The sequence below is a fragment of the Lampris incognitus genome, chromosome 10 (genome assembly GCF_029633865.1).
Source record: "Lampris incognitus isolate fLamInc1 chromosome 10, fLamInc1.hap2, whole genome shotgun sequence".
Taxonomy (NCBI): Eukaryota; Metazoa; Chordata; class Actinopteri; order Lampriformes; family Lampridae; genus Lampris; species Lampris incognitus.
The window spans coordinates 47,167,310-47,290,256 of NC_079220.1; the positions used below are offsets into that span (position 1 = coordinate 47,167,310).

The following is a 122,947-nucleotide window of genomic DNA, read 5'->3' on the forward strand; positions in this document are numbered from 1 at the left end:
TGAGGTGTATCTCACAGTCTTATCACATCATTAGTTATAAAACAACATTATGTAACCTGTGAAATAGTGTCGTTTCCTCTACATTACCAGAATACTGTACAGCAGAGATCTTTTATTTTATACTTCTTTGCTAGTGTAACTTTGTCATATTACTTACATATTACTCTACATAATATTCATATTTTATTGATGTTATCCAATATTTGCACTATCAAAGAAAGTTGAATCCGTTCATCTGGATACAATGTTTATTGACAGACACGTTTAATCACTCATCTAAGTGAATGAACTGGTTTCTTACCTGGATTATTGAGCATGTATAAAGACAAATATTTGCACTAATTTTACATACTTGGAAATCTAACGCCTAATACAAGAAGGACACAAAAACATTTAAATGTATATTTATTTTATTTTTTAATCATGCCGTGTCTTATTGTAACAGTGAGCAAATTCACAAGTCAAATTCCTAGCATGTCAACAAACATGCAATCACAACATTGTAAGATGGCGATATCTTACAAAGCTGTGATGGCAAGCATTCCCAAATCCTCCGTGATTATTAGTACACATGGCCATTGAAACGCTAGTTAATGGTCACGCCCATATTTGTATATGAAACTGGTCGTTGGTTTCGGTCATTATGCAACTGCATTGTTTATAAGGGGTGGGGACACCTGCAGTCAGTTTAGACTGAAGATGTCAGTTGAGTGATGAAATGCATCTGTCAATAAATGTTGTATCCAGATGAACTGATTCAACCTACTTTGAACTCCAGTTCTTCTTTCCATTGCCTTGGTCAGGGAGTATTAACCCTAACATGCATGTCTTTTTGATGGTGGGAGGAAACCGGAGCACCCAGAGGAAACTCACGCAGACATGAGAAGAACATGCAAACTCCACACCGAAAGGACCTGGGACGGCCTGGGGTTCAAACCCAGGACCTTCTTGCTGTGAGGCAACTGTGCTAACCACTGGGCCACCGTGCTACCACAAGACAAGACAGATACCAGTAATAAAAATAGTAAGAACAACATGAATAAGAAAAATTAAGTTCTTATTTGTCTTGTTATGATGCTGGTTTGATGATCTGTATCACCTGGTTGTTAATCACCAGCACATCCTTGGCTGCTCTTTAATAGGGGTAAAGCCCACATATGTCTCAAAAACGCTGAAGAAGGCTTCAGTGGTGGCCAACGAGCAGCTCCAGTGGAGCAGTTGGTTGGGGGTTAAGTGCCTTGCTCAAGGGCACATCCACAGTGGGTAACTGAGGGAGAGGACAGCGCTGTTCATCCCCCCCACCCACCCATGTTCCTGCCGGTCCGAGCATCAAACCAGCGACCTTCTGGTCACAAGCCCCTTTCGTTGTTGTGCATTATCAAAAGTGTCATGTACTTATTTGCGAGTGCTGACAACTTCATTTGCTATTCTTATAAATTCAACAATCAGCTGAATAAATGCTTGCATGAAATGTTTGTGCACCGCTGAGTAATTAATTGCGAGTTAGACTAAGGCGAGATTAGTTTCTTCACGTTTTTGTCAAGCGAAAGAGAAAACAAATCCCTTAAATGCAGGAAACTCAAAACGTATCCCTTTTCTGAGGTTATAATCTCTGTTTAGGTAACTCAAGCGAGAATGAAACTCAAACCACTTGTCTTTAACCTTTCCATTGTGAAATTATGTAATTATCAAGAACGATGATGTTTGTTCATTATAGTGCAGACTGATCCACTAATAGCAGTTTGAAAGGTTAGTCCCTGAATGTACAGACATTTCACAGGTGATTTTCTACACACCCTTTCTTATTTTTGGATTTTTCCCGCTTTTTCTCTCCAATTGTACATGGCTAATTACCCTATTTTCCGAGCTGTCCCGGTCGCTGCTCCACCACCTCTGCCGATCCGGGGAGGACTGCAGACTACCACATGCCCCCTCCGATACATGTGGAGTCGTCAGCCGCTTCTTTTCACCTGACAGTGAGGAGTTTCGCCAGGGGGGCGTAGCGCGTGGGAGGATCACGCGACTTCCCCCTCCCCCCCGAACAAGCACCCCGAACGACCAAATGAGGCGCTAGTGCAGCGAGCAGGACACACGCCCACATCCGGCTCCCAATCCGCAGACATGGCCAATGGGGTGGGTGCGTAAAATGGCGTCGTTCGACTTCCGACGTACGAGTACTTTCACAAGAACTTCCGGTCTGGTTTGTTGAGAGAAGAGATGGCTTTATTTTACACTCGTTGTTTGCAGGACCTCCCTAAAATCACAGTCAACGATGTACATCGCATCGTGAGTGCTTCCTTGGTAGCTCAGACGAGCAAAAAAGAAAAGGGGTTTATATGTATATTTCGAGCTACATCGACAACTACAAGGGTGAGTAACGGCATCATTAGAACTATGCTAGTGGTAGCTAGCTAGGTAACTAACCTTAGCTAGCTGCCTTGCAACTAAAGTTACCCTGCTAGTTTGTTTTTATCAGTCAGCTAATGTTGCTAACTTACATCTACATTCTGAGACTGAACAGGTGAGCTCATTTGGCAGGGGCGATTAAATGAAATGATACAAATCAGACATACCTGGTGTAAAACCGAATGTCCTCATCGGAACCTGCAAATCACCTCAGGTCGAATTTGGACTGTAGCTGGACGTTCTCTAGTTGTTTCTGGAGCACTTCTATTTGTTTCCTCATCGACTCGTTTTGGGCCAGGGTATCATCCAAAGCAGCAGGATTAGGAGCCACGCAATGACATCCATGTCATTATCAGAGGAGTCCAGAGCTGGCAGAGGGGCTACATGCTCCCGGCGCTCCCATGCACCTAGCCTCATTCCACTCAAAGAGTGTGGGGACAGCTCCTTTCTTGGGCCTCCTTAACACACCTGTAGCTGGCACAGCGAAATCACCCGGTTCAAAATGCCGACTACATACTTTTTTACTCTTCGTGACGGTAAATGCGTCCCTCCGAATCTTCGCTAGCCACTTAGCTCTTTCCTCGCAGTTACTAGGGAATGAATGGAATCTTAAAAGAAAACTATAACGCACCGAATTCGCACACACAACAATGCTTAGTGGAGCTTGATTCATGGTGTTGATACTTGAAAGCCCTTTTTGCCCTGTTTGATTCATTGATTTTTCAGATGAAATTAAGATTTTGGACGGATAAGTTAGCAGCTAACTAATGATTCAATAGGACGTAAGCGTTTGGTTGTACCGGAAGTTCTTATGCAAACAGACACACCCGGAAGTTCCGCAGCGCGACATTAACGCACGAGCCTATCGTGTCTGTAGGGACGCTCAACCAAGCCGGAGGTAACGTTCGAATCGCCGATCCCCGTGTTGGTAGCCAACGGAATTGACCGCCACGCCACTCTGACGTCCTCCTACACACCCTTTCTACCCATTATTTTCATGCCGTACCACACAGTGAAAGTAATCCTGAAAACAGGAGCCTCATGCTGTTTAATCACTTAAGCGCAAGTTACACTTTCCGCGTCCGCGAGTGTCCGCGAGGTCCGTGTGATGTAAATTTCGTCATCAAGGTGTACGCGTAGGGTCCGCGCGGATGTCCGCGTACCTCCAATTTTTTGTGTCCGCGCGGACAAGGGCGCAACTGCGCATGCGCTGGTAAAAAGAAAAAAGAAAAAAAAGGACGCCGACTTTGGAGGGAGGTCCGTGGTTACACTCATCTTTATAATTCGTCATTAAAACACTGCAAGGATAACCAGATGTGCACAAATTCATGGAAGGAAATTGCCAAGACTTTGGGGAAAGAAGGCGTGTTAGTTTCCTCTAAAATGCAAACTGTTAGATGGTGTAGTGACTTGGGTCATAGCAAAGTGAAGTCATTCTCAAATGTTCAGTCCTCAGACAATTTACTGCAATTTACTGAATTTTTATTTTCGCTGGTTGAAGCTTCCCTTTGGTGTGTCTGTGGCGCCAGAAGTGTACCAACGGAAACAGCACGAGCTGCTGGTTGGGCTAGGTGGGGTGGAGCCCATAGCTGACGACATTCTCGTCGTGGGCTGTGGCGAAACAGATGAAGAGGCAGACTGAGACCATGATACCAAGCCGCTGGCCCTAATCGACCAATGCAGGCAGGTCAAGCTGCGACGTAGCATAAAAAAGCTCCAATTCAAGGTGCCAGAGGTCCACTTCCATGGACTTAAAGGCATATCCAGGAAGGTGAAAGCGGTTGTGGAAATGTCACCCCCATCAGATGTGAAGGCTGTGCAGCGGCTTGTTGGATTCGTCACCTACCTGGCCAAATTCCTGCCACGGCTTTTGGAGGTGTGCGAGCCATTGAGAAGACTCATGGACAAGGACACAGTCTGGCAATGGCTCCAAAAGCATGATGCAGCGGTGAAAGAGATAAAACAGCTGGTGAAAACAACACCTGTGTTGTGCTATTATGATGTGGCAAAGGCCATCACTCTTCAGAGTGATTCAAGCCAGCATGGCCTGGGCTGCTACGTGATGCAGGGTTAGGCATTCACTTTAGGCCTGCACGATATTGACAAAAACATGCATTGCGGCGATGTAATCTTTTGTGATATATTGCACGATATATTGCGTTATATTAAACAAGGCATGGGTAGTAAAAAAGTGAATGCACAATAATGCACATTCATTCTTTTTGCTATAGGAGGTGGAGTCTGTGGCCAAAGCATTGCAACCTGAACCAGTCGTTCAGAGCAGCCGCCCTGATCATGTTTGACGCGTTGTCTGTTGTGATGCAGACTAGTCGGGTTTCTTCTAGCCCCGAAGCAGCCAGTGCTTCTCTTAACCCTGTTGCAATGTTTTCACTTGTGTGATCCTCTGGGAAAAACGCGGTTTGCAGACAGCGAGTTTTCAGCTTAAAGTCTTCAGTGATAAAGTGGACTGTTAAACTGATGTAGGGCTCTGTTGTCCGGCTTGACCACAGGTCTGTTGTCGCTGCATAGTATTCCACTTGTGCCAGCTTTCAGTCTACTTCTGCCTTGCATTTGTCGTACAGCCCTGGGATTGCGATTTGGGAAAAATAGGTCCGCGATGGTATAACGTAGCGCGTGTCGAGTGTGTGGACCATCTTCTGAAATCCGTCTTTGGTAACTGTGTTGAGTGGCATCATATCCTTGGCGAGGTGAAAGGTTATGGCTTTGGTGATTTCGATCTGCCATTTGGATGTTTTCTCATATGGCGTAACACTGGCAAACGCTTCCGAAAGCGTAGGTTGCTTTGGTTGATATCCAGACTTGACTTTCCATTCATTGTAACTCGTTGGGTGATGGCGGTATAAATGATCAAATAAATTGGTAGTGTTACCATGAGTCGTGGCTACAACTGCAATGCACTGTCGACACAGTACCTCTTTTTGATCCACATCAGATTTTCGGAAGCCAAAGTATTGCCACACATCAGACACTGACTTTCTTTTAACAACTAACTCTTCTTTCTCTGGCTCTGCCATTTTTCATTTCTCCCGAACACACGTGGATTCGCCTTCTTCATTTATGCGCACGCGTAGCACTAACGTTGCTAGGTAATGTCAACGTGTCTAGACGGGCCTGAGTTGAGCGATGAAGAAGTAGAAGAAATAAAAAATAACAGATTAAGGGGTGTTGAGAGTTTGTTGCTAAAAGAAAGTCGACAGAGCAAAAATGTTGCAGTATGACATGAGTTTGAGTACCTTAGGCTACATACTAGTAGAAAAATATCGCAGGCCCTGCGATGTGACTATTGCACATGCGCACATCGTGATGACGATGCATCAACGATATATCGTGCAGGCCTAATTCACTTCGAGGGCCCTCATACCAACAGAGCAGAATTATGCGCAAATCAAAAAGGAGTGCCTCAGCATTGTGTTTGCGTGCCAGCGTTTTCACCATTATCTGTATGGACGCGACAGCATTACAGCATTTTCAGCAAGCCCCTTCTGAGTGCCCCAAAGCGTCTGCAGAGCATGCTGCTGGCTCTGTAGCGCTACAACCTCAGGGTGATGTATAAGCCAGGGCCAGAGATGCACGTGAGTGATACCCTCAGCAGGGAAACTGTGTCAAACACACACGCTGGGTCCATGTACAATGAGCACGCTGTCTGTAGTTCAGAGACAGAACAGCTGGATGTGGAGTGCATCAACCAGGCTGACTATCTCAATATCACAGGCCGGCGACTTGAACAGATCCGGCAGCACACTGACAATGACAAGCAACTCCAGGCTGAAATCTGTGACTCTGTGTGGCTGGTCTGAACACAGAGATGAAACTCCACTGGTGACAAGAGAATATTGGGCATTTAAGGAGGAGCTCAGTATTCAATCTAATGATCAACAAGATCAGCTCAGGGCAGAAAGAACTGAAGGAGACTTGTTTGGCAAACATGTCATCCTGATGGTGCTGGCAACCCTCACTAACAAGGAAGCCTTGAAGAAGACTCTATTGAAAATGGGGTACTATTCAAAGGTGAGTCATCATTCCCAGATCACTCCGCCCCAAAATGTTGGCATGAGTGCACTCTAGTCACATAGGGGCCGAGGCCTGTTACAGGCAAGCACGCGACACACTACTAGCTGGGAATGCGGAGCGAAATCAAGGACTTTGTGGGCAAATGCACTGTGTGCAATGAATACGTCATTGGGCAGCAGAGGGGGACAATGATGTTGCACAAGCTGCCAGCACGCCCCTGGCAGATTGTAAGCCTAGACCTTTTCCAGCATGGTGGCAAAGATTTCCTCTGACTAGTCGACTATTATTCTGATTTCTGGGAAATTTACCTTCTTCCAGTCCTCTCAGCTGATACAACAATAAAACGCTGCTGGGTTCAGTTTACTTGCTACAGTCAGCCTGACCGCGTCATCTCTGATAATGAGCCCCAGTTCTCATGCCACCAATTCCAACGGTTTGCTGCAGACTGGGAGTTTGAGCACATCACCTCCTCACCATGCCATCCCAATGCTAATGGTAAGGCTGAGGCTGCTGTGAAGATAGCCAAGAACTTATGCAAGAAAGTTCCCCGTGAGGGCAATGATGCCTGGAAGTCAATGCTGCAGTGGCATAACACACCAACAGAGGGTATGGACAGCAGTCCGGCCCAGTGCCTGATGTCGAGGCGTTTGAAGACCGTGCCTCTTGTGGCCTACAGGCTACTGGAGCCCTGTGTGGTGACTGGGGTGATCTATGACAAATCAGCAAGGGACCTACCTGAACTCACGGTGGGCAAAGCAGTCCAGATGAAGCCGCTACCAGGGGACCGAACAGGCATTTGGAGACGCGGATTCTGTGTACAGAAGGTCACACCACGGTCCTACCTGGTAGAAGTGGAGGGGTCATTGTAACGCCAAAATAGAGTTGACCTGCGCGTGGCAGAGCCAGCACTGCTGTAGAACTCAGGAAATCATCCGGAGAGCATCCCACAGGCCCACGCCCCCAAAGAGACCGGATGAAAAAAATAAGAAATGAAGAGACTGGCCTGACCCCCTGACCCCCTCCATCCCCACATGCCATGCCAGTCCAGAGGCGCTGGGCGAAGAGCCGAGTGGTCACAGAGTATGCGCAGCTCTGCACCCCGATACCCCACTCAAGCTTTCGGACATTCTGCCTGCCCATTCTCCTGCAAATACCCCGGCAAGGCCCTTTACACAGTTGCGCTCTGGACAGCTGTCCCGGGCACCTGTTAGGCTTAATTTGTAGTTGGGTCAGACTGTTATACTAATATTGTTGTTGTTTAAAAAAAAAGGGGGGGCGCAAGTTTGTTGAATACTGACAACAGTATAATAATCTACTACTACTACTACTACTACTTTCGGCTGCTCCCGTTAGGGGTCACCACAGCGGATCATCCATTTCCATTTCTTCCTGTCTTCTGCATCTTCCTCTGTCACAGCAGCCACCTGTATGTCTTCCCTCACCACATCCATAAACCTCCTCTTTGGCCTTCCTCTTTTCGTCTTCCCTGGCAGCTCCATATTCAGCATCCTTCTCCCAATATACCCAGCATCTCTCCTCCACACATGTCCAAGCCATCTCAATCTTGCCTCTCTTGCTTTGTCTCCAAACCTTCCAACTTGAGCGGTCCCTCTAATATAATCGTTCCTAATCCTGTCCTTCTTCGTCACTCTCAGTGAAAATCTTAGCATCTTCAACTCTGCCAGCTCCAGCTCTGCCTCCTGTCTTTTTATCAGTGCCACTGTCTATAACATAGCTGGTCTCACAACCATCTTGTAAACCTTCCCTTTAACTCTTGCTGGTACCCTTCTGTCACAAATAACTCCTGACACTCTTCTCCACCCACTCCACCCTGCCTGCACTCTCTTCTTCACCTCTCTTCTGCACTCCCCATTACTTTGGACAGTTGACCCCACGTATTTAAACTCATATACCTTCATCACCTCCACTCCTTGCATCCTGACCATTCCACTGTCCTCTCATTCATGCATAGGTATTCCGTCTTGCTCCTACTGACTTTCATTCCTCTTCTTTCCAGTGCATACCTCCACTTCTCCAGGCTCTCCTCAACCTGCACCCTACTCTCACTACAGATCACAATCTCATCCGCAAACATCATCGTCCATGGAGACTCCTGCCTGATCTTGTCCATCAACCTGTCCATCACCATTGCAAACAAGAAAGGGCTCAGAGCCGATCCTTGATGTAATCCCACCTCCACCTTGAACCCATCTATCATTCCAACCACACACCTCACCATTGTCACATTTCCCTCATACATATCCTGTACCACTCCTACATACTTCTCTGCAACTCCCGACCTCCTCATACAATACCACACCTCCTCTCTCAGCACCCTGTCGCATGCTTTCTCTAAATCTACAAAGACACAAAGTAACTCCTTCTGGCCCTCTCTATACTTCTCGATCAACATTCTCAAAGCAAACATCACATCTGTGGTGCTCTTTCGTGGCATGAAGCCATACTGCTGCTCGCTAATCATCACCTCTCCTCTTAACCTAGCTTCTATTACTCTTTCCCAAATCTTCATGCTGTGGCTGATCAACTTTATACCTCTGTAGTTGCTACAGCTCTGCACATCACCCTTGTTCTTGAAAATCGGTACCAGTATGCTTCTTCTCCACTCAGGCATCCTCTCACTTTCCAAGATTGTGTTAAACAATCTAGTTAAAAATCCCACTGCCATCTCTCCTATACATCTCCATGCCTCCACAGGTATGTCATCAGGACCAACTGTCTTTCCACTCTTCATCCTCTTCATAGCTGCCCTCACTTCCTCCTTGCTAATCCACTGCACTTCCTGATTCACTTTCCCTACATCATCCAACCTTCTTTCGCTCTCATTTTCTTCATTCATCAGCCCCTCAAAGTACTCCTTCCACCTTCTCAGCACACTCTCCTCGCTTGTCAGCACATTGCCATCTCTATTCTTGATCGCCCTAACCTGCTGCACATCCTTCCCAGTTCGGTCCTTCTGTCTAGCCAATTGGTGTAAGTCCTTTTCTCCTTCCTTAGTGTCTAACCTCTCATACAACTCACCATACACCTTTTCCTTTGCCTTTGCCACCTCTCTCTTCGCTTTACGCTGTGTCTCCTTGTACTCCTGTCTACTTTCTTCATCTCTCTGACTATCCCACTTCTTCTTTGCCAACTTCTCCCTCTGTATAATTTGCTGTATTTCCTCATTCCATCACCAAGTCTCATTGTCTTCCTTCCTCTGTCCTGATGACACACCAAGTGCCTTCCTAGCTGTCCCCTCACTATTTCTGCAGTGGTTGCCCAGCCACTCTTCACTACCACCCAGTGCCTGTCTTAACTCCTGCCTGAACTCCACACAACAGTCTTCCTTCTTCAACTTCCACCATTTGATCTTCGGCTCTGCCTTCACTCGCTTCCTCTTCTTGGTCTCCAAAGTCATCCTACAGACCACCATCTGATACTGCCTAGCTACGTTCTCCCCTGTCACCACCTTGCAGTCTCCAATCCCTTTTAGATCACGCCTTCTCCATAAGATATAGTCCACCAGTGTGCACTTTCCTCCACTCTTGTACGTCACCCTCCGTTCCTCCCTCATCTTGAAATATGTATTCACCACAGCCATTTCCATCCTTTTCGCAAAATCCACCACCATCTGTCTTTCCACATTTCTCCCATTGACACCATACTTACCCATCACCTCCTCATCATCTCTGTTCCCTTCACCAATATGTCCATTGAAGTCTGCTTCAATCACCACTCTCCCCTCCTTGGGTACCCTCTCCACCACATCATCCAACTCACTCCAGAATTCTTCTTTCTCTTTCATCTCACACCCAACTTGCGGGGCATAAAACAAAAGCTACATCGCGCTACTCGGATGAATGGGGCTAGAGCACTGTTAGCAAATTGTAACAGAAGTCAATGAGACAAGATGGATGCCCGCACTTTTCGCTGTTTTATTTTGTGTAGTTTAGTGATTCAAACTCAGTCATATGAACGTGTTTTACCAAGTAATGGCTCTCGGTCATATCTAAAAGGGGTGCACAGGTAACCACCAAGGTAAGAGTCATTGAGAGTATGTTTTTGGTGTGATATTAGTGTTCATTGTTCACTGTGATGTTAATTTGGGTTTTCTGATCGTAGCTAAGCATGCTGGTTAGCTAGTATGTCAAACGCTAGAACTGTAGTATTCTTTTTTGTTTAATTTAATTGTTGTTTGAATAAAAGTTGCTGACGAACAGAACTGAAGAACACAGCAAACTCTGTCCCTCCTCGTCATTACTCTTCTCCCCTGTTCATAACAGGCCGTCCACAATTATTATACCTGTTCATGGGATCCCAGTAGGGTTGTGATGTTCTGTACAATTCCTGCCTATACCGCCAGGTAGAGCTTCATGTTATTACATGCTGTTGCACGATAATACTGGGTCTTGCCGGAAGTACTCGAAGAAGAAGGAAAGCCTCGAAAAAGAAAGTCGATACACCTACGAATGCTACAGCCATCCTCATTTGTATTCTTACCACAATACAACAGGTTGCCGTTCCTTAAAATAAGGAATCAGTCCTTATTTTTTTTGTGTGTGTATATATATATATATATATATATATATATATATGTATGTATATATCTGTATATGTAGTGTAACGTGCATGGATAAGTAGACACGTTGGCCCTTGGTTAGCAGGTCGGACCCTTTAGTCGAGCGGTTAGCGATGTCTTTCGCGGCGCGGGAGAAACGGGTTTGTGTCCCGGCTGCTGCAGTTCCTGTGGTTGCCCCCCCCCCCCAATTCGCTACATTGGTGTCAGAAGTGGGATTAAGTGGGAGTAAGGCCATCGGAAGCGTATGCGCCCAGAGGCATGAAGGAGCTAACATGCTTAGCTTCCCGAAGGAGGGGGGTAGTGTAACATGCGTGGACACGTTGGCCCTTGGCTAACGGGTCGGACCCTTTAGTCGAGCGGTTAGCGATGTCTCCCGCAGCGCGGAAGATACGGGTTCGCGTCCCAGCTGCGGCAGTTCCTGTGGTTGCCCCCCTAATTCGCTACAATATAAATAATATCTATTTGTGTATAGTGTAAGGCACATTATATTTGTGATGCCTGCGCTGCTCCGTCCATCCAACCCCCGTCCCTGTCCCCTCTTCCTTATTTCCATTTCAAGGAGTTGGCAACCTTAGATCCCAACCCGCTGGGATCTGTAACAAGTTAAAAAGCTGTTCTGGCTTACTGTTCTGGTAAATGGGAGGGATGTAAACATTGAATTGATTTTAGATACTCAGTCAAAACTGGATAACTCAGCTCAGATGAATAAAGGCACTCATTTATTCTAATTACTTAGTTACTTTTGGATTACTTTTCAGTAACAAAACTAGAAAATATTCTATTCTCATTGTAAGGAATGAATTCAAATAACATTGCAGTAATCGTCTACAACCCAGATAAACGCTTATATATATATATAGGTGGATATAGAAACTCTACAAACCCCCGTTAAAATGGCAGGTTGTTGAGATGTAAAAAATCAAACCAAGATAAATCATGTCAGAATCTTTTCCATCTTTAGTGTGAAATTGCAACCTATAAAATTCAAGTGATAATCTGAAACATTTTAGGGGAACAAAACTTACAATAACCTTTTATAATTGTGGATGTGACTGTGTTCAGATTTAACCAATCGCATTCAAAATAGCAGTTAGTAAACACCTGCCATCAATTAAAGTGACTGCGATTAACCTCAAATAAAGTTCAGCTCTTCATGTAGGATTTTCCCAACATCTTGGTTGCATCCAGCTGCAAAAGCCATGGTCCACAAAGAGCTTACAACGCATGAACGGGATCTCATTGTTGAAAGGTATTGATCAGGAGAGGTGTACAAGATAATTTTCAAGGCATATATTATGGGACACAGTGAAGACAATCATCAACAAGTGGAAAAATATGGCATAACAGTGACATTACCAAGAACAGGACGTCCCTCCCAAACTGATAAGACAAGGAGAAAACTGGTCAGGGAGGCTGCCAAGAAGCCTACGGCAACATTACAGGAGCTGCAGGAATTTCTGGCAAGTACTGGTTGTTCTTATACGGGACAACAATTCCCATATTCTTTATATGGCTGGGCTTTGGGATAGGGTGGCAAGATGAAAGCCTGTTCACGCGGGGGGAAAAACACCCAAGCCCAGCTAAATTTTGCAAAAAGATGCATCCAGTCTCCCAAAACCATTTGGGAAAATGTGTTATGGTCTGATGAGACCAAGATTGAACTTTTTGGCCATTGTACAAAAAGGTATGTTTGGTGCAAAAACAACACAGCACATCACCAAAAGAACACCAGACCCACAGTGAAGCATGGTGGTGGCAGCATCAGGCTTTGGAGCTGCTTTTCTTCAGCCAGCACTGGGGCTTTAGTCAAGGTGGAGGGAACCATGAATAGTCAAGTCATTTTTATTTGTATAGCCCAAGATTACAAATTTTTAAGTGGCTCCAAATACGTTAATTTTGGCATAAAACCTTTAGGTGTCGGCTAGAAAGATGGAAGAGGAATTTCACCTTTCAGCACAACAATGACCCAAAGCATACATCCAAAATCAACAAAGGAATGTCCCCACCAAAAGATCAACATTTTAGAAAGGCCCAGCCAGGGAGCTGAATACAGAAGAACATCTATATAAGAGAACTGTGCACAGGTGATGTCCTCACAATCTGACGGATCTGCAGTGTTTTTACAAGGAAGAGTGGGAAATTATTGCCAAGTCAAGATGTGCCAAGCTGGTAGACTCTCCGCCAAAAAAACTTCAGTGTGGTAATAAAATCAAAAGGTGCTTCAACAAAGTATTAGTTTAGAGGTGTGTGCACTTGTGCAACCAGGTTATTGTAAGTAGTTTTTTTCCCCTAAAAGGTTTCAATTTGTTTTTCACTTGACTTTTATAGGTTGTAATTACACATCAAAGTTAGAGAAAGTTCTGAAATTATTTAAGTTTGATTACATCACAAAAACCTGCCATTTTAACGTGTGTGTGTGTGTGTGTGTGTGTGTGTGTGTGTGTGTGTGTGTGTGTGTGTGTGTGTGTGTGTGTGTGACTGAAGCACCTGTCTCTAGAACCAATGCCTGCTTTGTTTTGCGACTGGCTGCAATATAGTACAAGTGGTAGGTATTGTGCAGAATATTGTAATGTCCCATTCCCATATCACTTAGTGTATTCTTGATAGTCTCATACTGTCATGTTCCACAACAACAGATAAGAAAGATGGTTTGTTCCCCCGGGCCTCCTCAGCCATTGAAGCTGTGGGTGTGATTGGAGCTATTGTCCCATAGTTGAATAGCACTCCTCCCAGTGAGACTACCTCACAGACAACAGTCTCCCACTTTGTGCCAGTTTTTTTTTTTATAAAAGCATGTATCATGTGGCCCGTGCTAACGCTCACAATACGGGAATGGTGATGTTGGCGTTGACGTGCAAATTCTGACATTTCTATTGGTGCCATTCCTTTATTTCTGCACATTAAGGACAATGTCATGGTCAGCGATAATGCAGCGGTACATCATATCAAGTGTGGGGACTGGGCCTTCTTACTCCTCTTCTGAGAGCTGTGACGTCGGTATGATTTCCAACAAGTCATCCTGGCGTTCGCTCTCTTGGACAGTTATGTGTGTGTGTGTGTGTGTGTGTGTGTGTGTGTGTGTATCTTGGATATATTTGTGTTGCACTGCTATGGGCTGGGGGAAATGAGATTTCGCTTTATTTCATGTGTGCAGTTGCATGGAATGAAATGACAAGTGTTCCCGGTTTTACCTTTTGTATGTGTAAACTAACCTTACAGAAACAAACCTCTTCTTAAAAAAATTCAGTTTTGATTTAATGGTTTGACTAAAATTGGACCTGTCACCGAGGGCTAAAGAAATTACCTTACGTCAACAAAGCATATAATGTTAATGTGTTTACTTTTTTTCAACTATTATGTTAAAATTAACTAAGAAATAATGGATCAGATATGGTTCAACATCTCTATTCTACTTATGCCCCCCCCTTGAAACACAGACACACATAAATATAGTATACACAAAGGCCTAGCTACACATAAGCAATGGTTGTTCCACAATACCTTTATTTAATGACATCAAAAGCTAATAACAAAACAGTAATCATTTGGAAAACAAATCAACAGGGTTTCTGAAAATTGCTATTTGCAGTCTTTAGAAAACACCCTGAAGATGAGATGACACCCCAGAGTTGAACTTAATATATTCATATTAGCAGTTTGGGTTGAGTTCTCTAGATCAGTGGTTCTCAACCTTTTTGGGGTCCTGGACCTCCTGCGTACTTTTGATCTACCCTGAGGACCCCTCCACCTGATCTTGGGGGAGGGGGGTTGCAATTTGATAGAAACAGTAGAAACTGCATTTTAAATTGCATTATAGCATTTATTCACTCTTTGGGGCAAAAATAAGAGCTTTCAGTTGTAACTTAGATATAGTTAACAAAACAGAATTCTTATGCAGTAACTTTCAGATATATGTAACAAAACAATATGTATTCAGTAACTTTCAGATAGATGTAACAACAGAATTTTTATGCAGTAACTTTTAACAATGCAAACGGGAGCGAGATCTCTTATTAAAATACAATAAATTACACTTGTGAAACAGATGTAATTAGAGAAAAAAGTCCTGTTACCCTTTATAGTTTAGGTAGATAAAGGTCTCAGTCACATTTGAGTAAAATAATCCTATTTCTATAAATGCCATAGGATCTTTTTTTTAAAGATATTTTATTTTCACGGACCCCTTGCAATTACACCACGGACCACTAGGGGTCCGCGGACTCCGGTTGAGAAACACTGCTCTAGATGATGAGCCAGTGAGCTGTTAGATCGGGACAGCTGTCCTACAGGGCTGAGGAAATGACCTTTCAGCAGAATTACTGAAAACCAGGAGATGTGTATATATATATTTTTTCTTCTTCCACTATTTTAGTGTCCAAGTAAGCCAAACCACACTGACCTCCTTCTCTGCTCGTTTTTCAGGTTATTCACTTTCTACAGATTTGAAAAAAAAACCTAAAAGGGAGGAAGAGGACAAGTTCCTCCTCCTGTATGTTCTGTGCATTCAAGACTGCCACGATGGCTCGCGATCAAAGAATCTACGGAACGAACGCCCAAGTCACGTGACGGCCAACGTGCGTTAAACCCACGTAGACTTTTTTATTTGCTCGTGACTGATTGCCGTATGTCACCGAATGCCGTGCTCGTGGCAGAACTGTTTGTTTTGGGGGTGTGGCCAAAGCTGCTTTCCAACGCCCGCGTGGAAATAAAAAGTCGCCGCGCGCCGAAGACAACACGGTTTGTCGGAACCTCGGACGGCGGCGCAGCTCCGACATGTGAGTACCATCGTCAGGTTGCCATGGCACCGCCCGCGAACCAGTCACCATCCGAACGTGCTGGTCTCTATGGTAGACTTGTAAAAGCAAGTAGTGTGACTCGTGAAGGGTCTGTATGATGTATGATGAGGAAATGTTTAGGACTTCACCTGTAACATGCAGCAAGAGAAAACAATTCTCTATTTTAGGGAGTTGTTCCTTATCCGATGAGAGGGTCTAAGGACAGGATGTTGTGTTGCTGTTAACCCACTGAGGCAAATTTGTAATTTGTGATATTAGGCTATACAAATAAAATTGATTTGATTTTGATTTGATATTACCATTATTATGTTGAGCCTTAACATTCTGTGTGTGTGTGTGTGTGTGTGTCACAGGATCTTTTTCGCAGGACTTGTTGTCTTCCTGCTGCTGCAGACAGCTGAAGCCGGAATTGGGTAAGAAGATGAGTTTCAGTCTTTGATTGGTGTCGCCCAGCTGTATGTAGTATGTATTATTATTACTACGTCGTTTGTCCACAAATACAAAGTGACCGGATGATTGTTTTGTCACTGCATGGGGGAGACGAGTCAGAGAATTGTCATAGATAGGAAAATGCATGTCATATTTCATGTACATGTGTGAGGAACTTAAGATATGAATATGTAAATATGGCTATCCATCTCTCTCTCTCTCTCTCTCTCTCTCTCTCTCTCTCTCTCTCTACATATATACAGAATTTTACAAATATAGCATTTTTTGCGACAAGAATTTAGTTGTGCAGAGGGCGTAGACCTCGTGTGTAGTGCACCTGGTTATTGGATATAGTATATTGTATGATTTAGGAACTAATTTAAATCTGTGTATCTTGATACTTTGATGTGAGTGTTTATTTCCAGTAGTTAACAACAGCTTCCCCTTTTTAAATATGCAGGAACTCGAGTGAGTCCAGTTTCTGCACTGAGACAAATGAATGCCTGCTGTTTGAACTGGTTTGTCAGAATGAGGATTACGAGGTGAGAGCAAGTAAAAGGGCAAAAGATTTTCACCTCTGATTGTTTAAAAAAAAAAGTTTCACAAAGCTCATTCCATTTCCATTGTCATTTCATGTGGATCAGGTTCGTCACTACGACTCCTTGAAGTGGGTGTCAACGAATGCGAGCTCCTACTTCGTAGATCTGAGTTTTATGAACTCCTTCAGAAGACTGTTTAAATACCTCACCGGCTCAAATGAGGATGGTGTGTTTGTATGTGTTTGCGTATGCGAGCTTCTCTGTGTTTGAGTGTTAATCTGTTTCCATTTGTGTGTTTAGAGGTAGGTAGGTGTGTGTTTGTGTGTTTATGCATGTGTCTGTATGTGTGTGTGAGATTGCACGTGCATGCATTTGTAATGCTTGCATACCTTCTGCAATGCCACTGGATAATTTCGGCTGTGTTTTCTTGTGCTAACTTCTTTTTCACTTACAGGTGCAAACCTTGACATGACTGCTCCCGTGGTCATCAAACTAAATAAGAAGGCATCATTCTGGCAACCCCACGTCTACACTATGAGTTTCCTGCTCCCCTCTAAATATCAGAAGAATCCCCCAAAACCCACTGACGACAAGGTAGGCTGTCTCAGAGAGTTGACAAGAAACAGATGGTCAAAAAAAGTTGGATCAGTTCATCTGGATATGTTTATTGACGGATATACATTTCATCACTCATGTAAGTGACCTCTTCAGTCTAAACTGGCTGCAGGTGTCCCCACCCTTATAAACAATACAGAGGCATAATGACCCAAACCAACAACAGTTTCATATGCAAATATGGGTGTGACCATTTCACTGACCATGTGTACTATTCACAGAGGATTTGGGAATGTTTGCAATCACAGCATTGTAAGATGGCGACAGATGTACTCTTAACCCCCCCTCCCTCGGTTCAGGGATGGTCGTTCCCTCTTCACATAGATGGCCTCTTTGACTCCCTGTTCAAACCAGCGTTCCCCTCTATCAAGGATGTGCATATCCTCCTCCTTGAAAGAGTGGCCACTGGCCTGTAGATGGTGTAGACTGTGGAGTCCTGGCCTGACGTGTTGGCTCTCCTGTGTTTTGCCGTCCTCTTGGCCAGCGTCCGTTTAGTTTCCCCAATGTACTAGTCACGGCAATCCTCCTGGCACTTAACAGCGTACACTATATTGCTCTGTTTGTGCCAGGGGACCCGATCCTCGGGGGTGGACCAACTTCTGGCACAGCGTGTTTTGGGGTTTGAAAGCAACTGAGAATGCGGTGTTTGGAAAATATGCATGTCAGCTTTTCCGACACTCCCGCCACATATGGAGTCACAACCGGTTTACGCTCAGACAGCTGTTGTCCTTCTCCTCTCTTGTTTGGGCGTCTTCCTGGCTTTGACAAATGCCCAGTTAGGATAACCACACTTAACCAGGGCCTGTCTAATGTGGGATTTCACCCCTTCCCTGGCCGCTGTGTCGATGTTGTTTACTGACACCTACAGTGATGTGTAGTAATTGCAGGGGTGTTTGATTCAAATCCCAGAGACCCATATTAAATGACAGGGTCCACAATGCTGTTACCTCAGCGCCTGCCCCACCCTAAACCCAAAAATCATAGTGGAACTTGCATTTAAGCAATTGATGTTGTACTACTGTACCTGTATCTTTTATAAACTTGTAAAAAAAATAAAACGTGGAAAAAGGTATTTTACAAACTTGTGCTTGCTAGCCACAATAATCAAACTCGCCATTGCTTGGCTTCTTCTGCAGTTGGATGCTATACTGAACACATAAAATGCTATGTTATTTTTCCCAGGAAAGTCGTACTTAACAGTGAACATTAAAATGAGCACCCAAAAAAAAGCATTTGAATAATAATGATTTAGCTATTGTCTTGTATACATTTGTTTGAAGATAAACCTTCAGGGTTGTAGCTACAATGTCTTTGTGTTTCCATATTTTCTATATTTACTATATATGCTGCGCTTACTTGCAGGTGTACTTTAATCACATGTCAGAAATGAAGGTGTACGTCACTAGCTACGGAGGATGGATGCTATCATCGGTGGCCAAGAGGCAAGCTGAGCGCCTGGCCGACCTACTTGATGACGCTGGAGCCAAATACAATCATGAGTACAGCTACATTGTGGGATATGACAGGTTAATAACCCTAATTTATATATGAATAATTCATTACCATTTCATGTACCCTGATATTAACGATGAAACTTTATTTCTATGTTGACAGTGTGATGAAGCTTTTCAACAGACACAATGAGGTGTGGTATGAAGTGGAGGGTGAGCCTGTGTGCCCTGCTGACAACTGAGTCAACTCCATCTTGAGCAATCATCCGCCACATGCAGAGGAAGCTGAAGGGACAGGAAGCTCTCACGACTTTACCAACAAGAAAGTGGGTCGTGGGCAGAATTGGGGTTGTATTACAGTCTCCAAATTCTAGGCTACTGGGAATTGTAATTAAAAGCAGATTGGTGACATGTGAGTAAATAAAAGTGTTTAAAATTGAGAGGATTTACTGGAAGATTCAGTAACGGCTGATTAGGTCTATAGTGTTTGTGTGTACACCAGTGGTATGTGGCATGATCCCCCCACGTCAATTAAACTTGCAGCATTGGAAATATGAATGGTTATTAATTTTTTTCTATTTCATTGCCTTCTTCCAAAAATCCTGTGCCAACATTATTGGTGTGACGTTTGACAGTACATTTTCCTTTTGTGAAATGGACAGCGTCATCCATGTTTGATGTTCTTCCACCACTTTTGTTGTAATATAATATCAGTATTGCAGCAAATTCGGGGGGGGGGGTGTGCAGCCCGGGACCGCCGGGACGTGAACCCGTATCTCCCGCACCGCGGGCGACAACGTTAACCAGTCGACTAAAGCGTCCGACCCATTAGTCCAGGGCTAACGTGTCTACTCATTCGTGTACGTTACACTACCCCCCTCTTTCGGGAAGCGCGTCAGCATATCAGCTCCCTCACGCCTCTGGGCGCACGCGCTTCCGATGGCCTCACGGTCTCACCATCCCACTTCTGACACCAACGCAGCGTTCGGGGGGCAACCCGGCCGGACCGTCACAGCCGGGACGCGAACTCGGATTTTCCGCACCGCGGGCGACAACGTTAACCAGTCGACTAAAGGGTCCGGCGCGTTCGTGTCACTATCATTCAGGCTTCAATTGTGGCCAAATCTAATTTAGGTTACTAGACAACAGCGTAACAATGCTACTCTGTTGTGGTGTCTTTTCTCTGGTTGTCAGTCCAATATTGACTTCGAGATCCTTCTGTATATTGTAGCGAACTACGGGCAACAACACGAACCCGTATCTCCCACATCGCGGGAGAAATCGCTGACCGCTCGACTAAAGGGTCCTACCCGTTGGCTAAGGGCCAACGTGTCTACTTATCCATGCACCTTACAGTATTTTCAAGGTGCTGCATGGTCCCAATCCAAACTGATCCCTCAGATTTACATCCCAGTGTTCCACTTTTAGCTGTGGAATATCCCAAAGCATTTAATAAGTCAAATCTGTTACTGGTCCTAAAGGTTTTCTTACTTACTCATTGGCTGCTTATTGTATCGGGCAAGTTCTTTTGTCCTCTATACAGTGACCCGGCTATGTTTCACTTTGTCTGTTCACACACCAGTATCCCCGTTAGATTTTACCATTTGGAAAAACGAAACCTCCCCAAATAGGACCTGTGTTTAAGACAGAGATGAGTCATCTTACAGAGTTTGTTCTAAGTCATAAACGTTGTCTTATGGTGGCTCTCGTGGATTTTGAAGAAATAATTTACTCACAAGAGCAGTGTTGTCAATGAAATGGCTGACTGCCAGCCTATTGTTTCACTCACTGCCCGAAGCTCTGCCATAAACTGACGTTTTTAGCCGCAGTTTTACGATACTATTAACAGCTTTTGGTGGATTTATGGTTTGCCTGTCCTATGTTCTGGAATTTATCCGATCATAGGCTGTTGCACAGAATTGATCACACTGGAGTCTCCGACTCCGTTGCGCGTGTGCTGTATGTGGCGAGAACTGTATGGACTCAGCCCTCTGCCGCGGCCGTAATGGGCGGTTTTATTTTTATTCGTCTATACTTCTTCGCTGAGCTTTTTGTCTTCTTCTTCTTTCGGCTTATTTCCTGTTTCTCAGGGGTCGCCACAGCGGATTTTACACTCGGTACCCTGTGGGGGGCACAGCACCAATGGCGGCTGCTGTTAAACCGGGCCTCGTTCATTTATACTTATTCTTTATACTTACATTATATTCAGTGGCCTGCACAGATATTTTTTTTTGGGGGGGGGCAGGTGCTCAAGTGAAAAAGGGCACTACAGGTGGTTGAGCACTACCTGGGGTCTATCTGTGCAGGTCCCTAATTATATTATATTGTGTTGTATATTATTATATATTGTTATTATTATTATTTATACTTATTTATTACTTATTTATACTTATTATCGTATTCATTTATGCTTCCTCACTGAGCTGTTTGTGTGATTTTTGGAAACACAGCCGTGTTCCCATTTTCCCATTGCTGATCATACCGGGGCGGGCTGTTGCTCTCAACACACGCCAGTCCAAACTGGGCTTCACCCATGCAGCAACGGCAACGCTAGAGACGCAGGTGCGGCCCATTCACGTGGGCAGGTGGGGCAACGCCCCCCTAAAAAATTTTTAAAAGAAATCACCCACCCAAAAACATAGTTCCTCCTCATAAACAATTTTTCCACGTTAATACACCATAATTTACATTGCAATAAATATTCTCTAGTTTTTGTGCAATAAGTGAATCAAACTAGTCAACTTTTGATCTTTGAAAGTTAAAATCGTCATTTCAGTGATTCGGTCTCAATTTAGTGCGTTGTGCAATACTGGGGCAGGAGACCTCAGCGCCCCGCTTTCGCTGGCAGAGTTATTGCAGCACCTTGTGGTCAAAGATGAGAACTGCAATAAGCGCCAATAGAGGCTCATTAGGGCAGAAATGAGTCTGCCCTAGTCCCGTACCCCGCAGCCCTCTGTTTTCTTGAGTTAGTCTGCACATTTAGACTTATGTTTATGTTTTTATGTATGCATTGCTATTTATTTCAATTTCAAGAGGTTACATAACAGCAAAACCGAACAAGTTCAACTATGAGCTTCAGGGAAAAGACAAAGACGAGGCACACATGATCAGCGCTGTCAATGCCTTTAAGGCCAAGGTGGGTGTGTGTGCCTCACAGCGGAGGCATGGAAGGCTGGTACACTTAGCAAACCTACAGAAAATGTCACTAAACATCGGAAACAAAGATGCTTTTCTCCCACAAGAATTCTGCACCCACCTGCAGAAACTGGCATCCGAGTTTTCAGGAGTTAAATGACGTAGGGGAGGTTGTTGCGTTTATCTCGAACCCTTTCCTCCCCATTGAGATTGAGGAGTATTTGCTTTACTAATTGGAGATGACGTGGAGATAATTGATTTGCAAAATGACATCGAGTTGAAAGCAAGATCAAGAGACAGTGACTTTCGGGGTCTTGTAAACACTGAAAAGTTTCTCCTCCTTTCATCTTGCGCACCTACGATGAAGGCCTACTTTGGATCAACATATCTCTGTGAGATGGCCTTTTCACAGATGAAAATAATCAAGTCAAGGACAGGTCTTGTCTAACTAATAGACATCTCACAGACAGAGTCAGACTTGCTGTGTCAGACTAGGGCCAGACTACAGAGCACTTGCTGATGGTGTGCAATCACAGCCATCACATTTATCCAATTTCCCCTTGGGAATGAATAAAGTATTTCTGATTCTGATTTTGATCACATTGAATTTGTGTGTGTGTGTGTGTGTGAGGGGGGTCTCATCCACAGCCATCAGAGTGAGTATTGCCAGTTTGAAATATGATCTGTTGTAGACTATTGTTTACAAAAGGATATGATGTGTGTTGTATGTTGTTAAAAAGGGAAAGTGAAACTACTGCACATGATTGGCTTAGGCATGTAATTGACTGATGATTGTTGAGGTTATTGTGAATGGTGACTGAGTAATAGGCCTGTGGAAATATTGAAAATTCTTAATATGACTTGTCACAAAATTTTTAATGATAGTTGCACTTACTTCTGATTATACTATTTGTATGATTAAATTAATACTTTGCCTGTTGTCATAATTATAATTGGCTTGGGATCTCGGTTGGAGACAAATATTTGATAGGGGCTTTGAAACAAAAATTATTGACATATGACTGACAGGAAACAAAATAAATGTCAAAGTGGAACTACATTTTGGGCTTGTTTTTTTTCGTCATTTTTTCACGTGGTAGATCTTGGTTTACATTTGGACTTGGGATGTGATCTTAGGCTTGAAAAGGTTGGTGACCACTGCTTTAAACCAACGTCCAAACAATTCCCAACGTCCACACTGGGCCTGATGCTAACATTTTAGCATGAGCACTCATCAGCTAACCTGTTGCAGACAGTTCACTTTAACTTTAGTTTCATTTTGACAGTCACTGGAAAATGTGTATAAAGTGTTCATAGTGGTATCAGTAAAGAGGAGACCTGAGATCACTGCAGGCTCTAGAGAGAAAATTATCTAAACAAGTAAAAAGACTTGAGAGCCGGAGCTACAACCTGAAAGCTGTTTGTTTGAATCCCCACAGATGGAAATGAAGAACTGGACGATAAGTGACGACAGTGTCTGCATCTACAGTCACTTGGTATGATGACATCTACATCTATGGGCTCACTATCATGATCAAAGTGCCCTTGAGCAAGGCACTGAACCTCAAACTGGGCCTCGACACTGTAGGTGAGCCTGCACCATCCAATTTAAATTTAACAGGGTCCCCATTGCTTTCTCTGAAACAAACTACAGAAGCACTAAACGGCAAAGATGAAAAAAGATCAAGAGTACACATGTAACCCCACAAATAATGCAGATTAAACCATTCCCTTTATTATATGATATCATCCCTCTATATGGTGTAAATGAAGGAACCTTGGTGGTAAACTGTCTTAAGGTATTCAGTATGGAGGAATATCCTATACTGTGTAAGCCTACATTGACGATGGGAGGATTGTTTATTTATTTATTTATCTGTTTATTTTGGATGAACGAAAAAATGTGAGGTAGCAATCAGGGTAGCGTTATTTTTAGAATGTCAGACTAACCTGGTTAAATCTGGAGAACCTTTGCCCATGTTTTTTTTTAAGTCCCATTAGTGATGTCTGAGCACAATAACTACACATGGACAAGCAAACTACCAAAATGTTCAAATCAGGGAAATTTCACATGTAGCTGTACCTCAGACACCAAATGAACAAAATCATGAACGCATGAACTGACAGAGGTAAATACAAAGAGTCCTCCAGAAAATGAGGAATGCGTCCTAAATTACTCAATTACTGGCCTGAAACTAATCAGTACTTCAACCATTCAACCTACTTTTGGTATCAACCTTCCACCAGATGGCACCGTCACCATGCTGACTTCTAAGACTGAGCCTATCTATGACTATCTATGACTATCCTGATCTATAACCTACAGGAGCCAGGTTTCACATCGACGTTGAGTTATTATATTATATTGACATGTATCATGTGTGGAGGAGAACGAGAGCCAAGAGAACGTGGCCTTTTCACTAAGGCCCTGAGTGTTGATCATGGAAATGGCAGAGACTTAAATGATTAAACAAATTTCATAATCCATTTAAGAGCTAATGAGCAGATGTCATACCCAGCCACCCTTGAACTGTCTTATCATTTCGCGTCATTGTGGACTTAATTGAGGCAACCTGTGCCGTGTGAGCTGATGACTGGCAAGTTCTTATCTTCTGTCTCATATGAACAACTGATCACCAATACGGAGCTGATGTGAGGTTTCTGACAAGATTGATTCGATATATTTTACATTGGAAAAGGATGTCTATGACTCAGGAAAAAAAAGGAAATATGGTTTATTAACATTGGGATGGTAAAGACTGTGGTCAAAAAGCAATGCTGTTGGCCACTACAGGTGGGGAACCCATAGCACACCCATGCCTCCGCCTATAGTACTGCCCCTGCAATCTGAATGGTACAAATGGCGATTGAAACTCTAGTTGATGGTCACGCCCATATTTGCATATGAAACTGGTCGTTGGTTTCGGTCGTTATGCCACTGTATCGTTTATGGGGGTATTGTTTATGGGGGGGGGTACCTGCGGTCTGTTTAGACTGAAGAGGTCACTTAGATGAGTGATGAAACGTATCTGTCAGTAAACGTTGTATCCAGATGAACTGATTCAACTTTCTTTGATCTGAAGTGGACTCTTATCAGCATTGTTCCTGGATGGCTGGTTGTAACTGCTGTGATTTCACAGCCATGTCTCGCCACACATCATTCCAACAGGTGGCTGTCCCTCAGGATGGGCCAGTTGACTGGCTGGAGGGTTTGCTGCCTGGCTGTGTAGGAGTGCCAGTCAGGAGAGATTTTATGACACGCCACTGATCAAAGTCCACTCGCAGGCCTTAAACAAGCATCAGTCCAGTCCATACCTGGCCTACCTGCCTTTCCTTGTCTCTCTCCTTGTCTCTGTCTGGGCTCCTGCTCTCTGTGACTATGGGGATCGATCTGAGCTATCTGTAGACCACATGTTCTCACAGCCAGAATGGACCTACCTGGGTGTTACCAAGAACAAGCTTTGGCGCCACGACCCGCTGACTACCCCCAGGATCCGCTGACCATAGAGGGACCGTCAACATGTGAGTACTGATACAAGGTGTACCGTGGGGGGTGATGTGGTTGGATTTTATTGTTGCATGCCTCAGAGACTCTCCTCTGAAACTGGAGAACCATCCATCGAGGATATGAAATTTAGTGCTGCCGTAGAAATAGGACAGTTTCATCATCTCAAATGAATTGATACATACCCTCAGCCAACAATGACTGTTTGATTCAAAATACATTAATATGGAATGTACCACTTCTTCACTCCCCAAAAAATTAGGCTGTGATTGAACCGTTCTATATTTTTTCAATATAGAAAAAAACGGACTCCCACAGAGATCAGGGACTATATTATCCATGGTCATGGGAATTATGTAAGGGTCATATCCAAGTTTATAGTTTAGCTCAATCAGTTCAATCAATCTGAGTGATAAGACACCTTGCTCTATGTAACAGGACCAGCCCTGCACGCTATTCGCTCTTCCGCTGAGTAATAAAGTTAATCACATGACCCACTTACCGTGCCGGCACGGCCCTCCATTCTCTTGAACCATCCAGCTTCTGTGTCAAAGGACTTTACTTCATGTCTGATGTTACACCAGTTGTCCTAACAACCCCGTGAGATGTATTTTTGACCTGGTACAACTTTTGTCCTTGTCTCATGAAAGACAGAAAAACGACGTTGAAACATTGATAGTGGTCATACTTTAACATCAATAATCAATCTTGGGCCATGTGTCCCACATTCCAGAGGTGACTTGTTGAGAGAGAGAGGGAGAGAGAGAGAGAGAGAGAGAGAGAGAGGGAGAGAGAGAGAGAGAGGGAGAGAGAGCAAGAGAGAGAGAGAGTGATAGAGCTTGACATCTAACTGTGTTGTGGTCATGTTCCTCAGCTCAGGAGCTGAAGACCGAGTCGGAGGAAAACTGCCCAGTCTGTGGGGACAGAGTATCTGGATATCACTATGGACTGTTGACCTGTGAGAGCTGCAAGGTAAATTCTGCCAAGCTAAAAGGTGAATGGTTCATTGAAGACGCTACGAGAAGTTTTCCACTATTTGTCAGTCTCAGTTTAAGTCTGGCGCCTCTAAATGGCCGACATAAGCAAAAGAAGATTTGACGTTGCTATAAAATGATTCCAGATCTTTGACTCCAGATCAAATTCCCCTGTGAAATCTGATGAAAGAGCCCCAATTAAAGGGTGTCTGGGTGATGTAGCGGTCTATTCCGTTGATTACCAACACAGGGATCACCGGTTCAAATCCCCATGTTACCTCTGGCTTGGTCGGGCATCCCTACAGACACAATTGGCTGTGCTTGCGGGTGGGAAGCCGGATGTGGGTATGTGTCCTGGTCGTTGCACTAGCGCCTCCTCTGGTCGGTCGGGGCGTCTGTTTGGGGGGAATAGCCTGATCCTCCCACGTGCTCCTCACTGTCAGGTGAAAAGGAGCGGCTGTATCGGAGGAGGCATGTGGTCGTCTGCAGCCCTCCCCGGATTGGCAGAGGGGGTGGAGCAGCAACCGGGATGGCTCGAAAAGGTGGGGTAATTGACCAAGTACAATTGGGGAGAAAAAGGGGGAAAATCCCCCTCCCCAAAAAGAAAGAGCCACAATTACAGATACATTACCTCATCACTGTATATCTTGCAAACGCCTTTCTTTCCCAAACCCCACTGCTTCTCTCACTCAGATCACTGACACCAGAGGTCATGCTCATGGGAAATGAAGCTGTTCCTCTCTGAAGCAAACCCATTTTGTCCACAAGGATGCACAAAGTCAAGAAACACACAAAAATCATTGCAACTGCAGTTATTCAGCAGAATTTGATTCCTAACAGGAAGTAACAAAAACGTTTCTTTGAAACTGAGGGAAAAAAAATGTAAACTTCTCTAGCCTTAGTCTGTAAAGGACACTCACTGCATATCGTGTTGCAAGATTTTAGCACAGAGATGATTTGTCTTGTAGCCTCTGGGGTTAGCAGTGCAAACTGACTGCACAATGTTCAGATGGAAAATTGGCATAAGAAATAGGAGAAGGAAACAGATGGATGAAGAAACTAATGAACATGGGAAATAAATCCTGAACGATAATGATCTGAACAGATTATCAATCAGATGGTCATTTTACAACATGACTTGATAAAATCCCAGTATTTATGAATAACAACAAGAACAATCATAGTTTCTCTTTCTCTGTCTGTCTGTCTGTCTGTCTGTCTGTCTGTCTGTCTGTCTGTCTGTCTGTCTGTCTGTCTGTCTGTCTTTCTGTCTTTCTGTCTGTCTGTCTGTCTGTCTGTCTGTCTTTCTGTCTGTCTGTCTGTCTGTCTGTCTGTCTGTCTGTCTGTCTGTCTGTCTGTCTGTCTTTCTGTCTGTCTCTCTGCAGGGCTTCTTTAAGCGCTCGGTACAGAACAACAAACATTACACCTGTGCAGAGAGACAGAGCTGCCCCATGACCCTTGCACAGAGGAAACGTTGTCCCTACTGCCGCTTTCAGAAGTGTCTGGCAGTGGGCATGAAAAGAGAAGGTACAGCGCACATAGATATGCCCACGCACACAACCACAACCACAACCACACGCACATGATACAGGAGGAGGCTGAGAGTTTCACAGTGTCGCGACAGCAAGATGTGTTCTGCTAAGAAAAAGTAGAAAAATAGGCAGATTCCCCCATATTCATCCGAACTGGGCACTTCTGCAGGTGTGAGACACGTCTGTCAAAGTTTTCAGTCGGCTGCATGCCTCAGGTGCAGTGTGTAGGTAAACACAGGAGCAGGTTTGCTTCTGCACTCACCACGGTTGCGACGTGCCGTGCGTTCCACTGACATCCCTATTCTTGCCTCCCATATGACTTATCGTCAGAGTCATAAACCCGCACTAGAGAGGGTTGGAATGACCCAGAAAACTCACACTGACTTTGTACTGAAGACCTAACCTGACCTTCTCTATACTGCATAGTGGGCCTGGTTGCCTCATTCCTTTACAACGAGCGAGTCAGAGCAACACTCTGGTGCAATAATGTTTAAATGCTGTTGAGAAAAATTAAATTATGGAAATGTATTGATGTATGATAAAGTGGCGATTTGTTTATTATTTATTTATTTGTTTGTTTATTTTTTACTAATGCACTAACAATGGTTTGAATAGGAATGAATCAACATGCTCTACTTAGTTGTATGGTTATTGTCTGGATGCTGGATACGGAAAGCGAATATCAAAAAAATGAAAACATGGACAGTGCACCAATTTCATAATTTTGTGCACTAATGGTCACACTTTTCTCTGTCCCCAGCGGTGAGAGCAGACCGTATGAGAGGTGGCAGGAACAAGTTTGGCCCTCTCTACCGTCGGGACAGGCAGATGAAACAGCAAAAAGTTTATCACCAGATAAACACTGCCCCTTGCAGGATAAAAATGGAAAATACACAAACACACCACCCCACGGCTCCAAATGACCCCCAGTTTATGACAAATCAAGCAAGCGTTGCACTGTCATCTGACCCTTTCCACCACCCACAGGGTCATCCCCCTGGCAGTGGCCCATCAGATACCCCCATGCTCCTGGACTGCACTATGACCACAGACAGGGGGATGACCCCATCTCTGCCCTACCCTGGACTGTACCACTGCACATTCCCTGGATATTCCCAGGAGAAAAGAGAGGTGCCTTTTAGTTGCAGCCCCGCCCCCATAAACCTCCCCATGCACCTGACACCCAATGGTTTATTAACACCGCTGTGCTCTCCAATAACAACCCCGAGCTCAACACCGAGTTCAGCTGCTTCTCTGACACCAGTTTCTACCACAACACCAATCCCATTTCCTACCCCAGTGGATACTCTTACACCCAACTTCCTAGCGCAGCTGTTGGAGGGGGAGCCGGATGAGAGCCAGCTGTGTGCCAAAGTCCTGGCCAGCCTGCAAAGAGAGCAAGCCAACCGTGGCAAACATGACTGCCTTAATACATTCAGTATTATGTGCAAGATGGCTGACCACACTCTCTTTGGGCTTGTGGAGTGGGCCAGGAACAGCGCTCTCTTCAAAGAGCTCAAGGTAACGCAAACTTTCAGGTGAGGACTGCAACACCAGCATGGTCCAACAGTTACAGGATTGAGCGTCTTGGGTTCAACTGTGGCTCAAATTCTTTGCTGCATGCCTTCAGATCTCTCTCCACTGTGCTACCCAATAGATATATAACTGCTAGATATTTGTATTTATATATACACTGATCAGCCAAAACATTAAAACCATCTCCACAACACCTCTGAAGGTGTCCTCAGGTATCTGACACCAAAACATTAGCAGCAGATCCTTTAAATCCTGTAAGTTGTGAGGTGGGGCCTCCATGGATCGGAGTTGTTTTTCCAGCACATCCTACAGATGCTTGATCAGTTTGAGATCTGGGGAATTCGGAGGCCGGGGCAACGCCTTGAACTCTTTGCCATGTTCCTCAAACCATTCTTGAACAATTTTTGCAGTGCCTGGTCTGCAACGATGTTTAGGTAGGGGACACTTGTCAAAGTAACATCCGCATGAATACCAGGACCCAAGGTTTCCCAGCAGAACATTGTCCAGAACATCGCACTGCCTCTGCTGGCTTGCCTTCTTCCTATAGTGCAACCTGGTGCCGTCTCTTCCCCAGGTAAATGATACACATGCACCCAGTCATCCACATGATGTAAAAGAAAATGTGATTCATCAGACCAGGCCACCTTCTTCCATTGCTCCATGGTCCAGTTCTGACACTCACATGCCCATTGTAGGTGCTTTTGGTGGTGGACGGGTCATCATGAGCATTCTGGCAGGCCCACGGCTACACAGCCCCATACACAGCAAGTTGCCGTGCACTGTGTGTCCTGACACCTGTCTGTCATAGCCAGCATTAACTTTTTCAGCAATTTGAGCGACAGTAGCTCTTCTGTGGGATCAGATCAGACGGGCAAGCCTTTGTCACTTCACCTGTCAGTGGTTTTAATGTTTTGGCTGACTGGTGTATATGTTTATATTTTAAAAGTAAGCCCGGTAGCACGATGCATGCAGTCAAGTGCGGTTCTTCATACAGGTAGAGGACCAGATGGTGCTGCTTCAGAGCTGCTGGAGTGAGCTTCTGGTCCTGGACCATCTTTGCAGACAGGTCACCTTTGGCAAAGAGGACTGCATCTATCTGGTCACTGGACAACAGGTGAGACATACGCCACCATGAGGGTCAGAGCGTGATAACAGCACTCCCTTGTGTTGATGAATAATATACAGACGGATGACAAATTAAAGGAACAACCAACATAAAGTGTCTTAGTAAGGTGTTGGGCCACCATGAGCCTCCAGAACAGCTTCAATGCTCCTTGTCATGGATTCTACAAGTCTCTGAACTCTACTGGAGGGAGGAACACCATTCTTCCAAGAGATCTTCCCTCATTTGGTGTTTTGATGATGGTGGTGGAGAGCGGTCCAAAATCTCCCATAGGCGTTCGCCTATGGTAGTCACCATTATCAGCTGGGTTGAGATCTGGTGACTGCGACAACCATAGCATATGATTTACATCATTTTCGTCCTCCTCAAACCATTCAGTGACCCCCTCGTGCCCTGTGGACGGGGGCATTGTCATCTTGGAGGAGCCCACTCCCATCAGGATAGAAATGTCTCGTCATAGGATAAAGGTGATCACTCAGCATAACTTTGTAATGATTTGCAGTGACCCTTCCCTCTAAGGAAACAAGTGGACCCAAACCATGCCAAGAAAATGCCCCCCACAGCATAACAGAGCCCCCAGACCCCCTCACTGTAGGGGTCAGTCATTCATTTTTTTCCTTTAATTTGTCACCTGTCTGTATAGCACAACTCGACGAACACAAAAGAAGCTGTAATTGTGATTAGCGTCTTTCTGCCTGTGTGGTGCAGATCGAGGTGTCGACCGTTCTCTCCCAGGCAGGAGTGACGCTGAGCAGCCTCGTGTCAAGGACTCAGGACCTGATATCCAAAATGAAGGCACTCCAGCTGGACAGAAATGAGTTTGTCTGTCTCAAATACTTGGTCTTATTCAACCCCGGTGAGCTTTTGGCTTTAGAAGTCCGACTCTCCCATAAAAGGGCTGCAGATCGCAGCATTCAGTGGCCAAAATTCCTTCTTTTTGATTACCTGCTTGTGATTGTATTACCTTATTCAATTTGTGTGTGTGTGTGTGTGTGTGTGTGTGTGTGTGTGTGTGTGTGTGTGTGTGTGTGTGTGTGTGTGTTCAGCTATATCTGTGAAGACTAATTTGACATTTTTAACATAAGTGTGAGGACATTTTTGCAGTGTGAGGATATTTTGGTCGGTCCTTGCTTTTCCAAGAGTCTATTTTAGGGTTGGGTCTTGGATATAGAGTTAAGGTTATAATTAGGAGTAGGTTAAAGTTAGGGTAAGGATTAAGGTTAGGCATGTAGTTATGGTGGTTAGGGTTAGGCTAGGGAATAAATGTAGCCAATGAGGGTCCTCACAAGGATAGAAAACAAAACATGCATAGGTTTGTGTGTGTGTGTGTGTGTGTGTGTGTGTGTGTGTGTGTGTGTGTGTGTGTGTGTGTGTGTGTGTGTGTGTTGTATTAATCACATATGCATCGTCTCTACTTTTCAGATGTGAAGTCAGTGCAGAGCCGCAGGCAGGTGGAGCAGACTCAGGAGAGAGTGAACAGGGCCTTGATGGAGCACACCCAGCGCAGCCATCCACAACACTCGGACAAATTTGGCCAGCTGCTCCTCCGCCTGCCGGAGGTACGAAGCATCAGCTTGCAGGTGGAGGAGTATCTGTATCAGCGCCATCTGCTGGGAGACCTGCCCTGCAACTCCCTGCTGACTGAGATGCTGCACACCAAGCGCAGCTGAGGGCAAACCACCGTGACCCCTCACTAGTGGAAGAGAAACAACCAGCGGGATCCAAACGGCGGAAAATCTCTCCCACCACTCTCCCCATTAGATCCTTATTTTCTCCATGACTTGGAGACCATGGCAGGTCTGCCGAAGGTGCCTGTTGTCCCGATACTGTGGGAAACAAAAGACAACGCTATAACGCATCTGCTGATGTCTTCTTCACCAGAAGACACACGGGCGTGTCCTCCACAACAAGTTCTTCTGGATGTAGGGGATGGCATCACTGTGACGAAACCCAGAATCTGATCTCATCTTCACACCTCAAAACTGAAAAATCAAATTGGACGGAGAGGCCGACTTTAAAACCGAGCATGTAGAACAAATTTAATTGGCTGAATTGGTGAATTTTTTTCCTCTTTGTGACGATATCAGAAATTACATCCTTATACTAAAGTATAAAACACTAATCTACACAAGCCGTATTTTAAACGGAGGATGGAGCTATGCTGTGTATTGTAGGCTTGGGAGTGGTCACACCTATGATATGGCCCCTTCATCAATGGCTAACATCCATTTTTGATGATAAAGTCACATGCGGACTGTCCCAAATGGTCTCCACTTTTGTTTTTCTCCTTCCTCCCTTCCTCTCCCTCCAAGTTACTTCTCTGTGGGACAGGACTGGGATGCACCCAAATATTGCCTCTGGGCTGCTCCGGTAACTTTTCCCTTCTGTGGCTCTTCACTGTAATTTGGGACAGCCCTGCTAATTAGAGACACACTCGCCAAGCTCATTTACAGAGATGAAGGGGAAGAAAATCTGACCTAGAATCAAAACTGAAGGCCTTTTTTATCCTGTGCCATATTTTACCCAAGTAACCCGTTCAACAGTATTACCACACCCGTACCGCCCTGTCTTGTTTTGTTTTTGTCGGTATTCAAACGGACGGATGCAAGATCCAAACACATCCACCATGGTCACAATGAGCATCCTGACTCATACCACCCTTCAAATGTCAACCATGAAATCCTTGCTTTAGTTTTAAACGCAAAGCAACAGAAATGTTTGAAATAAAAAAAAATTTTTTGTTTTTAAGTGTGTCGCCCCCTTTCTTTGGAAATCCACCCCCTTATTGAATCAGGGGTACCCTCGCCAAAGGAAAACAACATCCGTCGAACTTTTTAAACACTTGAGTGGCATAAAATATAGAAATGGTAAACAAATAGAAGAAAGTAAACTTGGAAATGGAGGAGGAAAAAACAAAACAAAATCATGGGTGATCTTGATTTAAAAATGATTTTTATTGGTCTGGTCCAGTTGCCATGGAAGAATCGTAATCAAACAGTTTCATGAGATGAACACATAATCCGCTGCCGCGGATAAAACAGAGCAGAAAATAAGGAATGACAGCATGGCACGTTATGACATGACTTCTACGAGATGAATAAGAATCACCACCGTGACCCAAAAAGACATAAATAATAGAATCTCAAACTAAACATCGAACGCACCGTCTAAACTCATACCCAATAAATACACCTCTAGGTGATAATAGGAATCTTCAGGGAAGAATTGCACAGGATTAAGTTATAAGGTGTTCAACTACCACATACAGATATATATATATATACACACACAAACATCAGCTGAATCCATACGCTCTCATCCACACGCTTCACAATCAATCACCTTACCATTATCTTCCTTAAATGCTGCTCTAGACAATGTATACCCCCCCCCCCACATCCGCATTGAAATCCTCATTCAAACAACATGTCTGTTGGAGGCAGTCCGTGACGTCACACGAGAGAGGAAACACTGCAGAGGCTGCTGTAGTGCTAGAGGAGGCAAAGGCGGGGGGGGGGGGTCCTGGTGGCATTACTAGTTTAAGAAACGTAAAAGGAAAACAAAGAAATTTGGCCTTTCACATTCCCCTAACTATTCAAGAAGAAGTATCAGACGACTGTGCGGGGGCGAGGGAGGGCCTGATACAGTCCCGGCTAAGCCTTCATCAAGAAATATATACCCTTTCTTCTTTTTGTTTGTTTGTTTTTTTTGTGTGCGTTTGAACAAACAAACAGTATGAACCACAGGATTTATTTATCCCTGGATTGAGAATAGTTCGGCAAGTCTCAGCTGTTTGACAATTCGGTTTATTCCCACTTTGCGTGTTTCTCCTCTCCAACCATACATGTCACTAAACGGTAAAGCAGCAGGCTAGCTTATTCATAGCTTACAAAGGTCAACTTTATACAAATCATTGTCCAAAAAAAAGAAAAAAAAAAGAAGAGGAATCAGCATTAAACCGCATTCATTACATAGTAAATCAGCATTGATTATCTTTCACACAAGGTGTCCAGGTGAAGAGAATAAAGCCCTCCTTCATGTTCCAGTATTGATTTTTAAGATTAGCACACATAACATTTCCATTCACAGATTGAAAATGGGGAAATATGAGAGAAAAAACAAAGTCAGGTGGATTTCATTCTCCTTACAGCGTCCAAAAGGCTGAAGCGATTTGTCCAGCAAACACATGTCAAAACTAGTATCAAAAAAAGAAAAAGAAAAAACATCCAGATGTCTACAGCTGAAGGAAAGCGGGAAATGAGTGGAATACACTCGATGAGGGCACAGGCAGTTTTTAGGTGTGGAAGTCCACCGACAGACCACCACAGCAGCCACTAATAAACACTACAGACCCCAGTTGTACCACCCACAACAATATTTTCGAGGCTTGACTGACCAGTGAAAAACGCCCCCGCGGGGAATGAGTGGTTTGAGTGTGCCCTACATTCATAAGAGAGCAGTGTCACCTGCTATTCATTTTCAGCTGAGATCGCCCAACTAAACTGAGAGCCGAGTTGCTTCTCTCAATGTGTATGTATATATATATATATATATATATATGAGAGAGAGCGAGAGAGAGAGAGAGAGAGAGAGAGCCCTAGAGAAAGAAGAAAAAGGCAGCAAAAGGAAAAGCAAGAGCAACAGAGAGGGGTGGAACTACTATGGCCCACAATACTGTTCAATGGGCAAAGGCAGTGTGACTGTCCCCTCTTTACTCTCACCGCAAGAGCTACGCAAATGAGTCTGTGGGCAGGGTAAGGTGAGGCAGGGTGCGAGGGAAGAGAGAAATCTTTATCCTGACAATGGCAGTCCTATAACATGACTTTTTTTTTTTTACAATCTAAGTAGAACTGGCAAAGTCAAAAGTAAGCTCCTGAGAGCAAACATTGTGAACAGGCTGGAGAAATGGCTGATAGCGACTAACTGAATGGCCATCTTTCTCTTGGCATGTAGAGCTGATTGAGTTTTTGTCAAAATCCAAGCTGTCTCAGGGTGATAGACTTACGCACTCTGAGGCCGCTCCATGACTAGTCTACCTAGGTAATTGAAATGGTTTAGAAATCTGAAGCGTCAGTCCAGTTAGGAGTGGGGTCCCTGACTCAACGAGTATCCTGTGCCCGCCTTCGGATGTGTTTATTTGGGGGTGCCGAGCTTCTTGGGGGTTCCAGGGCGCTTCTGCCAAAGTTGCCCGGGGATGGTGAAGGCATCGACACTCATGGACATGGTTTTGGACGGGATAGCGGTGAACTGCTTGCGGTCAGAGCTGTACTTGTAGATGGACTCTACCATCTCGGGGGTGATGATTCGAGGGCCAATGCCAGTGAGCCGAACCATCTCCTCAGTTTCGGGGTTCATGGTATACACCGCCCGGAACTGGCAACTGGAGTCTCTGAACAGAATGAGGAAGTGGTTGGCTGTGCTCTTCTCCATTTCCTGTTAGAGTGAGGGGGGTAAGGCATAGCGGTCAAATAGGATTGTAAACACAGCAGTTATAATGACTTTTGACCGAAGACACGTTCCCTTGTGGACTCTGTAATAGCAGGGTGGCTCACCTCTACAATCTTGTTTTTCTGCGGTTCATTGACCTTGCCGGCCAAGCAGCAGCGAGTGATAGCATTGTGGATGATGAACTTGTTGGACTTAAAGCTAGGTTCCTTGTACAGCTTTGGACCTGAGAGGTGCAACATTTCCAGATGTCAAATAGCAATTCAAATTACTCTATATATCTATTTATTCATCTATCTATCATTGTATGGTACACATGACCAACCGGTGTATTCTGGAATTGATGCCGGAGAGGAGATAGTGGAGCCGTTGTCCCAATCCCTCTCTCCATTGTGAGCACTCATTCGCCCTGGGGACATCAGTCTGGAGGGAGAGTGGGAACGACTAGAGGGACAAAACAGAAAGTTAACAGAGGAAACTTTGATAGCCTTATCAATTTGTAGTTTATTTTAGTTTTGTTTGTTTTAGGGGGAGGAGTTGTCCAAAGCAGCATGGGTGGCTACCCGATAACCTTCAAAGCAAATAGATGATCTTGTACAATATCCCTGACGATTACACAAGATATCTGTTAAGAATAAGAAACCTGCATCCTCAACAATTATTACTCGGCTAGTTACCTGGGAGATTTCCTGACAGTCAAGTTCCCAGAGTCATTGGCCATGGAAGACAGGTTCATGGTGGAGTGAGAGTACACCTTGTTCAGTCTGGTGCCTAGAGGGCAGAGAAGAGTCATGGATTGATGAGACAGGATGGAGAGTATGGCCTGAGGTTGGTTGACAAGTTTGTAAAGACTTTTTTTTCTAACAGCTCACATCAAGTGCATATCTGCCCGTGCAAATTTGTCAGTGGACATGCACAGATTTCTTGTTAACATATTTTCACAATTTATAGGCATTATTTTTTACAACAGTTTGTACAGGATCTTCTCTCCTATTTATGCATTTTTATTTGGGGTCTTTTTCGGTGTTTAAGAAACAGATGAGCAGATTCATCTTCTCTTTCACCTTCTATGCACAAATACCTTGATTGTCCACTCCAGCGTTCATTAAATTAACAGTCAAGTTCATGTGATGATTTTTGGAATGGTTTATATTGACAGACACAATTGGCTGTGTCTGCAGGTGGGAAACTGGATATGGGTATGTGTCCTAATCGCTGCACTACTGCCTCCTCTGGTCAGTGGGGGCACCCGTTTAGGGGGGGAGGGGAAACTGGGGGGAATAGCATGACCTTCCCGTGCGCTACATCCCCCTGGCAAAATGCCTCACTGTCAGGTGAAAAGAAGCGGCTGGCAACTCCACATGTATCGGAGGAGGCATGTGGTAGTCTGCAGCCCTCCCCGGATTGGCAGAGGGGGTGGAGCAGAGACCGGGATGGCTCGGAAGAGTGGGGTAATTGGCCGGATACAATTGGGGAGAAAAAGGGGGGGAAAAAATCAAAAAATGGGATGAATTACAGTTATTTTGTAGGCCTAATAAAGACTCACTATGTTTATCACTAGCTATTACCATGAAATGGGGAAAAAACAACAACAAAAAAATCCCAATGCCCCAATGCGGTGATGGAGACACTGTGCTGTAGAAGATGCCGTCCTTCAGCTGAGATGTTAAACCGAGGTCCTGACTCACTGTGGTCATTAATGGCACTTATCACAAACAGTGGTGGGTGTCCTGGCCAAATTCCCAACCTGGCTCTCTCCATCTGGCCACCCAATCATCCCCCCCATGTAATTGGCTCAATGATTCCTCCCTCTCTACCTCAAGCTGATGTGTGGTGAGCGTTCTGGCACAAAATGGCTACCGTGCATCACCCAGGTGGGTGCTACACATTGGTGATGGTTGAGGTGAGTTTCCTCCTTTCAACGCAAAGTGCTTTGGGTGTTTAGATAAAGTGTTATAAAAATGTAATCCATTATCATTATTATTATGAGCTAAAAGTTGGTGGGGACATCCCCACCTAAATCTACTACAAGAATGGAGAAAAAACACGGCAGCAGTCAGTGAAAGGTAAAATGGTCATGTGTGATAACAGTAGAACTGCTTACCCATGAAGCCTTTAACAGGACTACGGGAGAGGGCAGAGTCATCGTGGAACAAGGTCTTCGGCCTCTGTTTCTTGACACCGCGAACGGTGGTGGGCTTTTGCCTCAGGACCTTGTCCAGGTCCTCCATGATCTTCAACTGATGTCTTCTCTCGTACTCCTGCCTGGTGAAATCTCCTCTGCGCTGAGGAGTGCCCTCTGCGGGTGGGGTGCGCGTTGCTGGCGGGGTGACTGGGGTCTGGGGTCTCTCATCACTTTTGTCTCCCCAGCCTTCAATTATCATCCACTGGGGCTTGCTGATGTGACAGAGAGGAGATATTATACAAATGAAACAAAATTCTGTCTCTAGCATTTGACTATGTTGACTATATAAAGCAGGATAGGGTAGATTTGATGCAAAAACTTTACATTTCAATTATCTTTAACACTTAATTTTTAAAGAAAACCTATAACTTATTCAGAAATACAGACCAAACTCTGCAATGATAACAAAATTGTGCTTTATAAAAAAAACAACCTTGAATTACCTCAACTAATTTCCCCCCAAAAAAGCTCTTACTTGGCTTCCCTTTCTTTTTCTTGCTCCAATTTGCGTCTCTTCATTTCCTCTGATCTCTTTTGCTGTTTCTCCAACAACGCTGCTCTCCGTTGTGCCATCTCATCCTCTGGCAGCATTTTATCATCCTGTCAACAATAGACACAAATAAATAAGAGACAGGGTTCAACTGAATTTAGGAACAGAATTCGAAATGTTCTTACTATGAAGAGCCCCACCTTGAAGAAGAAACCAACCCCTCCTTTTATCTCTGGCTCCGTCATGTCACTCATGGAATCAGAGAGGTTGTCCGCACCACGTTCCTCCTCCTCCCCGTCTCCTCCGAGGGCTGACAGGGAGATCTCAATGAGGCTGCTTCGTTTGCCATTGAACACCGCCGCAGGGACATCACTCTCAAAGGAACATTCCGAAGGAGCTCCAGAACTGCTGCCACCACCAGGGGGCTGCTCCTTCCTGGCCAGAGTCTGTAAGGGCCCCGCTTCCAAGTCCATGCTAAATATACTGTGGTCATCATTGGAGCCTGCATCAGACAGGGCGTCCTCCGCTGGGGGACGGGCTGTGGGAGTTGGCGTTTTTGTGGGGGTGGGGACAGGAGTGGGCCCTGATGAGCGCAGCTCATCCAGGCTGTCAGAGGAGCCGATGCTAAAGGAGGAGGAGGTCTGGACCTGGCACTGCCAGGGATTAACACGGCGCAGATGAGGGATGCGGTCCACGTTTTGAGGTGGCGTGAGGACCCGCGAAAGGGCAGGGACTTTGGCATCCTGGGGACGGGCATGGTGGTGGTGTTTGGGGCTCTTAGGTGGCACAGATTGGGCTCTCCGATGGACCACTTTGGGAGATTTTGGAGGGGTGGTGTGGTTTGTGATTTTACGGGATGGTGATGGAGAGGAAGAGGTGGAGTTGAGGTCTCGAGTGGATTCCCGGGAAAGGCGTGTTGACGGAGGGACAGGGGTAGAGGTTTTAGGGCTGGGCGGGATGACCCAGGACTTGCTAGGAGCTGCCACTTTCTTTCTAATCAGCTGGTTCTGCTGCTCAGACAGGCGCTGCATGTCACTTTGTAAGGAGCTCAGAGCTGCCGTTAGCTTGGACACAGCATTGTTATAGTCCCCGAGAGGAGCTACTGCTTTTTCTCCCGGTGTATCCGCCTTGTCCTTTGAGACAGTCATTTGTTTGTCAGGATGAAGCCCTTCTTTAACATTACCAACATCTTCCACTGAGGGATGCTGTTTTTCAAGTTCAGACTGCTCTTCCTCCTCCATTCGAGCAAGCCTCTCCTCCAGTGTCAACCGACAGAGGTCTTCCTCTGTGGAAGAGGTGCTGCCTTGGCCGTCACCTTCTCCCTCCTCCTCACGTTGATCTTTCTTCAATTGCCGGAAGGCACTCTTGCCCAACCTTTGCCGGTGCTTCGCAAAAATGGCCTCGATGCGTTTCTTCTGGGCTTCGATCGCCCTCCGCTTCTCCTCAAGTCGAGCCCCCAGTTCAGACATCTCAGTGGTGAGTTGCGGGTTCTTGCTCGGGCTTTCCTCAGACTTCTTTGCCCAGGTGATCATCTGGGGAGCAGGGGGCTCGTCAGCCTTGGGAGAATCCAGGGTCTGTTTCATCTTGCGCTCAGCAAAACTGGTCATCTTCACGCCGCTGTCAGGTACCTCTGCACTGTGGCTCCTGACAGGGCGAGTGCCAGTAGCTGGGGTGACTGGAGTAGACTGGGTCTTGGGGAGGTCCTCAGAGGCGTCAGAGTCTACACTACCATCTCTCAAGACTGAATCATCATCACGTGAACATTCGGAAGTGTTTCTGGTGCGGTTGGGCTCCCTGGACTCTCCTGCAGGCCGATACATAATTCCTGAGCGTGACGGGGCGGAGCTGCTGATGGGGACAGGGCTACTTTTGTGCCTGGAGCAGGCAGGGTCATCAGGGGAGTGGAGGTAGAAGCAGTCAGGGGCACCGTCAGGGTGTAGGCGAGGCTCCATCTTGCTCTCATTGTGGATAATCTGTAGGGCCTCCTCGATGGTAGGCAGCTCTCCTGTTTCACTTTCCCCTAAACCATTCTCCTCTGCCAACCGGGGAACACCAGGGCTCTGGGTGGACCATGAAGCTCTCTGGCCATTGGGGCCTGAGGGTTTGATAAGCAGATCGCTGAGGTCCTCAGGAGGGGTGTAGGGAGCCTGAGTCATGGTTTGAGCTGCTGGGTTGAGCTGATCTGAGCTGACAGAGCGGGTTATGACAGGATTGCCCATCACAATGTCTACATCACTGTCCAAGCCAAAAGGAATGCTGAAGGACACTGCAGACAAGGGGCGGCTAAGGAGAAGGAAACAAGTCAGTATGGGCGCCCCATGAATATGTATATTTTTGAAGTGTATGGCTGGTAATAGTGACTATATGGGGGCCTTACCTTAGAGGTTTCTTGCTCCAATTTTTTCCAACACCTTCTATATGAGACATTGAGGTAGACTGAGTCAAAGGTCCTGAGTACATTGGGACACACACAGACACTAGTAAAGGCATGCACACCATCAGGGATAAACAAAAAACTATAACAGTAAAGTAAAAAAAAAAAAAAGTCCAAGAACAGAAACCGTAAAACAGGCATTTCAAACACCAATAAAGGCAAAATCTGTTTTGACATATCTACATGTAATGATACACAGATGACAGGGAAGCAAGCAGCGGTCCATTCACAATAACCAGATGATGAAATGTAACACACATTTACAAATTAAGAAAATAAATGTACTAAATACTAAATAATATAGTAGCTTGTCACAGTGACATAACTCCCATCTCACCTGATACACCTGCTGGCAACACAGCGGAGGAGATGGGGAGGAAGGGCTTCTTGAAGATCGAAGGGGAGCCGCTGTAAAACACAGAAGCTTGTAGTTCAAACAAAAACTCTATAAATGGAAAACGCCACAACAAAAGTAAAATCACTATGAAAGCTTCTGTACCTGTTACAGCTTGATCTAGCTGGTGTTCCTGATGTGTGGTCATCTAGAGAAAGAAAAAGAAATTCCTCGTAATAAGGAAATCGTGGTCATAAATGGGCATGCTATTCATTAACAGGTCGAACTACAAGTCACACAAAACCATGAAAATTGGCACACATACCTGATGTGTCTATGGGTTGAACAAACTCTGGTTTTCGTACTTCAAACCAGTCTAGCAGTTCTGCTAGGAAGCTCATCAAGTTGACCTAAATCCAACATGCACAAGGTATCAGGACGTGCCCAATGCAGAAATCCAAATTACCATTAGTCATTCAGTGGTCAGTCAGATATCAGTAGGAGATTTCATTGTGTGTGTGTGCGTGTGTGTGTGTGTGTGTGTGTGTGTGTGTGGGGGGGTATTTGCTTGAAGTTGTGCACACCTGAAACTCTTTTGGGATGTAGAGCATGTCCTCTAGTGCTAAGTGACAACAGCTCTTCAAACAGCTGTCACAGAATTCGCGGATGAACTGCAGGTTGTACAAGCTATCTGCCACAGACATGGACTCCTTCATACAAACATCTAATGCAACAGGGAAAAGCAACAACACATTAGCACTAACACACACAAAAAAAAAAGACATTAAACGCTGACAGAAACAGAAAGGGTGGTGGTTTCACAGCATTACAGCCATGGTTATGATGTCAGCCGGTACCTTCAAGTCTTAGCAGGCCAGGGCAATAGTAGTGCAGGACAGCAGCAATGGCACAACCACTGGACAGGTGTTTGACTTCATTCACCACTGGGAAGATGGGCTTCTGTTTGAACTGCATCTTGTCCTTCCTGTAGCGAAGCTGAAGAAGAGAGCAAGAGAAGGGAGGGCAACTTTAAGACAGTGACACTACTGAATCCTGCAAATGTTAATGCACTGTGGTCTTACTTGTGTTTGAAAATGAAGTGTTTGTCATGTCAAAAATCAACATCTAAACCAGGCTTTTCCCAAATATCCCCAGCACAAATGATACATCGCGAAAACAAACAATTCCAAATATGAACAAAAGGACCAACTTAAGACCATGCTAACGTGTAAGGAATAGAGGGTAGGCAGGCAAATGGCAGAAACCAGGGGAATTATTTTAATCAGAGCAGAAACAGCCAGAATTTTGTCAGTAGAAAGTGGGACATATGAGGGTCTCAGGAGAGCACGAGAGCGAGAGAGAGCGAGAGAGTAAGAGTGAGAGAGAGAGACAGAGAGAGAGCGAGAGAGTGAGAGAGAGAGCGCACGAAGGAGCAAGAGAGCGAGACAGAGAGAGCGAGAGAGAGAGAGAAAAGACTACCCCTCTCGAACAGGTAGAATTTCTGAATACAAACAGTTCACTGTCAACAGGGACCAGCTGACTCGATGCCTGACTCTTAAATCACCCACAGCCATTCTTCAACACACGCACGCACACACGCACGCACGCACGCACGCACGCACGCACGCACGCACACCTTGGTGTCTACCGAAGGACCACAGGAATAGGCTGTAAATGTCAATTTCCAGGTCTGACTGTACCATTTGTGATTCATGCACCACTTAAGTGTCAGCAACAATACCTTGCCCCTCCCTATCCTGTCCTGCCCCGCGACCTCACAAGGCAACGTGTGCTGTTGGATGTAGACAAGCATGTGACGCACATTAGCGCTCTCGCACAGAAGGATGTAGAGAGAGGGGGGGAAAGATCTGCCTGTCAGACAGTTGCTGAGAGAGAAAATGCAAATAAGAACACACACACACACACACAAAAAAAAAAAAGAAATCAACGGGGATTATGAGAAAAGGGACAGCAACAGGAGGGAGTGGAGGAAAGGAGGGAACTTACAGGAACAAGTTTCCAATACCAGCGAGTAGGACACTGTTGGAAAGGAGGAAGAAGGAAAGGAGGCAGAGAAAAGGAGGGAAACACATAACAGGAAAATAGGCAAGCTAGTAAAGCTACAGTGGAAGAACTAGAAAAACAAGAGACAGGATGTTTTGGAATAACTAACCAGTCCTGTTGACAAAGTAAAAGCCTTCCCTCTATTCAATTGTCTTCTGAGCAATATGCACACATTTTACTTTTAGTGTGGAAGACAGACAGGCAGGTTAGTAAGCTAAGCACAGCAGATTCAACAATATGAATGCCTGATAAGCTTAACATATGGCACATAACATGCTTGTACAAAGTAAATTTCTTTTTTTAAGTAAGAGTAAAGCGACTAATCCCAGAGGGATTATAGTGTTGTTTGTGGATACAATGATGTGTGTCTTGAGAGTTGCCGCATTAGCTTGTGTGGATGCGCGATATGTATAATGGGACACTCACAGAGGGTTGCACAAGCTGGGGCTCTGTACTGGCCTGAGATGGGTCATACTGGGCTCCTTCTGACTGCTCCCGAAGCTTTTGGTTTAACTGAGAAAGAAACAGCATCAAGTCAAAACACTGTTTATATGCACAATGTGCAGTTAAATCAAGGAAGATGTTTTACTATATTAAAAAATAATAAGAACAATTAAATATTATTTTCTTTCATAAAGAATCCCTTAATTACTGGATTATTGTTTCTGTGGCCAAGGACATCTGCATGGTGAGTTTGTGAAGAGACCACAGAGAGTGATCTCTGAGATAATGACATGCAGCGCAGTAAAACAGGCAGACATCTCTGGCCTGCTCCTTACCCCATTAACCCAGTTAAGCAGAGCCTCCTCCCAGCTGGAGCCTCTGCCCAGTGTCTCCTCAGCTCCACTTGTCTTAACCGCAGTCACCGTCTCCATGGCTCCCACAGCCATCAGGGAATCTATCACTGCCAGGTGGGCACTCTACACACCAAACACAGTGGAGAGAACAGTCAGGGACAAGGACCTATCGCAGCGCAAAAGCAGATTCTTGATGGCAATTAGAGCAATCAATAAATTATGGCTAATGCAATAATTCTGGCCAATGACATTTCCAGAGATCTGGCAGGGCAATGGCACTGATGCACATGGGCGTTGGCTTGGTTGGGAAGATGGAAAAACATCCCCGCTATATGATAACAAAACGTGTTTGTGCCGCATTCACACACACGCACAAATTATCATGCAGGCAAATGAGGTTGCACTTGCAAATCTTGTTTTTTGTAAACATGTTTTTTTATAATTTTATATAAAATGAATTTTCACAATATCTCAACGTCAAGGTTCGTTTCTTTCCTAATCTAAAAAAAAAATCTTCAATATTCAGTGAAAGTTTTGTGTGTGTGTGATGTATTTGGAGAATACTGTAGGTCCTTCCTGTCTTCATGAATGACACTTGCTAATTAATCTTAACATTTGCATGCTGTAGTCACGAGTTTTGTAAAGAAGTAGACTGCCATGCAAAACTAATTCAACTGTCAATTCCTGCCTGTAAAATAAAAGGAGTAAGAGAGGCAAAATTTGATAATGAACCATACTATTTGATGGTTTTCAAAGGGAGAGGGTTGGAGAGATTACTCTTTTATCAACTTAATATGGTTACATTATCCATCCAGCCATCCATCCATCCATTATCTGAACTGCTTATCCTGCTCTCAGTGCCGCTTTGTAGACATCATCATAGTAATAATTATCAACTGGTGACTAGGCCATTTCTTTTTTGTAATTCATTAAAAGAAATGTTAAGGACATTGTAGCGGACCCTAAAAGCTGAAAACGTGCCCCCATCTAAATCTACCATCTGCTAATGCAGCACACTAGACACCAGTACTGCAGCGTCATGAGGTTATAAACCACTTGCGCCACTAGGGGTCTCCTGAAGCCGAATGAGTCCATGGAAACACTGAAAATAGGGGGGGGGGCGGAAGTGGAGTATTCGGAGAGCACATAGGACAATGTATGTGAGCGAACATTGGACCTATCCTTTTACAAACCAGAAGAAGAAATGAAATCAATACAGTGTGATAACACAGGCATACCAGTCATAAGGACGGTAATTCCTCCGCTTCTTAACCGTCGTTTGCCTTTCCTTTTGGTGTAGCTCTACTGCCTCCTCTACTGTGAACCGAGTTATGGCTGCATGACTCATGTTGGACAGTGGGATAAAATGAGGAGGTGTCTGTCGCTGGCTCACCAGCAACACCAGCAACGACCGCATTCTCTATCAGAGACGCGTACTGACTGTAATCTTAGGCATACAAGCACATATCACTATCTTTGTGTGAGCGTGTTTATCAGAGCCCTGCCATTAACTTCAGCTACATGCCTACACAAAACGTCTGCCAAAGTCACGGGTGTTTTCTTGTTCCTTTCACAGCCAGACTGCATTACGGAGCCATGTGTACTAGAGCCCATTAAAGCAAACCAACAACATCATCATCAGCTCAGTCAGAGAAAGCACCTTAGCGTCTAAGACGGTTAGCCCATTAAGCTGTTGTGTTCGCTTCGTGTCGTGGTACCTGCATTTCAGACCATACAGCTCCACTGCAATCTCCACTGTAGGCTAACACCTGCTTAACACGAACACCTCACCCCCACGGCCACACTCATGACAGGACACGCTTCAGTTATTTGATGTACCCAAATGACTGCTGGGACAGCCTCCAGCATCCCGCGACCCCAACTGGGATAAGCGGCTTGGATAATGGATGGATGGGTGTACCTTTAATTTTTCCTTTTCCAAGTTTCAGGTTCACTGACATCCAAGAAAGTTTACACGTGCCGGGAATTTGTCTTACCCAATACATTATTAATTAAATAACACAACATTATCAATTAAACTCCATCTACCTCAGGCATGCATGCAAGTAACCTGCGAACATCTAGTCCAGCATCTCTGATATATTATTTATTTATTTGTTTGTTTATTACTATCTATTAATCCCCATGGGGCAATTCTTCCTCTGCATTTAACCCATCCTAGGAGCAGTGGGCAACCGCTGTGCAGCGCCCAGGGAATTATCTGCACAATTGCACTTTATCACCTCTTATTTTGCCTGTATAAGTCAACCCTTGTGTATATATCTGAAGAGTGTTGTGTTTTAGTGTTGTTATTCTATATTAAGTACACGGGGAGAGCCACGAAACTGGAGTTAAATTCCATGTAGTGCAAACCTACATGGCCAATAAACATGACTCTGAGTCTGATAACAAAACAAAAAAAAGATCTAGGTACCTAGGACAGTTAAATTTCTGTAATGTAACTTGCAAGTATGCAAAGGTTATGGAGTGATAGAGATCTTGCTGTATACAGAGCAGGAAGGTAGGAATCATCATAAAATATTTAAGATCACACCCTTAGCATGTTTTGACTAAGTTTGTCGCCACCATCAACTACCACAGACTGGAACAACCTTTGACCTTAAAAAAAAAGCGGAGTGGACCTTTTGTTTATACCCATCACACAGACCTAATCAGAGACAGATGAGGACCAGTCAGGGCAGGGGAGATTGATGTTTTTTGGGAAACACACTTCAGGAAAAGGCATTCAGCAGGATAGGAAAGGACCAACAACCTGAGTTGCAGGTCTCAAGAGGTTTATGGTCTATGGAGGCTTACCTTTAAGCGAGGTCTAAATATATTTCATAACGTAATATTCACTTCCTCAAATAAGACTGAATGATACTGAAAGATAAAAAGATCAACACTGCAATGTTTGTTTTGGCGATATGCATTTCAATATTAAGAATGAAAAGGAGCTACATAAGTTGACCAGATATATGAAGCTTTTGACTTTCAAAGCTTCGTTTGAAAAGAATTTATCACTCTGGAAATCATTATGCCGATTTTAGAGAGGGGGAAATAAGGGAGTTTGTCCAAGAAGTCATATCATTGTTGAGTTGCACTAGAATATTTTTCTCCATGAGTAGTTATAAAAAGTGGACCTTGCTAGGTTTAGTTTTCTACCAGGCAATAAGAGTTTTAGCCCAACATGACTGATGGGCCCAATTCGCCTCTTTTGCAATGTGAATATTGCATGTGTTTATTGTGATGTCGATTCTGAAACAATATATTGTTCAGCTCTCTCCTGAACACAATATATGTGATAACTCTGCACTTATTCAGCGAAGGAGTCCTCCACCTCTGCAAGTTAGAGTAAACTATCTTTGTCACTTTGGGTTCGACATATTTACACCAGTTGCAATCCTGTACGGCAGCACTCGACCCCTCCCTCTTCGCTATTGGCTTACAGTAACAAGGCCCCTGTTATAATAATTAACCCTGGCCGACAGACGGACAGGCTGCTTCGCAAACAACACGTTCTTGCCATGGGGTCATTCATAAACCTCCCCAGTCTTTAGGGTTGAGCCTAATCTGTGCAAACTAGTGTAAATTCCCTTTCACTACTTTAAAAAAAAAATTGGCATCAGAGCAGAGATATTCTTAGTCTAACTTTTAACCATGCCCCAACCGGGGCCAATGGCCATGTTTCTCCACACATGAGAGCTGTCTGCATGTCTGTCTACTCAACCTTGATGTAAACTGCTGACCTGGGCAGACCCGGTGCTGTTGGGGGGAAAGGCAGTCGATGCCAACACAGGCTTGTCAAATAGCATTGGGCCTGGCTCTCTGGATGGCTGCAGTCACTCAGAGCTGTGGGTTCCCAGGCTGGTCTGACTTTGCCAACAGTGTTGCCTAGAGGAGGGCTTCTGTCTGTATGTCATTGAGATATGGCTCATCTATTCGGTAGAAATGTCTGCAGTGCACACAAGGACAAAAAGCCAGACAGGGACAGAGGGCAACGCAGAGAGAGGGCAGCGATAATGTCTGGGCAGGGCTGTCTGTATGCTGAAACATGTTGGGGGGGGGGGGGGGTTGGAAGCACCCCTTTCCATCATCTACACAGTGATGGAAAGACTCGGAGCTTAGCTAGATGTTGGACCAAAAGATATGAGAGCAATAGCTGAGTTTTCAAACACGACCCTCAAGTGAATTACCTAATCTAGGATACACACTTTAAAAGTAAGATACACAGGGAGAAAGAAGAAAATGAGAAAGTTGAGATTTTGGATGTTATGAAAGGAGAGAGGGTGTAAGGGAGACAAAAAGATTGAACATAGAGCACACAGACCTGGTGAGAGTGGCCTGGCTTGTTGTTATGTTGTACAGTAATTATTCAGTGCAGGGAATGGAGGGTAATTCATGACAAAAGACAGGAATGAAAGGAGAGAAGGAGGGGGGGGGTGGATTTCCCGTTGCCGACCCTGGAGAGCTTGCTAAGCCAAATCACAAGTTTCCCTAATGAGTTGGGGGGGGGCAACTCTGGAACACGCAGCCCACAGTCTGCCAAGATCACCATAACAACAAGCTAGATGACCCACAATGCACCTCAACACAATCCTGAACACGGCGGTGCTCAGTGCTCCCGGCTTAACCCAGCCTCTTAACTCTCAAACCTCCAGCTAGCGGGCAGCGCTCCCTCCCCAAACTGGTGCGAAAGGCACGAGGAAAAACGAATAGCCCATCGATTAACCCCGTCAATGGGAAATCATTACACCCCTCTTTGGAAAACCTTGCTTGTACATGCCAACATGCCAACATTGCTGCCAAACAAAAGGAGGCAAGGGCATCTTGTTGATCATTAAATGTGAGTACGATGAGGGCAAAATCTGATTATGTCTGAAATTTGATTCCCCCCCCCCCCAAAAAACAGCCTAGTGCCCAGTGCCTATTAACAGAGACTAGGAGATAAACAGGGGGGGATGTGGTAGGTCTGGAGCCCAGCAGGAGGTGTTGGACAGGAAACCCTCTTATACCATATAGTTATTAACACTGGCGTGACAAAACCCAAACGTTGAAGCAAGAAAAAAAAAAACGGGTTAGGTTAGCATTACAACAATCCTGTCTGGATAATTATCCTTTCGTAACACAAACAGCACATTACAAGGTCAGAGACATAATCTGGCAACATTCCTTTGTTTTCACTCCAAAACAAATACAACCACCAAAGAAAAGTTATAATTGTTCAGTTACATTAGTTTCCCCGTAGCTAAGGTCAATAAGAGAACAAATGTTGTGAGATGATGTTTAGCATTCCTGATCCGGGGGATAGAGTCCGCCACTTCTTATTTCCACTAAACTCATGACTGATGCTCACTTGACCGAAAACTTGCCAGCACAGCAGTATGATTTAAGACCAAGTGTCAGCGCCCATTCAAAACCAACTGGGTTTCAGGAAGGGTTACAGCCCCTGCTATGGCTACATGACTTACTTTGTTGCAGTGAGAACAAGCACAAACCCCCAAATCAATCGAATTCTCAGGTGCAATCCATCACTCCGTTTGAAACACACACTAAAGAAAAATGACGTGCTACTTTTATCGTCAACAATAAACGTGACATAACTGGTTAGATTATTTTCAAAGATGGTATCTGCGTGGTGGTCAGGGGTCATTTCTGGTGGGTCATCCACTGGTGGATGATGGCACTCAGTCTAGATGCCAGATTATCTCAAATCTTCACAGATCTTTATCCTCAATCTGGAGAGTGATGGGGACTGATCCGCCACCACATGGATGGCGACCAGGGGGAGACATGCCACCTAGCCAGAGGTAGAGGAAGAAGCTGGAGCCCAGATAACTGGCTGTAGTCTAGAGAGACTACAGGATGAATCCCCTACAATCCCCTCTTTCTCCAGATAACCCTAAAGTCCTGAATGTTTAAGTCTGGCACAACATCTGCTGAGGTTCAGCAGGGTGGGACTTGTAGTGACTGAGACACAATTTATCTATTTAACAACAGGCAGTCATCAATACAGCCAAACCTGATCTATGAAATTTGGGAGCTTGGCTGGCAGCAAAATAGCTCGGCTTGTGTGGATTTGTGCATATTTGTGTATTGCATATAACATGTGATATGCCGTGTGTTTGTTTGACACAGATATGCTGAGCTTTAATATAAAGCAGGGCTGCAGCAGATTGATGCTGCTCCAAAGCCGTTTACTGGCTGAGGCACACATTGCTGTCCCATCCTCCTAATGCTGCTGCTGCATGACCCACTTTCCCCTGCCTACTTCTATGCTGCTCCAGAGCCAGTCAGAGGCAGAGAGCAACCCAAGGCCAGGCAGTGGCTGGCAGGCTCATGTGGCACTGCAGCAGATAGCAAATGCAGCAGCAACAGCTCTTAACAGCCAAGCTGGGAGTTACAGTGACAGGCCTTTGACTGCCTGAGATGCTCCATGGTTTGACCAGTCAGCATCACCCAGACTAGAGCCACAGGCACACACACACACAAAGAAAGATGCACACACATGAGCAGAAGGCTCTAACAATTACCCTACTACTGCAGCACCATGAGAGTAAGATGCATAGGGCATTGGATTTGGGCACACTATCACTATCAGGTGATAGTGTGCCCAAATAGTATGGCTTTATGCCTCTTGAAATGTGCTTTGTAGTTTTGATCTTTTAAGTGTGCTTCATAGTTTTATTATTTATTTAGCAGTTTTTACTGATGAATGCATTTTAAATGTTGTGAGGTATGTCTAACCTGGTGAAAATATGTTATCGAATCTAGTTAAAGTCATATTCGCCCTAAATTACTGTCATGGTCTCAGAGGAATTTACATTTGCATCCCATTTACATTCTCTAATAGGATCCTTGGACCCTTAATTTGGATGATGAAAAACTCTACTGAAATCCTTTGCAGGGAAATAAAATGGGAGAAACCTCAGGGGAACATCAAAGCAGGGATCCCTCTTCCAAGACATGGTGTATATCAGCGCTAGTGGTACTTGTATGAATGAGCCAAGTTCCCAGTAAGAGAGAGCAGAGGTGAGCACCAGCACCATGCTTTGCCCAGGCGCAACTTATTTGATTTCAAGTACGATGACAGCTCACAGCATTTCCGCCCATTTCTATGTCATTTCCTATTGGTTTGAAGCTGTCCAGACCTCAATTCTGCGATGTGATTTGGGTCTGGCCTCATGAGACTATGTGAAGAGTGGACATAGTTCCTACGGCTACTGTAGCAAGATGCAGAGAGACCTGTGAGTGCAGATGGAATGTGTGGTACAATATCCTGCACACACCAGGACACAATAAATAGGGTTGAGGTGGACGTTAAAGAAACTCCTCCCCCTCTCTCTTGCCAACCTTCTTTCCATCTCACTTGGCTTACATCTACGACTCTACATAAGCAAGAAATTTTTTTCTTGAAATTAAGTATACATTTAAAGAAGTCTCAATATTTGCCATCATTCTATTGCAAATAATCAAACATGGGTGGTAAGAAATATATGCCTCCTCCTTGTCATGTACATTTGGGTACAGAGTGCCAACAACACAGAGTCTTGCCAAGAACTTTCATAAGAGTAATAAGACCTTCAGCCATGAAAAGATGAACATCACAATAAGCATGGAGCCTTTGACGCCAACAATATTTGATATTACCATTCACTGCTCCTTGTCATACAAAGCCTATGCAATATTTTTAGGCCTATACCAAGTAAGGTGTCTTTTTACACAAGATGGTGAATGGTACCGCAAAATTATGCTATTTTCTCGATCATAGCTTATACCTAACTTCAATGAGAACACTATACAGATCCCTGGAGACTCCCTCCTCGACTTTCAAAACATAGCCTTGAAATTAAACAGCTAGAGATATAAGGTTATGCACTGCTGGGTAATGAAGTGTACTGTGATAAGGAAGGCCTTCTGCAGACTGCTTCCAAAACTAAGTTGCAGTTGATCTACATCAATGCTAACAACTAAAGCAAAAACCCAATACTTTTTCAATCCAAAGGCTTATGTCCCCTGCAGGAACCTTTTCCAGAACTCAGAACATTTTCAGGGACTCTTTTACACAGTTTTCCATAGCAGCTGTGATTCCAGGAACCTTTTCAGCATCTACTTCGGGGTAGGTACCTTTCTAGGCCCAGGAACTATTAGGGAGGGGTTTGTGCACTGAACACCGCTGATTGGCCAAACGCAAGCATCAGAATGATGCAAGATGTAATGAACAACCGCTATGTTTAAAACCAGTAAGCTGCTGGCTGTAAACACCAGCGTTTGACTTGTAATTTACAAATCTTCATGGTACTTTCAGTGCTGTGGGAAAACATGCTTTCAAGAACGATTAAGTTCCCCTTGTGGATAGTTCCAAACTCTTTAGTGCTTCAAAAGTTTTCTGAACCTTGGTGGAAAACCGCCTCAAGCCCTTGTGCAGGCAATTTCAATGGCTGATTTAAAAATGAATTTGGTTCTATGAACAAGAAAAGGCTATGAAAACTGAAGGTCACACAAGTGTGCTAAATAGAGAGGGAGTGAGAGAATTAGTTTCACTGGCAAGAACTGAGAGGACAAACCAGTTTCTCTTGATTCAGGATTCACTGAGGCCCTGTTTACACCTGCCGTTAACAACCGTTAGCATGCGTCTTGGATGATCCGATCACAAATGGACAGCTCTAAGTGTAGGTGTGAATGCACCCAAGATGTGTTGAGGACACATTGAGATCCAATCACTCAGACCACATTTGGAGGTGGTCTGGGCTGCATATGGACACATTCTTTTAGCCGTGTGTATGTGAATGCGTCCTGGGTCACACTGAAGGCCCGCCTACTCAGCTGACATCCTCTGAGTAAACAGAAGTATGTACTCATTCGCGCGCCAACAGCGTCATATTAAAATACAAAACAACATGAAAAAGCCACAACAACAGGCAAAATGGATTCTCGTCGATGGAGTACACACAAAACACGCCGTCTGACTTCAATTCGGGCCAGTCTGTATTGTTTTGATTTTGCCCGCGTGCCATGGTCTTTTGCAAACCTCTTCTAATTTCCAGCAGACTAGGCACGGGAAGTGCATTGCTGCCTCCCACTAATTAAAGACAACGATGCATTTGGTCTTTGCAAACGGAAATGATGTACATCTTAGTTGCATATAGAACAGGGAAGTGACATCCAATCACAAGTGGTCACTCGAGATGCATGAGGAGACGCATTCTAACGCCAGGTGGGAACTGACGTACTTTTAGAGCTGTCCCCTTGTGATCGGTTCACCCATGATGCATTTATTTATTTATTTATTTATGATTTTTACCTTTTTCTCCCAATTTAGTGGCCAATGGATCCCTATTTGAATTCAAACACCCACCCTCGTACTGCATGCGTTCGCCAACTGCATCTCTCCGGCCGGCAGTCTCGAAGGAGTCACCTCGCCACTTTCGTGACAAGGCGAATCCAGGCCGAACCACTGCTTTTTCCGACACACCCAGAGATGCATTCATGTGACGAACACAAACCGACTCCGCCCACCTCCCGAAGACAGCGTTGCAAATTATTGCTGCTTCATCGAGTCCGGCCCCATGATGCATTTTAATGCCAGGTGTAAACAGGGCCTCATGGCCAGCCCCTCACTCAAAAAAACAAGGAACACAGAGACAAGAGTGTTTGCAACACAGTATCTCTGGTTTCATCAGAGCCAGTGTTCAGCCATTGTTCCCTATCTGATCTGGACCGCTTATTGTTCTTCTCTCCCGGATCTCCCTCCCTCACACACCCTGAAATGAAAGCAGTTGTTCCTTGTGCACCCCCTCCAGCTGCCCTGGTCCTCACAGCTGGATCTACTTATCTACAGACATCAGCTTGGGTCAGATTGGTTGGGGGTTATGGGGCTTTTGATGTCTTTTAATCCCTACAATCAAAAGCATAAACAAGTCCCCACATCCACAATCAGCCGCACTTCACCCCTTCATATGCTATCTTATAGACCCCTGGCCAGAAGCTCATCAGCTCTTATAAGAGAACCAGAAAGTACATCTGAGGGCTTCCTTGAGGAGATCGGTCAGTCTATGGCAGCAGTGGCTAACCATGTGCCACAGAGAGCCATGTCTAATCAGGTTTTCATTCCAACCTGACTCCACACCAGGTGATTTCACTGATACATTCTTCCTCTTTGGTTGAAAGGTTGCTAATCAGTGAAATCACCTGGTGTGGAGTCCGGCTGGAATGAAAACTTGCATATACATGGCTCTCCATGGTACATGGTTAGCCACTCCTGGTCTATGGCCTAGGTAGCCTCCACGTTACCTGAAATAAATCTACAAGGTCATCCACTCACACAGCTGCCTGCCAGACTGCTGAGGAGTGATAGCTGTTCTCAATGGCTTCAACTCTTCCCACAGCGAAAGTGAGACACTTTCCATAAACACCACACCCTTCTTTACCATTTTGATGGGTTTGTTCCGGAGGTCCACATCAGTCACCAGTATGTCCTGATCTTTGGGGGCCGTGCCTCTCTTGGCCAAGAGCTGAAGTAAGGCGGCATTGTCTTTGGGAGGGGCCTCCGCCCCGGCAGCCCCCACCAGCAGGCTGTAGGTGCGGCAGTAGAGCTCAGAGGACAGCAGGAGGCGCGTGACCGGTGGTTTGAGGTGTTCCTGCTCATACTGATCGCAGTAGAAAGGGTCACGGAGCTCCAGGGGTACGTTCTCTACAGAAAGACAGGACACACAGGCACTCAGGTAAAACTTATGGGCTTCACTACAGCATAGATAACAGGAGCAAGTAACATAAAATAACCCTTTGTTTTCAAAACATATCAGAAAAGGTCTCCACCGCTACTGGAGGAATAAAACAAATAAAAACATATTTGGGAAGCTTCAACTACATCAACAAACTTAAAAAGTGATGTGTAGCCAACAACCTTTTCCTTGGATCATAGTATATCTGGCCCCGTTACCACAGAAAAATGTGGAATTACACAGGACATTATACACCCGGACACTCTGCAAGCCTTGGTTTTTTTTTTTGCCCTCCATTTTCTCTGCTTGCTTTTGTTGCTGTAGACTTGCTTGATTGAAGAATATTTCTAATTAAAATATGTAAAAATATATAACACCAAACAGTTTTAGGGCGTAGTTAAATAGAAGAAAGTCTCTTAGGGCAAAGTAAACAGGCCAGAGGAAGGGACAAGAGGCACCATTAACACACCACTGTCCCAGTCCTCCTAAACTCATCCTGTCAAGGCGAACCACAAGGGGGGACTCCCGTGAGTCACTGTGTTTAGAATCGAACAGTGGAACTACATTTGCAGGAAACTGCTACCTGCAAGCTGCATGGTGCTCAGATTAAGACGACTGATGTATACCCTGGAGCTAAAATCACACGAGTGCGTGATCTGCTCAGGGGTTAAATGAAGCGTGCTTGTGCGTGTATTCGTGTGTGTGTCTGTGTTGGGCGCAATAACAGGGAGTTGGTAGAAAAGATAGTGAGAGAACACGAAAATCTAGACCGTGCACATCTTTTTTTTAGCAAGGCCCTTGAGTAAATCCAAAAAACAAAGAAAAAAAGAGAAAACAAGGGGCAGTGTATATGGTGACAAGCCTGATAACACTGGTTCCAATTTCATCTTCCAGGGCGACAAACTCCTGCAGTTTCCCCGAGTGTAAACTCCAGTAGCTCACACAACCTCAGAGTCAGCTCTCCCTCCACCGCTGTGATATTACAGTACATCGCCGCCGTACCCACCACGGTCACATGTTTGTCTGGAGCCGTGCGACAGCTAGCGAACACATCAACGAATCAGCGGGCGTCAGGGTCAGCGGGGCGTGACGACATTCGAGCCCAGAGGTTAGCGTCTGAGGATTACGAGATGCTGCACCACTTATTCCCTTCCCTATCCCCCCCCCCTTTGATAACCTCCTGATCTGAGGGGGAGGGGGACTTCCGACTTTGTATTTTATATTCACGCAGAGCTGAAGTAAAGTTTTGTGGCTTGTTTTTTTTAAGCTTGGCGATGCAAAGTGAACCAATAAAACACACAAAGCAAGCGGAGATTCCCTGCCTTGATAGAGAGAATGGGAAGGCAGTGCATACGGTAGTGCGCCATACGAAAGTTGAGTGTTAAATATCCTCCATTGGCTATTTGGTCTGTAAATGAGGTTAGAATAAACATTATCCCACAACACATACGTGACACACCCTGTAGGAGACTGGTTTTACTGCATTCAAAGCGGACCAAACCAGCATCAAATCCTAAATCCCCACACAAACATACCAGACTAGGCACCTATTTTTCTTTCCTAAAAGGCCCCCACAGTCAAAGCTGAAATACCAGTAGCGTCATACCAATCTCCTGAAAAGAGAAACCAACGCAGCTGTGTGTGCATTTGTGTTTACGCGGGAGTATGTCTGACTGAAAAGGAAGACTGCAGGATCATTAAAGGGGAGGCCTGACTACGTTGTTGTGTTATTAAGGCCCTGTAATGGATCCACTGACAACAGATTGTATAACAAAGCACCAAGCCTCACAATAGTTAGACAATGCTTTTGTCGCTTTCTCCTCTCACTAGCTTTCACTGCATGATGACTATAGGAGAAAAACAATAATGTGAGTCACGCCACACGGATCATTTTGTGGCAAATATGTTACGGTGTTACTCTACTCCAATGGGCAAGTCAGGGGTGTGAACATTTACTGTAGGCAAACCTACTGTGCTTATTGCACGGTTACCCTCAGGTCCAGGTAAGTTAAGACAAAATACTCCAAATGGACAATGCATTACACTTAAGTCCTGCAAAGGAGAGAAAATACTACCCACAATGCAAAGCAGGATGCAAAGGCCACAGCTCTGCGAGATTTATGTGGCTGATGCGAGCAGGATTTCCCTAAGGTACAATATGGCCATGAATGACTTTCGTTGTGTCGCCACAAATTTCCAAAACAAACCGGGTAAAAAAGAAAAAAAATTGAGAAAGTTTGCAAATTCAATACTATTTCAAGAAGCTGTACTCCTGAACTCCATAGTAAGAAATATTTTAGGGTTAAAGTTTAAAGCTAAGTAAATAACAGGGAAGTACACAAAAGAAAGCACTAGATGCTGGTAATTTAATGCATAAGAAAGCACTGGGGAAAAAAAACGAGTGTAATTGTGTCACAATGCTCATATCAACAAAACCCCAGGCCAATATTTAGACAGCAAACAGTGTTGTCTGTATGTAGATATAGAACTGGAGCATTAGCCTCTCTGTCATTCTTACAAGTCATAGGGGTCAGGGCATATTTACTGGTCTAGGTGAGAGGGCAAAGGTCAAATGTGAGCCAACAAGCGATGACTGACACAAAGCTATCAAGGTGGCGTAGTGAGCTGGGGGACTTGTTCTTCAAACCGTGGGATATGAGATCAACTCCCATGTCTTAAGTGTGCCTGAGTGAGAGTATCCCTGCTGTCTTCACAGGTACTTTCCTGCAGCGGACTGATATTTGAAGCTCTACTGAATTGTCCACAAGTGTCTTATCATTGGTCATAAACAGATGGCAGTTCAACTGATCACTTTCGGTCATGACGGCAGTCAGTTCAGCTATGTGAGCACATATCTCTACCAAGCGGCACAGACCAGTACCAGCTGATAGCACCCAGCCCCGTGTCCTCCCGCTTCAAAATCGATTGATTGAGTTAGCGCGCTGGTCATGTCAGAAACATTACAGACACGTGTCTGACAGCAATCAACAGACACAAAGAGGCACAAACATCCAGACAAGGGTCAGCTGAAGCTGGCCGCGGTGTGAGCCCAAGGCGGCCAGATCCCTTGCAAGTGTTGGGTGAGGGCAGACCCCCGTCCCACTTTACATCCAAGTGGACTGCTCGGCACAGGATTTCAACGGGGTTGTCATGGTAACCGGGCACATTAAGAAGCTCTTTGTGTTAATTAAGTGGCACAGCAATCTGCAAAGTCTGCTGGATTTGATTGTCTGAGTTGTCTGGCTGCTTTTCTAAAAACCTGGCATGAATTCAATAATTCATAGGGGCTCTGATCTGCAGATGTGTGCATATGTAAGCACGGAGATGGAGGAAGCTGCAGCTAAAATGTCATCATTTGCTACAACTCATCTCCACCTCCACTCTATGTCTTGCACGACCTATGTGAAGTAAATAACCTTTTAATTATAACTCAAATCCCAAAATACCAACTGGTGAGGAAATACGAATCTTTTCTCACTTTTTTCTCAGAAATAGTAAATAAGGTGAATACTTAACATGACCTGTTTGTTTTGATTTCTAAATACTGGAGCAATTGGTTAATACTAAAGTGTTTATCATGTGGTGGAAAGGACCAAACAGGCATGATTATATGCCCTGGTTTTAAAACAAATCTAGGTCTTATTTAAATGGCCCAAAATCTGGCACTGGTAAAATGACCTGTGTTATTCTCCATGATAACAAGTGACTATGTTAATCTCAACACCTATGATAATAAAACATAGAACAAAAGCAGACAACAGCCACCACAAGACTAGCCAGGATCTCCATTACAGTCACCTAAGCTACAAAGATGATATGCCCATTCAATGTACTGTGCAGAATATATGAAAAAGCCTTTAGGGAGACAAGAGCCAAGTCCTAAAGCTCGACATGAATCATGGCATTTTTTTGTTGTTGCCAATAACCTCAAGCATAAGGATTTGAGTGATATTAGTACCAAAAATAAAACAAAATGCCACTTTCAATTTTTTTTGGGATTCCCCTCACTCTTTTTTACTCCTCAGTTGTACCCGTCCAATTACCCCACTCTTCCGAGCCATCCCGGTCGTCGCTCCACCCCCTCTGCCGATCCGGGGAGGGCTGCAGACTACCACATGCCTCCTCCGATACATGTGGAGTTGCCAGCCGCTTCTTTTCACCTGACAGTGAGGGGTTTTGCCAGGGGGACGTAGCACGTGGGAGGATCACACTTTTCTCACCAGTTCCCCTTCTGCCCCAAACAGGCGCCCCCACCGACCAGAGGAGGTGCTAATGCAGCGACCAGGACACATACCCACATCTGGCTTCCCACCCACAGACACGGCCAATTGTGTCTGAAGGGACGCCCAACCAAGCCGGAGGGAACACAGGGATTCAAACCGGCGATCCCCGTATTGGTAGGCAACGGAATAGACAGTTACGCTACCCGGACTTTCAATTTTTACACAATTACACAGCTAAAGAATACTCAACCATCTACTATAGAGAGCAAGTACTGTATCTGCTGGATACCCCTATGTGTAGCCCACCATCTGCACAGGACAGTAAGTGCTAGTTCCTGTACTGCAGACCTCAAACCCCACGCACATCAGGGGTCCCCAACTGGCATTTAAATACACATGGTCACTCAGCGCATACATTATATCTTCAACACCCCTGTGCAATATGTGGTCCATCATCAAAGACCTAACTGATGTGGCATCGGCACGCCAGCCATACAATGGATAGCGCATTCTACAAAGATGGATAGTGGCACATCACAGTATTTAGAAGGACAACAGGAACCATGTCTGAAGAACACCTACCTACCCTAGAGTAAAGGGGCTACTGTCAGAAGGGTTGCAGATTATTTTATCAATAAGACTGACATCGTGTCAAGTGCCAACAGTGACTCTGCATCCTCCTCAGGTCCTCGTCACCTGCTGACTGCCTTTAGCTGCACTGATGGGGACAGGGTGAGCCATTATTGCAACAGGCTTTGACAATGATTCAAGCAGCTTTGCAGTCAGGTGGGGCTACAGTAACAGGTTTCACAAGTGCTAAACAAACACAGGTTTAACAACCTTCGTGAAAAAACTGAACTCCCAATTTCATCTCTGGAATACTCTCGAGACATGAGGAGACGTATGACCAACAAGGAAGTGATAAAATGGATGCAATCTCTCATAACTTGAAATTGGTAGATTCCAGCTAGATTGGAGACTGGTAGAGCAAACATCACCATTGTAGAGTCAAAAGGGAACATTTAAAGATGTGTGTGTGTGTATGTATATAGTATATTATCCTAAGGACTTTGACAGATCCTGTAGACTATTCTCTCCTAGAGCTACAGACACAAGAGTCAAGACACTACAATCCCCTTTCAAAGTAAACACTCAAGCTAACATCTTGCGTGTCTGATGAGTCACTCTCCAATAATAGGTAACAAAACGTTAGGCTGGACGTTCGTGGTGGACTTGGTACACTGGACTGTAACTTTGACAGAGTTATTCGTGTCCGCCTACAGCGATAACAACAGGCCGAGATGTTGAACAGCCTTCAAATTAACAAACATACATCCTCAATTTAGAGTAGATGAGAAAATTAATGTGCTTCATTCACAATTTGCCATCCTGATTTAATTACAGTGTGGTTGTCAAGAAGACTGGAGGTACAGTAGCGCCACAGTAAAGCCAAACTTCAGATGAGTCTTGTTGCCAATTACCATCATTATGTTTACTGAGGAGTAAAAGCTGAACATTAAGACAATCTTGGCCCTGCTGTATGTCCTTCGAAGTTTCTGGGAAGAGAGCTGATGATGTCATTTTGTCTCTGCAGGAGAGTATCAGCAGTTTTAGACGAGCCGAACAAGGCCATTGAGCTAATGATAACGGAATACTGCACGCCAACACAAGAGAAACCTTGCTGCCTTTCTAAATCTTCATTTTCTATTATCCTGGAATTTAGACCGACTTTGACCAGAGGGTGTGGTTGAGGCACACAGAGAATAGACAAACAGCAGCCTGGAGTCCCATGGCCTGGGATTGCATAAGACAGGTCAGGTTGTTAAAGTACAAATTGAGTTCGGCTCACACTTTCACGAGTTCTAAACTGAATGCAGTCTGTGTCTTTAACTCTGTGTTTTCCAACTCAGTCCTAATCCTGCAGATTTTCACTGCAGCCCTGCATAGGTAGGCTTGTTTATAGTGGCTCAACCAATCATATTATAGCATTTAATTGTCAGTTGTGCCAAATCTAACATGATTAAGTGCTGATTGGTTGAGTAAGTACAGGCAGGCCTTTCTATGCAGGGTTGCAATGACAAACCACAGGAGTCCTTGAGGACTGGGTTGGTAGACACAGCTGTAACCGACTTGACTCAGGATTTCTATTTAGCTACATGCACGTCTCAAAGATGAGAAAGGAACATGGCCCACTCATCAAGATTGTATCTCAATTAGGATTAATTTGGTGCTCTCTGTGCCACATCTGCCGGCTGGCCTATTTTTTAATTAGCTTGGCAAAAAACTGACCCTTGAAAATAATTCAGCAAATGTGGACAGGCTCTCTATCCACTAAAGGAGAAAGCAGAGGATATCACAAGGTTAAGTTCATGAAACGTAAGGCCAACAAAAAAAATCACCTTATGATAACTGCAGCCCCTAACAAAAGGATGTTCTTGAAGTGGGTGTGTTTGCGCATCGTTGAAAGGCAGGGTGGTTTCTGACAGGCGCACCACGAGCTCTGTTGACTGTAAGGACACTTGGTAGAAGTCCAGGTTATGATGGACATATACGTATTAAAGCCTACGTACAGTCTGTAAAATCAGGCATTATCAGAGATATAAAAAGCATTTTCAGCCAACCACACGGTTTGTTGGGTAAACTGGATATATATATATATTTTTATAACTAATTATATTTAAATATATATTTTGAAGAGAAAAAAAAGCTTTCCAAAAGCCAGCTGAGCTCCGACGCCCCGTTTATCTTGGACATAAATCGGATTAAAAGAATAACAACGATGCGCAGTAGGCTGCGGTTCGTGGCTAACGTCTGGCAGTATAGGTAGCATAAGGGCAGGAATAGGATGACGCTATATATCTAAACAAGAGGCCAATTTCACGAAACACAAGCCAAAGAAGAAGGGGAGGGGAGGGGGGGGAGGCAAACATGAGTAAGAGCAAATGAAACGTACTATATAGAGTTACGAGCGGACACTGTGAATGATCCTCTTTCATGCGCTGCTCTTTGTGTGCCCGAAACCGCTGACTTTACACAGCCCGCAGCGCAGCTCACCTTCATACGTGCGCTTTCCATTACACAAACAAACTGCAAAAATCGCTGCACTTTAGAGAGGAAAACACACACACACACACTCATATTAAAACATCGAGAGCTTATGGATGAGAAGGCCTTGTATGGCTAAACTAACCAACCTGCATTGTCGTAAGATGTTGCCAACAGCCAACCGACACTTGCGCATATTTTCGCCTTAGTACAGTCATACAAATCCAACGGCTTTACGTCCGGGACAACGAAAGTCTTCCTCATTGCACTGGAGTCCACCATAACGAATCCGTGGGTATGGGGAGGGAGGGGAGGGGAGGGGAGGGGGGGAGAGAAGGGTAGCAGTAAATGCGAATAAGCTAGTTAGCGCTCTGAAATTCACGCAGTCATTCTTTCAGCGGGCTGCTGTTCCATAGTAGATGGACTGAGAATACGGATGTGAGCAGGCGCTTATGTCAGGGGGAAAATATCCGCCCGGGAAACCCGCTTCCAAGCCAGCGAATATCCTTTCTTGTGTCGGCAGAGGGAATATCTTCTTAAATTCCGCGTTACGGCCCACCGAACCCTCCGGCGCGTCGGGTTATTTTGAGGAAACCGTAGGACTGACACCCGCTCTTCCCCCTCGTCCGCGTTGCTTAGCATTCCCCCCTCGCTGCAGGCTCCGCGGCGACTCCAGAACCTCAGCGATGACTGATGTCCAGGTGCGCCATACTGACATCACTCACTCAGCCCGACCGCCCAATAGGAATTCAGCAAAAGAAACGGGAGGGCGGGACCTGGGCCACGCGGAACGCAACGCGCAGGTATAGGTATGGCTCCTTGAGACAGGTGCAGCTGCCGGAGAACAGGTGGGCTGCGCCTCTAAGCACGCCACGACAGCTTCCTTACCTCACAAGTTTACCAAACACAGACATCGTTATATTTATAATATGAACATGTCTGTGTATGGTAAACTTGTATATGATATGAAACAGCTATGTAATAGCCAGCAGACCATTCCCAGGTGGCCTGAGAGGTCGAGAAGGCTCATATGGTTAAAAATAAATCAATGTGTTTTGGTCCTAAACCGCTGAGCTTTGTAGATGAGCAGCAATAGTTTGAATACTACGTATTGTGAGATAGAGGCAGCATCCTGGGTGAACCGATGTTGCCTGGGAGCGTTATTGGAGAGACCCGAGAAAGACCATTACAGTAGTCTGGCCCACTATAAATCCGTGGACAAGTTTTTCTAAGAATTTTGTTGACACGAATCCTCCAGTTCTCGCTATGTTTTTAAGATGACAATAGTCAGATTTGTGTGTGTTTTGTTTTAGAAAAAAAACCCTCAAGTTTCCAATCGACATGAACTTGCCATGTTTTTTTTAATCATGGCCCAAGAGCGCAGTGTATCTATTTAAGCTCACATGTATTTGCTTAGCAGCCTATTTAAACAGGCGTATCAGCAGCCACCTCTGACGTGTTGCATTTCGTAGCACCCAGCGGTGTCTGGATTTCTCTCAGGGTTTTTACATGTAAACATGACCTTTCACACTCAGGTGTGCACCTTGCTGGCGCTCCCTGCAGGCTGAATGAGCAAGTCCCCGGGGCCTCGCACATCCATCGACTTGTTTCTAATCTGAAGAAATAAGAAATGCATGCTGAAATTCTTACCGGATAAATAATACACTTGGGCCTCCATTATTTTAGGGTGCAAAACTTCTGTCGTCATCCTCAGTGAGGGTGTCAACTAACTAATAAAAACTAATACACAGGCAATTTTAAATCAGCATAGCTCATAGCAAGATAGAAATGGTTAAACTAATGACTAGGTTAACATGTGCTGTGCATATAAGTGGGAGGGGAAAAAAAGGAAAATGTAAAAATGACCAATTATCGCCCAATATAAAATGTGGCACTGCCATCTGAGCTTTGCTGCCAGCGGCAGCATCCGCAGTGCAGACAAAACACTGCACCTTGTCACATGAGGCTACGAACAGTTACAAGATCCCCTAACGACCCTCTTCTGTTAACTCGCAAATAGGATTACCTCGTAACTATTTTAATCTTATTATGGAAGAAGTTTTTTTCCCCTTTTCCCTACATTTTCCCCACCTCCTGTCAATTAAAAATGTTATGCAGGGGTAAGCTTCAATAAAGTACAACCTGGTCTTGGCTTCGAGTTGTTTCTCAACCTTTTGTTAATCTCATCAGCGGGCGCTGTTTGAATGCATGTAAAAAAAATATTTTTTTTAAAAATTGAGCATGACCCCCACGTGCTTTGAGATGTCCGACCGAATCTGATAACATTTCCAAAAAATAGTGGCATTATGAAAAACACCACCAAAGTAAGGAACTGAAGGCATCGTCAGGTTTTCAGTCCCAGCTCCACCTTCAATGAAATACTCCCTCTGGAACAAATCAAATTCCTCCCACCAGAATAACGTCCTCCACTGGAGAAAGCTTACTGTACAAAAGGATATTTCCATGGTGAATCCTTCATCATAGAGGGAAGTAAGATCAAATCAAAGCAGATTAAACACAGTGCGTGTTTTAACAACTGGTGATTTATGAATTAAAAACTGATTTTTTTTTTCCAGTTGGAAAATTGAGAAAGAGGGACATCTTGTGGTTTGGGCTGGTAATATTCACTTTGCTTGTGCCACACAAAGATATTGAATGAATGATAATATTACCAAGGCACCAATGTTGCCCTTCTTATTTTTATTCACTTATTGGGTACAAATACATTAGATCCTAACATGACAAGGGAAACAGTATAAAAATATACCAATATGAAAATACCCATACTACAAGAGGAATCCAAAGACTTTTTTTTTAAAGGTATGTGGTCACAGCTAGCCAATGAGGCTTTTCCCTGTTTCAGTCATCTTTTAGCCCTCCAAAGACAGCTGTCGGGATACTCTTCTGTTCAAGCTGCACTTCTGTGAATGGAAGAAGAAAAGGAATTGGCACAAACGTTTTCATGAATAGAATCAACATTTGTTGCGGTGTTCAGATGAGCCAGAGTTCACTCATAGCGTCTGCCCCTCACCGTCTGGTTCTTGCCCTTCCTCGTCTTCATCTTCATCATCATCGTCAATGTCAATCTCATCAGGATTAGCTTGTTTGGAAAGCTCAGCTAGCTCACTGCGAGAGGTGTCACTCCTGATGAACAGGCAGACACAGGAACACAGATTGGATTTTTTTTTTTTTTTTTGGAGCAGTGTGAACACAAAAAAAACCCCGTCTTCTCAATCCCACTTTTGGCTTCTTTCAGATGTGATCCTAACTCAAAAACAGATACGCTACCAGTTGATATAATTCAGAATTCCTGTGGAATTTATGACAGATCGCTATTCGATTAAACATTTCATTAACCAAGTTAAACTTGGAAGGCACATATCGCAATCCACCAATATTTGGAAGAAAGGGGAAAAAAAAGCTAGTTAAGCGGAAGTACATGGTCACAAGACGTAATCGGTTTGTTTGAGCAAGCAAATCGTTTCAGGATGGAAGTGTGTCTGCAGAGATATTTAATGTGGGTCACTTCTGAAAATGAATGTGAACAAAGAGAGAAAAACTGATCTGAGCAAGTAGCAATTAAGAATGAAGGCCTGCTACAAGTGTAGTCTTAGACACGTTAGCATTTAAGGGGTATATTTAGCCTGATGAACTTAATCACCTAACTTTAAAGTAATCAATTATAAGAACAAAAGGCCTGAATGATAGACTGTCAAAGTAATTTTGTCCAAGATAGAAGTGCTAGGGAAAGGAATAAATGAGGTTTGGGGAGAGAGAAAGAGCAATAGCTTTTCAATATGTACTTAAATTTCCTTTAGTACATATTTCTCATTTTCAAAAAAAGAAAAAAAGAAAAAAGGGATAGAATGTTTTAAGAGTTAATTTCTTGCTGCACAGTTCAGTTCCTGTCATACAAACCCAATTTGGGCCACTTTGTGCAATGAAGGTAAGCGTAAAACAGACCTGACAAACAGAATCTTTTCTTTGGGCTTCGGTTTGTCCTTTTCTGCTTCTGCAGCAAGTTGCTGTGCCTTCTGCTCCAGCATCTTCATGTCATCTACCCCCATCTGGCCTGGAGCCAGGTCTGACACTGGGGACACATGCAGGCAAAGAGGGACTCAGAGGTATAACTGTAGAAATGTACCTATATGTTCTTGTGGCAGCTATCCTTTGAGAGGACAATTTGTTTACTATATTTGTATCATTTAACCTCAATTAAAAAGAGCATTAAGTTGTTGCAATTTTGCACCAAACAAGGTAGGGAAACACTTGCAAGAAGCTAATGGATTAGTGCTTGCTCTCTCACCAGTGCCTGTGGAGCTGGTAGTGGCCTTCATCATCTGAGAGGACATGAAGTTGACCTGGGTGTTATAGGTGGCCTGTACACTGCGTTTGATCCTCAGCATCTCTCTGATAGTGTCCTCGTTACCATGGCGAATCTCAAATTCTTTCCATGTCTGCCAGAAATTAGCGGTCACCTGAAATAGATGGTATGCTCATGAATACGGCAGATCAATATGGAAAGTGGTAAACTACTTATGTGCCCATCAAATGAGAGAATGCTGGGGCAAGCCAGAGACGGAAAGTGAATCTCTCACCCTGGGATCACAGATCTGGGAACAGTAGGAGTAGATTGCTCTGGCTCGGTCAATCTCACCCAACTTGCTCTCCATGTCAGCAAAACGGAGGCACATGTCCCTAGAATGCTCATCTGGAAGGACCTGGTGGAGAAACAAAGTCAGCATCTCCAACGGATGATGTAAACAACGCTTACATGTTTTAAACATTATTCATAACATACATCATGACGCTTATGTTGCTGCCAAACTCGGTAACAGAGAAGATGGTAAAATCTTTGCCCATTTCACATGCAAATCAATGTCCAAAAATGGAAAAAGAAAACTGGAAGATTAGAGAAATCAAATCATTACTTTACACAAAAACAGATTAAGACATTATAAACTGAATGTAATGCAAAGAAAAAGTTATTTTGGCTGACTAAATGTTGACAGCTACCCATATAACAAGCCTTGCGATCACTCTGTTGTGAACATTATGCTGACGTTCCAGAGATAATTAACCAAATATTTGCTTTCCATGTATCTCATGATAGTAAAGCTCTCTGTTCTATAGAAGTAAAAAAAAAAAAATTGTTTGCTTATTCCACATATACAGACTGTGAAATTTTATTTAAAAATCACCACTAAGTGTATGTAAAGTATATATTTCTGTAGCAAAAGTATTGTTTAGAGACAGTTTTGTTCATACATATTTTCCTCAGAGATAATGAGTAACTTTTCTTTTTTTTTAACCCCCATTTCTCTCCTCTCGTTTGGGGCCTTTTTTATTCGGGCACTTTGCCCTGCACAGACTGAGAACCAATGATGCATTAAACCAATTGGCTTGGACTTCTTGACTGAGAAAACAGTGTGGAAGCCACATCAGCTATCGACGTCTGATCATTTTAACTGGAGAGAGAGCTCCAGCATCATTAAACGAGAGGGGTGTACACAATGCATAATGCATGACAAGCTGAGTCACTTCCCACCTTCAAAAATGGACTCATAACGAATCTATTCTCCCTTTACTAAAGCTGACACTCTCTATAACTCTCTATTCTGTCACATAATTTTACTCTTTTTATGTGGTTGTATGTCTTCATGATTTCTCCTGTGCCGTCATTTCATTGTTGCTCTCTGCTCATGTTCATTTCCATGATGCTACATTCTATGTTTCTCCTGTTCAATTTCTAAGTGGCACTTTGTGTCCAAAGAGATGCTGGTTAAATAACATGTATTATTACTGTTATCATTACAATCCCAAAATCATAATGGGGAGTTCTGTGTATTGGAACAAATATTAATTAGGTCACACATGAAGGTAATGTGCAGTTATACAAGTGCCACCGTACCTCAATGGCCTTCTGATAGATGGCTCTGGTGTAGGTAACTCCATAGATTTCTGCAGCTCTCTTAATGTAGATGTTAAACATATGATGCATCTCTTCAGTCTCCACTGCCTGTGTTGCCCTTTCATAGACAGCCATGGCATGTCGCGCCAAACCATACTCCTCTTCCAACTTAGCATAAAGCAAGTAAATTGCTTGAGAACAAGACAGATACATGCAGGTTACTCCACTGAGTTTGATAAAATGTGAACCTCATACATATATTCAAAGACCAGCTTGTGGAATTTGACAAATGAATTCAACATTACATTAAAAAAAAATCTCTATGGAAGGAGTCTTGAGTCATCTTTAATGTATGTGAACAAAAGCAGCAAAGCTACTTACTCTTGGCAAACTTAGCAGGGCATCCATCTAAAGCTTGCTCGAATAAATCTCTGGCTCTCTCCAGCTTCTTGCCCCCATAGCGATCAATAAACTTAGTAAGGTAGGTGTTCCAGATGTCATAGACGTTGGGCCATCTGAAGAGAGAAATACCTCGCTCATATGCCTAAAGAAAAATCAAATCAAATCAAAGACTAACACATAAACCAGGAAATTTACAATAAAAAAGCATAAGGTGCTAATGGTGTATATTTACCTTAAAACTTTCCTCAAAGTAGTTGTGTTCTTCGAGGAACATAGCATAATTGATGATGATCTGTGGTGTAGCGATGCGGAGGTCAATGATACGATCATACACGGCCTTCGTAGACTGAGGAGTAAAGGTGAAAGTATGCAAGAAGCATTAGACTAAATATGTGTTGCCCAGGAGAAAGGGTTACGGTTCTAATTTCATAGACAAGTCATAGTGACCTGTGGATCAGACAAATAAAGCATGCACTGCATATTTGTAAATTTCACTCTGCCCCATGGCTGATGTCTGTGGTACATCACTCAAATACAAACATCCCAACTCCATCCATTAAAAGCTCACAGCCAAACTGGTAAATATCATAAGAAAATGGGGGGCGGGGGACACTAAAGTTAAGTAAAGATGGCCACTTCTGTGCATCCTCAACAGAATGAAAATGTATACACAAACAGACGAGCAATGAACATACCTGGAAAGTTCCAAGACTCTCCTCCAGGTCTGCTAGCATAGACCAAACCTTCAAGGACTTGTAGACCCTGTTCTGGACTGGCTCAGATGAGTCAAAGTACTCAGCTTTTTTGGCTGGAATTGCTGTTGCTTTCTATATTCCAGTAGAAAGGAAGAAGAAAAAAAAATCAAAATAATTAGCAACCAAGTCTTATGCACTTCAAACAGGAAAAAGGACAACTTAAAGATGGCCAGCATTAGCTAACAGAGCACAAATGTCTCACCCTAAGTATGTGCAATGCCTGGTCATAGTTCTCATGGCGTAGCTCCATCTCTCCATACTCACACCAGACACTTGCTAAGTCATCTACCTGCTTGTAGTTCACTTTGGTGGCCTTCCCAAAGATGGTCCTGGCCTGAATGGTGTACAGCAAAGGAAGGATGAGGAAAAATGTGAAAGCAGAACACACAGAATAGCAGGACTGAAATGATGTCAGGTGGAATGCTTTGCAGTATCTCTGTTGGAAAGAACAAGAAGACATACGTCATCCAGCTGCTCGTTTTCTTCATAGAATTTGGCGAAGGAAACCCAAAGCGAGTGAGGCTTGCCAGTGGCCTTCATGGGATCTATGGTCTGCACTGCCTCCGTGTATGTATTGATGATCTGAAGAGGATATGTTTAGCATGCGTTGATTGGTTAGTTACATGTTACAGGGAAGTAGTCTTTGCTGTGGATTAGAAATCTAATAATCCCTATCGGCAAACTGAATTTGTTGCAGCAGCAGAAACAACAGAAGTGTAAAACCACAGATAAAAAGTAAAAATAAATCTATTAGCTTCCATATTAATAAAACTAACTTATTTCAACATCATTTCTAGTAGATGCTGCTGTTTGAATGTACTTAGAACCATTCTTTCAGTATGGCTAATAGTGTATGTCACAGTATGTGCCCATTTATGTGTGTATGTTGGGGGGTCTACAGTTGAACGAATTTTGAGTCAGATAGAATCACTATGTGGTGATGTATTTGACAGACTTATTTTTAGATTTTTATTTTGGCAATATTTGCTTGAAAAAAGACATGAGGTGGAGCTCAATGGGTCGTGCTACTAGGATGCCATTGAAAGACATTTTTATGTAATCTCAAAAGACTTACTTGCCGTGGGTTGCCCTCATACAGCTTTACCCTCTTGTGCCACTCATGGACATTGTGAGGGTTCTGACGCAGTAATACGCTGTTCAACAAGAGAGGCCGCCTGGTTATCAGCTGTTCAAAGCGGGCCAGTCTAAGCTCCAGATCAATGTCATCTGAGAGGAAAGGAATGAAAGGTTAACAAAACATGCCAGAAAACAAACGGATTTGTCGATTTTTTTTATCATCATTTTTGGATAGTTTTGATTCAGTAAGATAAGACAAGTGAGGAGACAAAAGGAAGGATAGAGGTGAGAGATAAACATGCACAAGAAGTTCTTTTTGTTGGAGTCAAAGCTCAGATATTGCACTTAGCCCTGGGCAAACATGATAAGTGCAAATGGCTGAACCACCAGGTTGTCGCCGTAATATAATCATGTAAATTCCAATCCCCCACGCACCCTCTTCATCTTGTCCCATCTCAGAGGTCGTCTCCATCTTGGCAGCAATCATGCTCTCCTCAAACTGGCTGTAACTATCAAACACTTGGGTGAAGTCTCTTACGGTCACCACAGTCAGAATAGCCTCCTCATACACATCACGGGACTATGGGGAGAAGGGATATAAAAATAGATACAAAATGTTGTTAAACCTGCCCATGAAACATTACTTAAACCTGGCATGTAGTGTAGCATTTAATACATTCATCGCAGGTGTTGAAAGTGATAATGACATAAAAAGTATGTAGAAAATACCCACCTTCTCAAAGTGGCCACTCCGGATGTAATAATCTGCCAACGAGCACCAAAGTTTGCCAAGTTGGTCTGTGAAGCGTGTGAGGCCTCCTCGGATAATGGCCCCCACATTTAAAGAGGTCACCTTATCAGGGTTCTGTGAGATCAGGTCACATAGCGCATGCCACAGCTGTCACAAGAGGGGGGGGGGAGATTGTGATTAAATAATTTGATGTCTTGCTTTGGGTTGATTCTTAATAAACATACAATGCTGAAGTTTGTTGGTTTTGTTTAACTTAGTGGCACCTATGGTAATAGCACTGGTGTTTGGCCACATCAAATCCAAGAGGTCAATTTGAAATAAAACACAGTAGCCAGTGCTATTACACCAGTGTCTCTACTGTCACACAAATAAACCACAGTCAAACCCAGGTTTTAACTATTCATGATGTAGTATCTGTCGATGAAGTTATTTTATGTACTTATTCTGCTGTAACCGTTTGCTAGCCTCAACAACTTTGCTCTCTGATCAACTCGCTGCTACCTGCCTTTTTAATCCATATTTGGCTGCTACACAGCACAGACCACCATGACAGGCAACATTTAAAATGCCCAAGTATTAAAGCATAAATGAGTTGTATAACTATTGTCTTAAATACACCAATGACTTAAAGTATCAAAAATGGCATCTATTTACAAATAAATATTCAAGATTGTAATTTTAAGAGGTGGTGAGAAAAATACTACCTGGTAGTTAGATTTGCCCTCTTTGGACACAAAGCTTTCATCATTGACAACAGCTGCTAGTCGCACAGCTGCTTCATCCAAGCGGCCAACAGATTGCAGGTAGTCTATATACTCCTCCGCATTCTCCGGACACAGCTGTAGAGCACCGAGAGCAGGGCTTATTACAACGAATTTTAAGCATATATTCCATCAGAAAAGTTTGACAGAAATTTCACCTCTAAATAGGACTATATCCTAAACGTGTCTCCCATCATGTTTTACTCTGGGGAGTTCCCACAGCAGGGTGCATTCTGACTATAACTCAGTCATCACACATACAACATCCTGACATCAAATCCATCTTTGTGACTTGCAGGTGAAACGCTTCCTGCCAACTGCCCACCACTGTGATACACAAAAAAAACAAACCTGACACCCGTCTTTATCTATGAGCATCTTACATGCCAAATACATGTGGGATTGAGCTCTGATGTGTCCTATCACCTTAAGGTATCTGCGGTAGACCCGGATGGCTGTCTCAGGCAGGGGCAAGTTACGGGCGAAGCGTAGGTATAGAGGCCAGATGCGAGGATGCTGAGTGACAGGGAGACCTCTGAGTGCACGATCAAATGTTCTCCGACTCCTTGTTATCTTGCACTGAGAGACCAAGAACTGGCAGTAATCAAGCCAAATTCTGGGCATCTAGTATTGGAAAATAAAGACATTTAGTTTTGAATACTACCTCCACATTGTACAATATGTTTTTGTATACAAAATCAGTTTGAAAACCAAGACCAGCACCTTATGCATGAACACTAATGCTCTTTCATGGCAATTATTAACCTCCTCATAGACTGGCTCTGTGATGCATTTCCCTTTGACTTGTTTCCGCCTTTCTCTCAAGTAGTTGTACCACAGCTTGTAACTGTAGGATGGAAAATTGAGTTGTCAAGCAAAAGCTAAAATTACCTTGATCCTAATAATGACACAATATCAGCAAAGGCAAAGATCACATTTTTACACATTACACAAAAACATCTAACTTTTTTAGAACACTTCCATCCATTATCCAAACCACTTATCCTGCTCCCAGGGTCATGGGGATGCTGGAGCCTATCCCAGCAGTCATTGGGCGGCAGGCGGAGAGACACCCTGGACAGACCGCCAGGCCATCTCTCTCTCTCACACACACACACACACACACACACACACACACACACACACACACACACACACACACACACACACACACACACACACACACACACACACACACTTTTAGTATGGCCAATTCATCTGACCTACATGTCTTTGGAATGTGGGAGGAAACCGGAGCACCCAAAGGAAACCCACGCAGACACAGGGAGAACATGCAAACTCCACACAGAGGATGACCTGGGTCGACCCCCAAGGTTGGACTACCCTGGGACTCAAACCCATGACCTATTTACTGTGAGGCGACCGCGCTATCCACTGCGCCAACTTTTTTTTAGAACACTTAAAATATCATAAAAATTTTACAATTTATGAACATTATAACAGTCCACACATTATTGGAATACGTATTGTATGTTTACACTGACCCCAATGACTGCTGAGATAGGCTCCAGCATCTCGCGACCCTAATTACGATAAGCGGTTTGGATAACGGGATGGATGGATGGGTGGATGGATGGATGTTTGCACTGAATTAAGACTTGACGCGAGTCGACGAAAGGATGGGAAAAGCATGCCAGATTTGACTCACATCAGAAAAATTATTCTAGTAAATGATCTGTGGCACCGATTGGCGATAAGGAGTTCAAATTATCCGTCCTTATTGGTTTTTCAACGATGAGAACTACGATGACGTACAACCACCTAAGTTGTAAAAAAAAAACCCAATTGCTTCTCACGACACTGCACCTTCCAACTTTTCAACAATATGACTGATTTAAATACCTGCCAGGCAGCTCTTTCAGAGCCCGCTCATAAATCATATTGAGGGTAGATTTGGGGCCATTCTGTTTGAACTCGATATACCGCATCCAGCACTTGACTGAATACGGGTTCCTTATAATCTCTTCTTCATAAGGGAGATCGTCCTCATCCTGTCAAACCAAAAGTCACACAAAACATTGTAAGGTAAAGGGTTGACACAACTGTTGATGATTGAACGTAAAGCTAAGGATAGCTGGTTAACTAAAGCAACCTCGCCCTACCTCGAGTCACCAGAAGCTAGCTAACCGAGAAATTAAACTACGCCCTCGGAGAACCAAATAAAACACACCCGACTACCAAATAACTGCAGTAGCAACGTTTCCACCATAAAATCAAGAGGGAATTCAACAAATGTTTATCCAAGACAGCTTATTACTGCTGTATTCTATCCTACAGACTATAGCTAGTTTAACTCAACCTGCCAAACACAAGGGAAAGCTAACACAGGATCATGTTAGGAACATTTCCCAAATAACCGAGTTAACTAACAATGTATGAAAATCACTTACAAATATAACATCCGCTTTTCCTTTCAGTGAGGGCATTTCTCTAACAAAAACAAAACCACTCAAAATAGCAAACGAAGGCGGATACTTTATCGATATTATTCGCTTGTCGACCTCTCGGCTAACGACGTGTGCGACCTTATTACTTCCGGGTTTAAACTCGCCCCGTATTCAAAATGGAATTTAAGTATCTCGAATCTTTGCGAAATGTTAAAAACACAAAAGCCATTACGACTTTGATGCCTTGAATATATGCATTTAATCATTTTTCCCCACTGCCCCCTGCTGTATTGTTTATCCGTCTTTTTTGTTTAGGTTTTTGCAATGGTCATAGGATTGGATTTAAATAAAGTTTGATTAAAAAAAACCGTACACGCTTCGTCTTCTTCTTTTTTATTGGTGGTGGTGGTGGTGGTGGGCTATTAGCGGTTGGCTAAAAACAATTTGGTGCATTATCGCCACCAACTGGAATGGAGTGTGGACCAGAACGTCTTAAAAAAAAAAAAACTCAAACCGTCAGGAATCAGTAACACTTTATTTTGTTATTGTCGTTCCCCCAGCCCACAGCAGTGCAATACAAAGACAAAAACACACATTCAAAAACTACAAGAACACATATATCCAAACTAACACACAGTGGAGTAAGTTTCACTTCAACATTGGGGAGGACACATTTAGTGGGGGGGTCAGGGGGTCCTCCCCCTGGAAAGTTTGAGCATCACACATTTAATTTCCTGCGTTCTGGTGAATTTGTATGCACCAATTTTCTCTTTTTCTACATCTATTTATTGTGGAAATGTCTTATTTATGTCAAAGAAAAACAACTTTCAGATAGGCTAGCCTATCGGATATCTTCTGTTACTTTCCTCTTGCTCATGTTGACTCTGTGAATGAAAGTAGTAGATGCATTTGAACTAATACAATACCCTTGGCACAAATTGGTTTGCAGATGTACCTATTATGTTATCCCATGTGTCCGAAATTATCAGTTCAAGTTCATTTAAGCTAACAAACGTCTAGGGGCTACTGTTAGCAAGCGCTAGCTAGCTAGCTAGTTCGTGAGGGGATCTGAACTGATACCCCCAAACACAAGTTATAAACTAGATAAGGCTATAATTCATCTGGAAATACGTAAGAAAATCTAACTTAGAAAACCCAAAGGTAAGAAAGGGTGGTGTACTGGGCTAGACAAGCAAGCTGGCTAGCTACGTTACTTACACTTGCTTACACGATCATTCATGCTCCGGTCTCCTGGTTGTCAGGAGCAACTGCTAGACAGCAACGAGGTCGGCAATCCCAGTGGCAAGGTTAAAATGGTATGGTCCAAGCATAGGGGCGTATGAAATCGTTGGAAAACAAGTATGAATGACATTTTAAGTAGTTCGACTGTCTGTGTTGTTATTTTAACTTTTTTGGCGAGGGAGTTAACATTATCATTCATGATATATTTTTTGGCGGGGACAAATTCACCTCTTCTAAATATTGAGGGGGACATGTCCCCCCTGACCCCCCATAAATTACGCCTGTACTAACACATATACTCAAACTAAACAAAAAGATCCCTGTCCAGAAGAACGAACGCCAGCCAGGATAACTGTCGGAACTGCCGGTCTGCATGAGCTAGCAAGTTAGCTTAGCCTGCCCCGCTTCCGCGCCCTGCTAGACCGCCCTCGGTGTTTCCTCTTCCTTTGCAGCTCCGGGCAGGGCCGGCGCCCTTTGACCCACCAGACGCAGCAGGCCAGGCTCCCTCAGCCGAGCCAACGCTAGCTCTCCCAGCCACACCCTTGACACACCTCCCCGCACTCCACACAAAAACACAGTCAAGGCTAAGCGAGGCCGCTGCCAGACTGCCCTCGGTGTTATCGGAACTGCCGGTTTGCATGGGCTAGCAGTTAGCTTAGCCTGCCCCGCTTCTGCATCCTGTCAGACCGCCCTTGGTGTTACCTCTTTGGGCGAGGCTCCGGGCAGGGCCTTGGTCCCTGGGCCCACAGCACGCAGCAGACCAAGCTCTCCCAGCCGACACAGCGCCAACTGTCCCAGCCATCAAACGAAGACAAACTTAGATGCAGATGTGGACAAAGTCACTGCATGGACGGGTGAGGCCACTGCAAATGTGAATTTGTGCCGCCATCTGCCCACACCGGTACTGGGTGAGGCCAAACGTGAAATTGTGCCACCATCTTCCCACACCGGAAGCAGCTCAATCAAACTGGTTATTCTAAGATACTGAAATAAAACCTGATAACACTCATTTCCTGAGCTCTTTTGTAGAATGTCTATTAAGTCTAAGTCTACCTCTTCCTTTCTGAGGTTTCCAATCAGATTCCTTCTTTCTGCCTCATATCTCTGACAGTTTAGCATAACATGCTCTATTGTTTCTTCTTGCCCACAGTAGGTGCATCTGCCTGTATTATGTTTGCCTATGTTGAGTAGTGTACCGTTTAGTCCAGTGTGTCTAAATCCAAGTCTAGACATTATTGTCTCCTCTCTCCTGTTCCTTCCTGTACTAATTTCTCCCACTTTCCTTGATGATAAAACATCATCCTTTCCTCCCTCCCTCCCATTGCTTTTGCCACCGTTCCTTCAATCTCTGCTTTCAATGCTCTTGATTTCCAGTGCTGTGCTCCTCTGCACACCGGGACATTTGTAGTCCGTTGTAGTTCGAAAATGTAGGCCTGAGTATAGGGTCTTGAAAATTGGAAAGCACAACACAATTTATGAACAACTATTTAGGCCAAGTCAAATCATACACCAGCCTTCTTTAAATTCTAATGAAATTCCATGTTCACACCAGCAACTTTCAAAAATGTAATCTACCAGTCTCTCTTGTTGACAATTCAAAAGGTAATTCTTATTTAAAAACATACACAACTTCATAATTATTGTCTTTAAAAACATTTTGTTTCACATAGAGTATACATACAGAAATGGCTCGTTGACAAAGTGACAACTGCAAATAAAATTAATGCCTCATAAACATGCAATTTTTGAATTAAATACTAGTAAAAAGACTACTACTAAGAGTGACTACGAATAAGCAATTGAGTAACATGTGCCTATTAAATTAGAATTGGTAGGCCTATCTATATATATATCTATGATGTTTAGTATTGTTAGTATTAATGTTAGGTTTAGTATTGTTCTGATCCCAAGGTGATTGACCTCTACTATCTATCTATCTATCTATCTATCTATCTATCTATCTATCTATCTATCTATCTATCTATCTATCTATCTACCTCTGTCACTCTACCCTGTTGATGTCCCTTTTTTTTTACCCTCTTTGCTGCTATCTACACCTGAATGTCCCTTTGGGGATGAATAAAGGTTACCTTATCTTATATATTTCCACAACTTGTAAAATTACATTTGTGGCAAGTAAGTAAAAGTATGTGTGACTAACTTTTAGTGATTAGTGACTTTTTAATGAAAAATAATTATAAAATCCTTTTGCATAATCTGCCTTACTGCATAAGAGATGTGTGTTTCACTGCCATGGGCAGATCATTATCACTGGCATTATTTTAATTTAGCTGATCAAGACTACAAGACATGAACATTCATACCTGAATTGATCTTACATTTCCAAACCAAGGGGCTCTCAGTGTCAGGGATGCAATACAACAGCAACAACAACAAAATCCTTTGATGAAAACTAAATAAAAATCATAATGTAGGTGTTAATGCTTGATAAGATAAAGTGGAATAGAGGAGTATGTTTGATATGGTGTGATCACCAATGTAATTTATTTCAACTTCAAGTCCTTTGAAAGGGGTTCAGGTCAACGGTCCGGTTTGGCACATTACAGCACATTTTTATGTATGAACCAATGTCAGTAGCCTCTCAAAAATAGAGTTACATATTCTTTCAAGGACATCATGTCTCCTTAAAAGCAATGACAGCCACAGCTTCAACTGAGGCTGGACTTTTGGGATCTTGTTTAATTTCAGTGGGACTTATTTTAGGTCACATCTCAGATAGCAACTGTTGGTGCTGTCCATTTAAGGCGGTAAGTAATGTAACTTGAACTTATGGAAAGACCCCTGCAATTTTATTACAGACATGAGATGTGCCAATGTCCTGCAACCATATACCAGCAGCACTTGCATGCTTCTCCAAAACCAAGTTCTGTAAATGGTGAGAGGATTGTTTGCTCCAAAGGTTATTAGTTATACACTGCTTCTATAACATATTTGTTTTTTGTTGTGAAACCAAAAATCTATTTGATAAATCAGAGGTTAACAAACCGGGTTTTGCACTGCATGGTATCTTTTTTGGATGTACTTTGGACATTACTGTCAACATCACATTTTGTGAGCAGAAATAAAGCCATGCATCTCATTAAAACTGATTACATTATTAATTTTTAAAAAGCAGACACTTTTGATTCCCCTGTTAGATCAAAGTCTGATGTGGTGTAGCAGAGTAGGTGTCTACATGTTTTTTTCTTCATATAAATGACATTCAGTGGAATAGCCCTAAAAGAAAATTTAATTTGATTTTTTTTCAGAGATATGAAGTGTGCTTCAGATCTGTAACTTAACACCACTGATATTTGAGTCCATCTCCAAATCTAAGGCCAATGACTATTAATGTCGATGAATTAAAAAACAAAAGGAAAGGTCAAGGCAAATGTCCCTACTGTGATTGTTTTGATTTTTATATTAATTTGTAATATAAGTTGAAGCTTTAATCATAAAGTCTACAAGAAAAAGAAATCACAATATTTAAAATAATTGTATGAAATCTGTTTGTGACTTAAGCAGCTATCATAACAACAATATTTTTATTATTAAGTTTGTATTTTTTTCAACTAATTACAAAAACACTTTGATCTATAAGGCTATAAAATGTAACCCCCCCCTTTAAATTAGTTGGTCCATTTTAGTGGCATTTCATGCCCAAAAAAAAATCACGTTCCTCTAGCTCGCGCTGATGCAAGCTGAGCAACAAGCTTATTGCGATGCTTGACCAAATTGAGCAGCCACTGGTGATGACCCAGCAGCTGCCCCCTCTATAAAAGCAGCAGCTATGGACTCTCCCTGAACTGATAGGCACCCAACACAGGTGAGCACACATATGCATGACAATCCAGGATTTGATAATGACGGACTTTTTTGATCATCCAAAACTGATATTCCAATTGATACTGATAAATATTATTGTTGGTGGTGGTGTTATTGTTGTTGTTAAGTGCTGTAAAAGGAAAGATAATGATGGATTTGAATCATATTGCTGGGAGTAAATGTCATTGCTATGACAGTAGAAAATGGCTTGAAATGTAATTCTCTTACTGTGTTTCAATGTTGCTCGTGCTTTACCAACTCAACGCATGAAAAATGCAATCTGTCTGCATGCGATTGGTATTTAGCTGGTATGCAGACAAATGGTACATGCATTGGCCCAGGAATATGGTCTTAATTTAGGTGTCCCTTTAAGTGTTACACAGATTTAGTCATTTTTGCCTGGACCCGGCCCGCGGACCAGCCCCACAAAGGCGGATGTACCGGCAATCCTCCGGGAACTCTCGTGACGCATGTGGTTACCGCCCCTTTTGGGGTGAAAACGAAGCCTTTGAATTTGAACGGCGGCTAATTGAGCGCGCAGGTGTTTGACTGTTTGACAAGGACATACATTAAAGTTTAAAGAATATATAGTTGCAATGACATATCAGGAGAGTTGGTGTCGGCGTTTAGATAAACTTAGCGGTACTGGTGGTCGGTGTCCTTTTAGCCGAACATCGAAATGGATTAATGAGCCCACTCAAATGGCTGGGAGGCGTCATATCCGGACATTTACAACTGCGGTACCTCACCGAGTCCCCGTGTGATGTCGATTTCTGTCATCTATGACCCTTCCTTCGCAGTGTTTCTCAACCGGGGGTCCGCGGACCCCTGGTGGTTCGTGGTGTAATTGCAAGGGGTCCGTGAAAATAAAATATCTTTAAAAAAAAGATCCTATGACATTTATAGAAATAGGAGTATTTTACTCAATTGTGACTGAGATCTTTATCTACCTAAACTATAAAGGGTAACAGGACTTTTTTCTCTAATTACATCTGTTTCACAAGTGTAATTTATTGTATTTTAATAAGAGATCTCGCTCCCGTTTGCATTGTTAAAAGTTACTGCATAAAAATTCTGTTGTTACATATATCTGAAAGTTACTGAATACATATTCTGTTTTGTTACATATATCTGAAAGTTACTGCATAAGAATTCTGTTTTGTTAACTAAATCTAAGTTACAACTGAAAGCTCTTATTTTTGCCCCAAAGAGTGAATAAATGCTATAATGCAATTTAAAATGCAGTTTCTACTGTTTCTACAAATTGCAACCCCCCTCCCCCAAGATCAGGTGGAGGGGTCCTAAGGGTAGATCAAAAATACGCAGGGGGTCCAGGACCCCAAAAAGGTTGAGAACCACTGGTCTAGAGAGAGTTGCATGCAGCTGCCTTCTTGGTCTGCCCACTTTGTTTACTGCTGTTTATGTGAACCCTGGCGATGCGGGAATATAGGAGCGGCATAACCGGGTGCAGTGGATCCTTTACATGAGATCCTGAAATGATTAAGGCAAAGGATAGCCAACTGTATCAACAGATTAATGTTTTAACTATGTAACTGTTAACACTGAACAAATACATTCGGCATAATAACGGAATAACGGAAAGCGTCCTTCCCATGACCTCTCCCCTGCAGCAGCCTGCGCTAACTTTTGACAGGCGCTTTGACAGCTAGTGCAGAGAGGTGGGTGTATTATCATGACGCTAGCTTTAACCTTTTGATTTGCATTCCTCTGAGGATAACCAACACTTACTTGGGAGACTTGGGAGAGCAGAGGGGTGAAATCGTTATACCCTACTTTGTCTAGTATGCGTCTATTTGCTACTTTGTGCCACCACTGCAATTAGACGCGCCGATGTTACGTTGAGCTCGTTCTACGATCTACGGCTTTCTTTACTTTCCCCGTCTTTACTGTAGAGCCTATTGTGTACAATTATTCAAAATTAAAAATGGTAATTATAATATATAGACTAGACGTATTACTTCCCAACGATTAAGTGTTTGCTGCAGTCAAATTTGCTATGAGGGTCCCATAGGGGCCCTCCCTCCGAGTACCTTGAAGCCATGAAATTCCTCTGATTTTATCCCCTTCCCTTTACTAGCGAGGAGAAACGAACGTGGTTGTTTTATTGTAGATGGTGCAGGACACAACACGGCGACTTTAAGGCATAGTGACAACCTTTATCTCCTATTTGCGCGTCACTTTTACGGCTTTGTTTTCACCTAAACAGGGGCGTGTCTAACAAAACTACAAGATTACGTCACGTTGTCTGGTCGTCATGTTTAGCGTGAGTGATCGCGTTTGACACGATTGGGCCACTGGATCAGGTGACCGAAACGTCAATGACGTTACACAATTGGTCGGTGAGGCATGAGGGAGAGAGAGAGTACGTGGTTGGGGCGCCCCGGTGGCTCACCTGGTATGGCGGTATGCACCCCCGCCAGTAAACCGAGAGAAGGCTGACCTTGTAGAGCGAATACCACATAAGGCTGAGTCCTTACCGCGGCGGCCTGGGTTCGAATCCGGCCCAGGCCCTTTGCTGCATGTCATCCCCTCTCTCTCCCCTGCCTTTCCCGTCCCTCTCGACTGTCGCTATCGAATAAAGGCGGAAGATGCCCAAAAATAATAATAATTTTTTTTAAAAAGTACATAAAGCACCCCAAATAACAACCACTCTGACGTGGGCTACGGTCACACATGCGCGTATGCAGACGAATGACCATCGCCTGTTGAGGCGAAATTCGTATTTTGTCTGGCAGGGCAGGATGTGACGCACACGGAAATCAGTTTGCTAGTTTGTAGTCCTGTTGAGTAGTTGTTGGTCACACGAGCGGTTGTTGGTTTTGAGACGGGAAAATTTGCACTAGAAGGGAAAATGTACACTGAAGTCCAGAGAATGATAAATAAATGTTTACACTTAATTGTCCCACTTGTATATGTTATAGTTTTACGGGCAAATGCGGAGGAAGAACATTGGTGTGCAAGTTATATTTGTACACCACAAAATATGAATTCTTACTGAGCCGGCATAGAGGAGACTTTGAACGTTGCCGTCCAGCCAGCCGGTGATGTACGACGTTACCCGTGCAAACTACCAACTGCCCCTCAGGGGAGGTGCTGCCTGGCTGGCAGTGAGTCGGGACAGGCGCTGAACGTAAATAAATGGAAAATGTATTTAAAAAAATCAAAACTACAGCCAAGTGGGGTCAACCGCGCACATTTCATTGTTATTGGTCAAGGCTGCGAATTCGCCAGTCCAAGTTCGCCAACGTCGAACTCCACGCCAAACGAAGACGCCAAATTCTTTCACCGCCGGAAGCGGAGGTTCGCCAAATGTTAATTTCGCGCGTGTGTGACCGTACCCTAACACTCGCGGGTGAATCGTGATTGTGGCTTTTGCTGCCACTGAACCTGCACAAACAAGACAACGAGAAACCGTGTAATTCTCAAAAGCACCCGCAAAGGATGAAATGCCCCCCTACTGCACCGCCAAGCAAATGGCGGCTCAGTGCTCCGGTGCTATTTGGACGGCTAAAAAAAATAGGTAATATGCATATATTTGGTGCAAAATTGGCGCCTTTCTGTGCAAATTAGCTTTCATTGCAAAACAAGGAAGAAAAAAAAAGTCCAACTCACCAATAGCCACACGCAGTTGGAGTGAAAAGTATTGGCGTCTTCAGAGAGTTGGTGGTCACCGGTGCGCGGAGCCAATACTTTCACGCGGACTTAAGATCATGGCAGATTGCAGCTCGTGACCTGACATTTCGAAGGGGAATATCACATTTTGATTTAACTGAGACCGAAATCATTCGCAGATACAGGTTGCCAGGTCTAACAATTCGTACTATACTTCTTGTCACAAAGTCGCCATTTATTGTTCTTGCAACTGCATTTATAGCCATTTTTTACTTGCATATAGCTTAATCACGTCATGTGATATGTCTCTTCAGGACACTTTAACAACAACAACAGCACTACAGAAAATTGGCCACAATTTCAAACATTGGGCCTCAATCATCAATCGTTAGTACTTTCAATTTTGTTCGTACACACCCATGGATTTTTTTTTTTTGCTCTGAAGTTTGTCTCAGAGACCAGTGTAGAACCTGGGTAACCCCTGAATTTAGACACCGACTGGTCACTGATGTCTTTGCAAGCCTGGGTGATTGCTCGTTGCAAGAGGTAGACAATAGATGTTAGAATGAAGGACTTACAAATAACCATCAGGCTTTGCTTCTGACTGTCAGACAATCTTGAGAACTTGAAAAATTTGTGTAGGAACAAATTTGCATGAACTATTGATGAATGAGGCCCATTGACCATACAGAGTCCACCCATACACTAGGTTTTGACCTAGTCTTGTTTACTCAAATAGACTTCGACAAGTCAAAAACAGAACTAAATCAGGTTATTGCACTAATAGTTGGCCATATCAATCTTTCTTTCACAGTGTCTTGGAACTGCAAGAGATATACTGACTCTGTTGGGATAAAGAGGTAAAATGTGTCATTACAAATAAAATATTCACAAGATCAAATATAGAAGACAAAGAAAATAACTATGTCTAACTGAAATATTTGTGGAGTATCTTATCTCTTTCTCCCATTTTCAGTCTCCACTAAAGTGCCACCATGAGCACAGACGCAGAGATGGAGGGCTATGGCCCCGCGGCCATCTACCTCCGAAAACCAGAGAGGGAGAGGCTTGAGGCTCAGAATACTCCATTTGATGCTAAAACCGCCTTCTTTGTGGCTGAACCACACGAGATGTACCTCAAGGGTAAACTCACCAGTAGAGAGGGTGGTAAAGCCACTGTGGAGACTCTTTGTGGAAAGGTGAGTGAATCTATAATGGTTTATTCAATACACTTATAAACTTAAACTAATTTTTTCCCTTGAATTGTGTTTCAGACAATCACTGTTAAAGAAGATGATATTCACCCAATGAATCCTCCAAAGTTTGATAAGATTGAGGACATGGCCATGATGACCCACCTCAACGAGCCTGCTGTGTTGTATAACCTCAAAGAGCGTTTTTCATCATGGATGATCTACGTGAGTTTTCAGTTTTGAATATAATGTGCCTTTATATTGGTTTACTGTTTGCCCATCACAACATACACATTCTCTCTCCACTATTACAGACCTACTCTGGGCTCTTCTGCGTCGTCGTGAACCCCTACAAGTGGCTCCCTGTGTATGATACACAGGTCGTAAATGGATACAGAGGCAAGAAGAGGATTGAAGCTCCACCCCACATCTTCTCCATCTCTGATAATGCCTATCAGTTCATGCTCACTGGTAAGATCATGCAGTTGTTGGCAGGGGTGTGTAACCATACACTGAAAAGAATTCTATGTAAAGCATTTAATAAAGATTTAATTTGGAAGTATGTTTATTTCAGATCGTGAGAATCAGTCTATCCTCATCACGTAAGTATTTATACAAATTACTACAACAGAGTTTACGGAATTGAAAATGAAGGTAATTAATGGAATTGAAAATGAATTTCTTCTGTCATCCCCAGCGGAGAATCTGGTGCTGGAAAGACTGTCAACACCAAGCGTGTCATCCAGTACTTTGCGACAATCGCAGTGGCTGGAGGCAAGAAGGCAGAGACTTCTGGCAAAATACAGGTCCTTATTGGCTTTCTTGGATAATAATCATTGCAGCTTTGGATGAATTTATGATAAAAACCTTCACCATATTTCTTATATCTTTGTGTAGGGTTCGCTGGAAGATCAAATCATTGCAGCCAACCCTCTTCTAGAGGCCTATGGTAACGCCAAAACTGTGAGGAATGACAACTCCTCTCGTTTTGTAAGTGATGAACAAAAAATAATGAAAAATGTGAGTTTCTTATGAATCGTATCTATGAGTAATAATCTCGATGGCATCAATGTTTAGGGTAAATTCATCAGAATCCACTTTGGAACCACGGGAAAACTGGCTTCAGCTGATATTGAAACATGTAAGTTGTGTTTGTAGCGGATGTCAGTTATTTACTCTTGGAAGTGTGAACTGATGTGAACATGTGAGTCATCATCATTGCTATACTGTTTGATGTTTATTCATGGAAATATGATGTGGCCTTGGTATGTAATCTACAGATCTGCTGGAGAAGTCCAGAGTCACCTTCCAGTTGTCTGCTGAGAGGAGCTACCATATCTTTTACCAGCTAATGACTGGTCACAAAGCAGAGCTCCTGGGTATGTAAACAGAGCATGAGAAATTAATCCACAGTGTAGAAGGTAATACAAATATCTAATCTATTTCCTTTAATCCTTTCCAGAGGCTCTTCTGATCACCACCAACCCCTATGACTACCATATGGTCAGTCAGGGTGAAATCTCTGTCAAAAGCATCGATGACGTGGAGGAGTTCATTGCAACAGATGTAAGTCCACAAAACACTCATGTTTTTTAGAGTATAAGCATTTATTCATCACAAAGTATCTGATTTCAATTATTTCTTCATATGCGCAATACAGACTGCCATTGACATCTTGGGCTTCACTGCTGAGGAAAAGATTGGAATCTACAAGCTGACTGGTGCCGCGATGCATCATGGTAACATGAAGTTCAAGCAGAAGCAGCGTGAAGAGCAGGCTGAGCCTGATGGCAATGAAGGTATAAATGATGTTAAAACAATTTGGTATTACATGTATTGAGTTTACATGTGAGATATTTCTAAACAAACTCCAAAGGATTAAGTGCAAAATTATGTTTTTATATCAGAGGCTGATAAAATCGCCTACCTCTTGGGCCTGAACTCAGCTGACATGCTCAAAGCTCTGTGCTTCCCAAGAGTCAAGGTCGGAAACGAGTATGTGACCAAGGGTCAGACTGTGCCACAGGTGAATGAACAAATGAAGTAGATAAAATTCTAGATGTTCAAAAATAATGCAATGTAAATCTGATTGAAATATTTAAGCCAAGCCCCTTAAGTCTTTTGTCCTTGTTTCTAGGTTCACAATTCCACCATGGCTCTTTGTAAGTCTATATATGAGAAAATGTTCTTGTGGATGGTCGTCCGAATCAACGAGATGTTGGATACCAAGCAGCCAAGACAGTACTTCATTGGCGTGTTGGACATCGCTGGATTTGAGATCTTTGATGTAAGTAAATAAAAAGATTTACTTAGTAAGCATCAATATGTATCAATACTGATTGCTCACACCAATCATTCCACACCCATTTGTGTAGTTCAACAGCTTGGAACAGCTCTGCATTAACTTCACCAATGAGAAACTGCAACAGTTCTTCAACCACCACATGTTTGTCCTGGAGCAAGAGGAATATAAGAAAGAGGGCATTGAGTGGGAGTTCATTGACTTTGGTATGGACTTGGCTGCCTGCATTGAGCTTATTGAGAAGGTAAGTGATGTCTCCCTGGCAGCCAAATACTTGGTTTCTGAAAGCATGGGAAGATGCTCACTATTGTCACTATCGTCTATATCGTACCTGTTTGTCTATCCAGCCGATGGGCATCTTCTCCATCCTTGAAGAGGAGTGCATGTTCCCCAAGGCCTCAGACACAACCTTCAAGAATAAGCTGCATGATCAGCATCTTGGCAAGACTAAAGCCTTTGAGAAGCCAAAGCCAGGGAAAGGCAAAGCTGAGGCTCACTTCTCCCTGGTTCATTATGCTGGTACAGTGGACTACAACATCACTGGCTGGCTGGACAAGAACAAGGACCCCCTGAATGATTCAGTCGTCCAGCTCTACCAGAAGGCCTCTAACAAACTGCTTTGTCTCTTGTATGCCGCTCACGCTGGGGCTGACGGTAAGAAATTTACAAATCAGTTGACTGGTTAACTGACGCAACTATATTCATCATTAAGATTGAGTGCAATTGTCTTGAGTGATAAAGAGAAATTTGTTTTTCAAAAACAGATGCTACTAAGAGCAAGAAAGCTGGCAAAAAGAAGGGAGGCTCCTTCCAGACTGTGTCTGCTCTTTTCAGAGTATGTTATGTTTCATTGATACATTTCTTTCTTACAAAAATCAAAACACATTTTGAAATTAAGTCTATATTATCATTTTCTGGTGTAGTACTGTCTCAATAATCAGTGCCAATCTGCAGGAGAACTTGGGCAAACTGATGACCAATCTAAGGAGCACCCATCCTCATTTTGTCCGTTGCCTGATTCCCAATGAGTCAAAGACTCCAGGTAAAACATACAAGACACATGGTTGCTAAATTTGAATGATTATGTATATGAAAATACTAAATATGTTTAATGATATCCAGGTCTTATGGAGAACTTCCTGGTCATCCACCAGCTCAGATGTAATGGTGTGCTGGAGGGTATCAGAATCTGCAGAAAGGGCTTCCCCAGCAGAATCCTCTATGCTGACTTCAAGCAGAGGTGAATTTCTAATGTTTCTCTAGAGTATGAAAGAATGAAAAACAAAGCTAAATTGACTTTATGCATGCACAATAATCCAGGTAAAATAATCACAGAAAGTTGAATCAGTTCATCGGGACACAACATTTATTGAAACATTTCATCACTCATCTAAGTGACCTCTTCAGTCTCAACTGACTGCAGGTATCCCTACCCTTATAAACAATACAGGCCGAAAGCAACAATCGGTTTCATATGTAAATGAATGGCCACTGGCCTGTAGATGGGTGTAGACTCCAGAGTCCTGGCCTGACACATTAGCTCTTCTGTATTGTGCCAGCGTCTGTTTGGTTTCCCTGATGCACAAGTCACAGCAATCCTCCTGGCACTTCCAGGGATATCACCCAGCCATTGGTTCAGATTTGTGGACGACACCTGGGTTAAATTAAATCTCAGGACGTACCACATTTCACCAACCACGATAACTCTGGACAACCACATCAAGTTCACCAGGGAGGATGTGAAAAATGACAGGTTAGCCTTCTTAGACTGAGAAATTGCAATTGGTGATAGGGGACATTTGATTGTTGATGTTTACCATAAACCAACACATACTGATCAGTACTTAAGGTTTGACTCTCATCATCCACTGGAGCACAAACTACGGAGTCATCAGGACACTACCACTGAGCTGACAACATCCTCACCGACACAGCAGCCAGGGAAGGGGAGAAATCCCACATTAAACAGGCCCTGATTAAGTGTTGTTATCCTAACTGGGAATTTGTTAAAGGCAAGAAGATGCCTAAAAAGTGCACCAGACAATCGAAGAGAGAAGGACAACAGCTGTCTAACCATAAACCAGTGGTGATTCCGTATGTGGCGGGAGTTTCAGAACAGTTGTGGTGCGTATTTTCCAAACACCGCATCTCGGTAGCTTTCAAACCCCAAAACATGCTGTGCCACAATTGGTCCATACCAAGGATCGGGTTCCCCGGCACAAAAACAGCAATATAGTGTACACTAAGTGTCGGGAGGATTTCCATGACTTGTACATCAGGGAAACCAAACAGATGCTGGCCAAGAAGATGGCACAACACAGAAGAGCTAACGTGTCAAGGCCAGGACTCCGCAGTCTACACCCATCTCCAGGCCAGTGGCCACTCTCAAGAATGAGGATGTGCACATGTGAAAGCTCAGTTGGGTTTTCCCAACATCAACACTACTGTATTGAGGAGTGGAATCAATTTGCTTGGAAATTGAGAAATATCAAAATGACATCCAAATTCCAATGCTTTCCTTTTTAGATACAAAGTATTGAATGCCGGTGTCATCCCAGAGGGACAGTTTATTGACAACAAGAAGGCTTCAGAGAAACTATTGAGCTCCATTGATGTGGATCACACTCAGTACAAGTTCGGACATACAAAGGTGAAATTTTAAAATAATGAAATGTGTATTTGCTGCCATCTAAAACTCAGCACTGAGGGCTGCTTTTGTTCTGTTTTCTGTTATCATTTATTAAGCCTAAATCTGTTTTTAGTAGCCTTTCAACCTGAAGTAATGTTTATTAAAGTTAACAAATTAAAATGTCAAATCTCGGCGTCCAGGTAGTGTAGCAGTCACCTGATCGAATCCTCCGGCTTGATCAGGTGTCCCTACAGATACATAAAATTGGCCGTGTCTGCAGGTGGGAAGCCAGATGTGGGTATGTGTCTTGGTTGCTGCACTAGCACCTCCTCTGGTCAGTCGGGGTGCCTGTTCGGGTGGAAGGAGGAACTGGGGGGAATAGCACGATCCCCCCCACACGCTATATCCCTCTGGTGAAACTCCTCACTGTCAGGTGAAAAGAAGCGGCTGGCTACTCCACATGTATTGGAGGAGGCATGTGGTAGTCTGCAGCCATCCCTGGATTGAGAGAGGTGGTTGAGAAGTGACTGGGATGGCTCAGAAGAGTAGGGTAATTGGCCAAGTACAATTGGGGAGGAAAAAAAAAGGGGGGGGTCCACAAAAAAAGTAAACTCTCACTGATTATTAAATTATTTAAATAAAACTATCAACAGATCATTTTAGTACATGTTATCCTTTGCCCCATCAAGCCCTTGTGAGCACAACTTTTTAACTATGGTCCATTTTCCTGCTGGTGATCTTGATATGAATGTAGGTGTTCTTCAAAGCTGGTCTGCTGGGTACCCTGGAGGAGATGAGAGATGACAAACTAGTTAAGCTGGTGACCATGACTCAGGCTCTCTGCAAAGGTTACCTCATGAGGAAAGAGTTTGTCAAGATGATGGAGAGGAGGTAGGGTTGTAACAGAGAATATTGATTTATATTTCCATCAGAGTAACATCATATGTCTTTTTGTTTCGTCATAGCTATTTCACAATATTTTTTATTCAATTTGTAGAGAAGCTATCTTCTCAATCCAATACAACATCCGCTCATTCATGAATGTGAAAAACTGGCCATGGATGAATCTGTACTTCAAGATCAAGCCTCTTCTGAAGAGTGCTGAGACTGAGAAGGAACTGGTTAAGATGAAGGAGAACTATGAGAAGATGACAACAGACCTTGCTACTGCCCTGGCCAAGAAAAAAGACCTGGAAGAGAAGATGGTTTCCCTGATCCAGGAGAAGAATGACCTACAACTGCAAGTAGCATCTGTAAGTGGATTGAAAACAAAAGATATGCCTCTTTTCGAGTATTTGCTCATTAATGACTATCTGTTAACGCTCATAAAACTTCTTCAAACTATTTCATCCAAAAAGCTGCTGGTTAAAATTTAATGTAATTTCAAACCATAGGAAGGTGAGAACCTCTCTGATGCCGAGGAAAGGTGTGAAGGGCTAATTAAAAGCAAGATCCAGCTCGAGGCTAAACTCAAAGACACAACTGAGAGACTGGAGGATGAAGAAGAAATCAATGCTGAGCTGACTGCCAAGAAGAGGAAGTTGGAGGACGAATGTTCTGAGCTGAAGAAAGACATTGATGACTTGGAGCTTACTTTGGCCAAAGTGGAAAAGGAGAAACACGCCACAGAAAACAAGGTGCAGTTCCCTTAAAATCAAACTTGTTGATGGCAATATTATATCTAATCCAGATGAACTGATTCAACTGTGATTTCCTTACCTGGATTATTGAGCATGTATAAAGACATATCTAATCATATTTTTCATTCATACACATAGAAAGTAACAGAAATATGAATAAATTGCCCATTGCAATATCAGGTGAAGAACCTGACAGAGGAGATGGCATCTCAAGATGAGTCTATTGCCAAGTTAACCAAGGAGAAGAAAGCCCTGCAGGAGGCTCACCAGCAGACACTGGATGATCTCCAGGCAGAGGAAGACAAAGTCAACACTCTGACCAAGGCCAAGACCAAGCTGGAACAGCAAGTGGACGATGTGAGTATACAATACTTCTGATAGTGTAAACCTTTCTTGTAAAACATTAGCTCCTTAAGTTTGATAATTGATGTTTCATTGTAAATGCCTAATACAGACCATTAAAATAAATTGTGATTTTAATAGCTTGAGGGTTCACTGGAACAAGAGAAGAAGCTCCGTATGGACCTTGAGAGAGCCAAGAGAAAGCTTGAGGGAGATCTGAAACTGGCCCAGGAATCCATAATGGATCTGGAAAATGACAAGCAGCAGTCTGAAGAGAAAATCAAAAAGTAAATTAACGAAACAAGTTCCTAGACTTTGCTCATTACTAAACCCACTGTCATACTTAGACTTGACAACAACATGAAAATTTGAACTATGTTTTATCCATCACGAGATGAAATTATATTATAATTGTTAGCTTGTGTTCATATTTTGTTCCTTACATTTAGAAAAGACTTTGAGACCAGCCAGCTCCTCAGTAAGATTGAGGATGAACAGTCCCTTGGTGCTCAGCTTCAAAAGAAGATCAAGGAGCTCCAGGTAATATATTTTATCTGCAGTTCTAATTTAAATAAAAGACATATGTTTGAGTGTTCAGACCAAGTTGATTTAACCTCTGTCTCAGGCTCGTATTGAGGAACTTGAAGAGGAGATTGAGGCGGAGCGCGCTGCTCGGGCCAAAGTGGAGAAGCAGAGAGCCGACCTCTCCAGAGAACTTGAGGAGATCAGTGAGAGACTTGAAGAGGCTGGAGGAGCAACAGCTGCTCAGATTGAGATGAACAAGAAGCGTGAGGCTGAATTGCAGAAGTTGCGTCGTGACCTCGAGGAGTCCACCCTACAGCATGAAGCCACTGCAGCAGCTCTCCGCAAGAAGCAGGCTGACAGTGTTGCAGAGCTGGGCGAGCAGATTGACAACCTCCAGCGTGTCAAACAGAAGCTGGAGAAGGAAAAGAGCGAGTACAAGATGGAGATCGATGACCTCTCTAGCAACATGGAGGCTGTTGCCAAATCAAAGGTGGATTATTTTCTAAGTAGAGAGGTCTAAGTAAAAATTATCCCCAATTTCAGCATAAAATTACAAACAAAAGGCAGGTGTATATAGCAGTTCTAGAAAAATAAACTGACGCAGCATTCAGTCCCCTTTTATGTATCAACTATTATTAAGCCTTTACAACAACTAAAACCATTACAATACTACTGTGGCAAATCTATAAGCATTTATTAATTGTTGCATTTTTAAAAAAAAGTTTTTAACCATAATCCATTTCACTGTTCACAGAGCAACTTGGAGAAAATGTGCAGAACTATTGAGGACCAGCTGAGTGAACTGAAGTCCAAAAATGATGAGAACGTTCGCCAGCTGAATGACATGAGTGCACAGAGGGCAAGACTCGCAACAGAAAATGGTGAGTGAAACCACTGATAAAAACAACAAAAGGTGGTGTGAATAAATGGCATAGATAACACATTTAATTTTTTTCCATTCAGGTGAGTATTCTCGCCAGCTGGAGGAAAAAGACGCTCTTGTCTCCCAGTTGACCAGAGGCAAGCAGGCGTACACGCAACAGATTGAGGAGCTCAAGAGGCACATTGAGGAGGAAGTGAAGGTATAATGGACCAGTTTTTGTTTTAACCTCTTTTAGCTTGTCACAGGTGTTGAAACCCTGTGAAAAATAAAGTACCGCATAATAAATTAACTGATCTCAAAACACAACATAAAGCAGTGAGTAGAAATGAGAGTGAAAGAAAAAAAGTGAACCAGAGTAAGAAAGAGAAAGGCTGGGGAATAGGGGCGTTTAAATGAAAAACATGAAATACATTTTACAAAACTCACTGGGTATTGATAAACTGGATTTTATATGATAGAAATTTTTGAAAATGCAAAAGCCATTTTTAAAAATTTCGAAGTTAATTAAGATTTACCACCTCTTTAATTCGAAAATGTTTTTGCAAGATATTCCATGAAGAGTCAGAGCAGTAAGAGATCAACATCTATGACATTAATGGAGCTAATAGAAGAAATAACTAGCTGTATTGATAACAAGAAATAAGCAGTGGGAGTATTTATTACTTAATAAAATGATAAGGTATGGTGTCAGAGGGGTGGGGCTAAATTGACTGAAAAGTTATATGGGAAACGGACGACAATTTGTGCAGATAGGCGACTACAAATCAACATGCATGGACATTACTTGTGGAGTCCCACAGGGGTCAGTATCAGGCCCTAAATGATTTGTTCTTTATATCAATGACATGTAAGATATCAAGTTTACTGAAATTCCTTTTATTTGCGGATGACACGACCATTTTTTGTTACGGGGGAGAATTTACAGGAGCTTTTGGAGTTGATCACAGCTCAAATGAAAAAAGTTAAAAATGTGTTTTGACAGAAACAAATAATCATTAAATCTGAACAAAACTTAAGTTCATGTTATTTGGAAATTGTAAAATAGACACAGAAGTAGAAGTAATGATCAACAATATTACCATTGAAAGAGTATATGAAAATCAATTTCTGGGTGTGATACTTGACCATAAAATCTGCTGGAAACCTCATGTGAGATTCGTGAGGACAAAAATGGTAAGGAGCATTGGAGTTCTGGGAAAGGCAAGGCACATTCTGGATCATAAAGCATTGTACATTCTGTATTGTTCACTTGTATTGCCATATTTGAATTACGGTGTGGAGGTATGGGGGAACACCTACAAAAGCAACCTACAATCGTTATGTATATTACAAAAAAGAGCAATAAGGGTAGTAAACAATGTAGGTTATAGAGAACACACTAACAAACTGTTTTTGAATTCACGGGCTATGAAGTTCATGGACCTGATAGAACTCAAGCTTTCACAAATGTTGTATAAAGCAAGATATAATCTACTTCCTGGCAACATACAACAATTGTTCTCAGATGGGGGGGGGCTACAATTTGAGAGGAAATTTGAATTTTAAGAAACACTGTGTTCGTAGCACTCGCAAAAGTATGTATTTCAAATTATGGGGTAAGTTTGTGGAATGGTCTCGATGAAGAACTCAAAAGAAAGCACAAGTTTAAATCAATTCAAAAAGAGGTAAATATTTTATTTTATTTATCTTAAAAAAGGTACAGGGATGAGGAGGAGGTTTTGCTCCTTTCGTGACTGTGACACCCATAGTGGATGCTGTTATTGTTGTTTCTTGGAAATCATTGTTATTGTTTTCTTTCATTTTTGTTTTTGTTTTATTGTTTTTACTTTTTATTGCTTTTATTATTTTCTTATTTGGTCATTGCGAGACAGTAATTGAGAATGACATACTCTGTATAAAAAAACTAAGTTTATTATTTATGTTTATTAATTGAGCATTAGCAAGGGAGCAGGAAATTATGAGTAGTAACTTCCTCCTGCTCCTTTTTGAACATATAAATTTTGTTGGATTCTCTATTAAGAATTCTTATTGAATACTTCTGTTTTTTATCATTTGTTGTTTGTTTTTATTTATGCTTGGTCATTTTTTTTCTTTTATTTTGCATGTTCCAAATAAAGACATTTGAATTTAGATTATGGGGGGCACTGACAACGATGATCAGAGATTTCCGTTTCCTTAATAGAATATATCCTCATGCTAACAGTAAACTACCTTATCGCCAATCTAAAACATAACCAAATTTTAACATTTACCTACATCATAACTGCACTTTACATTTGTTGACTAGCAATGTTTGATTACTTGTGTTTTATAGGCCAAGAATGCCTTAGCCCATGGTGTCCAGTCAGCTCGCCATGACTGTGACCTGCTCAGGGAGCAGTTTGAGGAGGAGCAGGAGGCCAAGGCAGAACTGCAGCGGGGAATGTCAAAGGCCAACAGTGAGGTGGCTCAGTGGAGGTCCAAATATGAGACTGATGCTATCCAGCGCACTGAGGAACTGGAGGAGGCCAAGTAACAACAAACTTTCTACTCCTCAAATGCACAAGTTGTTATTTGTCTGAAAATGGAGGAAAAACAATATCTGTCTCTCTCTCTCTTTCGTTCTCTCTCTTCAGGAAAAAGCTTGCCCAGCGTCTGCAGGATGCTGAGGAATCCATTGAGGCTGTGAACTCAAAGTGTGCCTCTTTAGAGAAGACCAAACAGAGGCTGCAGGGTGAGGTGGAGGACCTCATGATTGATGTGGAGAGAGCGAATGGACTGGCTGCTAACCTTGACAAGAAACAAAGAAACTTTGATAAGGTAAAGGATTGGGGAGGAAGAAAAATCCTGATCTATGAAATGAGAAACAGAAAGAGACAACTAATTTTACTTCAACTATATAACACTAGGTCCTGGCTGAGTGGAAGCAGAAGTATGAGGAGGGTCAGGCAGAGCTGGAAGGAGCCCAGAAAGAGGCTCGTTCTCTCAGCACTGAACTGTTCAAGATCAAGAACTCTTATGAGGAGTCTCTGGATCAGCTGGAAACTACTAAGAGGGAGAACAAGAACCTGCAGCGTAAATACACAATACTTATTTCAAAATGTGAAATTAAACACTTTTAATGACTCATATTCTTTATAGTATGTGGGAAAGTCCTTATAGGTCTAACTGATAACCCTTGCAATATTTCTTCCAGTCCCCTTAATACTCCATCCCCAAAATAGTGATGAATTTTGAGGGAACATTGGCCTTATATACTCTATATGATCTGTCTGCTCTGGATTTGACAAGGAATTGTTGTGTTCCCCACTTTACACATAAGCCTCCCTCAACTGTCATTTGCGAAAATAGCAATCAAAACATAGTTTGGTTGTATATTTTAAATAGCCTTTGTAAGATCCTTATTCTTTATTCCTTTACTTACGATAATTAATCCTCAGAGTAATTAGAGTATGAATGCTACTCAATATTGCTGCATAATTTACTGAGTCTGATGTGCTTGTGTAGACGAGATTTCAGACCTGACTGAGCAGATTGGTGAGACTGGAAAGAGCATCCATGAGCTGGAGAAGGCCAAAAAGACAGTGGAGACTGAGAAGTCTGAAATTCAAACAGCCCTGGAGGAAGCAGAGGTAAGAATTTAATTTCATCATACCTGTGTATTTTGAAAAAATGTACATGTCTGTAACAATGTATTAATTTTTGAACTAGAATAACTTTATGCTTTTAATTTGTCAGAAAATACAATGATTTTTGATTAACAACTGGTGGGAATTATTCTAAGGGCACACTGGAACATGAGGAGTCCAAGATTCTCCGTGTTCAGCTTGAGCTCAACCAGATCAAAGGTGAGGTTGACAGGAAGCTTGCAGAGAAGGATGAGGAGATGGAGCAGATCAAGAGGAACAGCCAGAGGGTGATTGACTCCATGCAGACCACTCTGGACTCTGAGGTCAGGAGCAGGAATGATGCACTGAGAGTCAAGAAGAAGATGGAGGGAGACCTGAATGAGATGGAGGTTCAGCTGAGCCATTCCAACAGGCAGGCTGCTGAGGCTCAGAAACAACTGAGGAATGTCCAGGGACAGCTCAAGGTAACGTAGCTACATACAGCAGCATACATACAATAGCTAAATGTTGATGTGTGTAAACTAGCCAATTCACATTGATTTCTCTTTGTTTTCAGGATGCCCAACTGCACCTTGATGATGCTGTCAGAGCACATGAAGACATGAAGGAGCAGGTTGCCATGGTGGAGCGTAGAAATGGTCTGATGCTGGCTGAGATTGAGGAGCTGAGATCTGCTCTGGAACAGACAGAAAGAGGTCGCAAAGTGGCAGAGCAGGAGCTGATTGATGCCAGTGAGCGTGTGGGACTGCTTCACTCTCAGGCATGTTGTTAATCATTTGCATCAATCAAAATATTCTCACAAATACTAGATGACCTCATTGCATCAATATAATCATTATTTCACCTTTTTAACATTCAGAACACCAGTCTAATAAACACGAAGAAGAAGCTGGAAGGTGACCTTGTCCAGGTTCAGGGTGAAGTGGATGATTCGATCCAAGAAGCAAGAAATGCTGAAGAGAAGGCCAAGAAGGCTATCACTGATGTGAGTTGCAGTTGGCTGTTTCATTTTATCTAAGCCATTGATTCCCATAGTGTGGGGTGCTTCCCATAAGGGGGGAGCTGACATAATGTGGGTGGGGCTGAGGCAGATGAAGGATGACAATAAGAGTAAAAATCTGATCAGTACAAAAATTTAATGAGAGAATGTTGCGTCTGAAAACAATCATAGTGGGTTACTAGCAGGACACTACTAAATGTACAAGCCAACATGTAGCCTACAACAGAACACAATGACTTTTGATGGAGAGAGTGAATCAGTTAGATAAGTTAGCAGTGGCATGAACACTACATATCTGCAAATATTCCCAGTACCTGGATAGTCTACAGTGACTACACCACTGGCCCATATCAAACACTAGTGACAAAAAAAACCTATGTCTATTTATCAAATGTGAAATGTAGAGAACCACACACAGTAACAGAGCAGCTAAGACTTCTTGCTGCCATAGATATGGTGTCAGCTATGCTTAATGAGACAAGTGCCACGACCTTTTTAAAAAACATATCCCGCTGTCAGATAACACTATTTCAAGGCAGGAATGTGATATTTCAGATGAATTGGATGAGCAGATCATTGAGAAAATAAAATTCAAATACTTTTAATTCGTTATGTTTGGTCTATTGACACAAAGTCACTCATTGAGGATTTGGTGTTTGTCAGAAGGATGGAAAATGTTTCAACTGTGAAACATGGGCCTAACTGAAAAAGTTTGGGAACCACTGCTTTGTGCAGGTTATGTGAAGTTAAAATTATTGAAGTAAAACTGTTTTTTTTGTCCTTGATAACCTTATGGGATTGGATTTTTTTTTTTGGCCTACACCCCATTCTCATTTTTGAAAAGGAGACAAATCTTGGTTTATAAAGGCTCTAATGATGGCCCAATTGACTGTGATGAAGCCCATCAAGAAGATTCAGCAAAGTGTTAAGTTTCTCAGTACTGAAAAGTTTTTGTCTCTACAATTCTCAGTGATTTGCAGTAACATTTCAATGAGGTCAAGGTTAAGAAAAAAGTGAAACTATCCTTTAACAATTTGTTAATAGGTTACATTTTAGTGGGACACCTCTCATAATTTCAGGCAGCCATGATGGCTGAAGAACTGAAGAAGGAGCAGGACACCAGTGCTCACCTGGAGAGGATGAAGAAGAACCTGGAGATCAACATCAAGGACCTGCAGCACCGTCTGGATGAGGCCGAGAGCCTGGCCATGAAGGGTGGCAAGAAGCAACTCCAGAAACTGGAGGCTAGGGTATGAACCATACAGATTTGTCCACCAAAGCCCAGTGCTCATGATATTTACATGGAAACTAAAGCTCAGTGTTTGCTTTGATATATTATAGGTACATGAGCTGGAATCTGAAGTTGATGCTGAGCAGAGACGTGGGGCCGATGCTATTAAGGGAGTCCGCAAATATGAGAGGAGAGTGAAGGAGCTCACCTACCAGGTATTTTATTTTACAATAAGACAATTAAATTATTCTATCATGCTATTTATGCAAACTCTCTTTACCAACCCCCAATTAGACTGAAGAAGACAAGAAGAATATGAGCAGACTTCAGACTCTGGTGGACAAGCTGCAGCTCAAAGTGAAGGCCTACAAGAGACAGGTTGAGGAGACTGTAAGTCAAATACATCAAACATTTTCTAAGAGAATCAAAATCATTGTACTCTTCCATTTAACTGAAACAATTCAAATCCACCCTCTTAACAGGAGGAGCAGGCCAACACTCACCTGTCCCGGTTCAGGAAGGTGCAGCATGAACTGGAAGAAGCTCAGGAGCGTGCTGACATCGCTGAGTCCCAGGTCAACAAGCTGAGAGTCAAGAGCCGTGATGCTGGAAAGGTATCTTTTTGATTTGGTGTATATGACTTTTTCTTACTTCAAAAATGTATTTTAAACTTCAGAAAATTAATCTGTGGTGGTTTGACTGTAATATCAAAGTAAAAGGGTTGATTGCTTTCCTTCAAATAATTTCAAAAATCCGTTTTACTTTGCTCTACATTTTGCATGAATATTGCAGTTTTCGGGTTTAATATTAAGTTAGGACTTAAATGTTAACTTTGATATTTGATGGGCAAAAACAAATTACTAATAAGATGCTTATATCTTTTCATTTTTCTTTCACTTTAGTCTGATGTTGCTGAGTAAGCGGATACATGGTTACGTCCCTCCTAAGTGTTCATAAAATATGAGTCATCAACTAAATCATCTTCTGTTAACAAGTCAATAAAAGGTGCTGTTTCATGATAACCACTTGTCATGACTTTTTATTTCTTTTTTTTCCGTGGTATCAACAAAAAATCAAAAACAAAGACATATTTATGAAGCAAGCAAATCAGTTAATAAATCAACCTAACCTCAACAACCATAAAAAAGAGAAAAAAAAGAAGACAAGAGAAAAAGAACAAAAAAAGGGGGGGGGGTCGCCATCTGCCATAGAAATTATCAGCGTTACCTCTCACAGCGAATTTGATCTTCTCTAGCTTAAGACAGGACATGGTGTCCCTGAGCGACTGAGTGCTGGAGGGAGCTTTGGTAGACCTCCAGTGGAGAAGAAGGTGGCGTCTCGCCAGTAAGGAAGTGAAAGATAGAACATCTAACTGCTCAGAGGTGAATTGGTAGTAGCCTTCTGGGAGCCCAAATATGGCAACATGAGGAGAAACTTTTGTAGTTTGGAAAGTATTTTTGACATAGTATCACAGTAGTTCTGTCAAAAACAAGATAATAAAGGACAGTAGAACATGACTTTTTATTTCTTTTCATGAGTGTCGCCCTTCAGTTGAATTGCAAAACAATTAACACTAAAAGTAGGACATGGCTGTATCCATCCACCAAAACAAAATTAGAGTAGTATAACTGATGCAGCTGTCCTCTGTTCAGACTGTTTTTAGGCTCAGATAGAGGTCTGCTTAAAGATTAGCAAAATGATCAGTGTCCTCTTCTGTGGCTCTAGGACATCTTTTCCAAATATTACCCATAACTTCAAACTGAAACCATATTCCCATCTCAGAAGATATGTAGCATTAAAAGGTGTGCCAACCCTGTTTTCTACCTACATATATCTCATTCCAGGAGTTTTGTTCTTCCAAATTAACTTACTGCAAAGCCTTTTAAATTCTTCAAAGAACAACTTGTTTGTTTGAAGACATATACACCGAACAGCCGAAACATTAAAACCGCTGACAGATAAGTTAATAACATTAATTATCAGGTTACAATGGCACCTGTCAAGGCAGCAAGTGAACAGTCAGTTCTTAAAGTTGATGTGTTGGAAGCAGGAAAAATTGGCAAGTGTAAGGATCTGAGCGACTTTGACAAGGGCCAAATTGTGATGGCTAGATGACTCGGTCAAAGCATTTCCAAAATGGCAGGTCTTGTGGGGTGTTCCCAGTATGCGGTGGTCAGTACCTACCAAAAGTGATCCAAGGAAGGACAACTGGTGAACTGGCGACAGGGTCATGGGCGACCAAGGCTCACTGATACATATGGAGTGTCGTGTGGCGTGTGGGGAGGTGTGTTGAAGGTGTCTGGCTGGGAGAGCTAGCGTTGGATCGGCTGAGGGAACCTGGTCTACTGCGTCCGGTGCCCTGCCTGGAGCTGCAACCAAAGAGGAAACACCGAGGGCGGTCTGACAGGACGCGGAAGTGGGGCAGGCTAAGCTAACTGCTAGCTCATGCAGACCGAAAGTTTCAACAGTCATCCTGGTATGCATTCGTTCCTTTGGACAGAGATTTTTTTGTGGTTGGATATATGATATAGATGTTCTTGTATTTTCTTTGGATGTGTTTTTGTCTTTGTGTTACACTGCTGTGGGCAGGGGGGAAAAAGACACAAAGTGTTCCTGATTCCAGGAGAGTGAAGGCTAGCCCATCTAGTCCGATCCCATTGGAGGGCTGTAGCTTAAATTGCTGAAAAAGGTAATGATGGCTATTATAAACAGGTTTCAAAACACACAGTGCATCGCAGCTTGCTGCGTACTGGGCTGCGTATCCGCAGACTGGTCAGGGTGCCCACGAGGACCCGTGACCACCACCGAAAATGCCTACAATGGGCATGTGAGTGTCACAACTGGACCATGGAGCAATGGAAGAAGGTGGCCTGGTCTGATAAATCACCATTTTCTTCTCAGTCATGTGGACAGCTGGGTACGTGCGCGTCATTTACTTGGGGAGGAGACGGCACCAGGATGCACTATGGGAAGAAAGCAAACTGGCGGAAGCAATGTGATGCTCTGGAGAATGTTCTGCTGGGAAACCTTGGGTGCTGGCATTCATGTGAATGTTACTTTGACATGTACCACCTACCAAAACACTGTTGCAGACCAGGTACACCCCTTCATGGCAACGGTATTCCCTGATCGCAGTGGCCTCTCAGCAGAATAATGTGCTCTGCTACACTGCAAAAATTGTTCAAGAATGGTTCGAGGAACATGACAGAGAGTTCAAAGTGTTTCCCTGGCCTCCAAATTCCAAAGATCTCAATCCAATCGAGCTCCTGTGGGATGTGCTGGAAAAATAAGTGTGATCCATGGAGGCCCCACCTCACAACTTACTAACATCTTGGTGCCAGATATCAGTGGACACCTTCAGAGGTCTTGTGGAGTCCATGCCTTGATGGGTCAGAGCTGTTTTGGCGGCATGAGGGGAAGCTACACAGTATTAGGCAGGTGGTTTTAATTTTTTTTGGCTGATCAGTACAGATGATATGGGAATATTACTCTTGACAGAACAAACGTCTCAAAGACTGTCTAAATAAATTAACAAAAAAAAGGAGATCGCAATGACACCTACAGGGCTAACCAGCAGTGACAGAATCTATGTGGGGCTCTCCATCATTAAAGTGCCAATAATCAAGGCACTGGACCCCCAAAGGCTGCTCCAGAGGACGATACTGCAGGTGGTACTGACAGTTAATGAGATTTGTAAGTATCTTATTAGGAGAAATGTGAAATCTCAAAAATTCCTGTTATGATGTTCCCATGAATAAGGTGAATGACAAAAGATTATTCTTTTAACCCCAAATGATTAAAAGGAGAGACATATTTTTATCAAAGGTACACAAAGAGTGGATGATTTCAAAATGTGCTGTATTTTCAACAAATGTTAAATGTCAGGCAAGAAATCTGGGTGTGATTACACATTAGATAACACATTATGGTCAAAACATTGAGCCACACTATGGCAGAAAGTGCAGGTGCACCTATTTCAAATCAGCCTAATTGGCTTAGCAGAGATTAAAATTGTACCTTTACACACATGAAACGAGAGACGGAGAAAGCAAGGGTCACGAGCATACTGACATGTGGCAGCTCTCTCCCATGTACAGACGTTCTGCTGATTGCCTGGATGTTTTTAGCCTATTATCTGTTTTTCTGATTTTTTTATTTTCATGTTTTTATTGTTTCTTATTGTTGTTTTGGGCGGCATGATGGCACAGTGGTTAGCATGGTCGCCTCACATCAAGAAGGTCCTGGGTTCGAGCCCCGGGGTAGTCTAACTTTGGAGGTCATCCCACATCGTCCTCTGTGTGGAGTTTGTATGTTCTTCCCGTGTCTGCGTGGGTTCCTCCGGGGGCTCCGGTTTCCTCCTTCAGTCCAAAGACATGTAGGTCAGGTGAATCGGCCGTACTAAATTGCCACTAGGTTTGAGTGTGTGTGTGTCGGCCCTGTGGGGCGAGTGGTTTGGATAATGGATGGATGGATCTGTTTTTATTGTAGGTGTGAAATAAAATTAGTGTTTTAACCTTCATGACATTATCATCTGTCTCTGTGTCCGCATGCCCCTGTTGGAGCCCCATCAAGAGCTTTCTAATGGCAGGGGTTTGTCATTGTGGTGGCCTAAATGGGGGACAGCTGTAGAAGGAGACCCAGACACTGCAGCTGCAAAAACTGCCAAAAGAAAACCACTGGCACAAAGGGCAGCGGTGATGTGAAAGCCATCATTCTTCTGCAGACTAATGGCCAACAACGGAGGTGCTAAGCAGTAGTCCAAGGTCAGTAGCCGGTGTTATAGAATTTTCCGACTCCCCACAGAATCTGACTCCCCTTGGCGTAAACGGGTTAGGGTTGAGGGGTGGGGGAGGGGTTAGGATTAGCCTAACCTAACCTAGCCTCACACCAAGGGGAGTCAGATTCTGCATGGGAGTCAGAAATTCTATAACACCGGTCCTACTGCAGTAGCTCCTGCCCAGTCAATTCCATGCTGCAGCAAAGGCAGCAGTCCAGGTTTGTCGGCTATCTCATCCAACAGCAAAACCCGGCAGTCCAAGGTCCAGATACACCTTCTGGCTGTAGCTGCAACTGCCTCTCCCAGTCCATGAGGCTCACTGTCTGGAAAGCATGTGAGAAACTACAGGGCTGCTTGTAAAGATGCATCTTGGAGTAGACTGGGAGAGGGGTTAACTGTGAAGGAGTCTGGATTGTCCCGAACTGCAAAGTTGGCGGGGGAGGAGGTGCATCTTGAAAGACGTCTCCACGAATGAACCAAAAGGGCTTTTGTGTTTCTAGCAACCAAGCGCACTCAGGTATGGTAACATAAGTTTTTATCAGGCACCAGAACAATCCAAGTCCGAGTCCTGGAGAATGGGAGATACTCCTGGTAGAGATCTGCGCTCTACCGAGTACACTCTTCTATTTGTTTTTGTATTTGTGCCATGTGGTGTGCGTGTGCAATCTGGTTGCTGACATAAAGGAAGATCTGGTGGCAATGCTGCAATAGCTGCTATAGTGCACAGTGGTGTGTGTAGTTGTTGTTGAAGATCAGCTGTCTTGTTGGTGTTGATCCAGTAGAGCATGTAGTGTGTAGTGTATTTTGTATGTGGCTGTCGCGCACGCATGCCTGTGTGTGTGTGTGTGTGTGTGTGTGTGTGTGTGTGTGTGTGTGTGTGTGTGTGTGTGTGTGTGTGTGTGTGAGTGTGTGAGTGTGTGGGTGGGTGGGGGGCAGTTCCTTACTGAAGGCCCTGACAAACCCCATGGTACGTTACTGAATATACACAATATATAATCTACATATATATCAAAAAAACCACACAATAGCAAGAATCCAAAGGAATTGAATCGAGTGCAACTGGACTTGGTATATATCCGTGAAGACGTTTCGCCTCTCATCCAAGAGGCTTCCTCAGTTCGTGCCTTTCTGACTAGACCAAGCTAGTCTTACTGGCTGGTGATGAGACTCAGATATTCATCCTCTTTGGAGTCGTTGTCAGAGCTATTGATATGCGTGGCTCTTTGTGATCCGATGTTAAGCAGCGACGGTCGTTGGGGGTGTTAGTTTCGACTTCGTTAGTGCTCCATTCAGTGGTCATGAGAGTCGTTGGAGCCGTTAGTGACCGACTGTTGTTCTTGGAGGCTAGGCTTCTTGAGTCTCCTGGGTAGAGATGAAAGGACGTCATTGTAAGTGGGAGATAGGTGGTGTCGCAGACCTCCTCCTCTGTTGAGGGATGGTTTTTCCAGTTTCGCATAGATGGCTTCCTTCACCCCTCTTTCAAACCATCTATCTTCTCTGTCCACAATGTGTAGGTTGTGTAACCAGGTTAAAATTAATGTTTTTATTTTATTTTGTTTGAGCATGAAATATCACCAAATCCTGTCCGTGTGCTGTTATTTGTGTTTACTACATTTTATTTTATGTCAATATTTACTTTTATGTATGTTTTATAATGACCGTCATATACTTGTATTGTCGCTTTAAGAGAGAGGTCTTGTGGGTACACGGAAGAGGGAACGCGGTAGAGGCCATTTTTGTTTTGTGGGAGGAGTCTCAAGCAGCGATCGAGCCGAGCCACGCGTGTTTTTTTACGGTAGGACAGTTTTGCTGGTTGAGGAGAACGTAACCTTGAGTATCCCTGTAAGAAGATACTGCAAGCTGTGGGATAAAATACTTGTTTATCCTTTCTTACATCGGAGTCCCGTGGACGGTTTCTCCTTCTAATGCACACGAGTGAAGTCCGGGCAGTGGTTGAACTTCGACCCCCACGTCCGTAAGAAACACCGCTCCCGCTGGAGGACTGGACGTTTGTCGAAGGGTTTGAAACCAAAATAAATGGCAAGGTGGGCCAAATAGAGTCCTGTGTGTCCCCCCTCCTTCCTTGATCTGCACTGATTTCGGATGGCTGAATGCTCGGACCTTGAAAGACGCTCATCCCTTGCCACACCAGTCGGACTGTCTTGCCGCGCTGGGTGGTAACTGCCTCTTTAGTACGATGGACCTCACCTCTGGCTTCTTCAACATCCCAATGCATGAAGATGACAAGAAGTACACTGCTTTCACGACTCCCCTTGGGTTGCATGAATACAATCGCATGCCACAGGGCCTTTGTAATAGCCCTGCAGCCTTCATGAGAATGATGATTGGGATCTTTGGAGATCTGAACTTCACGAAGCTTTTGTGCTATCTTGATGATCTTCTTGTCTTCGCGCCGTCAGAGGTTGAGGCTCTGTCGAGGCTCCGCACTGTGTTTCAGAGGTTGAGGGAGAACAACTTGAAACTGGCTCCGAAAAAGTGTCATCTGCTGCAGAAGCGGGTGCGGTTTTTGGGCCACGTGGTTGATGGCGGAGGTGTGTCTGTCGATCCCTCCAAAGTAGAGGTCATCTCCAACATGACAGTGCAGGATCTCATGGAAGGTGATGGGTGCACGCCTTCTGTTCGTAGGATCAAATCTTTCCTTGGTATGGTATTTTACTACCAGCATTTCCTCCCGAACTGCTCCTCCGTGGCTAAGCCCCTGTTCGCCCTTACAGCTGGACAAAAGAGGAGGGGGAGGTCGGCTAAGGATAAGAAGCCCCATGGCAGCTTCCGTAAGCTTACCTCCGCAGACTGGACGGTGGAATGTGGGGAAGCATTTGATCTGTTGAAGACGATGTTACTGGAGTGTGTGGTGCTTGCCCATCCAGACTTTGAGGTGCCTTTCATTTTGTCGGTCGATGCGTCTTTGGACGGACTCGGCGCGGTGCTGTCTCAAGTGCCCCGAGGAGAGTCCAAGGCCAGACCTGTTGGTTTTGCAAGCAAGTCCCTCAGTGCCTCACAGCGGAAGTATCCAGCTCATAGACTGGAGTTCATGGCGCTGAAGTGGAGTGTTTGTGAAAAGTTCAGCCACTGGCTGAAGGGTCAAAGCTTCACCGTTTGGACAGATAATAATCCGCTGACTTATCTCCTAACGAAGCCGAAGCTTGACGCGTGTGAGATCCGCTGGGTGTCTAAGTTGGCGTCTTACACTTTCGATCTCAAACACCTGCCAGGGAAGAAAAACGTGGTGGCGGATGCCTTGAGTCGCGACCCTTTTTCCAAGCCCGTCAGTCAGAGGCTACTTAGGGAGCCCTACCCGGCCCTTGTTCAGGAAGCTGACGGGGTTGAGGGGGACTCTGTGCAGGATGTTTTCAGACTCAGTTGCCAATCCCAAACAGTGAGTAGTGCGCGATCTGGGTTTGCTTGTGATGCAGCTGAGGTCAGGACTTTTTGTCAAGCCAAATGTGACTGGCCTGATGCATCAGTATTCACAGCACTCAGTTTGGTCCAGCACGTTCAGCATCTGTCGGGTGGTCAGGATACACTGCCAATGTTATCCACCGAGGAGCTCAGGTTGAGTCAGGAGCAGGACCCCTGCATCTCCAAGGTGTTGCCCTTTGTCGCTGTTCGGAAGCGGCCATCAAGACGTGAGAGGCATGGTGCTGACCAGAAGGTCCTCAGGCTGTTGAAACAGTGGGAGAAGTTGGAAGTCAATGATGGTGTCTTGTACAGGGTGACAAAGGACCCAGTGTCCAAGCAGAGGAGGTCTCAGTATGTTTTACCTCTAAGTCTCAAAGACAAGGCACTGTCTGGCATCCACGATCACGCTGGTCATCAGGGCCAGGACCGTACTCTCTCTCTTGCAAGGCAGCGTTTTTATTGGCCTGACATGGAGAGGGATATCAGAGCATATGTCAGATGCTGTCGGAGATGTGTGTTTAGGAAGACCCCACAGCCAGCTGCTTGCGCGCCCCTGGAGAGCATTAAAACTTCCGCTCCGATGCAGCTTGTGTGTATGGATTTCTGGTCCGCTGAGGACAGTAAGCAGCGGTCAGTCGATGTCTTAGTGGTTACTGACCACTTCACTAAGCTTGCTCACGCGTTCCCCTGCACCAATCAGACAGCGAAGCAGGTCGCCAAGAAACTCTGGGATCATGTATTTTGTGTTTACGGGTTTCCGGAGAGAATACATTCTGACCAGGGCACAAACTTTGAGAGCAACCTGATTGCAGAGCTTCTCAAGTTGGCGGGTGTAGCGAAGTCCCACACGACGGCCTACCATCCTATGGGTAATGGCGGGACAGAGCGTTTTAATCGCACGATGGGGAATATGCTCCGTTCCCTTCCGCTTCAGCAGAAGCAACAGTGGCCTCAGCAGATCCATTCTCTCACGCTCGCGTACAATGCCACTGTTCACGAGACCACGGGTTATGCGCCTTTCTTCCTGATGTATGGGCGTGTCCCAAGACTGCCGGTGGATGTTATGTTCAGGCAGGTTTTGCATGATCCTCACGTTGTTGACTATGACTCTTATGCTCACTCTCTGCTTTCCTGTCTAAGGAGTGCAATGGAGATCGCTCAGAAGCACTCCACGGCTGAGCAGCAGCATCAGGCGCGACAGTACAACAGACACGCCAAGGGCACTGTCCTGTCTGTCGGGGATCGTGTTTTGGTTGCGAACCAGAGTGAGCGAGGGAAGAGAAAGTTGGCTGACAAATGGGAGAACGGAGTGTACACGGTTGTCGGTGTCAACCCCAATATCCACGTCTACAAGATTCAGGATGCAGAGGGGCACACCAGGGTGGTGCACAGGAACCGTTTGTTGGAGGTCAACTTCTTGCCCCTTCCTGAGTTAGATCAGGCTGAGGAGTCCAGTACAACCAGTCAGTTGCTTGACTGCGCAGAGTCCGATGAGGAGGACAGTGCAGATGGCCTGACGGTTTCAGGGGATGCAGTGGGGCTAGCAGTCTCATCACTTGGAGACTCGCCTAGACCTGAGTGGGCAGAAGCGGAAGAGTTCATTCCGTCTAGTCTGGTAGTCAGTCCTGTGGGGGCCACTGCTCAGACTCCACCCAACACACACGCACCACACAACACACATGCACCACACATAGAGGCATCACACTCACTCGATGTTGGTGTTATATCTCACACGTATTCGCACACAGAAGCACCACACTCACTCGATACAGATGTTGCAGCTCGCACTGTCTCACGCACACAAGTAGAGAGCGATGGTCGGGTTAGGACACGCACAGGGAGGGTGGTGAGGTCAGTGAACAGGTTAATAGAATCTATGGCTCAGATGCCATTTCTACGGAGTGTGAGGGTTTGAACTTTGATGGAGGTTGGAGTCATTCAAACTAGTTTAATGTGAGTTATTAGGTGTCTATTAGACAGGGTTGTTTTGGGCCAAGTGCATGGTGTGGCGTATCAGGCATCACATTGATCTAGGGGAATACTGAGACTTGATCAACCTCATTATTTTCTGAACCTCGTAACCGAGGTAGCTCCTAAGTTGACTGGAGGACTAGGTCTTTCTTTTCACTTGTGCCAGTAGTCAGTGATGGGCTTTTCCTTTCCTCCTTCTCTTTTTATCCTGCTGTCAGGATGTTGGTGAATTTCAGGAGGGGTGAATGTAACCAGGTTAAAAATAATGTTTTTATTTTATTTTGTTTGAGTATGAAATATCACCAAATCCTGTCTGTGTGCTGTTATTTGTGTTTACTACATTTTATTTTATGTCATTATTTACTTTTATGTATGTTTTATAATGACCGTCATATACTTGTATTGTCGCTTTAAGAGAGAGGTCTTGTGGGTACACGGAAGAGGGAACGCGGGAGAGGCCATTTTTGTTTTGTGGGAGGGGTCTCAAGCAGCGATCGAGCCGAGCCACGCGTGTTTTTTTACGGTAGGACAGTTTTGCTGGTTGAGGAGAACGTAACCTTGAGTATCCCTGTAAGAAGATACTGCAAGCTGTGGGATAAACTACTTGTTTATCCTTTCTTACATCGGAGTCCCGTGGACGGTTTCTCCTTCTAATGCACACGAGTGAAGTCCGGGCAGTGGTTGAGCTTCAACCCCCACGTCCGTAAGAAACACCGCTCCAGCTGGAGGACTGGACGTTTGTCGAAGGGTTTGAAACCAAAATAAATGGCAAGGTGGGCCAAATAGAGTCCTGTGTGTCCCCCCTCCTTCTTTGATCATGATGATGATGATGATGATGAGAGACTGAGGGCCCCCCACAACACCTGGGGCCCCACCCAACTAGAACACAACGCAGAGCTAATGATGAGAGTGACGGGCATGCAGCAGGCTGACCAGCATAGAACAGCATAGGACTGCCCCCGTTACAGTTGCTGTCCTCCTTTAGGTGTAGATAGACTGCTGAGTCTTGTCCTGAGGAGTTTGGCCTTCTTTGTTGGGCCATCCGTTTGTGTAGTGGTTGTTTGGTTTCTCCTATGTATAGGTCAGTGCAATCCTCATTGCATTGTACAGCATACACCAGATGCTTTTTTGGGTGTGTGGTACATGGTCTTTGGATTATGAACCAGTCTTTGTCGGAGTGTGTTGCTGGGTTTGAAGTATACCGGGATGCGGTGTTTGTTAAAAATTCTCCTGAGTTTCTCGGAGACCCCAGAAACATATGGGATGACTGTGCTATTCCTTCTGTTCCTTTTCTCCTCGTCGCTCACCCGGTTGGTCTTTTTGGAACGTGTTGCAGTTTTCACAAAGGTCCAACTGGCAAAACGTCTTCATGGATATATACCAATTCCAGTTGCACTTGATTCAATTCCTTTGGATAACCATGACCTGGATGAATGAGAACATTCACAGACAATAGCAAGAATATAAAGTAAAAACTATAGGGAATATACAAAGCGTAAAGAACTGGGCTAAACTGAAATACTTGGTGTCTATAAAATAATATAGAATAGAATAAAGAGATGTATAAGAATATTGGTATAAAAATAAAAATATAGCAGATGCCACATTAAGAAAAAGATATAGCAGCATATTCACATGTTCAGTTATTGCACAGGGTACAGTTGTCCACAGTTATTGCGCCGTTGTATATTGCACATAGCAAACCGGCAGATATGTATTAGACATAATTCAAGCAATAAATAAATCTTATCTATAGCAGTATTGTAAAGGATCAATGGGTTGTCCTTAGTTGATACTTATTACAGTGTGAGTGACTATGCAGTATTTGAATTTGAATATGAATGTAAAAAATATAAAAATGGCAGTTAATGCTGTTGCTTCAGCATCCACCTAGAACACTGAGGTCGGTGTTGTGGAAGAAGGGGGAGGAGTTATACCGTTTTATGGCCACTGGTAGGAATGATCTCCTGTGGCAGTTTGAGGAGCACCTGGGGGGGGGTAGTCTGTTGCTGAAGGTGCTCCTGTGTTTTGATCAGTGTATTGTGGAGGGGGTTTGACGTATTGTTCATGATGGCCAACAATTTGGTCAGCATCCTCTTCTCTGACACCGTTGTCAGAGAGTCCATATTCACTCCCAGCACAGAGCTGGCTTTCCTGACCAGCTTGTTCAGTCTGTTGGCATCTCCAGCCTTCATGCCACTGCCCCAACACATGACAGTGAAGAAGATGGCGCTGACCACCACAGACTGGTAGAACATTAAAGGACCTGAGCCTCTGCAGGAAGTGGAGTTGGCTCTGGCCCTTCTTATAGAGGGCCTAATATTCCATGGGGGGCGTGCTCCTATGGAAGTCCACCACCATCTCCTTTGTCTTGCTGGTGTTCAGCTGCAGGTGGTTCAGCTTACAACAGTCCACAAATTTGTCCACCAGGCCCCTGTACTCCACCTCCTGCCCCCCCCCACAATAGCAGAGTCAATGAGAACTTCTGCAGGTGGCATGACTCAGAGTTGTACCTGAAGTCTGAGGTGTACATAGTGAACGGGAATGGGGACAGCACCGTCCCCAGTGGTGATCCTGTGTTGCTCACTGCTATCTGCGACGCACAGTTCCTCAGTCTCACAAACTGTGGTCTGTCGGTGAGGTAGTCCGTAATCCAGCACACCAGGGGGGTATCTACATACATACATTGCCCTGAGCTTTTCCCCCAGGAGTAATGGCTGAATGGTCCTGAAGGCGGCAGTGAAATCAAAGAACATGGCCCTCACAGGGTTTCCAACCTTTTCCAAGTGCGAGTGCTTTGAAGAGTTGGCAGGCAATACTTAATTATATGTTGATTGCATGTCAATATGGAGCAGTATTAACATGTTAAAGAGACCTGTTAGGTGTGCTTTGTATATTTGAAAGAAACAGATAAGGACATAATAGCGTTTTTTTCAAACATGATAATTTTTGTTGCCTAATGGTAACTACGTAACTGCCATTCAACACAGTGATACCGCCCTCCCCCCCCATCATCTGTTGTGAATGGTTTATTGTGTTTATATGATGTGATGAGGTGTTGCAGCTGATGAACCTGCTGGCCCTGTAACATGGACATTTGCTCTAATTTGAATATCTGGCTAAATGTTAGCCTGAGACGATTAAATTAAACTAAATGTGAATACGTATTTTATGATGTGAAGATACTTTCTTGAACTATAAACAAGATGCTGGAGCTACTGTGACTCATGTGTCGTCAGCTCACCAGTAAATAGTCTGCACCTTTGTTAAAATGCAATCCTTGGACCAGAGTCTAAACGTCACCAAACCACATACTTACATTGTTTTACAGTTACATTGATCATCTGTCTGACAACAGCATTGGTCCACTGGCATCACATCTCAATCTTTTCTCCCACCGAAAGTTACGTATTTCCAATACGTATGTGTTTGCCACTGCACTGGTGTTCGTCCTACCCGGCAAAAAAAAATCCTCAGTGGTATATGGAGACTGGAGAGTGTCTCCAACCAAGGTAAAGATGACAGTTAGAATCGTGACTGTAAAGGCTTATGCACACCTTTACTTCCTTGTAGACAGGTGCATAGCAGGAAATAGACGTACATAGGCAAGAGAAGAGAGAACTCCCGCTCACTGTCCTTTTACTTGCAATAAACTTTATTAGAGATACAACATTTTGGTCCTTAGACCTTCATGAGGTAAAGCAGAGGAACAAAGAATATTGCAGACAGCTAGCCAACACCTCCTCAGGTAAGGCCAAACAGGGACCATGAGCTGTGAGGCAACCAGTCCCACAGTCTGTATGCATTTAGTCAATTAGAAGGCACATCCCACCATCAAAGGCGGACATTCTACAACCTGTAATGGGACAGCAACTACATCAATTTATATACAAACATTGAATAATATAATTAAAGTTAAAATCAATGTATCCAAACTCATCTCTTCCGTAATGAGAATAATAATATTAGGCTAATGTTAGATCTCACGGTAACACTTATAATTTCACTGTTTAGGCTACCCCATAAATATAACTCTAACTAGGCAGTAGTTTACTATGATACAAGATTTTAAATAGCCACATTCAATCATATAATAGCAGAAATAGGAAATGGGGAAAAATTTAAGAAAAAATACGAATACAGTAAAATACATTGAATCTCACAATTCAAGTACAATTGATCAGCAATTGATCAATATGGATGGTGAAGACAATGTGCAAAGATGACCCAAAACAGGACTTCAATACCTGGGCAAATAGGAGAAAATTCATCGTTAGTGGATAAATCGGTAAGTCTAGTAACAGTCAAATATTAATCTGTCCTGACTGAGCCCATTTAAAACTAGCATTCACAGCATCACATTAAGTAGCAGCTCATCATTAAGACCTTTGGGAGAGTCTGCAATGCGAAGATCCAAAAAGCTTCAGCACGCTTCAGTAACAGGTCGCGGTCACCACCGCTAGGTGGCACCTTTACCTTATCCACGCCATAAAATCGTAAGGGAGTGACGTCATGCCTTGTATCGTCGAAGTGCATAGCAACGGGATAAACGTTTCTGCGCATTGCACTCCTTGGGTTCGTTAATGCGTTGCTTCAGTTCTCTAGTGGTTTTACCTACATATGATAAACCACCAGCACGACGCAACAAGTAAACCACGAGTGGAAGAGCAGGTGATCACACTTTTGATAGGGAGCAGTTTGCCTGTGTGTGTGTGTGTGGTTGACTAAAATGTGTAATCTTGGAGGAGTTACAGCGTGCACAGTTACCACAGCGGTAATTCCCATTGAAAAGAGGGTGGCGAGGGGTTGAATGGGTTGTGCAGGTATAGTCTTGTGTGCAATCCACTGTCAACCTCATCGTATGAAAATCTGCAGTGCCACACTTGCTGAAGTTAAGGCTACAAGTGACACGTCCAATAACGCTTTACAATGAAAGTTTGAATGAATGACAATTAAGTTTAACAGGCACAATCCACCCTGTAACTTCAAAATTTCGACCCTATGGCGAGACTCGTCCACGGGAGGGTTTTGAGATGGAGGGACAGGCACAAGTTAGGCGGTTTAACGCAGGCGTCCGAGTTTGTGTGTGTCTTTCCCCGCACGGGGTGCGCTCTGCTGCTGGAGCCGCCTCGCTCTTCCAGCGCAGAGATCAGCACGTCGCTCCCTTCTCTCTCCCTTCTCTCTCTCTTCTCTCCCGTTTCGCCGTATTCGCCTTTGTGGTTGTCAGTCAGCGTCATGCCAGGAATCAGTCTCACCGCAAAATATCTACTTCTACTTTCGGCTGCTACCGTTAGGGGTCGCCAAAACAGATCATCCGTTTCCATCTTTTGTGACGCGTCTTCCTCCGTCACACCATGCAACCACCTGTATGTCCTCCCTCACCACATCCATAAACCTCCTCTATGGCCCTCCTCTTTTCCTCTTCCCTGGCAGCTCCATTTTCACCAACCTTCTCCCAATATACCCAGCATCTCTCCTCCAAAAATGTCCAAATCATCTCAATCTTGCCTCTCTTGCTTTGTCTCCAAACTGTCCAACCTGAGCTGTCCCTCTAATATACTCAAGCCTGTCCTTCTTTGTCACTCCCAACGAAAATCTTAACATCTTCAACTCTGCCACCTCCAGCGCCGCCTCCTGTCTTTTCGTCAGTGCCACTGTCTCCAAACCATTATAACATAGTTGGTCTTACAACCATCTTGTAAACCTTCCCTTTCACTCTTGCTGGTACCCTTCTGTTGCAAATAACTCCTAACAGTCTTCTCCACCCACTCCACCCTGCCTGCACTCTCTTCTTCACCTCTCTTCCGCACTCCTTGTTACTTTCAACAGTTGACCCCAAGTATTTAAACCCATCCATCTCCGTCACCTCTACTCCTTGCATCCTCAACATTCCACTGTCCTCCCTTTCTTTCACGCATATGTATTCCGTCTTGCTCCTACTGATTTTCATTCCTCTTCTCTCCGGTGCATACCTCCACCTCTCCAGGCTCTCCTCAACTTGCACCCTACTCTACTCTTACTACAGATCACAATGTCCTCCGCGAACATCATCGTCTATGGAGACTTCTGCCTGACGTCGTCCGTCAACCTGTCCATCACCATTGCAAACAAGAAAGGGCTCAGAGCCGATCCTTGATGTAATCCCACCTCCACCTTGAACCCATCTGTCATTCCAACCGCACACCTCACCACTGTCACACTTCCCTCATACATATCCTGCACCACTCTTACATACCTCTCTGCCACTCCCAACTTCCTCATACAATACCACATCTCCTTTCTCGGCAGCCTGTCATATGCTTTCTCGAAATCCGAAAAGACACAATGCAACTCCTTCTGACCTCTATACTTCTCCATCAACATTCTCAAAGCAAACATCACATCTCTGGTGCTCTTTTGTGGCATGAAACCATACTGCTGCTCGCTAATCATCACATCTCCTCTTAACCTAGCTTCTATTACTCTTTCCCATATCTTCATGCTGTGGCTGATCAACTTCATACCTCTGTAGTTGCAGCAGTTCTGCATATCGCCCTTGTTCTTGAAAATCGGTACCAGTATGCTTCTTCTCCACTCCTAAGGCATCCTCTCACTTTCCAAGATTGTGTTAAACAATCTAGTTAAAAACCCCACTGCCATCTCTCCTAAACATCTCCATGCCTCCGCAGGTATGTCATCAGGACCAACTGCCTTTCCACTCTTCATCCTCTTCATAGCTGCTCTCACTTCCTCCTTGCTAATCCACCACACCTCCTGAGTCACAATCCCCACATCATCAAATCTTCCCTCTTTCATTTTCTTCATTCATCAGCCCCTCAAAGTACTCCTTCCACACTCTCCTCACTTGTCAGCACATTTCCATCTCTGTCCTTGATCCCCCTAACCTGCTGCACATCCTTCCCAGCTCGGTCCCTCTGTCTAGCCAATTGTTACAAGCCCCTTTCTCCTTCCTTACTGTCTAACCTCTCATACAAGTCACCATTCGCCTTTTCCTTTGCCTTCATAACCTCTCACTTCACTTTACACCACATCTCCTTGTACTCCTGTCTACTTTCTTCATCTCTCTGACTATCCAGCTTCTCCTTTGCCAACCTCTTCCTCTGTATACTTTTCTGTATGCCCTCATTCCACCCAAGTCTCCTTGTCTTCCTTCCTCTTTCCTGATGACACACCAAGTACCTTCCTAGCTGTCACCCTCACTATTTCTGCAGTGGTTGCCCAGCCATCTGGCAACTTTTCACTACCACCCAGTGCCTGTCTTAACTCCACACAACAGTCTTCCTCCTTCAACTTCCACATTGGCTCTTGCCTTATCTCTGTTCCTCTTCTTGATCTCCAAAATCATCTTACAGACCACCATCTGATGCTGCCTAACTATGTTCTCCCCTGTCACCACCTTGCAGTCTCCAATCCCTTTCAGATCATGCCTCCTACATAAGATATAGTCCACCTGTGTGCACTTTCCTCCACTCTTATACATCACCCTGTGTTCCTCCCTCTTCTTGAAATATGTATTCACCACGGCCATTTTTGCAAAATCCACCACCATCTGTCCCTCCATATTTCTCTCCTTGGCACCATACCTACCCATCACCTCCTCACCACCTCTGTTCCCTTCACCAACATGCCCATTGAAGTCCGCTCCAATCACCACTCTCTCCTCCTTGGGTACCCTCTCCACCACTTCATCCAACTCACTCTAGAATTCTTCTTCCTCTTCCATCTCACACCCAACTTGCAGGGCATATGCGCTGATAACATTCATCATCACATCTTCGATTTCAAGCTTCATACTCATCACAATGTCTGACACTTTCTTCACCTCCAACACAACTTTGATGTACTCTTCCTTCAGAATTACCCCTACCCCATTTCTCCTCCGATTCGTATCATGGTTAAAGAGTTTGAACCCACCTCCAGTGATCCTGGCCTTAGTCCCCTTCCACCTAGTCTCTTGCACACACAGTATACCTACCTTTGTTAGTATCTCCATCATATCAGCCAGCTCTCTCCCTTTACCAGTTATAGTGCCAACATTCAGTGTTCCGACTCTCACCTCCACACTCCTACCCTTCCTCCTCTCTCTCTCTGCCTCTGGACATGCCTTCCCCCTCTCCTTCTCCTTCACCCAACACAGTAGCATAGTTTCCACTAGCACCCTGTTGGCCAACAGTACCAGTGACAGTCGTTGGTAACCTGGGCCTCAACCAATCCGGTATGGAAGTCTGATTTATGATCCACATATTTGATTTGGCAAAGGTTTTACGCCTGATGCACTTCCAGATACAACCCTCCCCATGTATCCGGGCTTGGGACAGGCACTAAGAATGTACTGGCTTGTGCATCGTCAGTCGCTAGGCTATGAACTTCAAGCATCTAGCTAAGCAATATAGACTAAAGTTAAACACGATTAAAGATTAAAAGTAAGCAAACATCATATAAGATTATATGGCAGAGAAACTGCCTTCACAAGATTAATCACAGTCACAGCCGCAAATCATCTCAGTAGCTACAATAAAACATTTCCCATGGCTGAGTTATGTGTTTTTTTTAGTTTTTTTTTACCATTGTTGTATTGCTATAGAATGAATGAAAGTCAGTCAGCAGAGTAGCCATTCACCTTCATTCATTTTATATAATGAAAACCACAACGGTTAAACACATTTGACGTCTTTTTATAAGGGCTTTGAAATTCTGATAGCCTGTTCGCTGTCCTTTCATGTCAGACTTGGTCGCTTTTGTGCGAGGGGCCACCTGGGAGGCTGCACATCTGCAGCTCACAGACTTCCATTTTCTCATTCTTGATGAGAACATTTGCACCCCAACCCCTTGTCTATACTGTATTACGAATAAAAGTGTAAATGAAACCTGGTCTTTTTTTTGGAAGTTGATCCTTCCTAATAGGTAAATGAGATAATGCAGATGTGTAATTCACTACAAAACAAAACAACTTTATCTATCCCTACAAAGGCAACTGGACGTGAGAACTCACAATACAACACATAACAACATACAGTGCATCCGGAAAGTATTCACACCCCTTCACTTTCCCTACATTTTGTTATGTTACAGCCTTATTCCAAAATGGATTAAATTCCTTTTTTTCCCTCATCAATCTACATACAATACCCCATAATGACAAAGCGAAAAAGGTTTTTAGACATTTTTGCAAATTTATTAAAAATAAAAAACCGAAATATTACATGTACACAAGTATTCACACCCTTTACTCAGTACTTGGTTGAGGCACCCTTGGCAGCGATTACAGCCTCAAGTCTTCTTGAGTATGAAGCTACAAGCTTGGCACACCTATATTTGGGGTATTTCTCCCATTCTTCTCTGCAGATCCTCTCAAGCTCTGTAAGGTTAGATGGGGAGCGTCGCTGCACAGCTATTTTCAGAACTTTCCAGAGATGTTTAATGGGGTTCAAGTCTGGGCCATTCAATGACATTCACAGACTTGTCCCAAAGCCACTCCTTCGTTGTCTTGGCTGTGTGCTTAGGGTCGTTGTCGTGTTGAAAGGTAAACCTTCACCCCAGTCTGAGGTCCTGAGCGCTCTGGAGCAGGTTTTCATCAAGGATCTCTCTGTACTTTGCTCCATTCATCTTTCCCTCGATCCTGACTAGTCTCCCAGTTCCTGCCGCTGAAGAACATCCCTACAGCATGATGCTGCCACCACCATGCTTCACTGTAGGGATGGTATTAGCAAGCTGATGAGAGGTGCCTGGTTTCCTCCAGACGTGACGTTTGGCATTCAGGCCAAAAAGTTCAATCTTGGTTTCATCAGACCAGAGAATCTTGTTTCTCATGGTCTGAGAGTCCTTTAGGTGCTCTCCTGCAAACTCCAAGCAGGCTGTCATGTGCCTTTTACTGAGCAGAGGCTTCCGTCTGGCCACTCTACCATAAAGGCCTGATTGGTGGAGTCCTGCAGAGATGGTTGTCCTTCTGGAAGGTTCTCCCATCGCCACAGAGGAATGCTGGAGCTCTGTCAGAGTGACCATCGGGTTCTTGGTCACCTCTCTGACCAAGGCCCTTCTCCCTCGAATGCTCAGTTTGGCTGGGCGGCCAGCTCTAGGAAGAGTCCTGGTGGATCCAAACTTCTTCCATTTACGAATGATGGAGACCACTGTGCTCTTCGGGACCTTCAAAGCTGTAGAATTTTTCTTTTACCCTTCCCCAGATCTGTGCCTCGATACAATCCTGTCTCGGAGGTCCACAGACAATTCCTTTGACTTCATGGCTTAGTTTCTGCTCTGACATGCACTGTCAACAGTGGGACCTTATATAGACAGGTGTGTGCTTTTCCAAATCATGTCCAATCAATTGAATTTACTACAGGTGGACTCCAATCAAGATGTAGAAACATCTCAAGGATGATCAGTGGAAACAGGATGAACCTGAGCTCAATTTTGAGTGTCATAGCAAAGGGTGTGAATACTTATGTACATGCAATATTTCAGTTTTTTATTTTTAATAAATTTGCACAAATTTCTACAAAACCTTTTTCACTTTGTCATTATGGGGTATTGTGTGTAGATTGATGAGAAAAAAAGGAATTTAATCCATTTTGGAATAAGGCTGTAACATAACAAAATGTGGGGAAAGTGAAGGGGTGTGAATATTTTCCGGATGCACTGTACATAACATTAAAATAACAGTTCCATTCAAAAGAAAACGCAACACCCAGCATACCATGCACAGAGATCACAGATAAACAAAACATAATCATGATTATGCCTTGTTTGTGATGTAATGTGAAAGTGTATGTGTGTGTGTGGGGGGGGGATACTACATTGCATTGAGTCGATGGATTGAAGGGGTAAATGACTTAGAACAACGATTATCAGAATCAGAATACTTCATTCATCTCCGAGGGGAAACTGGGTTCTATTACAGACACTCACACTCTAATAACTAGAAACTAACAAGATAAAAGATTAGAAAATAGAAACAAATAGAAACAAGAAAAACAGAAACAAATAAAAATAAAAGATAAAATAAGAAAAAGAAATAAGAAAAAAATATTTCAACAAGCATGGTGCACATAACACCCTATCTACCGCAGCACACAACAAGCAGCACAAACAAAACCTGACAAGGCCAGTCCAGTGACCATTAACTCCAAGTGTCTGACAGTCTGAGTCTGAGGGAGGAGTTGTAGAGTTTGATGGCCACAGGCAGGAATGACCTCCTGTGGTGCTCTGTAGTGCTTTTCGGCAGAATGAGCCTATTACTAAACGTACTCCTGTGCCCAACCAGCACATCATGGAGTTGGTGGGAGACGTTGTCCATGATGGCATATAATTTCAACAGCGTCCTCCTCTCAGAAACCGCCACCAGAGAATCCAGTTCCACCCCCAAAATGTCACCAGCCTTGCGGATCAGTTTATTGAGCCTGTTTGCATCTGCTACCCTCAACCTGCTGCCCCAACACACAACAGCAAACAGGAGAGCACTGGCCACCACACACTCATACTACATCTTAAGCACTGTCTGGCAGATGTTGAAGGACCTCAGCCTCTTCAAAAAGTAGAGACAGCTCTGTCCCTTCTTGTAGAGGGCCTCAGTGTTCTTAGCCCAGTCCAGTTTATTGTCTATATACACCCCAGGTACTTGTATAGCTTATTGTGGTTTATACTGATGAGGAGACTGTCTGGTAGTCCTTTTTTATTAACTTTATTCAGGGACGAAGAACACCACTCGTGCATGCGTGTCCTAACCGACTTCAGTTCTATACACTGGACATGTTTTTGGGTCATGTGTCTTTCTGCATCTGTTGCGTTTGGTTGTCATATCTCTCCTTTTCATTATTAGCACTGAACACTGTTTTGTTGGCCTTAGCTTTATCTTGCCTTATTGGTCTTGTTGCCTCCATTATTGCATTATGCTGATTACTTTTACAGGCAGGTGAGGCGGAGCAACACCCTGATGGCAACAGCTAAAATGTGCTCTAATCGACTAAGTGTGCCTGTTGCTTCCCTCCTTATTTTCCAGTCCCAAAAGAAACCCAAGTCCCTCTCTTTGGGTTCCTTTTAGATGTGACATAAACTGTAATGAAGCTTATTATATCAAATAACAAATAACAAATAAAGCTGCAAAAACAAAGAGTAGCCATTTGGTTGAGAAAGAAATAAGGCTTAACGTATAAAAGAGTAGGCAGCCAAGGCTGAGCAGAGACCTTGAGAGGGGCAGGTGCTGAAATTTAAAAAGGGGCACGTGGATCAAGAAGTTAGAACACCAACTACAGCGTAACCTGCCAGACTATCGCGACCAATATTCAAAGTCGGGCAGCCATACCAGCTCACAGCTTGGCCACTCTGAAAGTGGATAAAATCCTCTGGACCTGGACCGTGCAAGCGATTTACACATAACGGCGCGTGATCCCACATGTGCAAAATATCTTCCATTTTTGATCACGTTGTATCACCTTGTGCTCTGGGAAAACATACACGATCACCAACAAATAACCCATTCCCATTGTAAAATGAGAGCTACGGCCACGCAGCACATTGCACCTACGTCCATGTTGTATCTGTTTAATGGGGACATCTTTTCTGTGAATCAGCAATGTCAGCGCTCAAGTTCAAAAACAATAAATACATTCTCAAAAATTCAATATTGGTGTTAAGCCTTCGGGCTTGTTTTCCAAGAACTGGGCGTCCTGCTTTAATTGCAGACGTCAGTACTTTAGTATCATGTGGAGCAAAGGGATAAAATTCTTCTTTGACTTATGTGAAACTTATTTTGGGTCTGATCCCAAAAGTTGGCAACTGTTCTTCAAGTCCCATTCACAGTGATACATAATACTGATTTACCTTTTATGGATTGAATCATCTACAATTTTAGTAGAGGAATAAGAGATGTGCCAGTGTGCTGTAACTGTAGACAATAAATATTTGGGTATATTTCCAAAACATTCCCATGCTTACATTTCATACAGCCCAGTAGGACAATTAATATAATGCAATCCTATCAATGTAAAATCTTTTTTTTTTTCATTTTAAAATCAACAAGTCTGTGAATTGAAACTAAATGTGTACAAATCAGGTATTTCTAGGACATAATTTGAACATTGTGTATTAAATTACACAAGTAATTTAATAAGCAGGTTATAAAAGCAGTGCTTTAAGAACGTATACTAAGAGTTTAAAGATTTTATGCAACTGCCAAATCATGTCATGGATAATGTAGAATATGTAAAAGATTATTAAGTTTTGATGATTAAATTCTATTATTTATTTATTTTATACTGGGGACATTTAAATAATGACCTTGACTACTAAGTTTATTTAATTTCAGACACCTGAGATGTGCCAGGGATCCGCAACTGAACACCACTGACATTTTGATGCTTCTCCAAAACCAGAGCCCAGTGATGCTCATGATAAATAAAGATAGAGAAGACTCGTATCTTTCATGTCCTTCAAATGAACAACTCCGCTTTTTAAAATTGTTAATCGACCATCCAATGCACTATCTATTTATTAGCCTGGTAGCACTGAAGCTACACACAAGTTTGTGAGTGGCTGGAAAAATCTAATGAGGAAAGTGGATGAGCATGTATGTGTCTCATAGCAAAATAATTTGTCAATTTTTTTGTTTTTGTTTTTTGTGCAAGCCCCTTAACCCCTTACAAGTCAAGTGAATTTGCTAAATGGCCAGAAATAAAGGTCTGCATGATAGCTTCCATGTACATTCACAGACATGATAGCTTCCATGTTTGAGTGTGTGCATGTTTATATTGATAATTTTCATTTACTGCTATTACTTTGTTGCCGTACATGAAGAATTTTATCAGTCAACTTGCCTTGCTAAATGAGATCATATCAGCACAAGAATTATATATTGGCTCACATCTTGGAAACAAATGCACTATATATGTAGATGTTTTTCATTCCACTGAAAAAAACTCAATATACCCAATAATTTTTTAAATTATTCTTTATTCCATTAATATATCTGGACTATCTGGTGTTCTTGTTTTATTATGCTGACAAATTTGACACAGCAGCTGAATATTTTAATATTGATCCATGAAGATTAATAATGATTCGTGCTTGCAAGCACAGTACAAGTTGCCACCAAAAATAAATATGCAACAGGCTGACCAGAATGCTTGACCAAATTGAGCGGGGATTTCCTGCTGATTAGGCAGTCCCACCCTCTATAAAAGAAGCTGCTCTTGCTCTCTTTCTGAACTGGTAGCCTTTCAACACAGGTGAGTACATTAACTGTGGCTTTATAGTATGACTTTATTTCTGTTAATG

General features: G+C 43.6%; 5 protein-coding genes across 5 annotated transcripts; 3 read left to right on the top strand and 2 right to left on the bottom strand.

Annotated features, from left to right (window-relative positions):
• Nucleotides 1–15,710: 15,710 nt before the first annotated feature.
• On the top strand, nt 15,711–19,392 carry soul5 (heme-binding protein soul5). Its single transcript, XM_056288257.1, has 7 exons — nt 15,711–15,792; nt 16,167–16,226; nt 16,703–16,784; nt 16,887–17,007; nt 17,236–17,375; nt 18,759–18,922; nt 19,011–19,392. Coding segments are annotated over exons 1-7 (648 nt in total). The 5' UTR covers nt 15,711–15,790; the 3' UTR covers nt 19,090–19,392.
• A 5,913-nt stretch (nt 19,393–25,305) lies between these two features.
• Nucleotides 25,306–33,367, top strand: nr5a5 (nuclear receptor subfamily 5, group A, member 5). The gene is made up of 7 exons (XM_056287518.1): nt 25,306–25,504; nt 26,362–26,459; nt 27,847–27,988; nt 28,754–29,514; nt 30,524–30,643; nt 31,361–31,508; nt 32,075–33,367. Exons 1-7 carry the CDS (start codon nt 25,411–25,413, stop codon nt 32,320–32,322), a joined length of 1,611 nt encoding a protein of 536 aa, XP_056143493.1. The 5' UTR covers nt 25,306–25,410; the 3' UTR covers nt 32,323–33,367.
• Nucleotides 33,368–35,278: 1,911 nt separating this feature from the next.
• Nucleotides 35,279–62,718, bottom strand: camsap3 (calmodulin regulated spectrin-associated protein family, member 3). The gene is made up of 18 exons (XM_056287547.1): nt 62,543–62,718; nt 54,832–55,094; nt 44,384–44,524; nt 44,031–44,117; nt 43,548–43,580; nt 42,398–42,536; nt 42,125–42,264; nt 41,866–41,950; nt 41,706–41,748; nt 41,544–41,614; nt 41,150–41,222; nt 38,973–41,055; nt 38,758–38,882; nt 38,202–38,494; nt 36,775–36,868; nt 36,423–36,541; nt 36,205–36,323; nt 35,279–36,085 (listed from the first exon to the last, which is right to left on the bottom strand). The coding sequence occupies exons 1-18, from the start codon at nt 62,673–62,675 to the stop codon at nt 35,786–35,788; spliced, it is 4,341 nt and encodes a 1,446-aa protein (XP_056143522.1). The 5' UTR covers nt 62,676–62,718; the 3' UTR covers nt 35,279–35,785.
• A 2,219-nt stretch (nt 62,719–64,937) lies between these two features.
• Nucleotides 64,938–74,594, bottom strand: xab2 (XPA binding protein 2). The gene is made up of 19 exons (XM_056288069.1): nt 74,462–74,594; nt 73,914–74,062; nt 72,774–72,897; nt 72,477–72,674; nt 71,994–72,128; nt 71,272–71,436; nt 70,974–71,118; nt 70,537–70,688; nt 69,924–70,043; nt 69,664–69,795; nt 69,402–69,533; nt 68,939–69,052; nt 68,686–68,848; nt 68,305–68,495; nt 66,992–67,114; nt 66,700–66,871; nt 66,357–66,483; nt 65,425–65,537; nt 64,938–65,314 (listed from the first exon to the last, which is right to left on the bottom strand). Exons 1-19 carry the CDS (start codon nt 74,495–74,497, stop codon nt 65,253–65,255), a joined length of 2,553 nt encoding a protein of 850 aa, XP_056144044.1. The 5' UTR covers nt 74,498–74,594; the 3' UTR covers nt 64,938–65,252.
• Nucleotides 74,595–84,138: 9,544 nt separating this feature from the next.
• On the top strand, nt 84,139–99,533 carry LOC130119175 (myosin heavy chain, fast skeletal muscle-like). Its single transcript, XM_056287601.1, has 39 exons — nt 84,139–84,357; nt 84,433–84,576; nt 84,666–84,822; nt 84,926–84,953; nt 85,049–85,157; nt 85,249–85,341; nt 85,429–85,492; nt 85,632–85,730; nt 85,814–85,917; nt 86,012–86,150; nt 86,259–86,377; nt 86,489–86,638; nt 86,727–86,897; nt 87,001–87,307; nt 87,418–87,488; nt 87,608–87,695; nt 87,776–87,893; nt 89,180–89,303; nt 90,037–90,173; nt 90,280–90,535; nt 90,677–90,919; nt 91,103–91,279; nt 91,406–91,551; nt 91,714–91,804; nt 91,890–92,279; nt 92,544–92,670; nt 92,753–92,871; nt 94,987–95,183; nt 95,288–95,471; nt 95,561–95,726; nt 96,159–96,283; nt 96,436–96,744; nt 96,837–97,040; nt 97,140–97,265; nt 98,360–98,530; nt 98,622–98,726; nt 98,806–98,901; nt 98,994–99,125; nt 99,414–99,533. Exons 1-39 carry the CDS (start codon nt 84,154–84,156, stop codon nt 99,429–99,431), a joined length of 5,808 nt encoding a protein of 1,935 aa, XP_056143576.1. The 5' UTR covers nt 84,139–84,153; the 3' UTR covers nt 99,432–99,533.
• Nucleotides 99,534–122,947: the final 23,414 nt, after the last annotated feature.

What these genes read in the sequence shown, in the direction of transcription:
- nr5a5 (XM_056287518.1), top strand. Translation starts at nt 25,411, where the DNA reads ATGGACCTACCTGGGTGTTACCAAGAACAAGCTTTGGCGCCACGACCC. An exon ending in CATAGAGGGACCGTCAACAT is followed by an intron (nt 25,505 to 26,361) that starts GTGAGTACTGAT and finishes CATGTTCCTCAG; the next exon opens with CTCAGGAGCTGAAGACCGAG. An exon ending in ATCTGGTCACTGGACAACAG is followed by an intron (nt 30,644 to 31,360) that starts GTGAGACATACG and finishes TGTGTGGTGCAG; the next exon opens with ATCGAGGTGTCGACCGTTCT.
- xab2 (XM_056288069.1), bottom strand. Translation starts at nt 74,497, where the DNA reads ATGCCCTCACTGAAAGGAAAAGCGGATGTTATATTT. An exon ending in GAAAAGCGGATGTTATATTT is followed by an intron (nt 74,063 to 74,461) that starts GTAAGTGATTTT and finishes TTGGTTTGACAG; the next exon opens with GATGAGGACGATCTCCCTTA. An exon ending in CCCTGCTAAGTTTGCCAAGA is followed by an intron (nt 68,496 to 68,685) that starts GTAAGTAGCTTT and finishes CTTGTTCTCAAG; the next exon opens with CAATTTACTTGCTTTATGCT.
- LOC130119175 (XM_056287601.1), top strand. Translation starts at nt 84,154, where the DNA reads ATGAGCACAGACGCAGAGATGGAGGGCTATGGCCCCGCGGCCATCTAC. An exon ending in TTTCATCATGGATGATCTAC is followed by an intron (nt 84,577 to 84,665) that starts GTGAGTTTTCAG and finishes CCACTATTACAG; the next exon opens with ACCTACTCTGGGCTCTTCTG. An exon ending in AATCAGTCTATCCTCATCAC is followed by an intron (nt 84,954 to 85,048) that starts GTAAGTATTTAT and finishes TGTCATCCCCAG; the next exon opens with CGGAGAATCTGGTGCTGGAA.
- camsap3 (XM_056287547.1), bottom strand. Translation starts at nt 62,675, where the DNA reads ATGGTGGACTCCAGTGCAATGAGGAAGACTTTCGTTGTCCCGGACGTA. An exon ending in GCTAGATCAAGCTGTAACAG is followed by an intron (nt 41,615 to 41,705) that starts GTACAGAAGCTT and finishes TGTGTTTTACAG; the next exon opens with CGGCTCCCCTTCGATCTTCA. An exon ending in ACTGTCAGGAAATCTCCCAG is followed by an intron (nt 36,542 to 36,774) that starts GTAACTAGCCGA and finishes TTGTCCCTCTAG; the next exon opens with TCGTTCCCACTCTCCCTCCA.
- soul5 (XM_056288257.1), top strand. An exon ending in ACAGCTGAAGCCGGAATTGG is followed by an intron (nt 16,227 to 16,702) that starts GTAAGAAGATGA and finishes TTAAATATGCAG; the next exon opens with GAACTCGAGTGAGTCCAGTT. An exon ending in CACCGGCTCAAATGAGGATG is followed by an intron (nt 17,008 to 17,235) that starts GTGTGTTTGTAT and finishes TTTCACTTACAG; the next exon opens with GTGCAAACCTTGACATGACT.